The sequence below is a fragment of the Bombina bombina genome, chromosome 4 (genome assembly GCF_027579735.1).
Source record: "Bombina bombina isolate aBomBom1 chromosome 4, aBomBom1.pri, whole genome shotgun sequence".
NCBI classification, from domain to species: domain Eukaryota; kingdom Metazoa; phylum Chordata; class Amphibia; order Anura; family Bombinatoridae; genus Bombina; species Bombina bombina.
Genome location: NC_069502.1, coordinates 1,225,739,568 through 1,225,883,746, shown reverse-complemented (window position 1 = coordinate 1,225,883,746; position 144,179 = coordinate 1,225,739,568). Strand labels below are relative to the sequence as shown.

At 44.8% G+C, this 144,179-nt stretch overlaps 2 protein-coding genes across 3 annotated transcripts; one reads left to right on the top strand and one right to left on the bottom strand.

The window, feature by feature from the left end:
• Positions 1-29,765: 29,765 nt before the first annotated feature.
• On the bottom strand, positions 29,766-85,936 carry YIPF3 (Yip1 domain family member 3). The gene is made up of 9 exons (XM_053712758.1): positions 85,700-85,936; positions 81,042-81,245; positions 78,856-78,962; positions 67,692-67,737; positions 67,519-67,611; positions 65,473-65,604; positions 56,054-56,167; positions 31,431-31,554; positions 29,766-30,425 (listed from the first exon to the last, which is right to left on the bottom strand). Exons 1-9 carry the CDS (start codon positions 85,769-85,771, stop codon positions 30,298-30,300), a joined length of 1,020 nt encoding a protein of 339 aa, XP_053568733.1. The 5' UTR covers positions 85,772-85,936; the 3' UTR covers positions 29,766-30,297.
• A 367-nt stretch (positions 85,937-86,303) lies between these two features.
• POLR1C (RNA polymerase I and III subunit C) lies at positions 86,304-127,807 on the top strand. 2 transcript variants are annotated; one of them, XM_053712757.1, is made up of 9 exons: positions 86,304-86,389; positions 93,317-93,388; positions 95,593-95,700; positions 96,047-96,179; positions 97,076-97,192; positions 110,482-110,637; positions 110,866-111,015; positions 111,331-111,447; positions 126,909-127,807. In XM_053712757.1, exons 1-9 carry the CDS (start codon positions 86,321-86,323, stop codon positions 127,025-127,027), a joined length of 1,041 nt encoding a protein of 346 aa, XP_053568732.1. In that variant the 5' UTR covers positions 86,304-86,320; the 3' UTR covers positions 127,028-127,807. The 2 variants fall into 2 exon arrangements, with proteins under 2 accessions (XP_053568732.1, XP_053568731.1); XM_053712756.1 differs by having other exon boundaries at positions 97,073-97,192.
• The last annotated feature ends 16,372 nt before the right edge of the window (positions 127,808-144,179 follow it).

Sequence of the window (144,179 nt, the reverse complement as noted above, 5' to 3'; positions counted from 1 at the left end):
GAAAAATTGATAATAGGAGTAAATTAGAAAGTTGCTTAAAATTTCATGTTCTATCTGAATCACGAAAGAAAAAATTTGGGTTCAGTGTCCCTTTAAGAATATGGGAGATCTCAGGTGTAATCTGGTTCAGTTAGTGGTAATCATATTATAAATAATCTCAATGTGTATGTATGTGTAGTATGTATATGTGTGTGAATGTGTATGAGTGTATACTGTATGTGTAGTATGTATATGTGTGTGTGAATGTGTATGTGTGGATACTGTATGTGTAGTATGTATATATGTGTGTGAATGTGTATGTGTGTATACTGTATGTGTAGTATGTATATGTGTGTGTGAATGTGTATGTGTGGACTGGATACTGTATGTGTAGTATGTATATATGTGTGTGAATGTGTATGTGTGTATACTGTATGTGTAGTATGTATATATGTGTGTGAATGTGTATGTGTGTATACTGTATGTGTAGTATGTATATGTGTGTGTGAATGTGTATGTGTGGACTGGATACTGTATGTGTAGTATGTATATATGTGTGTGAATGTGTATGTGTGTATACTGTATGTGTAGTATGTATATGTGTGTGTGAATGTGTATGTGTGTATACTGTATGTGTAGTATGTATATGTGTGTGTGAATGTGTATGTGTGTATACTGTATGTGTAGTATGTATATATGTGTGTGAATGTGTATGTGTGTATACTGTATGTGTAGTATGTATATATGTGTGTGAATGTGTATGTGTGTATACTGTATGTGTAGTATGTATATGTGTGTGTGAATGTGTGTATACTGTATGTGTAGTATGTATATATGTGTGTGAATGTGTATGTGTGTATACTGTATGTGTAGTATGTATATGTGTGTGTGAATGTGTATGTGTGTATACTGTATGTGTAGTATGTATATGTGTGTGTGAATGTGTATGTGTGTATACTGTATGTGTAGTATGTATATGTGTGTGTGAATGTGTATGTGTGTATACTGTATGTGTAGTATGTATATATGTGTGTGAATGTGTATGTGTGTATACTGTATGTGTAGTATGTATATGTGTGTGTGAATGTGTATGTGTGTATACTGTATGTGTAGTATGTATATGTGTGTGTGAATGTGTATGTGTGTATACTGTATGTGTAGTATGTATATATGTGTGTGAATGTGTATGTGTGTATACTGTATGTGCTGTATGTATGTGTGTTTGAATGTGTATGTGTGGATACTGTATGTGTAGAATGTATATATGTGTGTGAATGTGTATGTGTGTATACTGTATGTGTAGTATGTATATATGTGTGTGAATGTGTATGTGTGTATACTGTATGTGTTGTATGTATGTGTGTTTGAATGTGTATGTGTGTATACTGTATGTGTTGTATGTATGTGTGTTTGAATGTGTATGTGTGGATACTGTATGTGTAGTATGTATATATGTGTGCGTGAATGTGTATGTGTGGATACTGTATGTGTAGTATGTATATGTGTGTGTGAATGTGTATGTGTGGATACTGTATGTGTAGTATGTATATGTGTGTGTGAATGTGTATGTGTGGATACTGTATGTGTAGTATGTATATATGTGTGTGTGAATGGATGTGTGGATACTGTATGTGTGGTATGTATGTGTGTGTGAATGTGTATGTGTGGTATGTATGTGTGTGTGAATGTGTATGTGTGGATACTGTGTGTGTAGAATGTATGTGTGTGAATGTGTATGTGTGTATACTGTATGTGTAGTATGTATATATGTGTGTGAATGTGTATGTGTGTATACTGTATGTGTAGTATGTATATGTGTGTGTGAATGTGTATGTGTGGATACTGTATGTGTGGTATGTATGTGTGTGTGAATGTGTATGTGTGGATACTGTATGTGTGGTATGTATGTGTGTGTGAATGTGTATGTGTGGATACTGTATGTGTGGTATGTATGTGTGTGTGAATGTGTATGTGTGGATACTGTGTGTGTAGAATGTATGTGTGTGAATGTGTATGTTTGTATATGTGTAGTGTATTTTGTGTAGTGTATGTGTGTGTATGATTGTGTGTATATGTGTGAATGTGTGTGTGTGTGTGTAATATGTGTAAGTTTGTGTAGTGTGTGTGTAGTGTGTATGAATGTGTAAGTTTGTGTAGTGTGTCTGTAGTGTGTAAGTTTGTGTAGTGTGTGTGTAGTGTGTATGAATGTGTAAGTTTGTGTAGTGTGTCTGTAGTGTGTAAGTTTGTGTAGTGTGTGTGTAGTGTGTATGAATGTGTAAGTTTGTGTAGTGTGTCTGTAGTGTGTAAGTTTGTGTAGTGTGTGTGTAGTGTGTATGAATGTGTAAGTTTGTGTAGTGTGTCAGTTTGTGTAGTGTGTGTGTAGTGTGTATGAATGTGTAAGTTTGTGTAGTGTGTCTGTAGTGTGTAAGTTTGTGTAGTGTGTGTGTGGTGTGTATGAATGTGTAAGTTTGTGTAGTGTGTCTGTAGTGTGTAAGTTTGTGTAGTATGTGTGTAGTGTGTATGAATGTGTAAGTTTGTGTAGTGTGTCTGTAGTGTGTAAGTTTGTGTAGTGTGTGTGTAGTGTGTATGAATGTGTAAGTTTGTGTAGTGTGTCTGTAGTGTGTAAGTTTTTGTAGTGTGTGTGAATGTGTAAGTTTGTTTAGTGTGTATTACATTTTGTGTAGTGTGTGTTGTGTGTGTTGTGTGTGTGAATGTGTGTGTAGTGTGTGTGAATGTGTAACTTACACATACACACTACACAAACTTACACATTCACACACACAACACACACACTACACAAAATGCAATACACTAAACAAACTTACACATTCACACACACACACACTTACACACTACACACACATACACATTCACACACACTACACACACATACACACACACACTACACAAAATTCAATACACATACACACTAAACAAACTTACACATTCACACACACTACACAAACTTACACATTCACACACACACTACACAAACTTACACATTCACACACACTACACAAACTTACACATTCACACACACACTACACAAACTTACACATTCATACACACACTACACAAACTTACACATTCACACAAATGTGTAAGTTTGTTTAGTGTGTATTTGTGTAGTGTGTGTATGTGTGTATGTATAGTATGTATGTGTGTATGTGTAGTGTGTGTGAATGTGTAAGTTTGTGTAGTGTGTGTGAATGTGTAAGTTTGTGTAGTGTGTGTGTAGTGTGTGTGTGAATGTGTAAGTTTGTTTAGTGTGTATTTGTGTAGTGTATTTTGTGTAGTGTGTGTATGTATAGTATCTATGTGTGTGTATGTGTAGTGTGTGTGATTGTGTAAGTTTGTGTAGTGTGTGTGTAGTGTGTGTGAATGTGTAAGTTTGTGTAGTGTGTGTGAATGTGTACGTTTGTGTAGTGTGTGTGTGAATGTGTAAGTTTGTGTAGTGTGTGTGTGTGTGAATGTGTAAGTTTGTGTAGTGTGTGTGTAGTGTGTGTAAGTTTGTTTAGTGTGTGTATGTATAGTATGTATGTGTGTATGTATGTGTAGTGTGTGTGTGTAGTGTGTGTAAATGTGTAGTGTGTGTGTAGTGTGTGTTTGAATGTGTAAGTTTGTGTAGTGTGTGTGAATGTGTAAGTGTGTGTAGTGTGTGTGAATGTGTAAGTTTGTTTAGTGTGTGTGTAGTGTATTTTGTGTAGTGTGTGTGTGTGTATGTTTGTGTGTATGTGTGTGAATGTGTAAGTTTGTGTAGTGTGTGTGTAGTGTGTGTGAATGTGTAAGTTTGTTTAGTGTGTGTGTGTAGTGTATTTTGTGTAGTGTGTGTGTGTGTATGTTTGTGTGTATGTGTGTGAATGTGTGTGAATGTGTGTGTAGTGTGTGTGAATGTGTACGTTTTTGTAGTGTGTGTGAATGTGTAAGTTTGTTTAGTGTGTGTGAATGTGTAAGTTTGTTTAGTGTGTGTGAATGTGTAAGTTTGTGTAGTGTGTGTGAATGTGTAAGTTTGTGTAGTGTGTGTGAATGTGTAAGTTTTTGTAGTGTGTGTGAATGTGTAAGTTTTTGTAGTGTGTGTGAATGTGTAAGTTTGTTTAGTGTGTATTGTATTTTGTGTAGTGTGTGTTTGTGTATGCTTGTGTGTATGTATAGTATGTATGTGTGTGTAGTGTGTGTGTGAATGTCTATGTGTGTGTAGTGTGTGTGAATGTGTATGTGTGTGCAGTGTGTGTGTGAATGTGTAGGTTTGTGTAGTGTGTGAATGTGTAAGTTTGTGTAGTGTGTGTGTGTGTAGTGTGTGTGTGTGAATGTGTAAGTTTGTGTAGTGTGTGTGTGTAGTGTGTGTGTGTGTGTGAATGTCTAAGTTTGTGTAGTGTCTATGTGTGTAGTGTATTTTGTATAGTGTGTGTATGTTTGTGTGTAGTGTGTGTGAATGTGTAAGTTTGTGTAGTGTGTGTGAATGTGTAAGTTTGTGTAGTGTGTGTGTGAATGTGTAAGTTTGTTTAGTGTGTATGTGTGTAGTGTATTTTGTGTAGTGTGTGTGCAGTGTGTGTAGTGCGTGTGAATGTGTAAGTTTGTTTAGTGTGTGTGAATGTGTAAGTTTGTTTAGTGTGTGTGTGAATGTGTAAGTTTGTTTAGTGTGTGTGTGAATGTGTAAGTTTGTGTAGTGTGTGTGAATGTGTAAGTTTGTTTAGTGTGTGTGAATGTGTAAGTTTGTGTAGTGTGTGTGAATGTGTAAGTTTGTGTAATGTGTAAGTTTGTGTAGTGTGTGTGAATGTGTAAGTGTGTGTAGTGTGTGTGAATGTGTAAGTGTGTGTAGTGTGTGTGTGAATGTGTAAGTTTGTGTAGTGTGTGTGAATGTGTAAGTTTGTTTAGTGTGTGTGAATGTGTAAGTTTGTGTAGTGTGTGTAAATGTGTAAGTTTGTGTAGTGTGTGTGAATGTGTAAGTGTGTGTAGTGTGTGTGTGAATGTGTAAGTTTGTGTATAGTGTGCGAATGTGTAAGTTTGTTTAGTGTGTGTGAATGTGTAAGTTTGTTTAGTGTGTGTAAATGTGTAAGTTTGTGTAGTGTGTGTGTGAATGTGTAAGTTTGTTTAGTGTGTGTGAATGTGTATGTTTGTGTAGTGTGTGTGAATGTGTAAGTTTGTTTAGTGTGTGTGAATGTGTAAGTTGTTTAGTGTGTGTGTGAATGTGTAAGTTTGTTTAGTGTGTGTGTGAATGTGTAAGTTTGTTTAGTGTGTGTGAATGTGTAAGTTTGTTTAGTGTGTGTGTGTGAATGTGTAAGTTTGTGTAGTGTGTGTGTGTGAATGTGTAAGTTTGTGTAGTGTGTGTGTGAATGTGTAAGTTTGTTTAGTGTGTGTGAATGTGTAAGTTTGTGTAGTGTGTGTGTGAATGTGTAAGTTTGTGTAGTGTATGTGAATGTGTAAGTTTGTGTAGTGTGTGTGAATGTGTAAGTTTGTTTAGTGTGTGTGAATGTGTAAGTTTGTGTAGTGTGTGTGAATGTGTAAGTTTGTGTAATGTGTGTGAATGTGTAAGTTTGTGTAGTGTGTGTGAATGTGTAAGTTTGTTTAGTGTGTGTGAATGTGTAAGTTTGTGTAGTGTGTGTGTAAATGTGTAAGTTTGTGTAGTGTGTGTGAATGTGTAAGTTTGTTTAGTGTGTGTGAATGTGTAAGTTTGTGTAGTGTGTGTGAATGTGTAAGTTTGTGTAGTGTGTGTGAATGTGTAAGTTTGTGTAGTGTGTGTGTGAATGTGTAAGTTTGTGTAGTGTGTGTGAATGTGTAAGTTTGTGCAGTGTGTGTGTGAATGTGTAAGTTTGTGTAGTGTGTGTGTGAATGTGTAAGTTTGTGTAATGTGTGTGAATGTGTAAGTTTGTGTAGTATGTGTGAATGTGTAAGTTTGTTTAGTGTGTGTGTAAATGTGTAAGTTTGTTTAGTGTGTGTGAATGTGTAAGTTTGTGTAGTGTGTGTGTAAATGTGTAAGTTTGTGTATTGTGTGTGAATGTGTAAGTTTGTTTAGTGTGTGTGAATGTGTAAGTTTGTTTAGTGTGTGTGAATGTGTAAGTTTGTGTAGTGTGTGTGTGAATGTGTAAGTTTGTTTAGTGTGTGTGTGAATGTGTAAGTTTGTGTAGTGTGTGTGAATGTGTAAGTTTGTTTAGTGTGTGTGTGAAGGTGTAAGTTTGTGTAGTGTGTGTGTGAATGTGTAAGTTTGTTTAGTGTGTGTGTGAATGTGTAAGTTTGTTTAGTGTGTGTGTGAATGTGTAAGTTTGTGTAGTGTGTGTGAATGTGTAAGTTTGTGTAGTGTGTGTGAATGTGTAAGTTTGTGTAGTGTGTGTGTGAATGTGTAAGTTTGTTTAGTGTGTGTGTGTGAATGTGTAAGTTTGTTTAGTGTGTGTGAATGTGTAAGTTTGTGTAGTGTGTGTGAATGTGTAAGTTTGTGTAGTGTGTGTGAATGTGTAAGTTTGTGTAGTGTGTGTGTGAATGTGTAAGTTTGTTTAGTGTGTGTGAATGTGTAAGTTTGTTTAGTGTGTGTGAATGTGTAAGTTTGTTTAGTGTGTGTGTGAATGTGTAAGTTTGTTTAGTGTGTGTGTGAATGTGTAAGTTTGTGTAGTGTGTGTGAATGTGTAAGTTTGTGTAGTGTGTGTGAATGTGTAAGTTTGTTTAGTGTGTGTGTGTGTGAATGTGTAAGTGTGTTTAGTGTGTGTGTGAATGTGTAAGTGTGTTTAGTGTGTATGTGTGCATATTATAAACATTAAAGGGGCCATTGTGATTAACATCAGTATGTTTTTTCAAGAAATTATTTTTTTTTAATTTTTTACTCACTAAATAACTTTCCCTGTTCTCCCCCCACAATAAATAATATAACTTGTCACTGTGATAAATATGAAATAAAAATGGGCTTTGCCTATTTTAAAGAAGGGAGACGGCACAACATAAATCCCCGTCAGTATAAGTTCAGTGAGTCTGCAGGGTCACCACGGGGGAGGGATGAAGTGAGCAAAATACTAAAGTTGCTATAGTAATATGCAGCGGTCAGCTCTCAGTTCCACTCCATCTCCTCCTGACACGTGAGGGGGCGTTTGCTGCATGTTTTTTTATTTTTTTCCCAAAGAGCTTTATTAGAAGATAATGATAAAACATAGTACATACACCGTAAGAACAGTTTAGGGTTTACAACTTTCACCCGTACAGTCAGTGAAAATGGAAATGTATGCTTACCTGATAAATTTGTTTCTTTTACGATACGATGAGTCCTTACTTATGGGATATCGCCTCCTGGTCAGCAGGAGGAGGCAAAGAGCACCACAGCAGAGCTGTATATATAGCTCCTCCCTTCCCTCCCCTCCAGAAAACCAAATAGAAATCCAGCACACAGACCCAAGGTGTGTGCAAGCTAGCACAGGATCACTGCAAAGATCCAAATAGTATCCAAAATCTTCAAAGAATGCAGCAGCACCACTTCTCATATAAAAAGTTCCTTTATTAAGCACATAGTAGGAGCAGGTTAAAATAGAACGACGTTTCGGGTTGTCAACCCTTAGTCATGTTCACATAGTGTTTGTTAAACTTAATCACCTTTAAATAGCCATCAGCCAGGTGAGACCACACCTTTCCACTTAATTACTAAGGCATATATTTTTCTTAACCTCTATTGCCATCTAGTGGTCTAACCTATATCAAACATACAATTTATTTTGCAAAAAAATATTTAAAAAAAAAAAAGAGAACAATCACATTTGTTGAAGAGCAGATATCAAAATGTCAAAATACAGAATTAAATGCCAGAAAGGGAATTGTACAGAGATAAAAATATGTTACTTTATAAGAATACACTTAAATCTAGTTCCCTATTCATACCATTGGGGATTAAGCAATCTAATTTATTAATCCAAAATGCCTCACGTTTTTTGAGAAGCAATTCTCTATTGCCACCACGTCTAGGGCTCTGTATATAATCTATTATTTGAAATCTTAGTTGTGCAATAGAGTGTCCTTTAGTTAGAAAATGGTGGGCAACTGGGGCCTTTAACTCTCCTGTCCTGATATTGGATTTATGTTGGACTATTCTGTCTCTCACTCTCTGAGTCGTCTTTCCAATGTAAATAAGCCCACACGGACATTTAATTAAATATATAGCAAAATTGGCATTACAATTATAATAGCCCTTGATCTTAAATTTCTGTCCCGTAAGGGGGTGGATGAATGTATCACCTTTTATCATGTTATTACAACTGGAGCAATTGAGACAAGGGAAACAACCATTTTTCTCTGAAGTAATGTACCCCAATCTGGATTTCTTACTAGAGCCAACGTCAGCCTTAACAATTTTATCTTTTAAACTAGGAAGTCTAGTATAGGCTGGCATAGGTGGTTGGCGGAATGCTAGTACCCCAGGGTTGCACTCTCTTAAAACATACCAGTGCTTCTTAATGATCCTTTGTATTTCTGTACTGCAAGAATTATCCTCCCTCCCCCTCCAGTCATTCGATCGAAGTTAGGAAGAGAAAGGAAAGGCCAAGGTGCAGAGGTGTCTGAAGTTTAAAGAAAAAGAAAAAACCTATCTTATAAAAAACAGGGTGGACCGTGGACTCATCGTATCGTAAAAGAAACAAATTTATCAGGTAAGCATAAATTTCCATTTTCTTTTACAAGATACGATGAGTCCACGGATTTCATCCTTACTTGTGGGATACAATACCAAAGCTATAGGACACGGTTGAAAGGGAGGGACAAGACAGGGAACCTAAACGGAAGGCACCGCTGCTTGAAGAACTTTCCTCCCAAAAGCAGGCAAAAGTATCGAATTTGTAAAATATGGAAAAAGTGTGAAGAGACGACCAAATTGCAGCTTTGCAAATCTGTTCAACAGAAGCATCATTTTGAAATGCCCATGAGGAAGCCACAGCCCTAGTGGAATGAGCCGTAATTTGTTCAGGAGGCTGCTGTCCAGCAGTCTCATATGAAAAACAGATAATACTCCTCAGCCAAAAAGAAAAAGAGGTAGCCGTAGCTTTCTGACCCCTACGCTTTCCAGAAAAAAAAAATAAACAGGGATGAAGATTGACGAAACTCCTTAGTTGCCTGTAAGTAAAACTTCAAGGCACGGACCACGTCCAAATTATATAACAGTCGCTCCTTCTTAGAAGAAGGATTAGGACACAAGGAAGTAATAACAATTTCCTGATTAATATTTTTATTTGAAACAACCTTTGGAAGAAAACCAGGTTTGGTACGTAACACTACCTTATCCGAATGAAAAATAAGATAAGGAGAATCACATTGTAATGCCGAAAGCTCAGAAACTCTGCGAGCAGAAGAAATAGCAACCAAAAACAAAACTTTCCAAGATAATAACTTAATATCTTATGGAATGCATAGGTTCAAACGGAACCCCTTGAAGAACATTAAGAACTAAATTCAAACTCCATGGAGGAGCAATTGGTCGAAACACAGGCCTGATTCTAGTCAGGGCCTGACAAAAAGATTGAATATCTGGAACATCTGCCAGACGCTTGTGAAACAAAATAGACAAAGCAGAAATCTGTCCCTTTAAGGAACTTGCTGATAATCCTTTATCCAATCCTTCTTGGAGAAAAGACAAAATCCTGGGAATCCTAACCCTATTCCATGAGTAGCCCTTGGATTCGCACCAAGAAAGATATTTACGCCATATCTGAAGTAAATTTTTCCAGTAACAAGCATACGTGCCTGAATCAAGGTAACTAAGACCGAATAAGAAAACCCTTGCTTAGATAAAATTAAGCGTTCAATCTCCACGCAGACAGCCGCAGAGAAGCTAGAAGTGGAAGAAGGAATGGACCCTGAATGAGAAAGTCCTCCCTCAACGGCAGTCTCTATAAGTTCCGCATACCAAAGTCGAGGCCATGCCGGTGCCATGAGTATCACTGACGCCCTCTCCTGTTTGAGTCGGGCAAACACCCGAGGAAGAAATGCAAATGAAAGAAACAGGTACGCTAGATTGAAGTTCCAAGGAACCGCCAGAGCGTCAATTAACGCCGCCTGGAGTCCCTGGATCTCGTAAGATTGGCATTTCCTCGAGATGCCATCAGAACCAACTCCGGTTGTCCCCACTTGAGGATCAGCTTGGAAAACACCTCCAGATGGAGTACCCATTCCCCCGGACGGAACGTCTGTCCACTCAAGATCCGCCTCCCATTGTCTACACCCGGGATGTGGATCACTGACAGACAACAAAAATGGGTCTCTGCCCATTGTCACAGAAGTTATATAGTCCAACTGGAACCTGAGAAACATGGCCGCGGCTAATTAAGGCCAGGTCAGAAGCGAATAAAGAATCGCTATCAGTTCTAGAAAGGTTATAGGGAGAACTGAATCTGACAGAGTCAACTCCAGACAACTCCCCACCCCAGAAGGCTGGCGTCCGTTGCCACAAAATCCCAAGCCGGCCTGCGAAAGCAGGTTCCCTGGGATAGAGGATCCAGAGACAACCATCACTGAAGCGAATCCCTTGCCTCCTGATCTAGAGTTGAGATGAGACAGGTTTGTACAATCCTCGTTCCAATGCCTGACCATGCTTAACCGTAGAGGTCTGAGATGGAACCAATCAAAAGGGACGACATCCATTGTCACCACCATCAGCCCAATACCTCCATACAGTGAGCCACCGAAGGCCGGAGAGCGGACTGAAGGGCACGACAGGTATGTAACAACTCAGTTTACCTGACCTCTACCAGAAAATCTTTTTATCGACAGTGAATCTATTATGGACCGTAGAAGGGTTAACCTTGTACTTGGAAACAAGGAGCATTGTTCCCTATGTAACTTCCACCCAGAAGTACACAGGAAGGAGAACACCAGGTTGGGCCAAAAACAGCCTCAGAATCTGGCGAGGTGAAATAATGGCGCTTGATTAGAATGTCGACCAGATACGGCGCCACGCCAAAGTCCTGCGGTCGAAGAACCGCCAGAAAAGATTGGCCAGGTCGAGAGGGAATGCCACACACTGAAAATGTTTGCAAAAAGACAGCAAACCTTAGAATCGGAAATGGTCCCAATGAATGGGAACATGTAGGCATGCGTCCTTTAGGTCCACTGTGGTCATGAACTGACCCTCTTGAATCAGTGGTAGCATGGAACATACAGAGTCCATCTTAAGAGACGGAACTCCTAGAAATTTGTGAAAATCGGTCTGAAGGTTCCCCTTCCTTTTGGGAACCACAAATAGACCTGGGCTGTAGATAATCTGGAAGGCACGAACCTGCCGATAACGGAAAACTTGTGAGTTCCAATTTATACCCCTGAGACACTATTTCTAAAGCCCAGGGATCCTGAACATCCCGCACCCAAATCTGAACAAAAAGGGATAGTCTGCCCCCCACCAGATCCGGCCTCAGATCGAAGGCATGCCGTCACGCTGACTTAGTCCCAATTTCCTGGTTTGCCTGGGCTTCCAAGAAGCGTTGGCCTCCATGCAGGCCTAGGAGGAAGTTTCCATTGTCTTATCCTGCGTGTTAAAGGGTATTGAACCCGGGGTACCCTTTACATATGCAATGTTAATGCCCACTATGCTACAGAAGTAGCCCGAGATATCAGAAATGATCTCCTTCAGCGTAGAACTGAACAAGGTCATACACTTGTAAGGAATAGCAAGGAGCTTAGTCTTAGAAGACACATCCGCAGACCAAGGCTGTAACCATAAGGTCCCGCGGGCTAGGGCCGAAAAGCCCAAACTTTTAGTTGCCAGCTTAAAGACCTGTAAAAAAGCGTCTGTAATAAAGGCATTAGCGTTTCATAGCTATCACCTGGTCTAGTATCTCCTCAAGGAAATCTGACTGAAACGACTCAGATAGAATGTCAAATCAGGATTCCACCGCCCCCTGGATGGTAACTTAATTATTTATGTGTCCTTATACCATCCTATAGTCACAAAGGATGACCTAACAAAAAACAGTTCCAATTTGTTTAAGAAAATTTTTACACAAAAAATTGTACTGTCTCTTTAAAATATAAAAGAGCAACTTATTTCTGTAATGCAGAACCAGAGTAATATTAATATAATATTGCTGTAACCAGACATTGCTAAGAACCTTGAAGCAATGTCTGAGCAAGGAACCGCAGAGTACTGCCTGTGGGTAAGCAATAATTGCAGACCCTATAGGTAGAAAATGTGGAAAGGATTGGCCGGTGACACCAGACTCCTAACTGTCACATTAGAAGGAGTATACAAAAGAAAAATCAATAAAGGCAAATATCTGTATCTCTTTAAACTTTTTTAAGGATAATATGTTTTCTCTACATTAACTTGCAGAAATAACAAGAGTGAAGTATTGAAATCCTCTCATTTCTGTGACCAAAAGTATTCAAGCATTATGTTAACCCTGCTGGAAACATATATTGCTAAAGACATTAAAGCAACCCAGATTAGAGCACCGCATGTGGGAGAAGAAAGATTTTTATTTCATGTTTCCTGATAGGTACTAAGCTGTATTATACCCTAAACCAGTGTGCCGTGAGAGATCCTCAGGTGTGCCACGGCAGACTGACAACAGTGTAACATATTTTTTAAATTTTGCTTGTTTTTTATTCTGTGCAGTTTTTTTATTTTGAGTGAGATGATGACTGAGGGTAACTGCGCAGCGACATCTCGCCTCCCCGACCCGTGTTCACACTTGGAAGGAACTCCCAACCACCACAACACGTGCCTAGTGCTGGCTCTACACTCAGCACCACGCGACACTTCAATCCCCCATGCATGCTGGCGCAGCTTTGCTCCTTCTCCAGAACAGTTCCAGCCAGGTCACGTCACTCACGTTCCTTCTCAGCACAAGGAACATAACTGGAGGACTGGAGACTCACTGGAGAGGAAGAGGGAGGTGCTCCACATATAATCTTGTGCTCCACAGATAACACTTTTCCCGGTGCGCGCGCGGGGGGGGAATTTTCCCAGTGCGGGGTTTCCCTCTTTCAAATTTTGAAATATTGGGAGGTATGTGACAGGCTCATCAGGCATCATTTACAACCATGACACATTGACATTCATTCACAGACAATCATTATGATTGTTTGTGAATGAATGTCAATATGTCATGTATAGTTTGTAGAAGGCATGGCATGACAGCACAGTACAGTGTGTGTGTGTGTGTATATATATATATATATATATATATATATATATACACACTGTATTGGGCTACAATATGTGATTTTGTAAAATTTTGGGATGGTGGTGTGCCGCAGGATTTTTTAATGTAAAAAGATGTGCCACGGCAAAAAAAAGGTTGAAAATCACTCCCCTAAGCAGCAGATGTATCAAATAAAAGGGACCCCACCAAAAAATTGGTACTGTCTCTTTAATTGAAAAAAGGAACAACATTTTAGGTGTAACTTCATTCCTTCCAAGTCATAATAACAACTCTGACTCTTTAATTAAGAGAGACACCCCGTATATGTATCATTACATGTAAAAATAATAACAATGGGACAGGGCAGATGGGCTGTGTAATGGGACACTGACAATAGACATAGTGTCTCAAATAGTACAATGCTTTCACCTCCTCTCTGCCTCTAACTTACACAGAGAAAACGTCCCATGCACTCAAGAGACTTTCCCAACTGCGCGAAATACCTCTCAGCTGTATGTCCTTGCAGAACACAGCCGAGGAGGCATCTGGCGTTCCGTTAGAAAAAAGAGACAAAGAACGGGCATACAATGGTGTGTAACGAAACTCCGCCCATCGTGGGCGTATCGAGCTCAACCTCGTGAAGACCAAATGAATCCGCCGGGAGAACAAGAATTAGCCGAATGGCACGTAATGAAGCTCCGCACATTGTGGGCGTATCGAGCTCAATCTCCTGTGCGGACAAACATGGCGATAAACAAAATGGAGCCGCTGGGAGATCAAAAAAGAAAACAAACAAACCCATAGTCAGCTTTTCAAATAGTAATACAAGCTGATAGGTACAAATCTCCCTGCCGGCTGCCATCTCAGTAATGCACCCATCATGTTAAACCCATGCATGAATAACACTAACACAAAAATCCCAGTATGGAAACGGACTTAAACAATCCTGTATATCTAAAACAAGATAAATCATACTCTCCCAATCTATGTCATGATGTAAGCACACATCATACCCTTCAAGAATCCTATACACTATTTAGGTGTTATAGGATAACCCTCCCTGTCAGCTGTCAAATCAGTTATAAGCCGCTGAGAGTTATACAGAGGATATGTTGCTGTAGAAGTACAGAACTGTCCGTGAAAAACTCATCCCCATTCCAGGAATATAACAATATATAGAGCGTCAGTTCCTGGTACACATTAGGTAGTGACCTGTAGGAAGCCCTTACAGAAACAGTTCATTTCCCCAGACATGTAAGAGGAATAAAACATAGTACCCCACACTATGTAAATAGGAAAGCCCTTCCAGAGAGAAAGTACAGCCATTTCTGAGGTAGCATGGCCCAGAAATACAAAGACTGCACTTACCTCTATGCTGAGCGACAGCATGACATGTCTCACAGGAACAAGAGGTCTTCTCCCTCCGGTATTTCTGTGGACACAGAAGGGCCTTAGTTACTATCTGCTGAAACCATAAATCCAGAAGGGCAACACTGGTATGGAAGGTGCAGTGAGAGTAAAACCCCACCAGTTCCCATTGCCTTAAAGCCACCAAATGCTTCTCTTTTTTTTTTCTGATCTGGTCTAGGCTACACCCTGGAACAAAGTAGCACTCAGCGGTACCACTTAAAAATAATAAACACTTGATTGAAGAATCTTTTCTAACACCTCACTTTGCCATCTCCTATCTAACTAACACAGGCAAAGAGAATGACTGGGGGGGAGGGAAGGGAGGACCTATATATACAGCTCTGCTGTGGTGCTCTTTGCCTCCTCCTGCTGACCAGGAGGTGATATCCCATAAGTAAGGATGAAATCCGTGGACTCATCGTATCTTGTAAAAGAAAAGAAAAATAATGAAAATAAAACAGCGGGCATGCAAGGAGTGCAAGCATTACATTCCGAGTTTTAGTTCCGGATAGGTCCGTTAGTTGCATGACAGGAATATCTTAACAAGCTCTATCTTTTCCGTTTTCTATTATTATCCTTACGTAAAACTTATGCTATATCTATCTAGTCAGTGAATAAGGATTTAACAGTAACTTCTAACTGAGTCATGCAGGTACATTTAGCAATATGTATTGTCAATATCAATCGTGGTCTCATTTCCTCTCTTTGGTCAAGGCACAGTCAGAGAGAGAGTATTTAAGGCAATCAGAAGAGGGTATAAAAGGGACAGCAAGCAGAAGGGGGGGGGGGGAAGGTGAGCTCCCCAGGGCAGGTACAACACAGGCAAGAAATGTTGTACAGCAGGCACTTTTTCACAAAGCCACTTAGACGCCTCCACTCCACATATGGAGCAACATTTCGTACTCGCCTGCCTTTGATATGTTCATATAGTGGAATTTTTCCAGCCGCAGGAGGTCGCTAACCTCTGTTTCCAGTCTGCAACCGTGGGGACCTGCATAGTCTTCCACCGAGAGGGGATTAGGGACTTTGCCCCCGTCAACATCAGCATAAGCAAGTTTCTTTTAATAGGATTCTGTATTTTATATGGGAAGTGAAAGAGTAGTGCTTCAGGCGTCCTTGGGATTTCTATTTCTAATATTTGTGTTATCTCTGCCCAAATGGTCGCCCAAAAGCCCTTTAAAAGGGGGCAATCCCACCAAATATGCAACAGAGAACCCGATTCACTGCATCCCCTCCAACATCTGTCTGATGTATTAGGTATATCTTCTTGAGCCGTGTTGGCGTAAGATACCATTCACTTAGCAATTTATAATGTGATTCCTGCACCCGGGCATATACTGAGACAGTCTTTGCAGCTCAAAATATCTGCTGCCAGTCCTCTATGGTTAGTTCAGTGCCCAGCTCCCTGTGCCATAGTCTGGTGAAAGTCGGTATGGTGCTGTCTTTTGGTGACATGAGTAGTCAATATATCTTGGACGTCAGATGTCGTAAGGTAGTAGTTTGCAGACACAATGCCTCAAAAGGGGTGGGATCTCTGTAAAATTGTCGTTTGTGTTCATGTGTGGTTATGAAATGACATATCTGCAGGTAAACAAACCATGGTAATGGACGTTCTGGGAAGGTATCCAGTATCTCCTGCCTTGTTTTTAATCTCCCATTGTTGATAAAGTTACGTACATAATTACTATGAAGAGGTGTACCTGAGCTGATCTCCCTAATCTGTAATGGAATTTCAGGGTTGCCATATATAGGGGTCAGAGGTGAGCTTCTCGTGGAAATGTGGGATTCAGTACGAACCGCTCTATCCCCTTCACGAAACAGCTCCTCTAACAGGGGGAATGAAGAAATCTCGGGTGGTCTGTGTGATTCAGTCTTCCACAGCAGGGAGGGCATGTCCCCCGTATGGATAATGGAAGAGTCTATAGCAATCCAATCTTTTTGCTTGTTTCCCTGACACCACTTCACCACCCTCTGGAGAAAGACAGCTCTCCTGTATAGACCTAGATTAGGGAGGCCCAATCCACCCTCCTCCCTGGGTAGGTACATAGTTTTTTATTTACCCTAGGCCTGATATAATTTCAAACATATTCCTCTATCAAGTGTTGCAGTGTGGGGAGAAAGGAGTGTGGAAGGGGTAGTGGTACAGTCTGAAAAAGATATAGTATCCTCGGGAGAATGTTCATCTTGACCACATTTATCCTCCCAAGAGAGTTCTTTTTTGAGGGCTACATAATTTACCTCAAATGTGTCTGCTGATGATGCCGTTATAATGATGCCTAGGTACTTAAGTGATTTAGAATTAATTACAAAAGGGCAGTTTGTTTTGAGCCAATTCATAGTGGAGGGTGGCATAGCAACCCCAAGCAACTCCGACTTTGAATTGTTTAAAAGGAAGTAAGAGACTTCTCTGTATCTGCTAAACTTGTCCAGCAAGGCACGAATGGATGTTTCTACATCTGTTAACGTAACAGATCGTCCGCATACATTGCAATCTTGTGTTCCTTGGGACCCAACCATAATCCCCTAATCAGCTAGTTAGCCCAAATATTACTGGCCAGTGCTTCGACCGAAATGGCAAACAGCAGGGGCAACAACGGACACCCCTGCCTAGCTCCATTAGTGACATGGAAAGGATCTGAGAGAAGATCATTCACTTTGATCTGTGCGGTGGGTTTGGAATACAGTGCAAATACCGTGGTTATAAACTTGTTTCCGAACCCCATTTTTTTCTAGGGTGCCCCTAAGAAACTGCCAGTTCACTCTGTCAAATGCCTTCTCTGCGTCTGTAGATAACAGAGCAAGAGGCACTCGATTTGTTGTGGAGTATGCTGTGAGTTGTAAAATTTTTAGGGTGTTGTCCCTCGCCTCCCTCCCCGGGACAAACCCCACCTGATCCAGGGATATCAGCTGAGGAAGAAACCTGTTGACCCTGTTGGCTAAAACTTTCGCTATGATCTTCACATAAGTATTGAGTAGCGATATCGGCCTGTAACTTTGCGTTTTGTGCGCCGGTTTCCCTATCTTCGGTATAACCGTGATGTATGCTGAAAGCATAGATCTCGGTAAAATTCCCGTGTCCGGCAATTCATTGGTTAGGTTTTGCAAATGGGGCAGCAAGATGGGTGAGAATGTTTTGTAGTATTTGGCCCTGAATCCATCAGGGCCAGGACTCTTACCGTTAGGTAGGTCCTTCAGGGCCTTCTGAACTTCCTCAAGAGTCAGAGGGGACTCCAGAAGATCTATCGCCTCCTGCTCCAGACTTGGCAGCTGGGTGTGTGCAAGATAGTTTTGTGCCGCGGACATGTCCGAGGTGCCCTCTGAGGGCTTAGTGTGTGTATCCGCCTTGAGGTTATAGAGTGAACTATAATAGGCTCTGAAAGCCTCTGCAATCCCAGTGCTATCTTTATGTATTTTATCCTAACTTTCTTATATCATATGTACGTGTGTTTTAAGATGTGACCTGTGTATCGCTCTAGCAAGCAACTTGCCCGTTTTGTCACCCCCCTCATAATTTTTGCTTGAGCAGCGATGCTCTACGTTGATTATCCTCCTGTAAATAAACGCCTGAAGTCCACTCTAGCTTGAGTCAATCTAACTCCATGTCGTGAGGGCACTGTTTATGTTGTGTTTCTAAGGTCGAGATATTTTGCAGGAGGAGGTCGTACTTTTCTCTGCGCTGTCTCAAGACCTTAGCTTTATGTTTAATAAAATGTCCTCTTATAGCGCTTTTGTGCGCTTCCCAAACTGTGGACCGTGAAATGTCATCTGTTATATTAAAGTCAAAGTACTCTGTCAGCAGTGTAGATATGTCCTCTGCAATTATCTGATTGTTTAAGAGTGTATCGTCTAGTTACCAGATATAAGGAATGCTGGGTTTATCTGGCCATGTCATTTCAAAGGTGACTGGAGCATGGTCAGACCACGTAATAGGTCTGATATCACTGCGGGAGACATATGCAATGCCCTGCGAGTCTGTAAAAAAATTGTCAATTTTTTTGGAGTACTTTTTGTGCGGACTAGAAAAGTATGTGAAGTCCAAGTCAACCGGGTGCATTGTTCACCAAATGTCATGGAGATGTTTTTTTAAGAATAGTGGAAATTTGTTTCAGGATGTGGTGGGAGACGCTGGACGCACCATTGGAAGTGTCTAACCTCGGGTGCAAGGGTACATTAAAATATCCCCCTAGGATCACCACCCCCTTGGCCATTTCAGAAAGTTTATTCGATAAGGTTCTAAAAAAACAAAATTAATGCTTACCTGATAAATTTCTTTCTTTTGCGATGTATCGAGTCCACGGATTCATCCAATACTTGTGGCAACAGGAAGTGGCAAAGAGAGCACCCACAGCAGAGCTGTCTATATAGCTCCTCCCCTAACTCCACCCCCCAGTCATTCAACCAAAGGCTAGAAAGAAAAAGGAGAAACTATAGGGTGCAGAGGTGACTGAAGTTTTTTAATAAAATATACTACCTGTCTTAAATAGACAGGGCGGGCCGTGGACTCGATACATCGCAAGAGAAAGAAATTTATCAGGTAAGCATAAATTTTGTTTTCTCTTGCAAGATGTATCAAGTCCACGGTTTCATCCAATACTTGTGGGATACCAATACCAAAGCTTTAGGACACGGATGAAGGGAGGGACAAGACAGGTACCTAAACGGAAGGCACAACTGCTTGTAGAACCTTTCTCCCAAAAATAGCCTCCGAAGAAGCAAAAGTATCAAATTTGTAAAATTTGGAAAAAGTATGAAGCGAAGACCAAGTCGCCGCCTTACAAATCTGTTCAACAGAAGCCTCATTTTTAAAAGCCCATGTGGAAGCCACCGCTCTAGTAGAGTGAGCTGTAATCCTTTCAGGAGGCTGCTGGCCAGCAGTCTCATAAGCCAAACGGATGATGCTTTTCAGCCAAAAAGAAAGAGAGGTTGCCGTAGCTTTTTGACCTCTCCGCTTTCCAGAATAGACAACAAACAATGAAGATGTTTGACGGAAATCTTTAGTTGCTTGTAAGTAGAACTTTAAAGCACGAACCACATCTAGGTTGTGCGACAGACGTTCCTTCTTGGAAGAAGGATTAGGACACAGAGAAGGAACAACAATTTCCTGATTGATATTCCTATTAGAAACAACCTTAGGAAGGAATCCAGGTTTGGTACGCAAAACCACCTAATAAGCATGGAAAACAAGATAAGGTGAGTCACTCTGTAATGCAGATAATTCAGAAACTCTTCGAGCCGAAGAGATAGCTACTAAAAACAGAACATTCCAAGATAGAAGCTTAATATCTATGGAATGCATAGGTTCAAACGGAACCCCTTGAAGAACTTTAAGAACTAAATTTAAACTCCATGGCGGAGCAACAGGTTTAAACACAGGCTTGATTCTAACTAAAGCCTGACAAAACGCCTGAATGTCTGGAACATCCGCCAGGTGCTTGTGCGCTTGTGTAAAAGGATAGACAAAGCAGATATTTGTCCCTTTAAGGAACTAGCTGATAATCCCTTCTCCAATCCTTCTTGGAGAAAAGATAATAGCCTAGGAATCCTGATCTTACTCCATGAGTAACCCTTGGAATCACACCAGTAAAGATATTTACGCCATATCTTATGATAGATTTTCCTGGTGAAAGGCTTTCGAGCCTGAATCAAGGTATCAATGACTGACTCAGAGAAACCACGCTTTGCTAAAATCAAGTGTTCAATCTCCAAGCAGTCAGACGCAGAGAAATTAGATTTAGATGCTTGAATGGACCCTGAATCAGAAGGTCCTGCCTCAACGGAAGAGTCCATGGTGAAACAGATGACATGTCCACCAGATCTGCATACCAAGTCCTGCGTGGCCACGCAGGTGCTATCAAAATCACAGAAGATCTCTCCTGCTTGATTCTGGCAATCAGACGAGGAAGGAGAGGGAATGGTGAAAACACATAGGCCAGGTTGAAGGACCAGGGCACTGCTAGAGCATCTATCAGTACTGCCTAGGGATCCCTTGACCTGGACCCGTAACAAGGAAGCTTGGTGTTCTGACGAGACACCATCAGATCCAATTCTGGTGTGCCCCATAGCTGAATCAGTTGGGCAAATACCTCCGGATGGAGCTCCCACTCCCCCGGATGAAAAGTCTGACGACATAGGAAATCCGCCTCCCAGTTCTCTACCCCTGGGATATGGATTGCTGAAAGATGGCAAGAGTGAGTCTCTGCCCATCGGATTATTTTGGAAACCTCTATCATCGCTAGAGAACTCCGTGTTCCCCCTTGATGATTGATATAAGCTACAGTCGTGATGTTGTCCGACTGAAATCTGATGAATTTGGCCGCAGCCAGTTTAGGCCACGCCTGAAGCGCATTGAATATCGCTCTCAGTTCTAGAATGTTTATCGGGAGGAGAGTCTCCTCCTGAGACCATAAACCCTGTGCTTTCAGGGAGTTCCAGACTGCACCCCAACCCAGTAGGCTGGCATCTGTCGTAACTATGACCCACTCTGGTCTGCAGAAACACATTCCCCGAGACAGGTGAACCTGTGACAACCACCAGAGAAGAGAATCTCTGGTCTCCTGATCCAGATCTATCTGAGGAGATAAATCTGCATAATCCCCATTCCACTGTTCGAGTATGCATAGTTGCAGTGGTCTGAGGTGTAGGCGAGCAAATGGAACCATGTCCATTGCCGCTACCATTAGTCCGATTACCTCCATACACTGAGCCACTGACGGCCGAGGAATGGAATGAAGAGCTCGGCAGGTGGTTACAAGTTTTGATTTCCTGACCTCCGTCAGAAATATTTTCATTTCTACCGAGTCTATCAGAGTCCCTAGGAAGGAATCTCTTGTGAGGGGGGAGAAAGAACTCTATTTTTATGTTCACCTTCCATCCATGAGATCTCAGAAAAGCCAACACGATGTCCGTGTGAGACTTGGCTAGTTGGAAAGTCAACGCTTGAATTAAGATGTCGCCTAGATAAGGCGCCACTGCTATACCCTGCGGTCTTAGAACCGCCAGAAGGGACCCTAGCACCTTTGTGAAAATTCTGGGAGCCGTTGGCTACCCGAAGGGAAGGGCCACGAACTGGTAATGCCTGTCCAGAAAGACAAACCTGAGAAATTGGTGATGATCTCTGTGAATATGGATGTGCAGATAGGCATCCTTTAAGTCCACGGTGGTCATATATTGACCATCCTGGATCAGTGGCAGAATAGTCTGAATAGTCTCCATCTTGAAAGATGGGACTCTGAGGAATCTGTTTAGGATCTTGAGATCCAAGATTGGTCTGAAAGTTCTTTCTTTTTTGGGAACCACAAACAGGTTGGAGTAAAACCCTTGCCCTTGTTCCGCTTTTGGAACTGGGTGAATCACTCCCATGGTATGTAGGTCTTCTACACAGCGTAAGAACGCCTCTCTTTTTGTCTGGTTTGCAGACAATTGAGAAAGGTGAAATCTCCCCCTTGGGGGGGAATCTTTGAAGTCCAGAAGATATCCCTGGGAAACAATTTCTAAAGCCCAGGAATCCTGAACATCTCTTTCCCAAGCCTGAGCGAAGAGAGAGAGTCTGCCCCCTACTAGATCCGGTCCCGGATCGGGGGCTACCCCTTCATTATAGTGGGATAGGAAGGGGCGCTGAACCGCAATCTGGAAATGTATATAACTTAAGACCTTTGCATTAATTTATATTTAGTTGGTGTAGAGAATACCAATATTAAAACCCCTTCATGCTGTCTTGGAGGCAGCTGCAGGCTTCTTGGCCTGTTTACCCTTGTTCCAAACCTGGTTAGGTCTCCAGACTGATTTGGATTGAGCAAAGTTCCCCTCTTGCTTTGCAGCAGGGGAAGAGGAAGCGGGATCACCCTTGAAGTTTCGAAAAGAACGAAAATTATTTTGTTTGGTCCTCATTTTATTTGTTTTAACCTGAGGGAGGGCATGGCCTTTCCCTCCAGTGATGTCTGAAATAATCTCCTTCAGTTCAGGCCCAAATAGGGTCTTTCCTTTGAAAGGAATGGTCAAAAGCTTAGATTTTGATGACACATCAGCTGACCAGGACTTAAGCCATAACACTCTACACGCTAAAATGGCAAAACCTGAATTCTTTGCTGCTAATTTAGCCAGTTGAAAAGCGGCATCTGTAATGAAAGAATTAGCCAGCTTAAGAGCCTTAATTCTATCCAGAATATCATCTAATGGGGTCTCCACCTGAAGAGCCTCTTCCAGAGCCTCGAACCAAAAAGCAGCTGCAGTAGTTACAGGAACAATGCACGTAATAGGTTGGAGAAGAAAACCTTGATGAACAAAAATTTTCTTTAGGAGACGCTTTGCCAGTGTAAAAATAGCTCCCTCCACCTTAGGGACCGTCTGCCACGAGTCCCACATGGTGTCAGATATGGGAAACATTTTCTTAAAAGTAGGAGGGGGAGCGAACGGAATACCTGGTCTATCCCACTCCTTAGTAACAATGTCCGCAATCCTCTTAGGGACCGGAAAAACATCAGTAAACAGGAACCTCTAGGTATTTGTCCATTTTACACAATTTCTCTGGAACCACAATAGGGTCACAATCATCCAGAGTCGCTAACACCTCCCTGAGCAACAAGCGGAGGTGTTCTAGCTTAAATTTAAAGGCCATCATATCAGAGTCTGTCTGAGGGAGCGTCTTTCCTGAATCAGAAATCTCTCCCTCAGACAGCAAATCCCATACCCCTACTTCAGAACATTGAGAGGGTATATCGGATACGGCTACTAAAGCGTCAGAAGGCTCAGCATTTGTTCGTAACCCAGAGCTATCGCGCTTCCTTTGTAACCCAGGCAGTTTAGATAAAACCTCTGTGAGGGTAGAATTCATAACTGCGGCCATGTCTTGTAAGGTAAATGAAGTAGACGCACTAGAGGTACTTGGCGTCACTCGTGCAGGCGTTACTGGTTGTGACACTTGGGGAGAACTAGATGGCATAACCTCATTTCTTTCTGTCTGAGAATCTTCTAGCGCTACATTCTTAAGGACTACAATATGCTCTTTAAAGTTTATAGACATATCAGTACAAGTGGGACACATTCTAAGAGGGGGGGTTCCACAATGGCTTCTAAACATATTGAACAAGGAGTTTCCTTGATGTCAGACATGTTTAACAGGCTAGTAATGAGACAAGCAAGCTTGGAAAACACTTTATTCAATGTAAAAACAACAATTTCAAAAAACAGTACTGTGCATTTAAGAGAAAAAAGGTGCACACATTCTGCAAAATAGCTTAAAAATGCAGCAAACATTTTGAATTTTTTTACAGTATATTCAGTAAGCCTTAGTAAGGTTGCTCCACCAGTAAAAGAAGTAATTAACCCCTTAATAATGAAACCGGATTGACAAGTTTCAAAACCGGAAAATACACAACCAGCACCTTGCCACAGCTCTGCAGCGGCGCCTATCTGCCCTTAGGGGTTGAATCTGAGGGAACAAGGCTTCGTTTTGGCCCCAAAATTGAGTCAGGACCCTCCTGTGTTGCAGCTTGCTGTCCGGTAGTGAAAAACAACTGCGCATCTAAGGCGCGAAAATAGGCCCCACCGACCTCACTCGATGTCTGTGGGGCCTTAAAGTAACACACTAATGTGTTTCAAACAGCCATGTGGGTTATAAAACCTTAATATGAGCCAAATGAACCCTCCAAATAAAAGTCCCCAAAAACAATTTCCATATTTCTCACAATAAAAACGTTTGCTCTATTATAAATATGTGTCAACCAGAAAGTAACTTAGCCCTTATGCAAGCTTGTAATACCACAATAAGTCTCTGATTACAGCTTACCCTTCCCCTCATGGGGATACTGTCAGCCTTTTCTTGAAATATCACAGTTTTTCTAGAAAAAAATGACTGAACATACCTCAGTGCAGCATAGCACGCAAACCGTTCCTCACACTGAAGTTTTCCTGTACTCCTCAGCTTCTGTGGGAACAGCAGTGGATCTTAGTTACAAATGCTAAGATCATCATCCTCCAGGCAGAAATCTTCATCTATTTTCTGCTTGAGAGTAAATAGTACACACCGGTACCATTTAAAATAACAAACTCTTGCTTGAAGAAAATAAAACTAACATTTGTCACCACAATCACTTTACCCTTCCTCTTGCTTAGAGCCGGCAAAGAGAATGACTGGGGGGTGGAGTTAGGGGAGGAGCTATATAGACAGCTCTGCTGTGGGTGCTCTCTTTGCCACTTCCTGTTGGGAAGGAGAATATCCCACAAGTATTGAATGAATCCGTGGACTCGATACATCTTGCAAGAGAAAGACTTGCTGTGCCGAGTTGGGCGCGTAAACAGTGGCTAATGTAACTACTCTACCATATAAGAGACCCTCTACTATAAGTAGTTGGCCCTCCTTGTCTCTCTCGACCCCCCGCGGCTGGAAGGGGACCCTGCGGTGTATAAGTATTCCAACTCCATTCCGCTTACTGGGCCCTGAGGAAAAAAATGCCATGGGGTATGTGGAATTATTCCACCTGGGTTCTTTATGTTTTATAAAATGGGTCTCCTGCAGGAGGATAATATCCCCCTGGAGTTTATGTAGTTCACAAGAGACAATTGATCTCTTCCCTGGGCTATTTAAGCCTTTAACATTAATTGCGATAAATTTGAGTGGGTGACTATTCGTTGTGAATCGTGGGGGATCATTATGTTCTCAGGTAAGAGGGGAAAGAGAAAGGTGAAAAGTGAGAAAAATAAGCAAAATATTTTTAGTGACTGCTGCCCCGTTTTATGCATATATTGACCACAGACAATCATTAAAGAAATGTTAAAGAAAACCAAAACAAAACCAAAATTGTGTATCCAGTGTATGTACACTCCAACAGCACACTAGATGCCTGTAAAGCGACAAATAATCTAATTCACAGTTGCAATTCTGCCGTACCAGTATGTCAAGTCTAAAAAGTTACTCTAGAGGGTATGTGCCTGTATTTGGCCCTACTGAAAAAGTAAGATGAAGGCTTTACAAATTAGTCATTTGCATTATTGCCATTAGTACTAAAGAGTCGAACTGGGTAAATGTATTACAATATAGATGAGTGTTATTGGATGAACCGGGGTGGGGGAATAGGAAAGGGAAGTGAGGGGGGAGGGGAAAGAGGAGGGGTTAAAGAAAGGAGATGGGAAAGGGGGGAGTAGGGGGAAAAGAACATGGAGGGGAGAGGGAAAGGAAAAGAAAGAGGGGGGGAGAGGGGAGAAGGTGAAGAGGAAAGGGGAAGAGGGGAAGGGAAGGGGGGAGGGAAAGGGGGGAAGTGGGAGAGGAGGGCCAGGGAGAGAAAGGGGATGAGGGGGAATGAGGGGAGGGGAAGGTAAGGTGAGGAGAGAGGGAAAAAGCTATTGTGGAGGATGGATGGATGGATTAAGGAGACAGGGGAGCAACACAGCATGGAAACATCAGGTCGGCAAGTGCTAACAAAAAACAATATTAGCAAACATCATCCTGAATCTCAAACCTGTGAGATAATGTGAGTCTAATGTCTTCTTAACAAGAAGGGGAAGGAGGGAGGAGGAGAGAAGAGGAGGGGGCAGAGGGGGAGGAGGGGAAGAGGGGAGGGGAGACAGGGGAAAAAGGTGAAGGGGAAGAGGGAAGGGTAGGGGGGGAGGAGAGGAGGGAGTGAAAAAAGGGAAGGGGAGAGTGGGAAGGGAGGGAGGAGGAGAGAGGGAGGGGTGAGGAGGGGCAAAGGGGAAACTGGAAAGGAGTAAGGTAGAAGGGGGAGGAGGGAAGGGGGGGCTAGGTGAGGAGGGGAAGGGAATAGGCTATTGGTATAAAGAGGAAGCTAATTCCACTTTAGAGCGACATATTACATTCAATGCAACAATAAGTATTATAAACATTCAACACTTCAAACATCAACTTAAGTCAAAGACCTGAATGGTGACATACGTCAAAGTCCATTTCTCAGATTCTTTTCCATTGACAAGTCTGCAACAGTTCTCAGTGGAGAAATCAGGTTTGAATGTCAGTATTTTCTGGGTTTGATGTTGAGTGTGGTTGGATATCTGGGTTGGGTGGCTCTATACCCAATGTAGAGCAGAATGTGGTCAGATCCTCCAGCGAACGGTATAGAGCCGTTTTGTCTCCAGCAGATGCTATTAGACATGTTGGGAACCCCCAACGATAAGGAATTTTGTGGTCTTGCAATACTGTAGTGAGAAATTTTAGTTCTCGTCGCTTCTGAAGTGTGGTAGGACTTATGTCAGAGAACACCTGAAGGTTGACACCGGTATGTGTGAGGGGATGCTTGTTCCTGCTGTGTTGTAATACCTCCTCTTGATCTTTATAATTTAGTATCCGGAGAATAACGTCTCTTGGTGGTGCTTTAGGGGATGGTTTGGGGCGCAGTGCTCTATGCGCTCTCTCTACTGCGATGTCGGGCGCCATAGGGGTACCTTTGATCACACAGAATAGATCCTGAAGATACCCCAGTAGAGCAATGGGGTTAATGTATTCAGGGATTCCCCGAAGGTTATTCTGCCGACTGTGGTTATCCAAATCTTCTATGTGTTCCATCAAGCCCTGCACCATGTTTGTAGTATATTGCGTCTGCGATGAGGTTTCTTTGACCTTTTCCTATAGGGAACCCTGTGTGTGTTCTATAGTAGTGACTCTCTGGGAGAGGTCAGTGACTTCCTTACGTAGTTCCCTGAACAGGTTCTTAATTTCGGTTGTAATGCCCTAAATGTCATCTTTAGATGAAAGGTTTTTCAAGTCCTCTTTGGTTACGTAACACAATGGCGTTTGAGTCAGTGTGGAGGTATGACCAGGGTCTTCAGATTTGGGTTCACTTGTCAAAGTGCCGTCATCTGCTGTAAATCTGTCTGCACTTTTAAAATAATGAACCATGTTTCTTGTTTTGGTTCCCTTTTCAGCAGCGTCAAGTTTTTTCTGCGCCATGTGTGCTAGTCTCCCTCAGTGACCCGATCTGTATGCTGAGCTCCTTCAGGATATCAGATAAGCCTCAGTGAGATATCAGCATCAAGCTACCTCTCCTGAATTTAGTGAGCAAGCACCCCTAGGATATGTAAGGTGTTCTCGCCAGGACAGGCCCAGAAAGTTGGTGTCTCAGGGGTTAAAGTGCCCCGAGCAAGGCTATACCGTTGTAAGTGTTACCGCTCCTGGATCCACTATGGTGCGCTCAGCTCTACTTGTTTGAGTCCCGTAGTGTAGATAGGGCTGATTTTAGTCAGTACAATGTCCCCTGGGTAGGTGCAGGTGCTTCACAGTTATACCGTATCAATAGCAACCTACCGTGCCCCCAGGTAGATGTAGATATCAGGGCCGCTTTGTGTTCAGGTTTACTATAATACCGGGTCTGTACTAGATGTCTCCGGTTATAGTCACCAGTGTCTGTATATAGTGCTAACCTTCTTTAATGTCCTTACCTTGTGGGGTGGGGTTGCTCCAATCCGATGGCGCACTTCAGTCCCAACTACAGAGAGGACTGCGGCCCAGTCGAATACGTCGTTAAAATACTGCTGTTCAAACGCCTCCGTTTTTTACTACAAATTGCCTCTGCTGCATGTTATGGCTTCCCCGGTTCATGGGATAGGTTGGGAGGTTATCGTAAGCCTAGGTTATAGCATATAGAGTCTTTGGGCCAACTTTCAGCTCGGGAGCTCTAGCAAGACACAGCCATTCTACTGAACAGCTAAGCTCCGCCCCCCCGTTTGATGCATGTTTTATGTTAAATGCACCGTTTTGCCTGGCATGTAAAATAAATAAATAAATAAAAAATGTGAATAAACAGATAGTCCTCCCTTCTAAGCACATGGCATGTTTGAAAAGAGATAATTTCCATTGATATAAACAATACAGTAGTTTTCTGTAGCATTCTACACAGTATCCTTAAAGGAAATGTCACACACTTTTGTGAAAAAACAAAACTATTCCTTTAAAATACTAAATCTAACAATGCAGAGTAGAAGTGAACTGAAAGCGTTTAATTTGTATTCTTAACTTACTAAATCACTGCTCCCCTGGCCACCCATGAAACTGGAGCATGTTTTCTAATCTCCCCTTCATTGTCTCTGCAACCAGATGCCTGATACAGCAGCTTCTCTGCTTGGCACCTCCTATCTATTCTGAACTGAAACCCACGATGCTCCTCCCCCCCAAACACACAGCTCTTAGTGTGCGAGTGTCATGTGACAGCTGGCTCTCACTCGCACACTGAAAGCTGTGCGATTAGGAAGGCTATGGGCTGGGTTGTGGGCGGCGCTGCAGACTCTGCAGGCTTAAAATGGAAAGGGCTTTTGCCTATACTTCTATCTATCGCATGTGCTGTGCTGTGCGATAGATAGAAGTAAAAACGGACAACACTGCAGTGGAGCCTGGAGGATTTTTTTTTATTTGGTTAGCCAAACAGGTTTAAAATTTTATTTTTTTATTTATTCATCCAAAAAGGTTTAACATTTTAATTTGTTATTTTATTTCTCACACTTTTTTTGTTCAGCAGGGTCAGGGGTTCACGTGCTCATATGCTCCTATAGAGGAGCCTCCACTGATTATGGGTTAATGGGATAAATTTACCAAATAAATATACATTACAGCCTCATGCTACATAATTAAAAACTAATCTATATTTCAGGATGAATAACCTTTGGATTATAATGTATCTTAAATAAAAATATATCTTAAGATTTTTGTTAAAAAAAGCATTTTATTTATAAAATCCTAGTTAAATCTAATAAATCCGATTTCAATAAAAAAATGTTTTCCATTTTTTTTAAATCATTGATTTTATCCACCCTGTTTTAAATATTCCTATCAAGGATAAATATGTTTGTTTTTAGCTTTGAGTGAACATCTTGGGAATGCTTAGTTAGAAATAGCACATATATATCATATACGTTATGACAACTGTGTAGTACAAGCACATTATATGGTGACAGCTGCATACCACTTTAAAATAAGGAAAGAACAAAAGTATCACGTCTTTCTAAGGATATTAAAACCTAGGGATTTTGGCCCCTATATAAATCAGTTTGACTCTGTGCATACAAAACACTGTAATCAGCTTGGGGTTTATGGTTTTCTAAGCCATTCCAACCAAGAAGAGTCCCTAACTCAATTAGAATAAACTGTTTGAAGTAAAAAATTATATAACCACAAAATCAAATTAAATGCATCAAAAAACCCCATTAGTCTCTCAGAGCTAGCTCCAGTGCGTCCCCCCGAGTATGTTCAGTCCCATCAGAGGTTGGTTTAAACCTGATCTCTTATAAACAGTTTCTTCCTATCCCAAAAGATCTAACATCAAATAATGAACAGAGAGTTAGTGTCTTTAATCCAAAATTTATTTTGGAGGTTAAAAAAAAAAAAAAAAAAAAAAGTGACCATAGGACCTGTGAGCCACCGCTGGATACCAGAATATATAGCAGTTTTGTTTCAGGCCTTGCAAGATCTTATGTCTGTAGTCCATATCATGATGATGGGCTTCCTGTGATGACACAGAGTGTCCCATTACTTGTAGCCACACAGCTGTAGCAGCCATACACACAGACAAAACAATGCTAGGACTGGCTCCCAATTTATTCTCACTAAAGTAATAATGAATATTTTTAAAAGTCTCATATACAGTTTAAGAAACATAAGTATTTAATCTCTTCCCTGGACAGAGGGACAAAAAAATACAGTGTTGACCTCTCTAGGACTGATGTGTAAATTAACTATGCTGTTTAAGATGGTGATTCACCACTTGCTAATGCCTATAAAATGAACTTTCCACTTAGTCTGCATTGTGAGCATTATCTAACAAGGGGTAAGCAAAGACCACCAGGAACTCAGGGTTGTTGCACATCAGTGGCATGGTCAGTGAGACTGTACAGACAGGACCCGGAGGGTGGTATTGATGACCAAGTTAGTGCCAAGCGATAAATCACGTGCCACTCGCTGGAAAGGAGGATGCACATTTGGTCCATCCAATGTGTCCAAGATACCTAGAGGAGAGAGAATTGAAACCAGGGATAAAAAGCAGTCAGACATGAAGTCAGTAGAGCTGGTCAGAAGTCAGAATACTGGCAAAGGATGAATGGATGTGGAGATTTAGAGATCAGAAGAAAATTATGAGACAATAAAAGAGAAAAGAGAGAGGAGACAATAAAAGGGAGATTTGAGAAGGGGACACAATTGTAAAGACACAAGAGCTGGGGCCTGTCAGAAAAGAGAGACAGAGGAGGCAATAATTGAAGCACACATGGGTAATAAGTGGGGGACAGGGCTTGGGCTGAAAGATAAAATTATATTACAGACTGGGGCAGAGGAGAGAGAGAGAGAGTAAGGACCCTGCAATCTCAGCCTCTTTAGCCAACACTATCTATACACTTAACACACATCCAGTATTAGGCAAGTTATGATGCCATTATACCGGGATTTATTCAGCCTCACAAGTGGTAGGTGCATGCGCCGGAAGCAATGCCGGGCTGCTCTGTTTTTCTACAAGAAGTTGTGCATGTTGCAGATTCTAACCAATCACTGTCCAGATGATCAGAAAATCCTGTAACCATTTAAGCGGGATTTCCAATCTAGTGCAACCCACCACTATTTTATTTTGTCTTGATTTGACCTTTGTAAGTAAATCAAACATTTGTCTGTGGCATAATCTGAACTACACCAACTAGAGAATTTACCGCTTGTTGAAACAGATACTGACCCTTGGGTTGGACACCGGATATCTCTGTTCATATGTTTGACAAAGTCTTAATTTGTTAGCCCATCTGGCAACTTCCATGCGAGTCTCACAGGGAAGATACACTGATGGTTAATGTAGAAAAATAGCTAACAAGTAGGTTGTAGCAAGTGGTAAAAGACAAGAGAACAGTCAGTTGACAGACAGTGGGTGACAATTTGAATGGCAGAGAATATGAAGAACTATGGTCCTACAGCTGCTAAGACCACGCACATAACCAGAGGTCACATATATTCTGGTCTGGATGTGTTCTTACCTTCCACCACCTTGTGATAAGCAAAGTGCAGATAAAGCAGAAACAGCATGTGCAGCGCAGTAACAGCACCACACAGGATGAGCCTCTGAGTGTGTCCTACCGTGCGTGACAGTAACACAGCCACCTGCAATGACACAAAGCACACTATAACACAAAAGCACACACTGTAACACACATAATGTAGCAACCACACACACAATGTAACACAACGTCACACACTAACACAACTACACACAAACAAAGTAACAACAGCACACACTAACACAACTACACACACACACACAATGTAACAGCAGCACACACTAACACAACTACACACACTAACACAACGCCACACACTGTATCACACAATGTAACACAAAGGCCCACACTGTAACACAATGTAACAACGGAACACACTAACACAATGGCACACAAGGACACAAAGCATTGATGTTACAGGTAACCTGAGGGTGTACAGCAAGACAAACAGGTAACCTAAAGGTGTACGGCAAGACAAACAGGTCATGAGGGTGTACGTCAAGACAAACAGGTAACCTGAGGGTGTACGGCAAAACAAACAGGTAACCTGAGGGTGTACGACAAGACAAACAGGTCATGAGGGTGTACAGCAAGACAAACAGGTAACCTGAGGGTGTACGACAAGACAAACAGATCATGAGGGTGTACAGCAAGACAAACAGGTAACCTGAGGGTGTACGGCAAGACAAACAGGTAATCTGAGGGTGTACGGTAAGACAAACAGGTCATAAGGGTGTACAGCAAGACAAACAGGTCATGAGGGTGTATGGCAAGACAAACAGGTCATGAAGGACACAAAGCATTGATGTTACAGGTAACCTGAGGGTGTATGGCAAGACAAACAGGTAACCTGAGGGTGTACAGCAAGACAAACAGGTAACCTGAGGGTGTATGGCAAGACAAACAGGTAACCTGAAGGTATACAGCAAGACAAACAGGTAATCTGAGGGTGTACGGTAAAACAAACAGGTCATAAGGGTGTACGGCAAGACAAGCAGGTAACCTGAAGGTGTACGGCAAGACAAACAGGTAACCTGAAGGTGTATGGCAAGACAAACAGGTAACCTGAAAATGTACGGCAAGACAAACAGGTAATCTGAGGGTGTACGGCAAGACAAACAGGTCATAAGGGTGTACGGCAAGACAAACAGGTCATAAGGGTGTACGGCAAGACAAACAGGTAACCTGAAGGTGTACGGCAAGACAAACAGGTCATAAAGGTGTACGGCAAAACAAACAGGTAACCTGAGGGTGTACAGCAAGACAAACAGGTCATGAGGGTGTACAGCAAGGCAAATGGGTCATGAGGGTGTACGGCAAGACAAACAGGTAACCTGAGGGTGTACGGCAAGACAAAAAGGTAACCTGAGGGTGTACGGCAAGACAAACAGGTAACCTGAGGGTGTACAGCAAGACAAACAGGTCATGAGGGTGTACGGCAAGACAAACAGGTCATGAGGGTGTACGGCAAGACAAACAGATAACCTGAAGGTGTACGGCAAGACAAACAGGTAACCTGAAGGTGTACGGCAAGACAAACAGGTCATAAAGGTGTACAGCAAGACAAACAGGTAACTTGAGGGTGTACGGCAAAACAAACAGGTAACCTGAGGGTGTACAGCAAGACAAACAGGTCATGAGGGTGTACAGCAAGGCAAACGGGTCATGAGGGTGTACGGCAAGACAAACAGGTAACCTGAGGGTGTACGGCAAGACAAAAAGGTAACCTGAGGGTGTACGGCAAGACAAACAGGTAACCTGAGGGTGTACAGCAAGACAAACAGGTAACCTGAGGGTGTACAGCAAGACAAACAGGTAACCTGAGGGTGTACAGCAAGACAAACCGGTAACCTGAGGGTGTATGGCAAGACAAACAGGTCATGAGGGTGTATGGCAAGACAAACAGGTCATGAGGGTGTACGGCAAGACAAACAGTTCATGAGGGTGTACGGCAAGACAAACAGTTCATGAGGGTGTACGGCAAGACAAACAGGTCATGAGGGTGTACGGCAAGACAAACAGGTCATGAGGGTGTACGGCAAGACAAACAGGTCATAAGGGTGTACAGCAAAACAAACAGGTAACCTGAGGATGTACAGCAAAACAAACAGGTAACCCAAGGGTGTACAGCAAGACAAACAGGTCATAAGGGTGTACAGCAAGACAAACAGGTCATGAGGGTGTACGGCAAGACAAATAAGTCATGAGGGCGTACGGCAAGACAAACAGGTCATGAAGGTGTACAGCAAGACAAACAGGTCATAAGGGTGTACAGCAAGACAAATAGGTCATGAGGGTGTACGGCAAGACAAATAGGTCATGAGGGTGTACGGCAAGACAAATAGGTCATGAGGTTGTACGGCAAGAAAAACAGTTAACCTGAGGGTGTACGGCAAGACAAACAGGTCATGAGGGTGTACAGCAAGACAAACAGGTCATGAGGGTGTACAACAAGACAAACAGGTCATGAGGGTGTACAACAAGACAAACAGGTCATCTGAGGGTGTACGGCAAGACAAACAGGTCAGGAGGGTGTACGGCAAGACAAACAGGTCACAAGGGTGTACGGCAAGACAAACAGGTCACAAGGGTGTACAGCAAGACAAACAGGTCATGAGGGTGTACAGCAAGACAAACAGGTTGTCACAGATACCGGGTTGCAAGGGTTAAACCCCTAACCCCGTACAACCTCACCCCTGTTGTTTCTCAGTGGTGTTTGGCAACCACAATCTCTGGAAGCTTTTGTTTGCTTGTTTTGTGTTCTAAACTTGTTAAGAGAAGAGCGGATGTATAACCAGGAAAACCCTCCTAGGCTGGAAGGGCTCCTGGAACTCCCGGTCGGCCGCCTCACAATGGACACCCACCTAACCCCTCTCAGGCTGGCCGGGCTCCTGGAACTCCCAGTTGGCCACAGAACAGCAGGACACCGGCTAACTTTACCCCTGGTCGCTCCAGCAACCATGTGCCTCAGAGTTCTGCTCTTTTGGGGATTAGTAGCCCCTAGGGAGGACAAGAATTACCGGAGGGGAGCTCCTTTGGGAACCAGGTTTTTTTGACACCCCTACCCCCATAACTTCAACGGGCTGTATCTCTGGTCCCCAGTGACAAATCCCGCTGACCTTTGGACTGTGACATCTGGGGACCGAGAGCTTTAAAATGGAAGTGCCTCACTGTGATCACCCCGAAACCGGTCACTTGCCAGCTATATAGCTGCAGTCGACAGGGAGGAAGCAGGACCCGTTTGGCGGAGCTACCCAGTCGCGGTAGTCGGGGAATCCGTCACATTGGTGGCAGCAGTGGGATCTGCTTCTTCCACATGAGAGAGGAGAAGGGCCACAGTAACTATGGAAGTCGAATTTCTAAGGAGAGTACAGGAGGCGCTGGCCCAGCTGGACGGTCCTATTTACCAACATGACGCGCTGGAACAGAGGGACCTGATCCACCGGGACCTCTGGTGGGAGGCTCTTCAACAGGAGCGGGACAATGGAAAGGTCCTCCCCAGGAATGACACGAGGTTCCGGGTTCGGCAGACTGTGAGAGTGCCTTTGCTGGGAAAACAGCCAAAGAAGGAATGGCTATCGGTTCTACATAGACTGGTCCAGCAAGAGATGTGGGTGGAGGACGGTTATCGGCCCTCCAATGGCTCGCTATGCAAGCGCAGCCATGGCTGGAGGATGGCTCCCTCACAGAGGGCTTTGGCGGCCCTGGATTGCTTTTTACAAAAAGAACAGAGGACCCACAGTTTGGGAGAGAGATGGACCAGGGTCTGGAGGATCTCTCTGGGCTCCAAGAGGAACTGCTGGATCTCTTGGAGGAATCCTGGCTACTAGACGATCTGGATTTTATAATTGACCAGGAAGAGGCACTAGTCAAGGAATACAAGAGGCTGCTAGATCTCGTTAAGCAGCGTGCCAAGGGTATACAGATCTGGGGTACAGCCCTCTGGGATTCATAGAGCTTGACCGTGGAGGAGTGGCAACAAAGAAAAAGGGAACCAGGGCTGCTGAATCCCGATCAGCAGTCTGGCTCCGAGCTTATGGTCTTGGACCAGGGGGGCACCCTAGCAGAAGCGCTGGCAACAGGGCAGAGAGCCGCGGCCTCTGCTCAGTCCCTGCAGCAGCTCTGGTAAACCAGGGAGAGGAGGTAGTCGTCCTCCCTCTCCCCTTACACAGAACCCCTTGCAGGGAGAGACGGATGTCGATAACTCCCCAGCAGCATAACCCTTTCCCAGGAGAGGAAGGAGAGGAGAGAGTTGGTCTCTCTCCCCAGCGGCACAGCCAGGAGCAGGAAGAGGAGACAGTCGGTCTCTCTCCCCAGTGGCAGATCCATCCACCGGGAGCGGAGATAGTCGTCCTCCCTCCCCTTACACAGAACCCCTTGCAGGGAGAGACAGGTATCGATATCTCTCCCCAGCGGCAGAGTCCCTTTCTGGGAGAGGAGACAGTCTGTCTCTCTCCCCCAGCGGCAGAGCCAGGAGCAGGGAGAGGAGACAGTCTGTCTCTCTCACAAGCAGCAGAGCCATCCCCTGGGACCGGAGGTAATCGTCCTCCCTCCCCTTACACAGAACCCCATCCTGAGAAAGGAGACAGTCTGTCTCTCTCCCCGGGAGCAGAGGTAGTAGTCCTCCCTCCCCTTACACAGAACCTCTTACAGGGAGAGACGGGTATCGATATCTCTCCCCAGCGGCAGAATCCCTTTCTGGGAGAGGAGACAGTTGGTCTCTCTCCCCAGCGGCAGAACCCCATACAGAGAGCAGAGACAGCAGGTCTCCCTCCCCAAAGGCAGCACAGTTTCTCAGGAAGCGGAGGTAGTTGGCCTCCCTCCCCAGCAGCAGATCCCTTTCCCAGGAGGAGAGACAGACCGTCTCTCTCCCCAGTAGCTGGGCATGATCTCTACCCTTTTTGCGCCCAGGAGGATTTCTCACCGGGGGCAGGCGTTGCTTTGGGCAAGGAGGATAAAAGCTTATGCAGTTGGTGCCACATGTTTGGGCACCCAAGCTTTGCCTGCACCCCCCACCCCCGAAAGGAGCAACCTCACCCTCCGGTCTGGGGGGGGGGGGGGGGGGAATATAGCTGGGAAACCAGCACTGGCTTTGTTTGTGGGTGAGTCAGCCGGTACTCAGAGTGTCACAGAGGGAGGCAGTATGGCCATGGAACTTAATGACACTGGAGCAACTGTTTGGGAGCCGGCCTTGGCAAACTTGTTTGGTACTTTGCATTGTGTGACTATCCCTGCGCCCAGGGGATAAATGCCAGCAGAAACCCCCAGGGTGCCTCAAGCGCAGGGGAGATGGGACAACCTTCTCCATCATTCGAGAAGTGGAGGGCCACCGTCGGACAGCCCCAGGCCAACCCGTTAAGGATCTAGCTGGTCTGCCGAACTGGAAGGGGGGAGTTGTCACAGATACCGTGCTGCAAGGGTTAAACCCCTAACCCCCTACAACCTTTCATCCCTGTTGTTTCTCAGTGGTTTTTGGCTCCTCAGAGCAACCACAATCTCTGGAAGCTTTTGTTTGCTTGTTTTGTCTTCTAAACTTAAGAGAAGAGCTGATGTATGACCGGGAAAACCCTCCTAGGCTGGCCGGGCTCCTGGAACTCCCGGTCGGCCGCCTCACAACGGACATCCGCCTAACCTCTCTCAGGGTGGCCGGGCTCCTAGAACTCCCAGTCGGACACAGAGCAGGACACCCGCTAACTTTACCCATGGTCACTCCAGCAACCATGTGCCTCAGAGCTCCGCTCATTTGGTGATTAGTAGCCCCTAGGGGGGACAAGAGGTGGGGGATTTACGGGAGGGGAGCTCCTTTGGGAACCGCTCCCCCGGGATCACCCCGAAACCACCACCCTGCCCTGTGTCCTGGGATTCTGTGGGACGGTGGCTGCTATGGAGGGGCCGGTATGTCTGGAGGGGCGGGAATGTCGGGAAAATTGTGGGATTGTCCAGTATCTTATCAAGATGAGCTTTGTGTATTAAAGGAGTATGTGTTTTCAATAAAATGAGTTCCTGTTTTACCTGAATGCTAGTATGTCTAGTTATTTGGGTGGGCTCCTGCTAAAATGACTTTCCTGGGCTACATAGCAGGCTGTTGCAGGCAGAGGAAGGACCCTCTGGCAGAGCTACCTAGTCTGGGTAGTTGGAGTCTGCCACAGGATGGGAACCTGAGTACTGGTGCTGTCGGGCATCAGGGGTGGCTACAGGCTGTGGTCACTTGCCAGCTACATAGCTGCAGTCGGCAGGGAGGAAGCAGGACCCGTTTGGCGGAGCTACCCAGTCAGGGTAGCTGGGGTATCCGTCACACAGGTCATGAGGGTGTACAACAAGACAAACAGGTCACAAGGGTGTACGGCAAGACAGTGTACAGCAAGACAAACAGGTCATGAGGGTGTACGGCAAGACAAACAGGTCATGAGGGTGTACGGCAAGACAAACAGGTAACCTGAGGGTGTACAGCAAGACAAACAGGTAACATGAGGGTGTACGGCAAGACAAACAGGTCATGAGGGTGTACGGCAAGACAAACAGGTCATGAGGGTGTACGGCAAGACAAACAGGTCATGAGGGTGTACGGCAAGACAAACAGGTCATGAGGGTGTACGGCAAGACAAACAGGTAACCTGAGGGTGTACAGCAAGACAAACAGGTAACCTGAGGGTGTACAGCAAGACAAACAGGTAACCTGAGGGTGTACAGCAAGACAAACAGGTAATGAGGGTGTACGGCAAGACAGTGTACAGCAAGACAAACAGGTCATTAGGGTGTACGGCAAGACAAACAGGTAACCTGAGGGTGTACAGCAAGACAAACAGGTAACATGAGGGTGTACGGCAAGACAAACAGGTCATGAGGGTGTACGGCAAGACAAACAGGTCATGAGGGTGTACGGCAAGACAAACAGGTCATGAGGGTGTACGGCAAGACAAACAGGTCATGAGGGTGTACGGCAAGACAAACAGGTAACCTGAGGGTGTACAGCAAGACAAACAGGTAACCTGAGGGTGTACAGCAAGACAAACAGGTAACCTGAGGGTGTACAGCAAGACAAACAGGTAATGAGGGTGTACGGCAAGACAGTGTACAGCAAGACAAACAGGTCATTAGGGTGTACGGCAAGAAAAACAGGTCATGAGGGTATACGGCAAGACAAACAGGTCATGAGGGTGTACGGCAAGACAAAAAGGTCATGAGGGTGTACGGCAAGACAAAAAGGTCATGAGGGTGTACGGCAAGACAAAAAGGTCATGAGGGTGTACGGCAAGACAAAAAGGTCATGAGGGTGTACGGCAAGACAAACAGTTAACCTGAGGGTGTACAGCAAGACAAACAGGTCATGAAGGTGTACGGCAAGACAAACAGGTCATGAGGGTGTACGGCAAGACAAACAGGTAACCTGAGGGTGTACAGCAAGACAAACAGGTAACCTGAGGGTGTACAGCAAGACAAAAAGGTCATGAGGGTGTACGGCAAGACAAACAGGTCATGAGGGTGTACGGCAAGACAGTGTACAGCAAGACAAACAGGTCATGAGGGTGTACGGCAAGACAAACAGGTCATGAGGGTGTACGGCAAGACAAACAGGTAACGAGGGTGTACGGCAAGACAAACAGGTAACCTGAGGGTGTACGGCAAGACAAACAGGTAACCTGAGGGTGTACAGCAAGACAAACAGGTCATGAGGGTGTACGGCAAGACAAACAGGTCATGAGGGTGCACAGCAAGACAGTGTGCAGCAAGACAAACATGTCATGAGCGTGTACGGCAAGACAAACAGGTAACCTGAGGGTGTACGGCAAGACAAACAGGTCATGAGGGTGTATGGCAAGACAAACAGGTCATGAGGGTGTACGGCAAGACAAACAGGTCATGAGGGTGTACGGCAAGACAAACAGGTAACCTAAGGGTGTACGGCAAGACAAACAGGTAACCTGAGGGTGTACGGCAAGACAAACAGGTAACCTGAGGGTGTACGGCAAGACAAACAGGTCATGAGGGTGTACGGCAAGACAAACAGGTCATGAGGGTGTACGGCAAGACAAACAGGTCATGAGGGTGTACGGCAAGACAAACAGGTAATCTGAGGGTGTACGGCAAGACAAACAGGTCATGAGGGTGTACGGCAAGACAAACAGGTCATGAGGGTGTACGGCAAGACAAACAGGTCATGAGGGTGTACGGCAAGACAAACAGGTAATCTGAGGGTGTACGGCAAGACAAACAGGTCATGAGGGTGTACGGCAAGACAAACAGGTCATGAGGGTGTACAGCAAGACAAACAGGTCATGAGGGTGTACAGCAAGACAAACAGGTCATGAGGGTGTACAGCAAGACAAACAGGTCATGAGGGTGTACAGCAAGACAAACAGGTAATGAGGGTGTACAGCAAGACAAACAGGTCATGAGGGTGTACAGCAAGACAAACAGGTCATGAGGGTGTACAGCAAGACAAACAGGTCATGAGGGTGTACAGCAAGACAAACAGGTCATGAGGGTGTACAGCAAGACAAACAGGTCATGAGGGTGTACAGCAAGACAAACAGGTAACCTGAGGGTGTACGGCAAGACAAACAGGTCATGAGGGTGTACGGCAAGACAAACAGGTCATGAGGGTGTACGGCAATACAAATAGGTCATGAGGGTGTACAGCAAGACAAATAGGTCATGAGGTTGTACGGCAAGAAAAACAGTTAACCTGAGGGTGTACGGCAAGACAAACAGGTCATGAGGGTGTACGGCAAGACAAACAGGTCATGAGGGTGTACAACAAGACAAACAGGTCATGAGGGTGTACAACAAGACAAACAGGTCATGAGGGTGTACAACAAGACAAACAGGTCATCTGAGGGTGTACAGCAAGACAAACAGGTCATCTGAGGGTGTACAGCAAGACAAACAGGTCATGAGGGTGTACAGCAAGACAAACAGGTCATGAGGGTGTACAACAAGACAAACAGGTCATCTGAGGGTGTACGGCAAGACAAACAGGTCACGAGGGTGTACAGCAAGACAAACAGGTCATGAGGGTGTACGGCAAGACAAACAGGTCACAAGGGTGTACAGCAAGACAAACAGGTCATGAGGGTGTACAGCAAGACAAACAGGTTGTCACAGATACCGGGTTGCAAGGGTTAAACCCCTAACCCCGTACAACCTCACCCCTGTTGTTTCTCAGTGGTGTTGGGCAACCACAATCTCTGGAAGCTTTTGTTTGCTTGTTTTGTGTTCTAAACTTGTTAAGAGAAGAGCGGATGTATAACCAGGAAAACCCTCCTAGGCTGGAAGGGCTCCTGGAACTCCCGGTCGGCCGCCTCACAATGGACACCCACCTAACCCCTCTCAGGCTGGCCGGGCTCCTGGAACTCCCAGTTGGCCACAGAACAGCAGGACACCGGCTAACTTTACCCCTGGTCGCTCCAGCAACCATGTGCCTCAGAGTTCTGCTCTTTTGGGGATTAGTAGCCCCTAGGGAGGACAAGAATTACCGGAGGGGAGCTCCTTTGGGAACCAGGTTTTTTTGACACCCCTACCCCCATAACTTCAACGGGCTGTATCTCTGGTCCCCAGTGACAAATCCCGCTGACCTTTGGACTGTGACATCTGGGGACCGAGAGCTTTAAAATGGAAGTGCCTCACTGTGATCACCCCGAAACCGGTCACTTGCCAGCTATATAGCTGCAGTCGACAGGGAGGAAGCAGGACCCGTTTGGCGGAGCTACCCAGTCGCGGTAGTCGGGGAATCCGTCACATTGGTGGCAGCAGTGGGATCTGCTTCTTCCACATGAGAGAGGAGAAGGGCCACAGTAACTATGGAAGTCGAATTTCTAAGGAGAGTACAGGAGGCGCTGGCCCAGCTGGACGGTCCTATTTACCAACATGACGCGCTGGAACAGAGGGACCTGATCCACCGGGACCTCTGGTGGGAGGCTCTTCAACAGGAGCGGGACAATGGAAAGGTCCTCCCCAGGAATGACACGAGGTTCCGGGTTCGGCAGACTGTGAGAGTGCCTTTGCTGGGAAAACAGCCAAAGAAGGAATGGCTATCGGTTCTACATAGACTGGTCCAGCAAGAGATGTGGGTGGAGGACGGTTATCGGCCCTCCAATGGCTCGCTATGCAAGCGCAGCCATGGCTGGAGGATGGCTCCCTCACAGAGGGCTTTGGCGGCCCTGGATTGCTTTTTACAAAAAGAACAGAGGACCCACAGTTTGGGAGAGAGACGGACCAGGGTCTGGAGGATCTCTCTGGGCTCCAAGAGGAACTGCTGGATCTCTTGGAGGAATCCTGGCTACTAGACGATCTGGATTTTATAATTGACCAGGAAGAGGCACTAGTCAAGGAATACAAGAGGCTGCTAGATCTCGTTAAGCAGCGTGCCAAGGGTATACAGATCTGGGGTACAGCCCTCTGGGATTCATAGAGCTTGACCGTGGAGGAGTGGCAACAAAGAAAAAGGGAACCAGGGCTGCTGAATCCCGATCAGCAGTCTGGCTCCGAGCTTATGGTCTTAGACCAGGGGGGCACCCTAGCAGAAGCGCTGGCAACAGGGCAGAGAGCCGCGGCCTCTGCTCAGTCCCTGCAGCAGCTCTGGTAAACCAGGGAGAGGAGGTAGTCGTCCTCCCTCTCCCCTTACACAGAACCCCTTGCAGGGAGAGACGGATGTCGATAACTCCCCAGCAGCATAACCCTTTCCCAGGAGAGGAAGGAGAGGAGAGAGTTGGTCTCTCTCCCCAGCGGCACAGCCAGGAGCAGGAAGAGGAGACAGTCGGTCTCTCTCCCCAGTGGCAGATCCATCCACCGGGAGCGGAGATAGTCGTCCTCCCTCCCCTTACACAGAACCCCTTGCAGGGAGAGACAGGTATCGATATCTCTCCCCAGCGGCAGAGTCCCTTTCTGGGAGAGGAGACAGTCTGTCTCTCTCCCCCAGCGGCAGAGCCAGGAGCAGGGAGAGGAGACAGTCTGTCTCTCTCACAAGCAGCAGAGCCATCCCCTGGGACCGGAGGTAATCGTCCTCCCTCCCCTTACACAGAACCCCATCCTGAGAAAGGAGACAGTCTGTCTCTCTCCCCGGGAGCAGAGGTAGTAGTCCTCCCTCCCCTTACACAGAACCCCTTACAGGGAGAGACGGGTATCGATATCTCTCCCCAGCGGCAGAATCCCTTTCTGGGAGAGGAGACAGTTGGTCTCTCTCCCCAGTGGCAGAACCCCATACAGAGAGCAGAGACAGCAGGTCTCCCTCCCCAAAGGCAGCAAAGTTTCTCAGGAAGCGGAGGTAGTTGGCCTCCCTCCCCAGCAGCAGATCCCTTTCCCAGGAGGAGAGACAGACCGTCTCTCTCCCCAGTAGCTGGGCATGATCTCTACCCTTTTTGCGCCCAGGAGGATTTCTCACCGGGGGCAGGCGTTGCTTTGGGCAAGGAGGATAAAAGCTTATGCAGTTGGTGCCACATGTTTGGGCACCCAAGCTTTGCCTGCACCCCCCACCCCCGAAAGGAGCAACCTCACCCTCCGGTCTGGGGGGGGGGGGAATATAGCTGGGAAACCAGCACTGGCTTTGTTTGTGGGTGAGTCAGCCGGTCACAGAGGGAGGCAGTATGGCCATGGAACTTAATGACACTGGTTTGGGAGCCGGCCTTGGCAAACTTGTTTGGTACTTTGCATTGTGTGACTATCCCTGCGCCCAGGGGATAAATGCCAGCAGAAACCCCCAGGGTGCCTCAAGCGCAGGGGAGATGGGACAACCTTCTCCATCATTCGAGAAGTGGAGGGCCACCGTCGGACAGCCCCAGGCCAACCCGTTAAGGATCTAGCTGGTCTGCCGAACTGGAAGGGGGGAGTTGTCACAGATACCATGCTGCAAGGGTTAAACCCCTAACCCCCTACAACCTTTCATCCCTGTTGTTTCTCAGTGGTTTTTGGCTCCTCAGAGCAACCACAATCTCTGGAAGCTTTTGTTTGCTTGTTTTGTCTTCTAAACTTAAGAGAAGAGCTGATGTATGACCGGGAAAACCCTCCTAGGCTGGCCGGGCTCCTGGAACTCCCGGTCGGCCGCCTCACAACGGACATCCGCCTAACCTCTCTCAGGGTGGCCGGGCTCCTAGAACTCCCAGTCGGACACAGAACAGCAGGACACCCGCTAACTTTACCCATGGTCACTCCAGCAACCATGTGCCTCAGAGCTCCGCTCATTTGGTGATTAGTAGCCCCTAGGGGGGACAAGAGGTGGGGGATTTACGGGAGGGGAGCTCCTTTGGGAACCGCTCCCCCGGGATCACCCCGAAACCACCACCCTGCCCTGTGTCCTGGGATTCTGTGGGACGGTGGCTGCTATGGAGGGGCCGGTATGTCTGGAGGGGCGGGAATGTCGGGAAAATTGTGGGATTGTCCAGTATCTTATCAAGATGAGCTTTGTGTATTAAAGGAGTATGTGTTTTCAATAAAATGAGTTCCTGTTTTACCTGAATGCTAGTATGTCTAGTTATTTGGGTGGGCTCCTGCTAAAATGACTTTCCTGGGCTACATAGCAGGCTGTTGCAGGCAGAGGAAGGACCCTCTGGCAGAGCTACCTAGTCTGGGTAGTTGGAGTCTGCCACAGGATGGGAACCTGAGTACTGGTGCTGTCGGGCATCAGGGGTGGCTACAGGCTGTGGTCACTTGCCAGCTACATAGCTGCAGTCGGCAGGGAGGAAGCAGGACCCGTTTGGCGGAGCTACCCAGTCAGGGTAGCTGGGGTATCCGTCACACAGGTCATGAGGGTGTACAACAAGACAAACAGGTCACAAGGGTGTACGGCAAGACAGTGTACAGCAAGACAAACAGGTCATGAGGGTGTACGGCAAGACAAACAGGTCATGAGGGTGTACGGCAAGACAAACAGGTAACCTGAGGGTGTACGGCAAGACAAACAGGTAACCTGAGGGTGTACAGCAAGACAAACAGGTAACATGAGGGTGTACAGCAAGACAAACAGGTAACCTGAGGGTGTACAGCAAGACAAACAGGTAACCTGAGGGTGTACAGCAAGACAAACAGGTCCTGAGGGTGTACGGCAAGACAGTGTACAGCAAGACAAACAGGTCATTAGGGTGTACGGCAAGAAAAACAGGTCATGAGGGTATACGGCAAGACAAACAGGTCATTAGGGTGTACGGCAAGACAAAAAGGTCATGAGGGTGTACGGCAAGACAAAAAGGTCATGAGGGTGTACGGCAAGACAAAAAGGTCATGAGGGTGTACGGCAAGACAAACAGTTAACCTGAGGGTGTACAGCAAGACAAACAGGTCATGAAGGTGTACGGCAAGACAAACAGGTCATGAGGGTGTACGGCAAGACAAACAGGTAACCTGAGGGTGTACAGCAAGACAAACAGGTAACCTGAGGGTGTACAGCAAGACAAAAAGGTCATGAGGGTGTACGGCAAGACAAACAGATCATGAGGGTGTACGGCAAGACAGTGTACAGCAAGACAAACAGGTCATGAGGGTGTACGGCAAGACAAACAGGTCATGAGGGTGTACGGCAAGACAAACAGGTAACCTGAGGGTGTACGGCAAGACAAACAGGTAACCTGAGGGTGTACAGCAAGACAAACAGGTAACCTGAGGGTGTACAGCAAGACAAACAGGTCATGAGGGTGTACAACAAGACAAACAGGTCATGAGGGTGTACAGCAAGACAAACAGGTCATGAGGGTGTACGGCAAGACAAACAGGTCATGAGGGTGTACAGCAAGACAAACAGGTCATGAGGGTGTACAACAAGACAAACAGGTCATGAGGGTGTACGGCAAGACAAACAGGTCATGAGGGTGTACAGCAAGACAAACAGGTCATGAGGGTGTACAGCAAGACAAACAGGTCATGAGGGTGTACGGCAAGACAAACAGGTCATGAGGGTGTACGGCAAGACAAACAGATCATGAGCGTGTACGGCAAGACAAACAGATCATGAGGGTGTACGGCAAGACAAACAGGTCATGAGGGTGTACGGCAAGACAAACAGGTCATGAGGGTGTACGGCAAGACAAACAGGTAACCTAAGGGTGTACGGCAAGACAAACAGGTAACCTGAGGGTGTACGGCAAGACAAACAGGTCATGAGGGTGTACGGCAAGACAAACAGGTCATGAGGGTGTACGGCAAGACAAACAGGTCATGAGGGTGTACGGCAAGACAAATAGGTCATGAGGGTGTACAGCAAGACAAATAGGTCATGAGGTTGTACGGCAAGAAAAACAGTTAACCTGAGGGTGTACAGCAAGACAAACAGGTCATGAGGGTGTACGGCAAGACAAACAGGTCATGAGGGTGTACGGCAAGACAAACAGGTCATGAGGGTGTACAACAAGACAAACAGGTCATGAGGGTGTACAACAAGACAAACAGGTCATGAGGGTGTACAACAAGACAAACAGGTCATCTGAGGGTGTACAGCAAGACAAACAGGTCATCTGAGGGTGTACAGCAAGACAAACAGGTCATGAGGGTGTACGGCAAGACAAACAGGTCACGAGGGTGTACAGCAAGACAAACAGGTCATGAGGGTGTACGGCAAGACAAACAGGTCATGAGGGTGTACGGCAAGACAAACAGGTCATGAGGGTGTACAGCAAGACAAACAGGTCATGAGGGTGTACAACAAGACAAACAGGTCATGAGGGTGTACAACAAGACAAACAGGTCATCTGAGGGTGTACGGCAAGACAAACAGGTCATCTGAGGGTGTACAGCAAGACAAACAGGTCATGAGGGTGTACGGCAAGACAAACAGGTCACGAGGGTGTACAGCAAGACAAACAGGTCATGAGGGTGTACAGCAAGACAAACAGGTTGTCACAGATACCGGGTTGCAAGGGTTAAACCCCTAACCCCGTACAACCTCACCCCTGTTGTTTCTCAGTGGTGTTGGGCAACCACAATCTCTGGAAGCTTTTGTTTGCTTGTTTTGTGTTCTAAACTTGTTAAGAGAAGAGCGGATGTATAACCAGGAAAACCCTCCTAGGCTGGAAGGGCTCCTGGAACTCCCGGTCGGCCGCCTCACAATGGACACCCACCTAACCCCTCTCAGGCTGGCCGGGCTCCTGGAACTCCCAGTTGGCCACAGAACAGCAGGACACCGGCTAACTTTACCCCTGGTCGCTCCAGCAACCATGTGCCTCAGAGTTCTGCTCTTTTGGGGATTAGTAGCCCCTAGGGAGGACAAGAATTACCGGAGGGGAGCTCCTTTGGGAACCAGTTTTTTTTTACACCCCTACCCCCATAACTTCAACGGGCTGTATCTCTGGTCCCCAGTGACAAATCCCGCTGACCTTTGGACTGTGACATCTGGGGACCGAGAGCTTTAAAATGGAAGTGCCTCACTGTGATCACCCCGAAACCGGTCACTTGCCAGCTATATAGCTGCAGTCGACAGGGAGGAAGCAGGACCCGTTTGGCGGAGCTACCCAGTCGCGGTAGTCGGGCAATCCGTCACATTGGTGGCAGCAGTGGGATCTGCTTCTTCCACATGAGAGAGGAGAAGGGCCACAGTAACTATGGAAGTCGAATTTCTAAGGAGAGTACAGGAGGCGCTGGCCCAGCTGGACGGTCCTATTTACCAACATGACACGCTGGAACAGAGGGACCTGATCCACCGGGACCTCTGGTGGGAGGCTCTTCAACAGGAGCGGGACAATGGAAAGGTCCTCCCCAGGAATGACACGAGGTTCCGGGTTCGGCTGACTGTGAGAGTGCCTTTGCTGGGAAAACAGCCAAAGAAGGAATGGCTATCGGTTCTACATAGACTGGTCCAGCAAGAGATGTGGGTGGAGGACGGTTATCGGCCCTCCAATGGCTCGCTATGCAAGCGCAGCCATGGCTGGAGGATGGCTCCCTCACAGAGGGCTTTGGCGGCCCTGGATTGCTTTTTACAAAAAGAACAGAGGACCCACAGTTTGGGAGAGAGACGGACCAGGGTCTGGAGGATCTCTCTGGGCTCCAAGAGAAACTGCTGGATCTCTTGGAGGAATCCTGGCTACTAGACGATCTGGATTTTATAATTGACCAGGAAGAGGCACTAGTCAAGGAATACAAGAGGCTGCTAGATCTCGTTAAGCAGCGTGCCAAGGGTATACAGATCTGGGGTACAGCCCTCTGGGATTCATAGAGCTTGACCGTGGAGGAGTGGCAACAAAGAAAAAGGGAACCAGGGCTGCTGAATCCCGATCAGCAGTCTGGCTCCGAGCTTATGGTCTTGGACCAGGGGGGCACCCTAGCAGAAGCGCTGGCAACAGGGCAGAGAGCCGCGGCCTCTGCTCAGCCCCTGCAGCAGCTCTGGTAAACCAGGGAGAGGAGGTAGTCGTCCTCCCTCTCCCCTTACACAGAACCCCTTGCAGGGAGAGACGGATGTCGATAACTCCCCAGCAGCATAACCCTTTCCCAGGAGAGGAAGGAGAGGAGAGAGTTGGTCTCTCTCCCCAGCGGCACAGCCAGGAGCAGGAAGAGGAGACAGTCGGTCTCTCTCCCCAGTGGCAGATCCATCCACCGGGAGCGGAGATAGTCGTCCTCCCTCCCCTTACACAGAACCCCTTGCAGGGAGAGACAGGTATCGATATCTCTCCCCAGCGGCAGAGTCCCTTTCTGGGAGAGGAGACAGTCTGTCTCTCTCCCCCAGCGGCAGAGCCAGGAGCAGGGAGAGGAGACAGTCTGTCTCTCTCACAAGCAGCAGAGCCATCCCCTGGAACCGGAGGTAATCGTCCTCCCTCCCCTTACACAGAACCCCATCCTGAGAAAGGAGACAGTCTGTCTCTCTCCCCGGGAGCAGAGGTAGTAGTCCTCCCTCCCCTTACACAGAACCCCTTACAGGGAGAGACGGGTATCGATATCTCTCCCCAGCGGCAGAATCCCTTTCTGGGAGAGGAGACAGTTGGTCTCTCTCCCCAGCGGCAGAACCCCATACAGAGAGCAGAGACAGCAGGTCTCCCTCCCCAAAGGCAGCACAGTTTCTCAGGAAGCGGAGGTAGTCGGCCTCCCTCCCCAGCAGCAGATCCCTTTCCCAGGAGGAGAGACAGACCGTCTCTCTCCCCAGTAGCTGGGCATGATCTCTACCCTTTTTGCGCCCAGGAGGATTTCTCACCGGGGGCAGGCGTTGCTTTGGGCAAGGAGGATAAAAGCTTATGCAGTTGGTGCCACATGTTTGGGCACCCAAGCTTTGCCTGAACCCCCCACCCCCGAAAGGAGCAACCTAACCCTCCGGTCTGGGGGGGGGGGAATATAGCTGGGAAACCAGCACTGGCTTTGTTTGTGGGTGAGTCAGCCGGTACTCAGAGTGTCACAGAGGGAGGCAGTATGGCCATGGAACTTAATGACACTGGAGCAACTGTTTGGGAGCCGGCCTTGGCAAACTTGTTTGGTACTTTGCATTGTGTGACTATCCCTGCGCCCAGGGGATAAATGCCAGCAGAAACCCCCAGGGTGCCTCAAGCGCAGGGGAGATGGGACAACCTTCTCCATCATTTGAGAAGTGGAGGGCCACCGTCGGACAGCCCCAGGCCAACCCGTTAAGGATCTAGCTGGTCTGCCAAACTGGAAGGGGGGAGTTGTCACAGATACCGTGCTGCAAGGGTTAAACCCCTAACCCCCTACAACCTTTCATCCCTGTTGTTTCTCAGTGGTTTTTGGCTCCTCAGAGCAACCACAATCTCTGGAAGCTTTTGTTTGCTTGTTTTGTCTTCTAAACTTAAGAGAAGAGCTGATGTATGACCGGGAAAACCCTCCTAGGCTGGCCGGGCTCCTGGAACTCCCGGTCGGCCGCCTCACAACGGACATCCGCCTAACCTCTCTCAGGGTGGCCGGGCTCCTAGAACTCCCAGTCGGACACAGAACAGCAGGACACCCGCTAACTTTACCCATGGTCACTCCAGCAACCATGTGCCTCAGAGCTCCACTCATTTGGTGATTAGTAGCCCCTAGGGGGGACAAGAGGTGGGGGATTTACGGGAGGGGAGCTCCTTTGGGAACCGCTCCCCCGGGATCACCCCGAAACCACCACCCTGCCCTGTGTCCTGGGATTCTGTGGGACGGTGGCTGCTATGGAGGGGCCGGTATGTCTGGAGGGGCGGGAATGTCGGGAAAATTGTGGGATTGTCCAGTATCTTATCAAGATGAGCTTTGTGTATTAAAGGAGTATGTGTTTTCAATAAAATGAGTTCCTGTTTTACCTGAATGCTAGTATGTCTAGTTATTTGGGTGGGCTCCTGCTAAAATGACTTTCCTGGGCTACATAGCAGGCTGTTGCAGGCAGAGGAAGGACCCTCTGGCAGAGCTACCTAGTCTGGGTAGTTGGAGTCTGCCACAGGATGGGAACCTGAGTACTGGTGCTGTCGGGCATCAGGGGTGGCTACAGGCTGTGGTCACTTGCCAGCTACATAGCTGCAGTCGGCAGGGAGGAAGCAGGACCCGTTTGGCGGAGCTACCCAGTCAGGGTAGCTGGGGTATCCGTCACACAGGTCATGAGGGTGTACAACAAGACAAACAGGTCTCAAGGGTGTATGGCAAGACAGTGTACAGCAAGACAAACAGGTCATGAGGGTGTACGGCAAGACAAACAGGTCATGAGGGTGTACGGCAAGACAAACAGGTCACAAGGGTGTACGGCAAGACAAACAGGTCACAAGGGTGTACGGCAAGACAAACAGGTCATGAGGGTGTACGGCAAGACAAACAGGTAACCTGAGGGTGTACAGCAAGACAAACAGGTAACCTGAGGGTGTACAGCAAGACAAACAGGTAACCTGAGGGTGTACAGCAAGACAAACAGGTAATGAGGGTGTACGGCAAGACAAACAGGTAATAAGGGTGTACGGCAAGACAAACAGGTCCTGAGGGTGTACGGCAAGACAGTGTACAGCAAGACAAACAGGTCATGAGTGTGTACGGCAAAACAAACAGGTCATTAGGGTGTACGGCAAGACAAACAGGTCATGAGGGTATACGGCAAGACAAAAAGGTCATGAGGGTGTACGGCAAGACAAAAAGGTCATGAGGGTGTACGGCAAGACAAACAGTTAACCTGAGGGTGTACAGCAAGACAAACAGGTCATGAAGGTGTACGGCAAGACAAACAGGTCATGAGGGTGTACGGCAAGACAAACAGGTCATGAGGGTGTACGGCAAGACAAACAGGTCATGAGGGTGTACGGCAAGACAAACAGGTCATGAGGGTGTACAGCAAGACAGACAGGTAACCTGAGGGTGTACAGCAAGACAGACAGGTAACCTGAGGGTGTACAGCAAGACAGACAGGTCATGAGGGTGTACGGCAAGACAGTGTACAGCAAGACAAACAGGTCATGAGGGTGTACGGCAAGACAAACAGGTCATGAGGGTGTACGGCAAGACAAACAGGTCATGAGGGTGTACGGCAAGACAAACAGGTCATGAGGGTGTACGGCAAGACAAACAGGTAACCTGAGGGTGTACAGCAAGACAAACAGGTCATGAGGGTGTACGGCAAGACAGTGTACAGCAAGACAAACAGGTCATGAGGGTGTACAACAAGACAAACAGGTCATGAGGGTGTACGGCAAGACAAACAGGTCATGAAGGTGTACGGCAAGACAAACAGGTCATGAGTGTGTACGGCAAAACAAACAGGTCATTAGGGTGTACGGCAAGACAAACAGGTCATGAGGGTGTACGGCAAGACAAACAGGTAACCTGAGGGTGTACGGCAAGACAAACAGGTAACCTGAGGGTGTACGGCAAGACAAACAGGTCATGAGGGTGTACAGCAAGACAAACAGGTCATGAGGGTGTACAGCAAGACAAACAGGTCATGAGGGTGTACGGCAAGACAAACAGGTAACCTGAGGGTGTACGGCAAGACAAACAGGTCATGAGGGTGTACGGCAAGACAAACAGGTCATGAGGGTGTACAGCAAGACAAACAGGTCATGAGGGTGTACAGCAAGACAAACAGGTCATGAGGGTGTATGGCAAGACAAACAGGTAACCTGAGGGTGTACAGCAAGACAAACAGATCATGAGGGTGTACGGCAAGACAAACAGGTCATGAGGGTGTACGGCAAGACAAACAGGTCATGAGGGTGTACGGCAAGACAAACAGGTCATGAGGGTGTACGGCAAGACAAACAGGTCATGAGGGTGTATGGCAAGACAAACAGGTCATGAGGGTGTATGGCAAGACAAACAGGTAACCTGAGGGTGTACAGCAAGACAAACAGATCATGAGGGTGTACGGCAAGACAAACAGGTCATGAGGGTGTATGGCAAGACAAACAGGTAACCTGAGGGTGTACAGCAAGACAAACAGATCATGAGGGTGTACGGCAAGACAAACAGGTCATGAGGGTGTACGGCAAGACAAACAGGTCATGAGGGTGTACGGCAAGACAAACAGGTCATGAGGGTGTACGGCAAGACAAACAGGTCATGAGGGTGTATGGCAAGACAAACAGGTAACCTGAGGGTGTACAGCAAGACAAACAGATCATGAGGGTGTACGGCAAGACAAACAGGTCATGAGGGTGTACGGCAAGACAAACAGGTCATGAGGGTGTACGGCAAGACAAACAGGTCATGAGGGTGTACGGCAAGACAAACAGGTCATGAGGGTGTACGGCAAGACAAACAGGTCATGAGGGTGTGCGGCAAGACAAACAGGTCATAAGGGTGTACAGCAAGACAAACAGGTCATGAGGGTGTACGGCAAGACAAACAGGTCATGAGGGTGTACGGCAAGACAAACAGGTCATGAGGGTGTACGGCAAGACAGTGTACAGCAAGACAAACAGGTCATGAGGGTGTACGGCAAGACAAACAGGTCATGAGGGTGTACGGCAAGACAAACAGGTCATGAGGGTATACGGCAAGACAAACAGGTCATGAGGGTGTACGGCAAGACAAACAGGTCATGAGGGTGTACGGCAAGACAAACAGGTCATGAGGGTGTACAGCAAGACAAACAGGTCATGAGGGTGTACGGCAAGACAAACAGGTCATGAGGGTGTACGGCAAGACAGTGTACAGCAAGACAAACAGGTCATGAGGGTGTACGGCAAGACAAACAGGTCATGAGGGTGTACAGCAAGACAAACAGGTCATGAGGGTGTACAGCAAGACAAACAGGTCATGAGGGTGTACGGCAAGACAAACAGGTCATGAGGGTGTACGGCAAGACAAACAGGTCATGAGGGTGTACGGCAAGACAAACAGGTAACCTGAGGGTGTACAGCAAGACAAACAGGTAACCTGAGGGTGTACAGCAAGACAAACAGGTAACCTGAGGGTGTACAACAAGACAAACAGATCATGAGGGTGTACAGCAAGACAAACAGGTCATGAGGGTGTACAGCAAGACAAACAGGTCATGAGGGTGCACAGCAAGACAAACAGGTCATGAGGGTGTACAACAAGACAAACAGGTCATGAGGGTGTACAACAAGACAAACAGGTCATGAGGGTGTACGGCAAGACAAACAGGTCATGAGGGTGTACAGCAAGACAAACAGGTCATGAGGGTGTACGGCAAGACAAACAGGTCATGAGGGTGTACGGCAAGACAAACAGGTAATAAGGGTGTACGGCAAGACAAACAGGTAATAAGGGTGTACGGCAAGACAAACAGGTGATAAGGGTGTACGGCAAGACAAACAGGTCCTGAGGGTGTACGGCAAGACAGTGTACAGCAAGACAAACAGGTCATGAGGGTGTACGGCAAGACAAACAGGTCATGAAGGTGTACGGCAAGACAATCAGGTCATGAGGGTGTACGGCAAGACAAAAAGGTCATGAGGGTGTACGGCAAGACAAACAGGTTATGAGGGTGTACGGCAAGACAAACAGGTAACCTGAGGGTGTACGGCAAGACAAAAAGGTCATGAGGGTGTACGGCAAGACAAAAAGGTCATGAGGGTGTACGGCAAGACAAACAGGTCATGAAGGTGTACGGCAAGACAAACAGGTCATGAGGGTGTACGGCAAGACAAACAGGTCATGAGGGTGTACGGCAAGACAAACAGGTCATGAAGGTGTATGGCAAGACAAACAGGTCATGAAGGTGTATGGCAAGACAAACAGGTCCTGAGGGTGTACAACAAGACAAACAGGTCATGAGGGTGTACAACAAGACAAACAGGTCATGAGGGTGTACGGCAAGACAAACAGGTCATGAGGGTGTACAACAAGAAAAACAGGTCATGAGGGTGTACGGCAAGACAAACAGGTCATGAGGGTGTACGGCAAGACAAACAGGTCATGAGGGTGTACAACAAGACAAACAGGTCATGAGGGTGTACAGCAAGACAAACAGGTCATGAGGGTGTACAGCAAGACAAACAGGTCATGAGGGTGTACAGCAAGACAAACAGGTAACCTGAGGGTGTACAGCAAGACAAACAGGTCATGAGGGTGTATGGCAAGACAAAAAGGTCATGAGGGTGTACGGCAAGACAAACAGATCATGAGGGTGTACGGCAAGACAAACAGGTCATGAGGGTGTACGGCAAGACAGTGTACAGCAAGACAAACAGGTCATGAGGGTGTACGGCAAGACAAACAGGTAACCTGAGGGTCATGAGGGTGTACGGCAAGACAAACAGATCATGAGGGTGTACGGCAAGACAAACAGGTAACCTGAGGGTCATGAGGGTGTACGGCAAGACAGTGTACAGCAAGACAAACAGGTCATGAGGGTGTACAACAAGACAAACAGATCATGAGGGTGTACGGCAAGACAAACAGGTCATGAGGGTGTACCGCAAGACAAACAGGTCATGAGGGTGTACGGCAAGACAAACAGGTCATGAGGGTTTACAGCAAGACAAACAGGTCATGAGGGTGTACGGCAAGACAAACAGGTCATGAGGGTGTACGGCAAGACAAACAGGTCATGAGGGTGTACAGCAAGACAAACAGGTCATGAGGGTGTACGGCAAGACAAACAGGTCATGAGGGTGTACGGCAAGACAAACAGGTCATGAGGGTGTACGGCAAGACAAACAGGTAACCTGAGGGTGTACAGCAAGACAAACAGGTCATGAGGGTGTACAACAAGACAAACAGGTCATGAGGGTGTACAACAAGACAAACAGGTCATGAGAGTGTACAACAAGACAAACAGGTCATGAGAGTGTACAGCAAGACAAACAGGTCATGAGGGTGTATGGCAAGACAAACAGGTAACCTGAGGGTGTACGGCAAGACAAACAGGTCATGAGGGTGTACAGCAAGACAAACAGGTCATGAGGGTGTACAGCAAGACAAACAGGTCATGAGGGTGTACAACAAGACAAACAGGTCATGAGGGTGTACAGCAAGACAAACAGGTAACCTGAGGGTCATGAGGGTGTACGGCAAGACAAACAGATCATGAGGGTGTACAGCAAGACAAACAGGTCATGAGGGTGTACGGCAAGACAAACAGGTCATGAGGGTGTACGGCAAGACAAACAGGTAACCTGAGGGTGTACAGCAAGACAAACAGGTCATGAGGGTGTACGGCAAGACAAACAGGTAACCTGAGGGTGTACAGCAAGACAAACAGGTCATGAGGGTGTACGGCAAGACAAACAGGTAACCTGAGGGTGTACAGCAAGACAAACAGGTCATGAGGGTGTACGGCAAGACAAACAGGTAACCTGAGGGTGTACAGCAAGACAAACAGGTCATGAGGGTGTACGGCAAGACAAACAGGTCATGAGGGTGTACAGCAAGACAAACAGGTCATGAGGGTGTACAACAAGACAAACAGGTCATGAGGGTGTACAACAAGACAAACAGGTCATGAGGGTGTACAGCAAGACAAACAGGTCATGAGGGTGTACAGCAAGACAAACAGGTCATGAGGGTGTACAGCAAGACAAACAGGTCATGAGGGTGTACAACAAGACAAACAGGTCATGAGGGTGTACGGCAAGACAAACAGGTCATGAGGGTGTACGGCAAGACAAACAGGTCATGAGGGTGTACGGCAAGACAAACAGGTCATGAGGGTGTACGGCAAGACAAACAGGTCATGAGGGTGTACGGTAAGACAAACAGGTCATGAGGGTGTACAACAAGACAAACAGGTCATGAGGGTGTACGGCAAGACAAACAGGTCATGAGGGTGTACAACAAGACAAACAGGTCATGAGGGTGTACGGTAAGACAAACAGGTCATGAGGGTGTACGGCAAGACAAACAGGTCATGAGGGTGTACGGCAAGACAAACAGGTCATGAGGGTGTACGGTAAGACAAACAGGTCATGAGGGTGTACGGTAAGACAAACAGGTCATGAGGGTGTACAGCAAGACAAACAGGTAACCTGAGGGTGTACAACAAGACAAACAGGTCATGAGGGTGTACAGCAAGACAAACAGGTCATGAGGGTGTACAGCAAGACAAACAGGTCATGAGGGTGTACAGCAAGACAAACAGGTCATGAGGGTGTACGGCAAGACAAACAGGTCATGAGGGTGTACGGCAAGACAAACAGGTCATGAGGGTGTACGGCAAGACAAACAGGTCATGAGGGTGTACGGCAAGACATATCTATTACAACATTTAATATTAACAGCCCTATTAATGTCCTTATATAGAGAAGTTTTCAGGTCTCTCATGACAGTGATCTCACCATTCTTAGTGTAGAGAGACCCCCGATGCACAGCCAGAAGATATAAAAAAGCGAGTGGAAGTGGATGTTATATGTGATAAAGAGAACAACACAATGTCCAAAAAGTCCATAACCCTGAGGGAGAAGAGACAGTAGGTTATAAATGAGGGAGTTCACAGGACACTGTATCCTGTAAAATATATACTCTCTCTATATATATATCTTGTAAAACACCTTATATAAAAATGATATAGGCCCCTAGAGGCCTACCCAGAGGTCACTTTCCCTGTGTAAAATTGTTTTTATGTGCTTAATTGGCAGGCAAGCGCACAACAGCGTACGTATGCCGGGAGACAGGCACACAACAGCGTACGTATGCCGGGAGACAGGCGCACAACAGCGTACGTATGCCGGGAGCCAGACGCACAACAGCGTGCGTATGCCGGTGTTCTATCGAAAACTCCAAGATGACGTCACTTCCGGCAGCAGATTCCACAACTTGGCTCCATTGCTCACGTGAGTGTGCACCTGACATTTTTAGGCTGAAAAGAGGCAGACCCTTGGGGAGAACTTGTTGAGTTCTCCAAGACCAGCTAGTGCGCATGTGCGCAGTGTCAGAAAACTGTAAACACCTACGTATTTATTTAGTAATTTGTATTTGCAAACCATGTAAAAGACATGACCTTTCCTCCCCTGTGTTACTGAATTTGCAATAGTACAGTGATCTGTATTTTGCGTATTCTTATTATAAAATAATTTTACAGCAAAACAACGAGCGCCAGTTTTTATTCTTAATTACCAGTACTGCTCCAAGCTCAAAGTACACAGTAGGACCTTATACCAACTTCTCTCCTACATCACCGAATATCCATCGATCTCGTGCAAGTTGTTTGCCTATTTCTTGGTTTACCTATTATGTGTCAGTTTTCTGTCACACCCTGGGATTGAACCTGGGACCTCAGCTTCCTGGGCTGTTGCTATGAGCTATCCTAGCATCTGGACTGCAGACTGTTTCTTTAGCCTAGTTAGCGTTTTGTTTTCCTGCACTTTGGCTCCAGCTGCAGGTAATTGGCAATTACTCTCTGCCTATATAAGCCAGCTCTTCCAGCAGTCATTGCCTGTTTATTGAGCTTCTACTCAGGTTGTGCTGTTTATTGCTATTTTGGATTACTCACTGTTACAGACTTGGATTTGGATTCTGGATTCTGCCTTTTTCTCTGCCCCTTGGTACTTCATTGGATCTGCTGTTTCCTTTGAACTTGGAACTGGACTTTGATTACGCTTTGCTTTAACCCCTTGTACCTCGCTGGATTGTTTGTCTTATTGTTGCTGACCTGGATTGTCTTTGACTATGCTGACCCCTAGTGACTGTTACCTGTACTTCCTCTACCAGTACTAGTTGTCCTTGTCAGTATCTCCAGACTGATCTAGTACTGTACAGTCCGGACTGCATCCAGAGCTTCAGGCTGGTTGTTATTCCTATCTCCACCTTAATCTCTGGGTTACTCCGTACCGTACCTATACTTTGTGTAGGTATTGTATTTTACTGCCTGTCTCTCCATCTGACACTGAGGCAGGCGTGACCGTATATAAACAGGCCATGAACCCAGAGGAGATAGCGAAGGCTGTGACCCTGCAGGGGCAGATGCTTGGAGCCCACTCTACTCAACTACAAGCATTTAATGATACATTTAAACACATTACTGCTATGCTGTCCTCTCTGTGTAACCAGGGAGCCACTTCAGTGAATACACCCCCATCTGCTTCACCTCCCGTGGTTCATATGATGACCTCCAGTTTGGATTCTTCTACTGTTCCAAAGATTCCACTGCATGAAAAATGTGATGGCTCTGCACAGAATTGCCAAGGCTTCTTAAACCAATGCAGACTGCATTTTAGTAATAACCCAGCAATGTTCCAGTCTTCCCAAGCCAGAGTCTTTTTCATCATCTCTTTGTTAAAAGATCAAGCAATAGCTTGGGTATCCCCTTTAATGGAGAACAATGCTGTAGTTTTCATCTCCACTTTTACCTGTCTTTTGATATCCCAGGGAGAACAGCCGCCGCTGAATCTTCTCTTCTAGAGATCTGCCAAGGTAATAGACCTGTCTCCCAATATGCCATAGAGTTTCGAACCCTTGCCTCTGAGACTAATTGGGGCTATAGAGCTCTAAAGGCAGCTTTCCGTAGAGGATAAGCCAATAGAATTAATCCCTTAACGACCAGCATCGTACACTGTACGACACTGGTTGTTATACCCTTAAAGGGACAGTCAACCCAAAAATTACTTTAACTTATTTAGATTAGTTAACTAACTATCTTTACAGTAAACTGTAGCCAAATTTCCATCTAAATAAACTTTGGCAGAAAATAAACTTACTAGATCTCATCTGGCAGTTTGGAAATGGCCGCCTGACCCCTCCTTCTCTGACTATAAATGCAAAGTCTTTCTTTTTCAGTGTTTTATACCAGTTTATTATTTTTATGGTGCCAACACTGAAACTGTTTATATATATATATTACCATAAAAATAATAAACTGGTATAAAACACTGAAAAAGAAAGACTTTGCATTTATAGTGCACTATATTTACATATGTCCATTGCCTTATTATAAAAAAAACTATATACATGGGTCTATGAATTGTCTCAGTTAATAAAAACTAATTTTGAGCAATCACTATTATTTCTTTATTGACATTAAAAAGCCAGCGGCGGTGTATCAGAGCCAGGGATCCTGGACTTCCCTGCATTTGGGGTAAGAATGTATACTGCTGTACGTGAAAGTAACAGAGGGAAACAGGTCCGCTGGCTGTGATGACCGCAATAGGAATTATAGCATTGTGTTTTATATCAGTTTATTATTTTTAAGGTAATATATATATATAAAGTTTCAGTGTTGGCAGAATTAACCAGAAAGACAGAGGCAGATCCACTTTGACAGAGGCAGGAGGAGGAAGGAAGAGGCTTATTTATATTCACACACTCCGCTCCTCTTGGCAGTAAGAAGATTCCCCCTCCCCGCCAGCAGCGTTATACCGACACACATACCCAGGCTAATCCAAGTGTCTATGAGCAGTGTCGGGCGGGGCCTGGTGTGTGAGGGAAGTTTAAACGGTGCCCGGTGCTACACTACACTGCAGCATTAGCTCTACTATCCAGGAAAACCGGTCAATTCAGCTATTAACGTGCGCACATAATTGAATGTTTTCTCGGTTATTCTGTAGCTGTGCCATGAGAACGCACGTTAATAGTTAGCTGAATTGACCGGTTTTCCTGGATAGTAGAGCTAATGCTGTGCCGTGGTACCTGTGGGATGGGGGTGCTCTGTGCTTCCTCAGATCAGTGATAGCTTGCCCTCCCCTCCCCATCTTCCTTCCTCGAGTGATAGTGGGCAGCGGGAGCAAGGAACTTCTAGCTGAGGGGAAATAATGATATAGTGAGTGCACAGGGCGTGGAAGGCAAGCAAAATCAGCTCAGTGCATCAGTGCCTGTGTATGTAATCATCACTACTGTGCAGCCTTTCACATCTGTGGATACAATGTTGCAATGCTGATGGTGCGCGAAAAAGTCGATCAGAGAGGACTGTGTAGTGAGGGAAAAACAATAAAAATAAAACATTTCTCTCTAATCTCAGACCATCATATCGCTGCCTGCCCGGCACTCACTGCCTCTCAGTCTCTGTATCAAACAGCGCACAGCATGGATGAGAAGCAGTGAGTGCCGGGTATGAACAGCTGTTAGCTGAAATTGCAGGAGCGCGCAGGGACGAGACTACTAGACTCGAGAAAAGGATCCTGTACTAGTGCAAGCTTTTGGGAGACGTCAGAGAAGGAGGGGTCAGGCGGCCATTTCCAAACTGCCAGATGAGATCTAGTAAGTTTATTTTCTGCCAAAGTTTATTAAGATGGAAATTTGGTTACAGTTTACTGTAAAGATAGTTGGTTAACTAATCTAAATAAGTTAAAGTAATTTTTGGGTTGACTGTCCCTTTAAGAACCAGCAACCCTGCAGTCCTGGGCTTCTCTCTGCTGCTATCTTGCTCAAAATAGTGAGATTGGACTATTTCTGCATGTCCCACGAGTGGGGCACAGCAGAAATAGATTTGCAGAGTTACTGATGCAGAGGGGGCCACTCTGTGGCCCTCTCTGCATCGGACAGCGGTGGTGCCAATCATTGGTGGGTGGGAGCTTAAGGAAAGAGGCGGGTGGGCGGCCCATCGCTGGAGGAGGGCGTGAGTGGGTGGGACTGCTTCGCCCCGCTTACGGGGGAAAAAAAAAAAAAAAGCTGGGAAGTGAGGGGGAAGGAGGGAGGAAGGGCAATAAGGGGGATCCTATGTGGGAAAAAAATCTGGAAGGGGGGTAGCTACACTACAGAAAAAATGGTTAATGAGTTTAAAAAAATTTAGGTGGGGGGGAAAATCAGGGAGGTTGGGGATAAAAAGGGGATCCTACACACAAAGGGTTTTTTTTGGTTAAGCACACCACAAAAAGACTATTTGCAACTTAGCACACACATTGTGGAAGTGCTACCAAGGTGACCAGCACCTTTTATTTTAGTACTGGCAGACTTTCTGGCAGTACTTAAGATGGGGGTGACAATTGTGGGGTGGGCGAGGGAATAGATCAGGGGGAGGGATGTGTCAAGAGGGAACTGATCTCTACACCAAATCTAAAATTAACCCCTTCACTGCTGGGCATAATACAAGTGTGGTGCGCAGCAGCATTTAGCGGCCTTTTAATTACCAGAAAACAAAGCCAAAGCCATATATGTCTGCTATTTCTGAACAAAGGGGATCCCAGAGAACAATTTACAACCATTTTGTGCCAAGATTGCACAAGCTGTTTGTAAATAATTTCAGTGAGAAACCTAAAATTGTGAAAAATTGATCGGATTTGGCGGTAAAATGGTTGCATGAAATAAACCAAAATGGGCCTAGAACAAAACTTTGGGTTGTCTACTAAAAAAAAAAATAATAAAAAATATATATATAGTTTTGATAGGTAAATATATATAAAAAAAGGCTCTATTTATGTTTAAAATGTAGTGATGGCAAAAATGCTAAAAATGCATTGGTCTTTTGGGGAAGTTTTTGTCTGAAGTGCCCGGTCCTTAGGGGGTTAAGGATGAGCTCACCTACAGAGCAATCCCTGAATCGATTGAAGATTTTATAGCTCTCTGTATACGCTTGGACACTCGCTACCTAGAAAGACAGTGAGAAAGGGGAAGAGGCTATCGGACCTCTGTCAGGCAAACCTGTACGTTTAGCACCATGCTTTCCTTCACCTGCTGCTTTCTCTTCTCCACCACTGGTTGTGGAACCTATGGATCTAGGAGCTGTCCATCTTTCTGAAAATGAACGACTTAAAAGATGCACTCCTACTTTTTTATTGTGGTGCCAAGGACCATCTATGTAGAATGCACTGCCCGTCCAGGAAAAGACAGAGCTTAGTGGAATCAGGAGAAGTCCCACTAAGCTTGAAGTTTCTAAACACTTCTCCCCAACGCATCATGGTACCTCTAACAATAACTGTAGACTCTATACAACACAATTTGGAAGCCTTGGTAGACTCCGGTGCTGCAGGGATTTTTTTTTACTCTACTTTAGCCCAACAACTGAAACTTCCATCTCGTACTAAGTCACAGTTATTTAAGGTAGCCACTATCCATGGCCATCCTTTGGAATCTGGATTTATGCACTCTGAGACTTTACCTCTGCAAGTTACTGTTGGTATTTTTTATCAAGAAGTCCTTAAATTTGACCTTATTGAATCTCCATTGTATCACATAGCATTAGGATTGCCCTGGCCGACTCTACATAATCCCCAGTTCCATTGGCTTTCTGGACAACTCTCTCAATGGGGCGATTCCTGTTTTAGTACCTGTTTGAAACTACTCTTCCTTAGGAAACAGCATCTCCTGTCTGCCATCACCTCTGACTCGGGTGTCCCTAAACCCTATAGTGAATTTACAGATGTTTTTGAGGAAAAGGGGGCTGGCAAATTGCCACCCCATCGGACTTATGATTACAAGATTGACCTGTACCCTGGGGCACCTATCCCTAAGGATAGAACTTACCCCCTCTCTCAAACAGAAACCAAAGCTATGGATGATTATATTAAAGAGAACTTGGCCAAGGTCTTTATTCGTCCATCTTTGTCACCTGCTGGCGCAGGTTTTTTCTTTATGGAGGAGGAGGATGGGGGTCTACGGCCTTGCATTGATTATAGAGCGCTGAATAAGATTACAATCAAAAACCGGAACCCCCTTCCATTGATTTCAGAATTATTTGACCGTCTTCGGGGAGCACGGATCATTCATCCAGGACATGAGTGGAAGACAGCCTTTAACACCCGGGCTGGACATTACGAATATCTAGTTATGCCCTTTGGACTATGCAATTCCCCGGCTGTCTTTCAGGCTCTGGTGGATATCTTCTGAGACCTTCTCAACAAAGATGTGCTAGTTTATTTAGATGATATCTTAATCTTCTCTTCCTCCATAAAAGAGCACCACAGTCATGTGAAACAAGTCCTTACTCGTTTACGCAACAACAACCTTTATGCTATAATTGTCCAAATGTGAGTTTGAAAGACAATAGATCTCATATCTAAAGATGGATTTGCCATGGATCCCAATAAATTACAGGCTATTGATGATTGGCCCCAGCCCACTAGTCAGGGGAATGCAGCGTTCATCGGCTTTGCCAATTATTACCGGAAGTTTATTAAGGACTTTTCCCAAATTATTGCCCCAATAACTGCTCTTACCCGAAAAGGGGCCAAGTGCAAAATTTGGCCCGAATCTGCTCTAAAGGCCTCTGAAACGTTAAAAAATGCCTTTAGTGCTGCTCCTATTCTTGCTCACCCAGCCGCTTCTTTACAGTTTACCACGGAAGTGGATGCTTCGGATGTTGGTGCTGGGGCAGTACTTTATCAACGTAATCCACAGACTGGGAAAAATCATCCTGTAGCTTTCTTTTCCAAGAGATTCTCTTTAGCAAAGTCCCACTGATGATGTGGGAGAGAAAGAGCTGCTGGCTATCAAGTTGGCTCTCTCTGAATGGAGACATTTACTGGAGGGTACCATATTACCTGTTATCCTTGCTAACAATAAGAACTTGACATACCTTGATACTGCTAAACGATTAAATGCACGACAGGCCGGCTGGGCTATGTTTTACTCCCGCTTCAACTACATTGTGTCTTACATTTCTGGATCTAAGAACACTAAAGCAGATGCCTTATCTAGGCAGTTTGCTCCAGATACCTCACTATCTGATGCCCCTAAATCTATTATTCCAGAAGAACGGATTATTGGACAACTTTCCACATCTCTTCTAAAGCGTTTGCAAGCAGCCCAATACAAGATTCCGGTTTATCTTACAGTTCCACTACAGAAATACTTTGTCCCTAGTTCTCTTTGCAAAAGTCTATTATCTTGGGCCCATTATAATAAAGAGTTCTGGCCATTCCGGAGTACTACGCATTACTCAACAACTCCAGTCACATGTATGGTGGCCGAACCTTCAAAAAGATGTCAAATAGGTTTCCTCCTGTGCTACTTGTGCAGCAATGAAGATACCCAGAATGCTGCCTTATGGTCTCCTGCAACCTCTCACAGTGCCTAACCAACCTTGGACACATTTGTCTATGGACTTTATTGTGGACCTACCCCCATCTAATGGTTGCACTGTGATTTGGGTTGTCACAGATCGCTTTTCCCAAACAGGCTCATATTACATACCCTAAATTACATTCCTAAATTACCTTCTGCCCCAGACATGGCTACATTGTTGATTACCCACAATGTAAGACTGGACGGCTTGCCAGAAACATTGTCTCTGATCGTAGAACTCAGTTCATATCTTTTTTCTGGAGAGATCTTTGTAAACGCCTGGGTACTACTGTATCTTTATCTACCACTCCATTTCTGGCTGCTCTAGGGTATCAACCCAGAACCTTTCCTCTAAACTCACCACAAACGGGTGTACCTGCAGCTGACCGTTGTGTTCTAGTAGCCCATTGGCTCAAGATCCGCATCATACGTCAACATTATACTTGTCGTTACAAGAAGTACGCAGACAGATCCCGTCAGATTCCTCCTAAACTGAAAGTTGGTGACAAGGTGTGGCTCTCAACCCGCCGCATCCGGTTGAAACAGCCCTCCTACAAACTCGGTCCTAGATTCATCGGTCCTTACTAAATTGTGCAATGTGTCTCTGATACAGTCTTCAAACTAGCACTTCCTTATCTCGTGTTTTTCTAGTATTTCACCTGTCTCTGTTAAAACCAGCAGTTTTTAACCGATTTTCCCGAACTGTACCTCCACCTCCTCCAGTTACAGTTCATGGCCAGCCAGAATACATCATTTCAAAGATTCTGGACTCCAGATATTACGGACATTGACTCCAATACCTTGTTCACTGGAAGTGCTATTCTGTTGCAGATTGCTCCTGGGTTCCTGCAAAAGATGTCCATGCTCCAGCCCATCTTAAAGCATTTTATCTTGCTCATCCACATAAGCCTGATAGCCCTCAGAGAGGTCTTTGAGGAGGGGGTACGGTCACACCCTGGGAATGAACCTGGGACCTCAGCTTCCTGGGCTGTTGCTTTTGCTAGGAGCTATCCTGGCATCTGGACTGCAGACTGTTTCTTTTGCCTAGTTAGCGTTTTGTTTTCCTGCACTTTGGCTCCAGCTGCAGGTAATTAGCAATTATTCTCTACCTATATAAGCCAGCTCTCCCAGCAGTCATTGCCTGTTTATTGAGTTTCTACTCAGGTTGTGCTGTTTATTGCTATTTTGGATTGCTCAATGTTACAGACTTGGATTTTGAACTCTGCCTTTCTCTGCCCCTTGGAACTTAATTGGATCTTCTGTTTCCTTTGATCTTGGAACTGGACTTTGACTACGCTTTGCTTTAACCCCTTGAACCTCGCTGGATTGTTTGCCTTAAAGTTGCTGACCTGGATTGTCTTGGACTACGCTCAGACTGATCTAGTACTGTACAGTCCGGACTGCATCAAGAGCTTCAGGCTGGTTATTCCCATCTCCACCTTAATCTCTGGGTTACTCCGTACCGCACCTATACTTCATGTAGGTACTGTATTTTACTGCCTGTCTCTCCATCTGACACTGAGGAAGACGTGACACTGTGTGCATACGCACTAGGTGGTCTTGAGGAACTCGACAAGTTCTCCCCAAGGGGCTACCTCTTTTCAGCCTAAAAATGTCAGGTATGCACTCTCATGCGAAATGGAGTCAAGTCGTGGAATCTGCTCTCGGAAGTGACATCATCTTGGAGTTTTTGATAGAACACCGGCAGACTTGCGCACAACATTGTACGTAGGACGGCAGACAGGCGCATAATAGTGTGTGTGTACCTATATAAATGTGTATTTCATAGGAGTGTAAAAGTGTAAAACAGCACTACTCCACTTACCAGCAGCGACAGAGTCTGTAACATTGTGATCTGAGAGTTGCACAAATACGCCAAAAAATATATGAAAGAAGAAACTCCCAGCCAGTACCCAAAACATGTGCCAATAGCGGTGCCCATGAGAGTGCCTTCTCTCTGTAAGGAAATAGGAGAGCATTACACACACAGTGAAGTCAAAGACATATCTAGATAGCAGTGCCAATAACTCCTACTAGTGCCTTCCACTTTAACCCATCACCAGTAGCATATCTCTCCAAATACCTGTTTCATAACCTCCTCGTTAACAATCGCCACCATAATCCTCAGCCCACCTGTCACCATACCCCACTCTCCTTATCACAACAAATCACATTCTCCTCCAAATGCCTCAAGTTTACAACTCAAACTTACTTCAAAAACCCTGCCCATCTGGTGTTGGATGAATTCTTGGGACACGAAAAATGGCAAATACAAGTCGTCTTTGCCCTGACTTTTGCTGCTTAGCAATGTCTATGCATCTTTATGGACATTATGTTTTGTTTGCTGTTCCTTGGTAATACTAAGTTATAAGTTCATAGTTTAAAGAACAAATGGTTTACTTTTGTGCATTACTGTTCCTGCTCTGATATTTTATTGGGCATTAGAGCTTTTGTTAAACTTAAAAATTTACTCCAGATAGAAATTTTATTAGCATATATATTTTTGCTAAGTTCTTCGTATCTCCCGTTATTAAGAACTATATAACATAAAAACTTGAATATATCCACCACATTATCTGACAGATAGATGTTATCTATGGATATTTATATTTTCCTGGATAGCCATTGCCCATCACACATTATAGTTAGATGTTGACTCCTCTGCCTGCGGTCGGGGCAGGGGAACACGCTATAGATAATTGCTGCTCTCATATTGGAGAGTACGTCATACACTGATAAGGTTATTCCTTTAACTAGTCAGCGTTAATACAAAGTTCTCCAACATGCAATTAACACCAGGTGCGCATAACTCCATATAGATAACTTTTGTCACCTAGCTAACTCCACTTTGATACATGTCAATTGGATATTTAGAGTTTCCAACTTTAAAATTAGCTGCTTTCTCCAATTTTTTTTGATATTAGACATATGTTGGTAATACTCAAGTATATACAGGTGGGTCTAACAGGGATATTTTTTTACTGTACCCACTTTGAGTTACACCTGCCTACTTTTCATTCTGTTTGTTTATGAAAGAATCTAGGTTTGTACATACGTGGGGGTGTAAACTTTGCTTTTTCAAATGTATGTGTTATGTACTTTTTAGGGAATTAGACCAAGTATATTCTACCTAACCACGGGGATAGAGGTTATAGTCATTTGGTCTTTGATGAGATTCACTGGGCCTACGTTAAGGGTCCTAATAGCTTTAAGTGAATATGCAGTATGTTTAGTCGTTTGATTTACTGTACCACTAGTTGTGCCATCTATTTTGTACATTATTACTAGGCCACGGGCGATGAGAGGTTCTCCAGCGTCTCTAATGTAATTGAAATATATATGGTATGCCAGTATAAATGTTCTAGAGAGTCATGTATTGATGAGGTTGTAAAATTCCTATATATTTTTATACACTGGTAGGCCGTAGTTAATTAGATAGACCTCTCTTGCAGGTGTTGAGGAGCAAGTATGCTATAAGTCTATTACATTATGTTCCGTTTCCCCCCCATCATATTGCTTACTGGTTAAGCTTAGGGGCACAGACCCCATTTGAAACTCCTAATTCTGTTTAGATATGTTTATTTCTAGAGGTAACTGATACATTCCCCTTACCCTTTAAAATGAGGTGTTGTCCTTATAGGCTCTATTGATATATTTCCAGTGTGACCATATTACATATGAGCTCGATTCTTTTATTTGGCTGTTTATAATTTTCTGTCTTGACCTTTGAGTATGAAGAATTATATTTTCTGTGTATTTTGTTTGAAATAACCTCAATAAAAAAAAAAAAACCCTGCCCATGCTAACCGCTGCCTTATCGGCTCTCGCTGCCACCCTGATCCCCTCTTTACCATCTCACTATGTCACTCACAATGACTGTTCCTGAGGATTTCATCCCATGCAGCAGGATGGCCACCATGGTGAAGACCAGCATGAGTGGTCCGTACAGCTCTCCTGCGATCTTCTGTAGTGAGACAGAGGCAGACAGTGAGCATCACTGGGAGAACGTAACAGTAAATAAAGCTACTGGAACAAAAAACAGACCTGGGGGAAGTTGATCATCCTCACAGGTATCATGGACTCCAGGAGTCTGCAAGAAAGAAGATGCTGAGTCACACTCTGGGTTCCTAAAGCTTCTCTACATTACACAAGAATCATAGAGAAGGGACACAGCAGACAAGACAAAGATAGGATTTTGGGTGCCTATCATGTCCTAACTTCCCCATAGAAAAGACACCAGGCTCAGGCCCGTTGTACAGGAGGGGTCGGTAAGGACTCCATCCCATCATATCTGAGCACTATATGGTCTACATTCAAACAGACCCCATTTACTGACATTCTAAGCTGATTACACAGAGTTCTTTGTGTCTGCAGTAGGCGGCCATGCTGAGCTTATATGCAGAACTACACATTGAGATTGTATATCATTCCAGTTGTTTGCTCTATCCCTAAATCTAAAACTACAGTGCATCTCCAGCAATTTAGAGACAATACGGTCACCACAAACACTGCACTGGTGTCTGGAGATGTTATCGAGGTAAATATGTGAACATTAGATCATGTGCTCTTCAGTTAATATATTGCTCGTCACACTCTGAGGGAGAAATACGGGATGCCCCTTTATCTAGTATGTATGTCTAGTATGTACGCCCCTTTAGCTAGTATGTACGCCCCTTTAGCTAGTATGTACGCCCCTTTAGCTAGTATGTATGTCTAGTATGTACGCCCCTTTAGCTAGTATGTACGCCCCTTTAGCTAGTATGTACGCCCCTTTAGCTAGTATGTACGCCCCTTTAGCTAGTATGTAGGCCCCTTTAGCTAGTATGTAGGCCCCTTTATCTAGTATGTACGCCCCTTTAGCTAGTATGTACGCCCCTTTAGCTAGTATGTACGCCCCTTTAGCTAGTATGTACGCCCCTTTAGCTAGTATGTACGCCCCTTTAGCTAGTATGTACGCCCCTTTATCTAGTATGTACGCCCCTTTAGCTAGTATGTAGGCCCCTTTAGCTAGTATGTACGCCCCTTTAGCTAGTATGTACGCCCCTTTAGCTAGTATGTATGTCTAGTATGTACGCCCCTTTAGCTAGTATGTACGCCCCTTTAGCTAGTATGTACGCCCCTTTAGCTAGTATGTACGCCCCTTTAGCTAGTATGTACGCCCCTTTAGCTAGTATGTACGCCCCTTTATCTAGTATGTACGCCCCTTTAGCTAGTATGTACGCCCCTTTATCTAGTATGTACGTCTCTTTATCTAGTATGTACGCCCCTTTATCTAGTAAGTAGGCCCCTTTATCTAGTATGTAGGCCCCTTTATCTAGTATGTAGGCCCCTTTATCTAATATGTAGGCCCCTTTATCTAGTATGTAGGCCCCTTTATCTAGTATGTATGTCTAGTATGTACGCCCATTTATCTAGTATGTATGTCTAGTATGTACGCCCCTTTATCTAGTATGTACGCCCCATTATCTAGTATGTATGTCTAGTATGTACGCCCCTTTATCTAGTATGTAAGCCCCTTTATCTAGTATGTATGTCTAGCATGTACGCCCCTTTATCTAGCATGTACGCCCCTTTATCTAGCATGTACGCCCCTTTATCTAGCATGTACGCCCCTTTATCTAGCATGTACGCCCCTTTATCTAGCATGTACGTCCCTTTATCTAGCATGTACGTCCCTTTATCTAGCATGTACGTCCCTTTATCTAGCATGTACGTCCCTTTATCTAGCATGTACGTCCCTTTATCTAGTATGCACGTCCCTTTATCTAGTATGCACGTCCCTTTATCTAGTATGCACGTCCCTTTATCTAGTATGCATGTACCTTTATCTAGAATGCACGTACCTTTATCTAGTATGTATGTACCTTTATCTAGTATGTACGCCCCTTTATCTAGTATGTACGCCCCTTTATCTAGCATGTACGCCCCTTTATCTAGTATGTATATAGGCTCATGTATATTCTATTTCACAAGTTAATAATTTTATATTTATTTTTGTAAAGTCATCAACACTAAATAAAATATGTTCCCTTTCATTTCCTTGACTTATATATTCTATTATTGATATTAGTCAGATTCCAGTAAGCAAGTTACAAATGAAATAAAAATGGAGACAATGATCTTAAGTCATCAGTAAGACAGCAGAAGAGGAAGACAAAAAGATCCAACCACTTCCATATTTACAGACAACTCTTTAACATGTTCGCAGTTTTTTGTTTTGTTTTTATGAAGAGAACTGACAAAATAACCAATAAAATGCCCACCCATTTAACGCAAACAATCAGAACTACGGATTCTGTAAATATATTTAGGCCCCTTCTAAACCTATCTATTGTATTTTAGTAAAAAAGCCTATTCTTTTTAATGACACGATGAGTCCACGGATCATCTAATTACTATTGGGAATATCACTCCTGCCCAGCAGGAGGCAGCAAAGAGCACCACAGCAAAGCTGTTAAATATCACCTCCCTTCCCTCCCATTCTCTTTGTCTACGTTAGTGCTAGGAAGTGGTAAAGTTAGGTGTTAGTAAAAAGATCTTCAATCAAGAGTTTATTATTTTTATGTAGTGCAAGATTGTGCTACTTTGTCCTAGGGTGTAGCCATAGTACATATCAGTCTCTTCAGTAGAGCAGTGGTGGCTTTAGAGCAATGGGAACTGGTGGGACAAAATTCTCACTGCGCCTCCCATGTAATTTATGCTGCCCTAATACGGATAGTCTGAATAGCATTACTCAGGCTTTATTTTTTATCCACAGGGCAATGTGAGGGAGAGGACCTCTCAAACCTGGTGAGCTGCCTTGCTGTCTGGCAGATTTAAGAGGTAAGTGCTGACTTTTATTCTGGGTCTGGGTAAAAGGATCTCAGAGGAAGTGGAGCACTTTATTTCCTTGGGACAAAAAGACCTCCTATAGATAAAAGGAGGAGGCTTTATGGCAGCACTATTTAATCAGGCACTGGGGCGGTTAAATATAGAAGGCTCTGTGTATGGTGGTTTTTCACTACTCCGGTGGCTTAACTTTAACATAAAAAGCCGACCGGGAGATTATTTTCTGATAGTGTAATTCCTCCTGCTGATACTTAAGTTGTATCCTTCAGGTTTAAGCTTGAACACCTCCGTCTGTTACTTAAGGAGGTTTTGGCTACATTGGACGACAGCGACACTATGGTCGTAGTTAATCTGAAGAAATCCAGTAAGCTAAACAAATATTTTGAGGTACCTTCCTTGGTAGAGGTTTTTCCTGTACCAGACCGAGCTTCTGAGATCATTGCTAAGGAATGGAAGAGACCGGATATCCCTTTTTCTCCATCTCCTATATTTAAAAAGAGGTTTCCCATAGCTGACTCTATCAAGGAGGCTTGGCAACAAGGTGGAAGGAGCTGTTTCCACTCTGGCCAAGAGAACTACTATTCCCATAGAGGATAGATGAGCCTTTAAAGATCCTATGGACAAAAAGTTAGAGGGGTTACTCAAAAAGATGTATGTACACAAAGGTTTACAATGGCAACCTGCTGTGTGCATTGCTACCGTCACTAATGTGGCAGCATATTGGTTTGATGCGTTGTCTGATGCCATTAGGACAGACACTCCCCTTGATGAGATCCAGGATAGAATAAAAGCTCTTACGTTAGCTAAACTTTTAGCGATTCCTTACAAAGGAAAGACCTTGTTTGGACAGGGCTTGACGGAAATAATCTCCGATATTACGGGAGGAAAGGGTCATCTTCTCCCTTCCAAGCAAGATCAGTCTAAACATTCCTGGAGACACAATCAGTCCTGGAATAAGGGAAAACAATCAAAGAAGCCTGCTAATGAATCAAAGACAGCATGAAGGGCCTGCCCCCGATCCGGGACCGGATCTTGTAGGGGGCAGACTTTCCTTCTTTGCTCAGGCTTGTGTTCGAGATGTTCAGGATCCCTGGGCAGTAGAAATAGTGTCCCAGGGATACAAACTAGAATTCAAGAGTTTTCCTCCCAAAGGCAGGTTTCCGTTTTCAAGATTATCTGTAGACAAAAAGAGAGGCGTTCTTACACTGTAAGAGACCTCTCCGACCTGGGAGTGATAGTTCCTGTTCCGATGCAGGAACAGGGTCTGTTCGTAGTTCCCAAATAAGAGGGAACCTTCAGGCCAATTTTAGATCTCAAGAGTCTAAACAAATTTCTGAGAGTATCGTCCTTCAAGATGAAAACTATTCGTTCCATTCTCCCTTTGGTCCAAGAGGGTCAATTTATGACAACAGTGGATTTAAAGGAAGCGTACCTGCATGTTTCCATTCACAGGGATCATCACAAGTTTCTAAGGTTTGCTTTTCTAGACAAACACTTCCAATTCGTGGATCTTCCTTTCGGTCTTGCCACAGCAAGTCTTGCATACCTATTTCCTCCCTTCGCTCTTCTTCCTCGAGTCATTGCTCGAATCAAGGAGAGGGCGTGGCGATTCTCATTGCACCGGCTTGGCCCCGCAGGATTTGGTATGCAGACCTGGTGGACATGTCATCTCTTCCACCTTGGAGACTTCCGTTGAGGAAGGACCTTCTACTTCAAGGGCCCTTCATTCATCCAAATCTAGTTTCTCTGAAGCTGACTGCGTGGAGATTGAACGCTTAATTTTAGCCAAGCGAGGATTTTCAGATTCGGTCATTAAGACCATGATTCAGGTTCGTAAGCCTGTGACTAGAAGGATTTACCACAAGATATGGCGTAAATATCTATATTGGTGTGAGTCCAAGGGCTACTCTTGGAGCAGAGTTAGGATTCCTAGAATTATGTCATTTCTCCAAGAAGGTTTGGAGAAAGGATTATCGGCTAGTTCCCTAAAGGGTCATATATCTGCCTTGTCAATTTTGTTGGCTAAACGTCTGGCAGACGTGCAATCATTTTGTCAGGCCTTGGTCAGGATCAGGCCTGTGTTCAAACCAGTTACTCCTCCCTGGAGTCTTAATTTAGTTCTTAAGGTTCTTCAACCACATATTAAGTGGTTATCTTGGAATGTTTTGTTTCTTGTTGCTATTTCTTCTGCTCATAGAGTGTCAGAGCTCTCGGCATTGCAGTATGAGTCCCCTTATTTTTCATTCGAATAAGGTAGTTTTACGTACAAAATTAGGATTTCTTCCTAAAGTAGTTTCTGACCGGAACATTAATCAGGAAATTGTTGTTCCTTCCTTGAGTCCTAATCCTTCTTCTCAGAAGTAAAGGCTTCTGCACAATTTAGACGTGGTACATGCTCTAAAATTTTACCTACAAGCGACTAAGGATTTTCGTCAGTCTTCTGCATTGTTTGTGGTTTTCTCGGGAAAATGTAAGGGACAGAAAGCCATGGCTATGTCAGTATATGGCCGTGATATAATACAATATATTTAATAATTATTCTTTAAAATAAACCCCCAACAAAAATGCATATAAAATAAAATTAATGTAAAATTCCTAAATTATTTATATTAGTTAAAATGTATAGACACATTGAATTATATTTATAGAAAACCAGATATGAAACAAACTATACACGTTTAAACTATTATAATATGCTATGCGAAGATCATAAAAGTTACCTTATTTATTAACCTTATTCGCAATTGAATTTCATTAAAATACCACATTGAGATACCAAGATATGAGCCACTAACATTCAGACTGGTACAATTAAGTTATTTAACCCACAAATGATTCTATACAATGCTAATTAAAACCAGAAGTGTATATATTCTTAATGTAAACAGCCAGATTATATGACAATTTATCTAAGCTTACATAAATTATTTAGCAGCAAAAAGGTAAATTCTAAAATATATTTATATGGTTACAGTGATAAATGACTTGGCAAACAAAATATTAGTTTTAAACCACACAGAATTATGAATGCAAGCTAAAATACAAAGTGCCCTTTTAAAATTACTAACTGCAATTTGACTATAGTCTTAGAATACCTTTGTCAAAATATTAAAGATAACAGTCATACATCACCCAATTAAACAATTAATGTTTCAACTTTCAGCGTTTCTCTAGTAAATCCAATTTCGCCTCATAAACTGAAAGAGGTAATTTTTGCAAGATGGATAAAAATATAGGCCCAGGTTGCTTTATAATAGACTGGATCGCTGCAATTTTTTAGTCCAAAATATTGCAGCCAGAGTCCTCTTTTTCTCTCTTGCTTGGTATTATATTTTGCAATATAGTCCCACGCCTTTTTATTCTAATCATCGGAGCTGAGCATGGATTGGCCCTTCGAGTCGAACGAAACATTTGATTGGCTACTTGGATTTGCATATGTTTTAAACAATCAATTTGTTTGTCTGTCATACCATTTTAATCCCCTAGAGGGCAGCAAACAACCAGAAATGCAGTCATCAAAAGTTGCCACAGTTTACTATATCCTTATGAAGTGATTATTTAAACTACTTAAACTTCCTTGTATTAATCATATACAATTTTAATTATAGAGGGGATGATATGTCATTTTTCTGATTATTTTAATATGAAACATCAGTATTAATTTTAACATCATATTATTATCTTAAAATCCATTTAAAATTGCATTTGATCATTTCCTTATATTCATATAAAACCACAGCATATTACACATACAGAACATCTCTTTCTGATATTACACGATTTATGGGACGCCCACACGTGTATTTGTTAAATGCATGAAAAATATAAAGAAATGGGTTATTAAAATTGGCCATTTTAAATCCTTAAAACATCCTATGTTTTTTAAAAAAAAAAAATACATAGGTTAAGACATGCTAAAATTTGGACTCTGAGGTCCCCAGCCTCCAATATTACCCTTCTTAGGCTTAGACAATTTTCCAGATTCATGTGTTTATATTTAATATGTTGTCTGAATGAATATATATATTTATTTATTTATTTCAAGTATCTTACACTTACATGAAGATTAGGCACAATTTCTATATTTGAGATCTAATTTCTCATGTCAGTTGGTAACCTGAGTTCAAACATCCCATGTGTATTGAGATCTCAGCAGGAATAATTTATCATGTAGATGGTAAATTACAATTCTTTGAGCATGTTTGTATATTCAATCATTCTCACAGACGGACCGTCTATAATTCACAGGGGGCCTGTGAGTTCATTATCCATCTTGGGCAGGAAGCCCATATATGGGCATACACTTCTGAGGCTCCATCATGCTAATAATTACTTTGAAGTAACTGTCTGATCTAAGATTTGCAATACACAACTATACAGATGACCATCTTTTTGAAGTTATGTGTCTTTCTTTGAAATGACTGCCTAAACTTAACTAGACCAAATGTATTTTCTTTGTTCTCACCTGGATGCATTGTAATTTTGCATATTGAGTGGGGGAGGACTGAATTGTGGTCAGCCAAGCATTTAATGTCTTACAAACAAATGAATAATTTGGTGTTAACAGCCACATATATATTAAAATAATATAAATTCATATATTATTTAATCATCTTCACAGATACCTTGACAGCTGCTTCTCTTTTTTGTGGCTGAAGAGTATCATACGTTTTGCATATGGGACTGCTGGACAGCAGCCTCCAGAGAGTTACGGCTCATTCTACAAGGGCTGTTGCTTCCTCATGGGAATTCAAAAATGAAGCTTCTGTGGAACAGATTTGCAAGGCTGCAACTTGGTCCTCTCTTCACACTTTTTCAAAATTCTATAAATTTCATACTTTTGCCTCGGCTGAAGCCACGTTTGAGAGAAAGGTTCTTCAAGCAGTGGTGCTTCCGTTTAGGTTTCCTGTCTTGTCCCTCCCTTATCATCCGTGTACTCTAGCTTGGGTATTGATTTCCAATAGTAATTAGATGATCCGTGGACTCATCGTGTCTTAAAAAGAAAATTTATGCTTACCTGATAAAGTTATTTCTTTTTTGACACGATGAGTCCACGGCCTGCCCTGTTCTATAGGCAGGTTGTTTGTTTGTTATAAACTTCAGACAACTCTGCACCTTGTTGCTTCCTTTCTCTCCTTTACTTCGGTCGAATGACTGGGGTGGGAGGTGATATTTAACAGCTTTGCTGTGGTGCTCTTTGCCGCCTTCTGCTGGGCAAAAGTGATATTCCCAATAGTAATTAGATGATCCGTGGACTCATCGGGTCAAAAAAGAAAATTTATCAGGTAAGCATAAATTTCCTTTTTGCTGCTGGAGATTAAAATAGTTTCCCTCTGAAATTTAGGCTAAAAACTATTTTAATTGTGTTTAAATGCTGTTCATATGTAGACATCAGGAAATCAGAGGCTATTGTGGCTCGGGCAGTGCGGGGAAGACACTGGTGATACACGGCATTAGGGTGCAGGGAACGGATCATATAAGTGATATAAGTAAAGCAAAGCTGTAGGCGGTGATACACGGCATTAGGGTGCAGGGAACGGATCATATAACAGATATAAGTAAAGCAAAGCTGTAGGCGGTGATACACGGCATTAGGGTGCAGAGGACGGATCATATAAGTGATATAAGTAAAGCAAAGCTGTAGGCGGTGATACACGGCATTAGGGTGCAGAGGACGGATCATATAAGTGATATAAGTAAAGCAAAGCTGTAGGCGGTGATACACGGCATTAGGGTGCAGAGGACAGATCATATAACTGATATAAGTAAAGCAAAGCTGTAGGCGGTGATACACGGCATTAGGGTGCAGAGGACAGATCATATAAGTGACATAAGTAAAGCAAAGCTGTAGGCGGTGATACACGGCATTAGGGTGCAGGGGACGGATCATATAAGTGACATAAGTAAAGCAAAGCTGTAGGCGGTGATACACGGCATTAGGGTGCAGGGGACGGATCATATAAGTGACATAAGTAAAGCAAAGCTGTAGGCGGTGATACACGGCATTAGGGTGCAGGGGACGGATCATATAAGTGACATAAGTAAAGCAAAGCTGTAGGCGGTGATACACGGCGTTAGGGTGCAGAGGATGGATCATATAAGTGATATAAGTAAAGCAAAGCTGTAGGCGGTGATACACGGCATTAGGGTGCAGAGGATGGATCATATAAGTGATATAAGTAAAGCAAACCTGTAGGCGGTGATACACGGCATTAGGGTGCAGAGGATGGATCATATAAGTGATATAAGTAAAGCAAACCTGTAGGCGGTGATACACGGCATTAGGGTGCAGGGGACGGATCATATAAGTGATATAAGTAAAGCAAACCTGTAGGCGGTGATACACGGCATTAGGGTGCAGGGGACGGATCATATAAGTGATATAAGTAAAGCAAAGCTGTAGGCGGTGATACACGGCATTAGGGTGCAGGGGACGGATCATATAAGTGACATAAGTAAAGCAAAGCTGTAGGCGGTGATACACGGCATTAGGGTGCAGGGAACGGATCATATAAGTGATATAAGTAAAGCAAAGCTGTAGGCGGTGATACACGGCATTAGGGTGCAGGGGACGGATCATATAAGTGATATAAGTAAAGCAAAGCTGTAGGCTGTGATACACGGCATTAGGGTGCAGGGGACGGATCATATAAGTGATATAAGTAAAGCAAAGCTGTAGGCGGTGATACACGGCATTAGGGTGCAGGGGACGGATCATATAAGTGATATAAGTAAAGCAAAGCTGTAGGCGGTGATACACGGCATTAGGGTGCAGGGGACGGATCATATAAGTGATAAGTAAAGCAAAGCTGTAGGCGGTGATACACGGTATTAGGGTGCAGGGGACGGATCATATAAGTGATAAGTAAAGCAAAGCTGTAGGCGGTGATACACGGCATTAGGGTGCAGGGGACGGATCATATAAGTGATATAAGTAAAGCAAAGCTGTAGGCGGTGATACACGGCATTAGGGTGCAGGGGACGGATCATATAAGTGATATAAGTAAAGCAAAGCTGTAGGCGGTGATACACGGCATTAGGGTGCAGGGGACGGATCATATAAGTGACATAAGTAAAGCAAAGCTGTAGGCGGTGATACACGGCATTAGGGTGCAGAGGACGGATCATATAAGTGACATAAGTAAAGCAAAGCTGTAGGCGGTGATACACGGCATTAGGGTGCAGGGGACAGATCATATAAGTGACATAAGTAAAGCAAAGCTGTAGGCGGTGATACACGGCATTAGGGTGCAGGGGACAGATCATATAAGTGACATAAGTAAAGCAAAGCTGTAGGCAGTGATACACGGCATTAGGGTGCAGGGGACGGATCATATAAGTGATATAAGTAAAGCAAAGCTGTAGGCGGTGATACACGGCATTAGGGTGCAGGGAACGGATCATATAAGTGATATAAGTAAAGCAAAGCTGTAGGCGGTGATACACGGCATTAGGGTGCAGGGGACGGATCATATAAGTGATATAAGTAAAACAAAGCTGTAGGCGGTGATACACGGCATTAGGGTGCAGGGGACAGATCATATAAGTGACATAAGTAAAACAAAGCTGTAGGCGGTGATAGACGGCATTAGGGTGCAGGGGACGGATCATATAAGTGATATAAGTAAAGTAAAGCTGTAGGCGGTGATACACGGTATTAGGGTGCAGGGGACGGATCATATAAGTGATATAAGTAAAGTAAAGCTGTAGGCGGTGATACACGGCATTAGGGTGCAGGGGACGGATCATATAAGTGATATAAGTAAAGTAAAGCTGTAGGCGGTGATACACGGCATTAGGGTGCAGGGGACGGATCATATAAGTGATATAAGTAAAGCAAAGCTATAGGCGTTGATACACGGCATTAGGGTGCAGGGGACGGATCATATAACTGATATAAGTAAAGCAAAGCTGTAGGCGTTGATACACGGCATTAGGGTGCAGGGGACGGATCATATAACTGATATAAGTAAAGCAAAGCTGTAGGCGTTGATACACGGCATTAGGGTGCAGGGGACGGATCATATAAGTGATATAAGTAAAGCAAAGCTGTAGGCGTTGATACACGGCATTAGGGTGCAGGGGACGGATCATATAAGTGATATAAGTAAAGCAAAGCTGTAGGCGGTGATACACGGCATTAGGGTGCAGGGGACGGATCATATAAGTGATATAAGTAAAACAAAGCTGTAGGCGGTGATACACGGCATTAGGGTGCAGGGGACGGATCATATAAGTGATATAAGTAAAGCAAACCTGTAGGCGGTGATACACGGCATTAGGGTGCAGGGGACGGATCATATAAGTGACATAAGTAAAGCATAGCTATAGGCGGTGATAAAGGGCAGAAGGTGCTAGCTACAGATGGGAATTGACTCACCTACTTCGCACTTGTATGGGCTCCACATCAAAGTATGGCCGCAGGATGTCTATGTTAGCGTACAGGTTAAATGCTTTGGATGCCTGTCTCTTACCAGCCTGCCACATCTGTAGGGAAGAAACAGTTAAAATTCAGAAATCAGAACATAACCGCAGCAAAAGAAGGGGGAGGCACATAGGTGCTTAAAGAAAGTCCATATTTATTAGTGCATAACAACAATCTGAAAGGGTTCACAGACTGAAACACCCAACATGTTTTGTGCAGTCGCTCCTGCGCTTCATCAGAGATGACTACGCATTGACAAATCATACAGGGCCCTCGTGGTGTCTCATCATTTGGGTTACAATACATACTGCATGAAACATGTTAGGTGTTTCAGTCTGTGAACCCTTTCAGTGTCGCTATGCACTATGCACTAATAAATTTGGAGATTCTTTAAACACTTTTTTTCATCTGGAGCAGCATTTCTCTTTTTTCTGATTTATACTGCAGCTGAGGAATGCCGCTTCACTTTTCCTACCATCAGTCCCTTTTGCAGCTCAGTGACCGTATACTATTATCTGCACTTTACTATACCTACATTACGCCCAGGTATAGAGCGGATACTGAGAGACCTGAGACACACCCACAGCCGAGACTTGGAGCCTATCCTGGGCCGTTTAGGAGGACACGCCCCCATGACGTAGAACAGCCATCCTTGTGACGCAGCGGATGGAACAGAGAACACCCGACTATACACTGGGACTAGGTCCTAAGCGCTGTGAGCAGGCGATAAGAGGTATACACTAACTTGGATAATTGCTACTTTACCTGTCAAAACTAAAAAAAAAAAAATATTTAAGTAGACAACCGAAGGTATTGATCTAGGCCCATTTTGGTATATTTCATGTCACCATTTCACCGTCAAATGCGATCATATAAAAAAAATTGTTAACTTAACCTTCATAATGATATCACATTGTCTGACTAACTTGGCTAGAACTGCCAAAAACGAAAGAAGGTCTCCTCTTCTCTCTTCCTTTTAATTTACATGTTTAAAAACCACTGATTATTGTATGTTATACACAGGGAGCTGCGTCTCTCACATTGTAACTTGATTTTATTTCAATAAAGTCGGTTTAAAAAAAAAAAAAAATTGTTAACTTTTTCGTCAACTTTTGGGTTTCTCACTGAAAATTATTTACATACAGCTTGTGCAGTCACAACATAAATGGATGTAAAAGCTTCTGGTCACCATCATCTTAGATACTGGCAGACAGTCTGCAGTGCCAATGCCAAGTTTTAGTGCTTTGTTTATTATTTTATTTTCTGCAGTCTAGGATGCCCCCCTTACCCTCCCACCTCCCTGATCCCTACCAAACAACTATCTAATCCCCCTCTAACTTGTGCCATCTTAGGTACTGACAGCTGTCTGCCAGTACCCAGTTTATATAAATTTATTTATGTTAAAAAAAAACCACACATTTTTCAGTAGTGTAGCACCCCCCCCACACCCACCCCCCAGCCCACTCCCCACCCCCACCCCACCCTCCCCACAAAGCGATCCTTTTCTAGGTCCTCTCTCATTACAATTTTCTCCCTCTCTCCCGGTCTCAGTGTACCTGTCCCACCCTTTCCCGTCCTCTCCAGTGATGGGCCGCTCACCCGCCTCCCTCCTGACCCCCACACACCACCAACGATCGGCACCACTGCTACCTGATGCAGAAAGTGACACAGAGTGTCTCTCTCTGTATCAGTCTCTCTGCACTGCACCATACGTGGGGCATGCAAAAATATCGCAATCTCACCAATGTTAGCAAAATCGAGGCAGAAAAAGGCCCAGGACAGCAGCACCGTACACGCAAAGGCGCTGGTCTTTAAGGGCTAAACAACCAGAGCTGTACAGGGTACATTAAGAGGTCTTCAATTTGCGATCAAGCAAACATGTTTACTCTCAACTTGTAAAATGCGCACACGTTAGTGATGTTGTGATATCGCTTTTAGCTACTCGCGCTAACACTTGTAATCAAACACAAAGTGTTTATTTTAAAAATGTTTAGACTTGGCTAATATCTTATTCTATAGCAATACAACAGATATGTCTTGTAATTACAATGTGTTTACTGTCCCTTTAACTAGCAACATTTGCTTATTGTAACCATAATACTCTATGGCGTATAAACATCATCTGAGACCAGAGCTCTCACCTCATCAGCCACTTGCCGGCCCAGCTGTCCCTTAACGCCCTTCATTCCAAGAAAGGCCCCCTCTTCATCACCTTCTTCTGTGGCACCTTCCCCCTCTTCTTCATCCTCTTTCAGACGCTGGTGAATCTCTCCCATATCTTCAAAGCTGGAGCCAGAAGTATCGTCCATGTTCTCCATGTCAATCACGGCAGATCCTGCCCCACTCTATGAGACACATCAGGGATATATATGTATGTGATAAACACAGATAACATCATGTCACCAGCCAGGGGGTCACACCTAGTATGTCAGGGGTGAGAAAAGTCATATTTAATAAGTCAAATGCAGTGCATCAGGGGATAAGGGCTTCCACTGACATACCGATTGTGACCCCTCTGACCCCCTGATAAACACAGGTAACTTCGGTACCTTGGGGGGGGGTTAGATGGGGTCGCACTCTGTACCTTGGGGTGGTAAGAGGGGGTTGCACTCGGTACCTTGGGGGGATAAGAGCGGGTTGCACTCGGTACCTTGGGGGGGTAAGAGTGGGTTGCACTCGGTACCTTGGGGGGGTAAGAGTGGGTTGCACTCTGTACCTTGGGGGTAAGAGGGGTCGCTCTCTGTACCTTGGGGGGGTAAGAGGGGGTTGCACTCTGTACCTTGGGGGGTAAGAGGGGTCGCTCTCGGTACCTTGGGGGGGGTAAGAGGGGGTCGCTCTCTGTACCTTGGGGGGGTAAGAGGGGGTTGCACTCTGTACCTTGGGGGGGGTAAGAGGGGTCGCTCTCGGTATCTTGGGGGGGTAAGAGGGGGTCGCTCTCGGTACCTTGGGGGGGTAAGAGGGGGTTGCACGCTGTACCTTGGGGGGTAAGAGGGGTCGCTCTCGGTACCTTGGGGGTAAGAGGGGTCGCTCTCGGTACCTTGGGGGGTAAGAGGGGTCGCTCTCGGTACCTTGGGGGGTAAGAGGGGGTCGCTCTCGGTACCTTGGGGGGTAAGAGGGGGTCGCTCTCGGTACCTTGGGGGGTAAGAGGGGGTTGCACGCTGTACCTTGGGGGGGTAAGAGGGGTCGCTCTCGGTACCTTGGGGGGGTAAGAGGGGTCGCTCTCGGTACCTTGGGGGGGTAAGAGGGGGTTGCACGCTGTACCTTGGGGGGGGTAAGAGGGGTCGCTCTCTGTACCTTGGGGGGGTAAGAGGGGTCGCTCTCAGAACCTTGGGGGGGGTAAGAAGGTGTTGCACGCTGTACCTTGGGGGGTAAGAGGGGTCGCTCTCTGTACCTTGGGGGGGTAAGAGGGGTCGCTCTCAGTACCTTGGGGGGGTAAGAGGGGGTTGCACGCTGTACCTTGGGGGGTAAGAGGGGGTTGCACGCTGTACCTTGGGGGGTAAGAGGGGTCGCTCTCTGTACCTTGGGGGGGGTAAGAGGGGTCGCTCTCGGTACCTTGGGGGGGGGGTAAGAGGGTGTTGCACGCTGTACCTTGGGGGGTAAGAGGGGGTTGCACGCTGTACCTTGGGGGGTAAGAGGGGTCGCTCTCGGTACCTTGGGGGGGTAAGAGGGGTCGCTCTCGGTACCTTGGGGGGGTAAGAGAGGGTTGCACTCTGTACCTTGGGGGGGTAAGAGGGGGTTGCACGCTGTACCTTGGGGGGGGGTAAGAGGGGTCGCTCTCTGTACCTTGGGGGGGGGGGTAAGAGGGGTTGCTCTCGGTACCTTGGGGGGGGTAAGAGGGGGTTGCACGCTGTACCTTGGGGGGTAAGAGGGGGTTGCACGCTGTACCTTGGGGGGTAAGAGGGGGTTGCACGCTGTACCTTGGGGGGTAAGAGGGGTCGCTCTCGGTACCTTGGGGGGGTAAGAGGGGTCGCTCTCGGTACCTTGGGGGGGTAAGAGGGGTCGCTCTCGGTACCTTGGGGGGGTAAGAGGGGTCGCTCTCGGTACCTTGGGGGGGTAAGAGGGGGTTGCACTCTGTACCTTGGGGAGTAACAGGGGGTTGCACTCTGTACCTTGGGGGGTAAGAGGGGGTTGCACGCTGTACCTTGGGGGGTAAGAGGGGTCGCTCTCGGTACCTTGGGGGGGTAAGAGGGGTCGCTCTCAGTACCTTGGGGGGGGTAAGAGGGGGTTGCACGCTGTACCTTGGGGGGGGGTAAGAGGGGTCGCTCTCTGTACCTTGGGGGGGTAAGAGGGGTCGCTCTCAGTACCTTGGGGGGGGTAAGAGGGTGTTGCACGCTGTACCTTGGGGGGTAAGAGGGTGTTGCACGCTGTACCTTGGGGGGTAAGAGGGGTCGCTCTCTGTACCTTGGGGGGGTAAGAGGGGTCGCTCTCGGTACCTTGGGGGGGGTAAGAGGGTGTTGCACGCTGTACCTTGGGGGGTAAGAGGGGGTTGCACGCTGTACCTTGGGGGGTAAGAGGGGTCGCTCTCGGTACCTTGGGGGGGTAAGAGGGGTCGCTCTCTGTACCTTGGGGGGGTAAGAGGGGGTTGCACGCTGTACCTTGGGGGGGGGTAAGAGGGGTCGCTCTCTGTACCTTGGGGGGGGTAAGAGGGGTCGCTCTCTGTACCTTGGGGGGGTAAGAGGGGTCGCTCTCGGTACCTTGGGGGGGGGTAAGAGGGTGTTGCACGCTGTACCTTGGGGGGTAAGAGGGTGTTGCACGCTGTACCTTGGGGGGTAAGAGGGGGTTGCACGCTGTCCCTTGGGGGGTAAGAGGGGGTTGCACGCTGTACCTTGGGGGGTAAGAGGGGTCGCTCTCGGTACCTTGGGGGGGTAAGAGGGGTCACTCTCGGTACCTTGGGGGGGTAAGAGGGGTCACTCTCGGTACCTTGGGGGGGTAAGAGGGGTCACTCTCGGTACCTTGGGGGGGTAAGAGGGGTCACTCTCGGTACCTTGGGGGGGTAAGAGGGGTCACTCTCGGTACCTTGGGGGGGTAAGAGGGGTCGCTCTCGGTACCTTGGGGGGGTAAGAGGGGTCGCTCTCGGTACCTTGGGGGGGTAAGAGGGGTCGCTTTCGGTACCTTGGGGGGGTAAGAGGGGTCGCTCTCGGTACCTTGGGGGGGTAAGAGGGGGTTGCACTCTGTACCTTGGGGAGTAACAGGGGGTTGCACTCTGTACCTTGGGGAGTAACAGGGGGTTGCACTCTGTACCTTGGGGGGTAAGAGGGGGTTGCACTCTGTACCTTGGGGAGTAACAGGGGGTTGCACTCTGTACCTTGGGGGGTAAGAGGGGGTTGCACTCTGTACCTTGGGGAGTAACAGGGGGTTGCACTCTGTACCTTGGGGGGTAAGAGGGATCGCTCTCGGTACCTTGGGGGGTAAGAGGGATCGCTCTCGGTACCTTGGGGGGGGGTAAGAGGGGTCGCTCTCGGTACCTTGGGGGGGTAAGAGGGGGTTGCACGCTGTACCTTGGGGGGGTAAGAGGGGGTTGCACGCTGTACATTGGGGGGTAAGAGGGGTCGCACTCTGTACCTTGGGGGGGTAAGAGGGGGTTGCACGCTGTACATTGGGGGGTAAGAGGGGTCGCACTCTGTACCTTGGGGGGTAAGAGGGGTCGCTCTCGGTACCTTGGGGGGGTAAGAGGGGGTTGCACGCTGTACCTTGGGGAGTAACAGGGGGTTGCACTCTGTACCTTGGGGGGGTAAGAGGGGGTTGCACGCTGTACCTTGGGGGGGTAAGAGGGGGTTGCACGCTGTACATTGGGGGGTAAGAGGGGTCGCACTCTGTACCTTGGGGGGGTAAGAGGGGGTTGCACGCTGTACATTGGGAGGGTAAGAGGGGTCGCACTCTGTACCTTGGGGGGGTAAGAGGGGGTTGCACGCTGTACCTTGGGGGGTAAGAGGGGTCGCTCTCGGTACCTTGGGGGGGTAAGAGGGGGTTGCACGCTGTACCTTGGGGAGTAACAGGGGGTTGCACTCTGTACCTTGGGGGGGTAAGAGGGGGTTGCACGCTGTACCTTGGGGGGTAAGAGGGGTCGCTCTCGGTACCTTGGGGGGGTAAGAGGGGGTTGCACGCTGTACCTTGGGGGGTAAGAGGGGTCGCTCTCGGTACCTTGGGGGGGTAAGAGGGGGTTGCACGCTGTACCTTGGGGGGTAAGAGGGGTCGCTCTCGGTACCTTGGGGGAGTAACAGGGGGTTGCACTCTGTACCTTGGGGGGGTAAGAGGGGGTTGCACGCTGTACCTTGGGGGGTAAGAGGGGTCGCTCTCGGTACCTTGGGGGGGTAAGAGGGGGTTGCACGCTGTACCTTGGGGGGTAACAGGGGGTTGCACTCTGTACCTTGGGGGGGTAAGAGGGGGTTGCACGCTGTACCTTGGGGGGTAAGAGGGGTCGCTCTCGGTACCTTGGGGGGGTAAGAGGGGGTTGCACGCTGTACCTTGGGGGGGGGTAAGAGGGGGTTGTACTCTGTACCTTGGGGGGGTAAGAGGGGGTTGCACGCTGTACCTTGGGGGGTAAGAGGGGTCGCTCTCGGTACCTTGGGGGGGTAAGAGGGGGTTGCACGCTGTACCTTGGGGGGGGGTAAGAGGGGGTTGTACTCTGTACCTTGGGGGGGTAAGAGGGGGTCGCTCTCTGTACCTTGGGGGGGTAAGAGGGGTCGCTCTCGGTACCTTGGGGGGGGGTAAGAGGGGGTTGCACTCGGTACCTTGGGGAGTGAGAGGGGTCATCAGTACCTCAGGGACCGAGAGGGGTTAAACCCAGTGTGTCACTTACCTGCATGTTGTCATCAAACCCTCCCCATTCGGCTGCTGTGAGGTTCCTGCCGTCCCCAGCAGAGCTGGCCATAATGAGCTCACACGGTGCCCCTCGGGTACACAAGCAGCCAGGGCACACAGAGGAGGGGGTGAGGGTCCCTGTGTGCGGTGAGAGCCCCTTATCACACGGACACACGTCCCTAGCACTGACACCAGGAAGTAAACAAACTCGGGGACGTGGAATCTGGTGATGCGGCAAATATCGCGAGACCGCGCACGGAGAGCAGACATGTTTGTTGGGGCAAGTTTGTAAAATGCTGCAGACCTGTCACATAAGAACAAACAGCCGCTTAGGGACATTACATGATAGAACCGGGCAGATAAACTGTAATATGTAAGGGAGATAATTCGCCAATTTTTTTTAATAAGAATAGAATTAGTTGTCAAATATGCGCATGCGTACTGTGCCTGTGCAGTGAGTAGCCACTGAGCATGCGTACTGTATCCCTTGCGCTCTACTGAAAGTTGGGTACGCGTCCCAGTAAAGTATGTTACGCCTTTTGCGCGAGTACAGTGCAAGTTTGGCATTGCTTCTACGCATGCGCGGCTCTCACACGTGTACTTGCTACTGTAAGCAGACATGGAGGTCCCGGGCAGTGTGCAGGAGATGCGGAGCCGGGTGGTACTGGGCGAGTTTGGGCTTCGCAATGTAAGTTATTGGGCTTTATGCTGTCTGTTGTGCTCTAGCGAGAGAATGGTGCATAAGCTGTCACTAGTCCCATACACTAAGCATCTGTCTCATGGTGTCAGTGTGTAAGGATCTAACATAGAGCTTGTGTCACACTATCATAGTTGCCAACATTTATAAAAAATACCAGGGACACTTTGCAGCAGAGCAAGCAAGCGGGTTACTGGAGTATTGACGACCTACTGTTCAACTGCTCAGCCCACTCAGTTCTGCAATCAAAACACCCCCAGTAATAGTATAATTTAGACTTATCCATAGTTTATTATACAGATTACAGCACCAAGCTCTTACACCTACCCAGTCTCTGGAACACATTCTGGGCATATGGTTATTTGTACAACACAGCATCACAATTAGAAAGACAAATAATATGTGAACCCATTCAATAATAATAACAATATTCCATTAGGAATTAATTATATTTAAATAATACACTATATCTATTTATCATCTATCTATCTGTATATATGTATGTGTGTGTATATATATATATATATATATATATATATATATATATGCAAACAACAAATGTTGTGCAAAAGAGATTTTCAGGGACAAAAAAAATCCAGGGACATACAACAAAATCCAGGGACTGTCCCTGGAAATCAGGGACTGTTGGCAACTATGCACTATTGAGTGTCAAATCGTAGCTCCCTGACGTTAGGGATGGTTTGGCTGTAAGGAGTGTGTGCCAAGATGGCATCAGACTGTAGGGAGCCCTGGGGGGCACAGATCTATGTGATGGTGGCTGACCCTAGATGTCAGGGAATGGCCTGGTGATGATGGGGGGTGATATAAATGACAGGGAGATCCCAGGTGATGATGGGGGGTGATATAAATGACAGGGAGATCCCAGGTGATGATGGGGGCATGATATAAATGACAGGGAGATCCCAGGTGATGATGGGGGCATGATATAAATGACAGGGAGATCCCAGGTGATGGGGGCATGATATAAATGACAGGGAGATCCCAGGTGATGATGGGGGCATGATATAAATGACAGGGAGATCCCAGGTGATGATGGGGGCATTATATAAATGACAGGGAGATCCCAGGTGATGATGGGGGCATGATATAAATGACAGGGAGATCCCAGGTGATGATGGGGGCATGATATAAATGACAGGGAGATCCCAGGTGATGATGGGGGCATGATATGACAGGGAGATCCCAGGTGATGATGGGGGCATGATATGACAGGGAGATCCCAGGTGATGATGGGGGCATGATATGACAGGGAGATCCCAGGTGATGATGGGGACATGATATAAATGACAGGGAGATCCCAGGTGATGATGGGGGGCATGATATAAATGACAGGGAGATCCCAGGTGATGATGGGGGCATGATATGACAGGGAGATCCCAGGTGATGATGGGGGCATGATATGACAGGGAGATCCCAGGTGATGATGGGGGCATGATATGACAGGGAGATCCCAGGTGATGGGGGGGCATGATATAAGTGACAGGGAGATCCCAGGTGATGGGGGGTGATATAAATTACAGGGAGATCCCAGGTGATGGGGGGTGATATAAATTACAGGGAGATCCCAGGTGATGGGGGCATGATATAAATGACAGGGAGATCCCAGGTGATGGGGGCATGATATAAATGACAGGGAGAACCCAGGTGATGGGGGCATGATATAAATGACAGGGAGATCCCAGGTGATGGGGGCATGATATAAATGACAGGGAGATCCCAGGTGATGGGGGCATGATATAAATGACAGGGAGAACCCAGGTGATGGGGGCATGATATAAATGACAGGGAGATCCCAGGTGATGGGGGCATGATATAAATGACAGGGAGATCCCAGGTGATGGGGGCATGATATAAATGACAGGGAGATCCCAGGTGATGGGGGCATGATATAAATGACAGGGAGATCCCAGGTGATGGGGGCATGATATAAATGACAGGGAGATCCCAGGTGATGGGGGCATGATATAAATGACAGGGAGATCCCAGGTGATGGGGGCATGATATAAATGACAGGGAGATTCCAGGTGATGGGGGGGGGGGCATGATATAAATGACAGGGAGATCCCAGGTGATGGGGGCATGATATAAGTGACAGGGAGATCCCAGGTGATGGGGGCATGATATAAATGGCAGGGAGATCCCAGGTGATGGGGGCATGATATAAATGACAGGGAGATCCCAGGTGATGGGGGCATGATATAAATGACAGGGAGATCCCAGGTGATGGGGGGCATGATATAAATGACAGGGAGATCCCAGGTGATGGGGGCATGATATAAATGACAGGGAGATCCCAGGTGATGGGGGCATGATATAAATGACAGGGAGATCCCAGGTGATGGGGGCATGATATAAATGACAGGGAGATCCCAGGTGATGGGGGCATGATATAAATGACAGGGAGATCCCAGGTGATGGGGGCATGATATAAATGACAGGGAGAACCCAGGTGATGGGGGCATGATATAAATGACAGGGAGATCCCAGGTGATGGGGGCATGATATAAATGACAGGGAGATCCCAGGTGATGGGGGCATGATATAAATGACAGGGAGATCCCAGGTGATGGGGGCATGATATAAATGACAGGGAGATCCCAGGTGATGGGGGCATGATATAAATGACAGGGAGATCCCAGGTGATGGGGGCATGATATAAATGACAGGGAGATCCCAGGTGATGGGGGCATGATATAAATGACAGGGAGATCCCAGGTGATGGGGGCATGATATAAATGACAGGGAGATCCCAGGTGATGGGGGCATGATATAAATGACAGGGAGATCCCAGGTGATGGGGGCATGATATAAATGACAGGGAGATCCCAGGTGATGGGGGCATGATATAAATGACAGGGAGATCCCAGGTGATGGGGGCATGATATAAATGACAGGGAGATCCCAGGTGATGGGGGCATGATATAAATGACAGGGAGATCCCAGGTGATGGGGGCATGATATAAATGACAGGGAGATCCCAGGTGATGGGGGGTGATATAAATGACAGGGAGATCCCAGGTGATGGGGGGGTGATATAAATGACAGGGAGATACTTATAGGGACAGTCTAGTCAAAATTAAACTTTCATGATTCAGATAGGGCATGCAATTTTAAACAACTTTCCAATTTACTTCTATTATCTAATTTGCTCAATTCTTTAGCTATCCTTTGTTGAAGAAATAGCAATGCACATGTGGGAGCCAATCACACAAGGCCTTTATGTGCAGCAACCAATCAGCAGCTACTGAGCAGTGATATCAAGAGAATGAAGCAAATTAGATAATAGAAGTAAATTAGAAAGTTGTTTAAAATGACATGCTCTTTCTAAATCACGAAAGAAAAAAATTGGGTTTCATGTCCCTTTAACATCTTGGCTGTGGTGCTCTTTGCCTCCTCCTGCTGGCCAGGAGTGATATTCCCAACAGTAATTGATGATGACGTGGACTCACCATATCCGGAAAGAAATACATTTTCAGGTAAGCATAAATTTCATGCAATGGAGGAGGATCTACCCTGTATATATTCATGGTGAAATCAGTGGCCCAATGGTTATTAACCCTTTGAAAATATCAGTCACTTATTCAAAAATGAGAATTATGTCACCTATGCCAGTGTTGGCATCAATTTCTGTGCCCAAAACACCACTGGGCCAGGCTAAAACCAATTGCATGTCATGGAGGGAGATCTACCCTGTTTATATTCATAGTGAAATCAGTGACCCAATGGTCATTAACCCTTTGAAAATATCTGTTACTTATTCAAAATAGTAATATTTGTATTGGTGCCAACGTATGCCCTTTTTTTACAGTTTGTATATCTAATTGTATAAAGGGATTCCACCTCTGTGTAACTACATTATATGAATCCTATTATTATTTAAATAAAACCTATAGTTTTATTTTAAAGTCAATTTAAAGCAGTCTGCCAAAAAAATTGTTATAAGAAACCAACTTCCTTGTCGTATAGATGAAAGGGAGATCCCAGGTGATGGCGGTGGGGATAGATGAAAGGGAGATCCCAGGTGATGGGGGGGGATAGATGAAAGGGAGATCCCAGGTGATGGGAGGGGGGAGATAGATGAAAGGGAGATCCCAGGTGATGGGGGGGGGATAGATGAAAGGGAGATCCCAGGTGATGGGAGGGGGGAGATAGATGAAAGGGAGATCCCAGGTGATGGGGGGATAGATGAAAGGGAGATCCCAGGTGATGGGGGGGGATAGATGAAAGGGAGATCCCAGGTGATGGGGGGATAGATGAAAGGGAGATCCCAGATGATGGGAGGGGGGAGATAGATGAAAGGGAGATCCCAGGTCATTGGGGGGGATAGATGAAAGGGAGATCCCAGGTGATGGGAGGGGGGAGATAGATGAAAGGGAGATCCCAGGTGATGGGGGGGTGATGATAGATGAAAGGGAGATCCCAGGTGATGGGGGGTGATGATAGATGAAAGGGAGATCCCAGGTGATGGGGGGGGGTGATGATAGATGAAAGGGAGATCCCAGGTGATGGGGGGGGTGATGATAGATGAAATGGAGATCCCAGGTGATGGGGGGGTGATGATAGATGAAAGGGAGATCCCAGGTGATGGGGGGGTGATGATAGATGAAAGGGAGATCCCAGGTGATGGGGGGGGGTGATGATAGATGAAAGGGAGATCCCAGGTGATGGGGGGGGGTGATGATAGATGAAAGGGAGATCCCAGGTGATGGGGGGGGTGATGATAGATGAAAGGGAGATCCCAGGTGATGGGGGGGTGATGATAGATGAAAGGGAGATCCCAGGTGATGGGGGGGGGGGATAGATGAAAGGGAGATCCCAGGTGATGGGGGGGGGGATAGATGAAAGGGAGATCCCAGGTGATGGGGGGGGGGATAGATGAAAGGGAGATTCCAGGTGATGGGGGGGGGGATAGATGAAAGGGAGATTCCAGGTGATGGGGGGGGGGATAGATGAAAAGGAGATCCCAGGTGATGGGGGGGGGGATAGATGAAAGGGAGATCCCAGGTGATGGGGGGGGGATAGATGAAAGGGAGATCCCAGGTGATGGGGGGGGGGTGATGATAGATGAAAAGGAGATCCCAGGTGATGGGGGGGGGGGATAGATGAAAAGGAGATCCCAGGTGATGGGGGGGGGATAGATGAAAAGGAGATCCCAGGTGATGGGGGGGTGATGATAGATGAAAAGGAGATCCCAGGTGATGGGGGGGTGATGATAGATGAAAAGGAGATCCCAGGTGATGGGGGGGTGATGATAGATGAAAAGGAGATCCCAGGTGATGGGGGGGGGGGATAGATGAAAGGGAGATCCCAGGTGATGGGGGGGGGATAGATGAAAGGGAGATCCCAGGTGATGGGGGGGGTAGATGAAAGGGAGATCCCAGGTGATGGGGGGATAAATGAAAGGGAGATCCCAGGTGATTAGGGAGGTGATAGACCAGGGTTCTTCAAACTAAGGGTCAGGACATTACTGTGTCGCAACACCATATTTACGTGTGCAAAGTGAAAGTGTGTGTGCGTGTTTGTGTTGTATGATAGTGCGTGTTTGTGTTGTATGAAAGTGTGTGTGCGCGCGCGTGTTTGTGTTGTATGAAAGTGTGTGTGCGCGCGCGTGTTTGTGTTGTATGAAAGTGTGTGTGCGCGCGCGTGTTTGTGTTGTATGAAAGTGTGTGTGCGCGCGCGTGTTTGTGTTGTATGACAGTGTGTGTGCGCGCGCGTGTTTGTGTTGTATGATAGTGTGTGTGCGCGCGCGTGTTTGTGTTGTATGAAAGTGTGTGTGCGCGCGCGTGTTTGTGTTGTATGAAAGTGTGTGTGCGCGCGCGTGTTTGTGTTGTATGAAAGTGTGTGTGCGCGCGCGTGTTTGTGTTGTATGAAAGTGTGTGTGCGCGTGTTTGTGTTGTATGAAAGTGTGTGTGCGCGCGCGCGTGTTTGTGTTGTATGAAAGTGTGTGTGCGCGCGCGCGTGTTTGTGTTGTATGAAAGTGTGTGTGCGCGCGCGCGTGTTTGTGTTGTATGAAAGTGTGTGTGCGCGCGCGCGTGTTTGTGTTGTATGAAAGTGTGCGCGCGCGCGCGCGTGTTTGTGTTGTATGAAAGTGTGTGCGCGCGCGCGCGTGTTTGTGTTGTATGAAAGTGTGTGCGCGCGCGCGCGTGTTTGTGTTGTATGAAAGTGTGTGCGCGCGCGCGCGTGTTTGTGTTGTATGAAAGTGTGTGCGCGCGCGCGCGTGTTTGTGTTGTATGAAAGTGTGTGCGCGCGCGCGCGTGTTTGTGTTGTATGAAAGTGTGCGCGCGCGTGTTTGTGTTGTATGAAAGTGTGCGCGCGCGCGCGTGTTTGTGTTGTATGAAAGTGTGTGCGCGCGCGCGTGTTTGTGTTGTATGAAAGTGTGTGCGCGCGCGCGTGTTTGTGTTGTATGAAAGTGTGTGTGCGCGCGCGTGTTTGTGTTGTATGAAAGTGTGTGTGCGCGCGCGTGTTTGTGTTGTATGAAAGTGTGTGTGCGCGCGCGTGTTTGTGTTGTATGAAAGTGTGTGTGCGCGCGCGTGTTTGTGTTGTATGAAAGTGTGTGTGCGCGCGCGTGTTTGTGTTGTATGAAAGTGTGTGTGCGCGCGCGTGTTTGTGTTGTATGAAAGTGTGTGTGCGCGCGCGTGTTTGTGTTGTATGAAAGTGTGTGTGCGCGCGCGTGTTTGTGTTGTATGGAAGTGTGTGTGCGCGCGCGTGTTTGTGTTGTATGGAAGTGTGTGTGATGTGCCAAGCTTCCTCGACAACCACCATTATGATTCCTATTCATTCACACATTGGCTGCTTGTGTCATCCAATACTATTTGCCCTAGAAATGGGATGTTGGTGGTCTCTTGTATATAAAGCTCACCATGCTGTGTGCGCAATAACTCTTACTTTGTTCCTTAGGTTCACACCACTGATTTTCCTGGGAATTATCCTGGCTTTAATGATACCTGGAACCAGGAGAGATTTGAGAAGGTGAGCCCCTCCGCAGCTTGGCTCAGATACCAGATGAATAATTTTATAAAGAGCTCATCTGCATTGTGGGTCTGGCTATAAACTGTCATGTAATGTTGGTAGAAGTAAAAAAAAAAACACCCTGAATAAAAGATCTGATGGGAAAGAACTACTGTGGTAAAAAAAAGTACCCAGTCCCCTCCCTATCTGAACAGGTCAGCTGCGGCCTCTTTAGATCACGTTTTATGAAGGCTGCAAAATATACATTTTCAGTTTATGCACAAAATCTGTTTGAAATCTAATCTCACTGTAAACGGTGCGTGTGCTGCTAAATGCTTAATAACAGCGAGAGATGCTCACCTGTGTGTTCCTGGCTTGGCTGTTTGCAGGTACCACGTCTTACTTGCTGGCATTTATAGTTATTTTTTAACATATTCTGTGTACTATCTCAACTAGACTTGTAAAGCCACCCAAATAATATTATCCGCCTCCTCTCCAAAGTAATTACTGTGTATCTAACCCAGGATGACCTAGCGTAAGCAGCTGGTGTATAGTTATAGAAAAGCCTGTGTTTAGTGCACGTGTAAGACAAGGATACCCAGGTTATAAACAGGGGTCTTACTGGAGCCTCTGTCCTGTATAATAGATCCTATAATCTGCCTGGGTGTATTATACAATAAGATTCCTGTGATCTATAAGTATTGTTCCTTCTCTTTCCATAGATGCACAGGGAGCAATAGAGGGTCGTTACACAAGATTTAAGTTACAGCACTGCCAGGTCCCAAGTGTAAATGTACATCCCACCCCTTCGTACACCAGTTCTTACTTAAAGGGATAGTGTGCTGGAATATTGATTTTCCTTTAATGTATTTCTATTGAGACCGCTACATGTTACATGTGTGGGTAATTGCTTTTTATTTGAAATTGCTGTTTTGCAAATCAAAACTGTTGCCTATGAGATCATGTTCATTTAAATGGGCTGCTTTTTCTCCCTCTCCCCCATAGGTACTAAAATGACCATTTATCTGTTGCTAGAATTGCCATTCCAGTGGTCGGTATAACTAGTCCTTGGGGAAACCATTCAAGGGACAATGTAGTTGCTGATAAGAGTTCATTGTATTTCAAACACCCTTTTAAATGGGTTGGTCTCTCTTTCCCACCCACCTCCACCAGGAGGTTGATTTCTGATGCTGTCTCTTACACATGTGTATAGCTATTCTGTACCCAATACTGCAGTATTCAAATTTCAGTATATGTGGTAATTTCAATAGGTAAATCAACTATTTCACATGACAAAATAAAGGTGAATGAGATTAAACAGTTTAATACACTCCAGCAGTCGAACGGATCATTGTGAGCACCTTAATTAAGAACAGTTTACATTACAGGTTCCCTTTAAAACCACTGTCTGTCTGTCAGAAACGTGCACATGATGTAGAATAACTGCAGTTACTATATACAGGTTGTAAATGAGCATAACAATGACAATTTTAATATGAGTAGAGTAATATATATTTTTCTTCATACACTGAATGTTTAGCGCAGTACAAATTAGTTATAATACGTATGATTTTGGCGCTCCATTCCATCCTAATGGCGTTAAAGCCCAGCATGGAACGTCCTACCATATATGCAGCTTCCCCCTTTGACAAAGGCAAGGATCGGCCTGGGGGGTGCAGGACTAGCAGTGTAGGCAGTCCCTCATGATCTGACCCCGGCCTTGAAATCACGCGATCGCATCGACAGTCTCGTGATATCATTTTTACTAATAGTGTGTACATTGGAACTCCGATGGGAACATTATTCCGCCACAAAGGGGTTAAATAGAAGTGATCTTATTTATTTCCTGCAGTGCACAGTCAGCCATGTTGGCTCACTGATCTACACAAACAATCGCTTCTGCGCCTGGCTCACTCTGCTATGGCTGGTGTGTAGCCAAATACAGGAAATAGCACTGACCTCCAAACCTGTCCTCGGCCCTCCCCAACTGGCCAGATGTTCAGGATTACCTTATGTGAGAGCAGGTAAATAGCCATGTTTACTAATCTGATTATTTCACCTGTGCTCCAGTTCAGATACCCTCAAAATCTGTCCTGTTAGGGAGTCTGAGGACAGGTTTGAAAACCAATAGGATAAGTGACGGTAATGACACTCGCACACAGCTGCCAGCAGGTTGTTGCTTTCTGCATTATTCTCATGTGTGTTGCTCTTATCTTTGTGCACAGAATTTTCGCATTGACATTATACAGATGGAGGATGACCGGCTGGAGTTTGACATGGTTGGAATTGATGCAGCTCTGGCTAACGCATTCCGACGCATTCTCCTTGCAGAGGTACGGGGGGCTGTCAGTGGGGAGTACTTCTGCCCGGCTACATGCGAAGCCACTGTCCTTTCTCCTCTCTGCAAACCCACTCACCCATGTATCTCTTAACTATTCTTCTTTTCTCCTTCTGCTTTACCTCCCTCTCATGATTTCCATCTTCCGCCTCTTCATCCTCTGCTTTATTAGCAATTAGTGCCTAGTGATATTGGCAGCCACCGCTACGGCACTCCAGGTCGCTATGGGAAGCATTTTCATTTCTTATTTTCCTTTATTGCACTGAGCTGATGGTTTGCCCCCTCTGTTTATCCTTTATTCCTTGTTCCATTTTGGTTTCCATTGTTCCTCTGCACTACAGGTGCCCACCATGGCAGTCGAGAAAGTGTTTGTGTACAACAACACATCAATAATACAGGATGAGATCCTGGCTCATCGTTTAGGCCTCATCCCAATTCGAGTTGATCCCAGGCTTTTTGAGTATCGCAGTGCAGGTGAGAAATGTAGTAACCGTGATAATAATAGGGCATTTGTTCCATCCTAAAGCTCCTGTATTGTCCGCCACCCTCCCCCTTGGTAGTGCCACCATCAACCGATGCCCACCCTTTCCTTTTGGTACAGATACACTGCCCTGTACCCACCCATCCGATGCACTCACTATGCCAAGTGCTAGGTCTGATCTTGTGTATTTTGTATAAAGTGCTACATTGTCTAACAGTAACACAAAGAGGACCCATGACCGTAATAAATGAATATCTATATAGCATAGGGAGGAGAAGCAGAGAGCTGATAGAAATCTTCATGTATATAAAGGGACACTAAACCCAACAATTTTATTTCATGATTCAGATAGAGCAGCAATTTTAAACAACTTTCTAATTTTCTCCCGTAATCAAATTTTCTTCGTTCTCTTGCTATCTTTATTTAAAAAGCAGGAATGTGATGCATAGGAGCCGGACCATTTTTGGTTGAAAACCTGGGTTATGCTTGCTTATTGGTGGGTAAATGTCAGCCTCCAATAAGAAAGTGCTATCCATGGTGCTGAACCTAAAATGGACTGGCTGCTAAGATTCCTGCTTTTAAAATAAAGATAGCAAGAGAACGAAGAAAAATTGATGATAGAAGTGAATTGGAAAGTTGATTCTAATTTCATACTGAATCATGAAATAAAAAAATTGGGTTGAGTGTCCCTTTAATAAAGCTAAGGTGACAGGAAAACAATGGGTCATTATGAGAAGCTCAGTGGTTGGTTCATGGAACAGACTTCCAGTAGAGATGGTAAGGGCAGACACTGTAAGGGATACAGGAAGCCTCGGGTCATTTGTGTTTGTCACCTGATGTGTCTGCTTGCTCTCACACCTTGCTTTGTCTTGGGGTTTTCCTCCAGAAGATGCGGAAGGTACAGAAATAGATACGCTGCAATTTGAGCTCAAAGTTCGTTGCTCAAGGAACCCGAGATCCTCCAAGGATTCCTCTGACCCCAACGAGCTGTACCTGGACCACAAAGGTTAGCGAGTTTGTGTTATATAGAGGTACCGTGTAGCAGAGGATTTCTTTTGTCATTTCATGTTTGTCACTTAAAGGGACAGTAATGCCAAAATTAAACGTTCAGGGTTTAGATGAAGCAGCAATTTTAAGAGGCTTTTCAATGTACTTCTATTATCTCATTTGTATAATTCTTTTGGTATCCTTTGTTGAAAACCTACAAAGGCTCAGGAGCAATGCACTACTGGGAGATAGCTGCTGATTGGTGGCTGCACATATCTCTTGTCAAGGGCTTATCCGATGTGCTCAGTTAGCACTCAGTAGTGCATTGCTGATCTTTCAACAAATGATACCAAGTGAATGATGCAAATTTGTTAACAGAAGTAAATTCTCTAAATGATAAAAAAAGTGTTTGCTATGTCCCTTTAAGGCTTTTATGTGTCTGTTTAACCCAACAGAAAGATAGAAATAAATAAAATACTTTGTGTTATTGAGCTGCACAGCGAATCATTAGGTGACAGCAGCATTTTAGCAGGAAAAAAACCATTCTTTCCATTTTAGTGATCGTAAAGTGACCTCTGTATGAGCAGTAAAGTGACCTCTGTATGAGTAGTAAAGTGACCTCTGTATGAGCAGTAAAGTGACCTCTGTATGAGCAGTAAAGTGACCTCTGTATGAGTAGTAAAGTGACCTCTGTATGAGCAGTAAAGTGACCTCTGTATGAGCAGTAAAGTGACCTCTGTATGAGCAGTAAAGTGACCTCTGTATGAGTAGTAAAGTGACCTCTGTATGAGTAGTAAAGTGACCTCTGTATGAGCAGTAAAGTGACCTCTGTATGAGCAGTAAAGTGACCTCTGTATGAGCAGTAAAGTGACCTCTGTATGAGTAGTAAAGTGACCTCTGTATGAGTAGTAAAGTGACCTCTGTATGACCAGTAAAGTGACCTCTGTATGAGTAGTAAAGTGACCTCTGTATGAGTAGTAAAGTGACCTCTGTATGACCAGTAAAGTGACCTCTGTATGAGTAGTAAAGTGACCTCTGTATGACCAGTAAAGTGACCTCTGTATGACCAGTAAAGTGACCTCTGTATGACCAGTAAAGTGACCTCTGTATGAGCAGTAAAGTGACCTCTGTATGAGCAGTAAAGTGACCTCTGTATGAGCAGTAAAGTGACCTCTGTATGAGCAGTAAAGTGACCTCTGTATGAGCAGTAAAGTGACCTCTGTATGAGCAGTAAAGTGACCTCTGTATGAGCAGTAAAGTGACCTCTGTATGAGCAGTAAAGTGACCTCTGTCTGAGCAGTAAAGTGACCTCTGTCTGAGCAGTAAAGTGACCTCTGTCTGAGCAGTAAAGTGACCTCTGTCTGAGCAGTAAAGTGACCTCTGTCTGAGCAGTAAAGTGACCTCTGCCTGAGCAGTAAAGTGACCTCTGCCTGAGCAGTAAAGTGACCTCTGCCTGAGCAGTAAAGTGACCTCTGTATGAGCAGTAAAGTGACCTCTGTATGAGCAGCGAAGTAACGGAGCACTTGTGGTAAATCTCATGCGATTCCTCTAAATATAAAGCGCTGCAGCACACAGGCTCATACTGACATCAGTACTGTAAGGTGACGTTATGCTGTCGCGTAGCTTTGTCACATTTCTAGTGACGGCACATAAAACAGGTGATACATTGTTCTTACTCGTATAATCTTTTACATTTAGAAACCTTTAAAAAAACAAAGTAGAAATAAAGTTAATCCAAACTGCTTGGGACTGATAAAGGTTTGGATTTTGGAATATTTGCATCTGTAAAATGGGACAGTTTGAAGAGGGGATGGGACCAAGTGTCATTTAGGCAATATTTCCATATAATAAAGCTCATGTAAGTAACTAAAGGTAGTTTTATGTCATTTTTAATACGTTTGTTTCTGACAGGCAGGAAAAATAGTAATTTTTTTAAATTTTATTGTTAAAGAAATATTAATTAAAAAGTTTGGATTTTGGGAATATGTTCCTGTAATACAAATAAAGCCCATCTGTTCCCACTGCTGTATAGAATGGCTAAAGACTCACCAGTGTGGGGTTTTGCTTTCTCGCATGTCTCTATTGTAGGAGCTTACCTTCACTCTAACCTGTGACTCTTGCCCACTGCCAGCGTCTGGCTTGTCTGTGCCACCTCTGCCAGGAATGCCATCTCTTCCTTATTGCAATACGCTGTATTCTACACCACTGGCAGTTGTCACACGACCCTCTTTATGGTCTATACACAGTTGCTGTAACCTGCATTCTCCACCACCATGCAGAATAGGGTAATGTTCTCAGTAAAGCTCATGGCCTCATTTGAGTCCAGGACCGAGGCCCTAGGGCTGGGTCATTTCCCTTACTTACCTCTTCCTGGCACTTTATTTTATTATTTATTTACCATCGACCTTCACAAAAAGCTCTAGGAAAGTGACCCTCATTGTCCCATTCTGATACTTTGGGTTCCAGACGTTATTTCTATCTTCTGCCAGGGTCAGGGTCAAGCAGTCATATGTTACAGCAGTAGGGCAGGAACACACAGGAGATGCGTTAGTCATTGTGCCAGGGTCAGGTACCTTCAAGCAGTCATATGTTGCAGCAGTAGGGCAGGAACACACATGAGATAAGTTAGTAATTGTTGCAAGGTCAGGTACCGTCAAGCAGTCATATGCTACAGCAGGAACACACAGGAGATAAGTTAGTAATTGTTGCAAGGTCAGGTACCTTCAAGCAGTCATATGCTACAGCAGGAACACACAGGAGATACGTTATTAATTGTTGCAGGGTCAAATACTGTCAAGCAGTCATATGTTACAGCAGTAGGGCAGGAACACACAGGAGATGCGTTAGTCATTGTGCCAGGGTCAGGTACCTTCAAGCAGTCATATGTTACAGCAGTAGGGCAGGAACACACAGGAGATGCGTTAGTCATTGTGCCAGGGTCAGGTACCTTCAAGCAGTCATATGTTACAGCAGTAGGGCAGGAACACACAGGAGAAAAGTTAGTCATTGTGCCAGGGTCAGGTACCTTCAAGCAGTCATATGCTACAGCAGTAGGGCAGGAACACACAGGAGATACGTTAGTCATTGTGTCAGGGTCAGGTACCTTCAAGCAGTCATATGCTACAGCAGTAGGGCAGGAACACACAGGAGATGCGTTAGTCATTGTGCCAGGGTCAGGTACCTTCAAGCAGTCATATGTTACAGCAGTAGGGCAGGAACACACAGGAGATACGTTAGTCATTGTGCCAGGGTCAGGTACCTTCAAGCAGTCATATGTTACAGCAGGAACACACAGGAGATAAGTTAGTAATTGTTGCAAAGTCAGGTACCGTCAAGTAGTCATATGCTACAGCAGGAACACACAGGAGATAAGTTAGTAATTGTTGCAAGGTCAGGTACATTCAAGCAGTCATATGCTACAGTAGGAACACACAGGAGATAAGTTAGTAATTGTTGCAAGGTCAGGTACCTTCAAGCAGTCATATGCTACAGCAGGAACACACAGGAGATAAGTTAGTCATTGTGCCAGGGTCAGTTACCTTCAAGCAGTCATATGTTACAGCAGTAGGGCAGGAACACACAGGAGATGCGTTAGTCATTGTGCCAGGGTCAGGTACCTTCAAGCAGTCATATGTTACAGCAGTAGGGCAGGAACACACAGGAGATACGTTAGTCATTGTGCCAGGGTCAGGTACCTTCAAGCAGTCATATGCTACAGCAGTACAGCAGGAACACACAGGAGATACGTTATTAATTGTTGCAGGGTCAAGTACTGTCAAGCAGTCATATGCTACAGCAGTAGGGCAGGAACACACAGGAGATAAGTTAGTAATTGTTGCAGGGTCAGATACCGTCAAGCAGTCATATGCTACAGCAGTAGGGCAGGAACACACAGGAGATAAGTTAGTAATTGTTGCAGGGTCAGATACCGTCAAGCAGTCATATGCTACAGCAGGAACACACAGGAGATAAGTTAGTCATTGTGCCAGGGTCAGTTACCTTCAAGCAGTCATATGCTACAGCAGGAACACACAGGAGATACGTTATTAATTGTTGCAGGGTTAAGTACCTTCAAGCAGTCATATGCTACAGCAGTAGGGCAGGATCACACAGGAGATAAGTTAGTAATTGTTGCAGGGTCAGTTACCTTCAAGCAGTCATATGCTACAGCAGGAACACACAGGAGATAAGTTAGTAATTGTTGCAGGGTCAGGTACCGTCAAGCAGTCATATGCTACAGCAGGAACACACAGGAGATAATTTAGTAATTGTGCCAGGGTCAGGTACCTTCAAGCAGTCATATGCTACAGCAGGAACACACAGGAGATAAGTTAGTAATTGTTGCAGGGTCAGTTACCTTCAAGCAGTCATGCTATAGCAGGAACACACTGGAGATACGTTATTAATTGTTGCAGGGTCAGGTACCGTCAAGCAGTCATATGCTACAGCAGTAGGGCAGGAACACACAGGAGATAAGTTAGTCATTGTGCCAGGGTCAGGTACCTTCAAGCAGTCATATGTTACAGCAGTAGGGCAGGAACACACAGGAGATGCGTTAGTCATTGTGCCAGGGTCAGGTACTGTTATGTTCTGTAAAGATATGTGGTAGAACAGGTGGTAAATAAGTTTAGGTACCTAGTATCCGCTATAGTAGGACCACTCAGCCTCACACCAAACCTTGGATTCACACAGATTTAACTTACAGGAATCCGGTTTTGCTCATTGAACTGAGGGTCACTACTGCAGGGTACAGAGTGAAAACGGAGCTGTCACGCAACCAGGTTACAGGAAGCCTGTATTTCAACAGATAGGAGGAGTATCTATAGATAGAGTAGGTAGTTTGAATGATATTTAGGATTATGTTATCAGATATAGTTTATGCAAGGATAAGATAGTAACAAACGATAAGTCACTTAGTTAGGTTCAAGGTGGTCACAGCAAATGATGTTAATCAAGCAGCAGTTCAAACAGAGTAGGCAATGTAACAGGCAGTTGAAGTTAATCCTGTATTTTAGTGATAGTAACAGTCATTGAATACAGTGCTTAAGTAGTTTGCTTACTTGAGAGACAAAATGATATCCAAATAGAGTAATAAAATATACAGACCAATTCCTGATGGTTATTTGGAAGGCTAAGTCAGAGCCAGATGAAAACCTTACTGTATCCTGGATGATTGTTTGTAGAGAGGACACAGCGCGGTACACGCGCTGCAGACACGCTGAGATGCCGGGTGTGACGTCACAGCCACCCGGTGTAACAGTTAGGGAATTGAAAGCAGCTCCTTTGGTTCCTAAGAAACTGCAAGTAATAGAATAGGCACACCGGCACACAGCAATGAAGGATTAATGTAGGCTGCAAAGTTTCAAAACAACAAGTAAGAAATTCCCACAGATTGAGGAAAGGCTAGGTGTCTTCAGAGAGGAGTCACATAAAGTAACTGATTCAAATTACCAAGCGAGGAACATAGAGAGGAGGGGCCTTAAATAGGAAAAGAGGATTCAGAATTAAAGGGACAGGATTGTAATAGTGAATACCCTGACAGGACACCCCCCTCAAGGAGCCGCTCAGCGGATCAAGGACCTGGACGGTGAGGATTCCTCCTATGGAACAAGGAAACCAAGCGTGGAGCCATAACATTAGTAGCAGGCTCCCAAGAGTCTTCTTCAGGTCCATAACCCTTCCAACTGACCAAATACTGAAGGTGGTTTCGAAAGTATCGAGAATCTTGAATAGAATCAATCTCGTACTCCTTGTCATCTGTCACATGAGTTAAAGAAGTATCCATCGAAGATGTAGCCCTGATAGAAGCATAGGGTTTAAGGAGTGAGACATGAAATGTTGGATGAATTCTCATGGAAGAAGGTAATTGAAGAGTGACTGCATTCACATTAACAACATTCTTAATTTCAAAGGGACCCAAATAAAGTGAAGCAAGCTTTTTGGAAGGAACTTGTAATCTTATATTCTTCGTGCTTAACCAAACTTTATCTCCCACCTTATATTCAGGAGGTTTAGAACGTCGTAGATCATAGTAATGTTTTTGAGCTTTTTGAGCATCGAGTAGTAGTTGTTTAACAGTGGCAAAACCTTTCACTAAGGTATTGATTTTATCATTAACAACGGGTATAGGAGAATTTTTTGGAGTCTGAATGTCATAAGAAGGATGAAAACCGTAGTTAAGGAAGAATGGAGACATTTTAGTGGAGGAGTTGAGCATGTTATTATGAGCAAATTCAGCAGTGGAAAGGAGAGAATGCCAGTTATCTTGTTCTAGAGAACAGTAACAACGGAGATACTGTTCCAGGGCTTGATTTGTTCTCTCAGTCTGCCCATTGGTTTGTGGATGAAAAGCTGTACTTAACCTCCTAGAGATGTTGAGGGATTTACAAAGATGTTCCCAAAATCTAGAGGTAAACTGAGAACCTCTGTCACTAGTAATGGAATTTGGTAGACCATGTAATTTGACAATATGATCTATGAAAAGAGTAGCTGTTTCTTGAGCTGTGGGTAGACCTCTATGTGGCAGGAAATGGGCCATTTTAGAAAAAAGATCAACAATGACCATGATAGTGTTGAAGTTAGCAGAAGGTGGCAGATCGACAATAAAGTCCATGGCAATATCTGCCCAAGGTCTTTCAGGTACTGGAAGAGATAGAAGGTATCCGTAGGGACGTGTATGTTGATGTTTTTTAGTAGTGCAAAGAAAACATGTTTTGATGTATTGCTTGATTGTATCAGACATTTTGGGCCACCAATAATTCCTTGAGAGGATATGAAGAGTCCTATGTACGCCAGGATGACCTGCTAAAGAGGAATCATGAGCTGCTGCTAAAAGTTGATTCCTGAGATCCTTGGGTACATATAGCTGATCATGATGATAGAACAGTTCATCAGAATGTTTATTTAAATTGAGGTGTGTTATTAATGAATCCTCCTTCTGTTGCAGCTTTAGGGTCTCCAAGAAATCGTTTGTTAAACAAATGATTCTGTCCGCAGGTATCACTGAGGCAGGTGTCAAATGATCTTGTGGCTTAGGAGGTATACGAGAGAGGGTATCTGCCTTAAGATTCTTAGAACCTGGACGATAGGTGATCACATAATCAAAACGTGAAAAGAAAAGGCTCCAGCGGACTTGACGAGAAGTCAGGGTCTTGTTTGACTTTAAATACTCTAAATTACGATGGTCTGTGTAAATAGTAATTGGAAATTTTGTACCTTCCAAGATATGCCTCCAGAATTCCAATGCGGATTTGATGGCAAGCAATTCCTTATCACCAATACCATAGTTTATCTCAGCTGAGCTCATGACACGAGAGTAGAATGCAACAGGATGTAATGGCTTTTCTTGAGAGGCCCTCTGGGATAGAACAGCCCCTATTGCAAATTCAGAAGCATCAACCTCAAGCGTAAAGTGACAACTGGGATCTGGGAATTGCAAAATAGGGGCTGAAGTAAATTTATTCTTGAGGGTAGTGAAAGAGTCCTGAGCTTTACTATCCCATGAAAACCTGATATGTTTCTTAGTTAAAGTTGTTAATGGTTTAACAATATGTGAGAAATCTTTAATGAATTTTCTATAAAAATTCGCAAAACCAAGAAACCTCTGGACATCTTTTTTACATGAGGGCACTGGCCATTTGAGTATAGCTTCTACTTTACTGGTCTCCATAGTAATCCCAGTAGGAGAGATACAGTAACCCAGAAATGAAATAGAGTTAGTATTAAATATACATTTCTCTAGTTTAGCGTAGAGATGATGTTGTCTTAAACGAGATAGAACTAATTTTACATGTTTTAAATGATTTTCAAAAGTGTCTGAATAGACGAGAATGTCATCTAGATAGATAACAATACATACATCCAGAAGGTCGTGAAAAACATCATTTATGAAGCACTGGAAAGTGGCTGGGGCGTTGCAAAGCCCAAACGGCATTACTGTGTATTTGTAAAGTCCGTATCGTGTACGGAAAGCCGTTAACCACTCATCCCCTGCTCTCATCCTGATTAAATTGTATGCACCCCTAAGATCGAGCTTGGTGTAGATGGTGGCACCCTGAAGGCGCTCAATTAGTTCAGGAATGAGAGGCAGGGGATATCTGTTTTTCTTAGTACATTTATTCAGTTGTCTGTAATCTATAATGGGGCGTAAACTGCCATCTTTATTTTTCACAAAAAACATAGCAGCACCTGCAGAGGAAGTGGATGGACGTATAAACCCTTTTTTCAAGTTTTCGTCTAGATATTCCTTAAGGTGTGCTAGTTCAGGTTGGGACAAAGGATATATATGACCATATGGAATGGTGCAGTTAGGAATGAGATCAATAGGGCAGTCATACTTCCTATGTGGTGGAAGTGTGGCTGCCTCAACCTTATCAAAAACATCAGCATATTCTTTGTAGCAATCTGGTAATGTCTCTACATTAATATGACAAAGTGTATGAGAATCAGTGCAGAATTGCTTGCAGTACTGAGAATCAAAAACTACAGTAGAGTCTGTCCAAGAAATAGTGGGGTTATGCATAGACAACCAGTGAATACCGAGTATCATAGGGTAGACAGAACTTGGTAAAACATCAAAAGATATTAACTCAGTATGCCCTGAGTCTGAAGTAACCTTAAGTGGAACTGTATGGTGTGAAATAGGACCAGAACTAAAAAATGATCCATCAACCAAACGGATGGCTAGTGCAACACTCTTTTTTATTAGTGGTATTTTGTGCTTATCAACAAAAACTAAATCTATGAAATTCCCAGATGCTCCAGAGTCAATTACGGCCTGTATGTCTATCTTCTGCTGATCCCACTGCAACGAGAGAGGGATTGATAAATGAAGCAAATTATTATTAACCATATTAACATTGTGCTTAAATCTCACTCTCTTACCCTTCTTTTGACGAAGGAGAGATGGGCAATCCCTTACGCCATGATCCTTTTCGGCACAATAGAGGCACAATTTAAGCAGTTTGCGTCTGGCTTTCTCTTCAGGCTTTAGAGGGCCTCTAATCACAGCAACATCCATGGGTTCATCAACATTCTTGGTAGCATGGGTAGGAAGATTTATATGATAGGGAGTGTATTTCTTAGGAGTGATGTCAGTTATGGATTTTTCATATTTCCTTTCCCTGAGTCTCCGGTCAATACCAATACATAAAGTCATGAGATCCTCAAGAACATCTGGAATGATACCTCTAGCAAGTTCATCTTTTAATGAGTCACTGAGGCCCATGCGAAATTGATTTTTCAGAGCTGGGTTGTTCCATAAAGTGTCAGGAGCCCATCTTTTAAAGTCTGTTATGTATTCCTCTACCATCCTTTTCCCTTGGCGTAAGGATCTCAAAGCTGTTTCAGCAGTATTCTGCTTGTTATGATCCTCATATAAAAGGGACATCGCAGAAAAGAAAGAATCAAGAGAATTTAATATGGGATCATCAGTCTCATAGAAAGTGTTGGCCCAAGATTTAGCTTCTCCACGCAAAAAAGAAATCACCGTCAAAACTTTAATTCTGTCAGTAGGATAAGACCTAGGTTTTAAAGTGAACATAAGAGTGCAAGAATTTCTAAAGTCTCTGAACATGGACCTGTCCCCAGAGAATTTCTCTGGCGGACTTACAACAGGCTCCGGTGTAAACTCAGAAGTAGAAGGTTTAGTTGTCATATGCTCATTAATAAATTTTCTAATATTCTGGTTCTCAATTTGTATCTCTCTTAAACCCTGTAACATACTATCCATACTTTGTGCTAGAGAACCCACTCTATTGGAAAGCTCATTCAACTCCATGATAGTGGATAGAGGTACTTTTATTTTTTAGGCTTGGTAATATGTTATGTTCTGTAAAGATATGTGGTAGAACAGGTGGTAAATAAGTTTAGGTACCTAGTATCCGCTATAGTAGGACCACTCAGCCTCACACCAAACCTTGGATTCACACAGATTTAACTTACAGGAATCCGGTTTTGCTCATTGAACTGAGGGTCACTACTGCAGGGTACAGAGTGAAAACGGAGCTGTCACGCAACCAGGTTACAGGATGTCTGTATCTCAACAGATAGGAGGAGTATCTATAGATAGGATAGGAAGTTAATCAACTAATTACTTAGTGATTAAATGTGATATAGCTGACACATATACAAAGAAGACAGGAAGTGAAATGGAATGTAATACAAACAGATGTAGTTCAAAGAGATATTGTAATTAGGCCAAAATGTATTTGTTAGGAATTCAGCACTTCAGGGAATATCATATGTAGTTAGAATGATATTTTGGATTATGTTATCAGATATAGTTTATGCAAGGATAAGATAGTAACAAACGATAAGTCACTTAGTTTAGGTTCAAGGTGGTCACAGCAAATGATGTTAATCAAGCAGCAGTTCAAACAGAGTAGGCAATGTAACAGGCAGTTGAAGTTAATCCTGCATTTTAGTGATAGTAACAGTCATTGAATACAGTGCTTAAGTAGTTTGCTTACTTGAGAGACAAAATGATATCCAAATAGAGTAATAAAATATACAGACCAATTCCTGATGGTTATTTGGAAGGCTAAGTCAGAGCCAGATGAAAACCTTACGGTATCCTGAATGCTTGTTAGTAGAAAGGACACAGCGCGGTACACGCGCTGCAGACACGCTGAGATGCCGGGTGTGACGTCACAGCCACCCGGTGTAACAGTTAGGGAATTGAAAGCAGCTCCTTTGGTTCCTAAGAAACTGCAAGTAATAGAATAGGCACACCGGCACACAGCAATGAAGGATTAATGTAGGCTGCAAAGTTTCAAAACAACAAGTAAGAAATTCCCACAGATTGAGGAAAGGCTAGGTGTCTTCAGAGAGGAGTCACATAAAGTAACTGATTCAAATTACCAAGCGAGGAACATAGAGAGGAGGGGCCTTAAATAGGAAAAGAGGATTCAGAATTAAAGGGACAGGATTGTAATAGTGAATACCCTGACAGGTACCTTCAAGCAGTCATATGTTACAGCAGTAGGGCAGGAACACACAGGAGATGCGTTAGTCATTGTGCCAGGGTCAGGTACCTTCAAGCAGTCATATGTTACAGCAGTAGGGCAGGAACACACAGGAGATGCGTTAGTCATTGTGCCAGGGTCAGGTACCTTCAAGCAGTCATATGTTACAGCAGTAGGGCAGGAACACACAGGAGATACGTTAGTCATTGTGCCAGGGTCAGGTACCTTCAAGCAGTCATATGCTACAGCAGTAGGGCAGGAACACACAGGAGATAAGTTAGTAATTGTTGCAAGGTCAGGTACCTTCAAGCAGTCATATGCTACAGCAGGAACACACAGGAGATAAGTTAGTAATTGTTGCAAGGTCAGGTACCTTCAAGCAGTCATATGCTACAGCAGGAACACACAGGAGATAAGTTAGTAATTGTTGCAAGGTCAGGTACCGTCAAGCAGTCATATGCTACAGCAGGAACACACAGGAGATAAGTTAGTAATTGTTGCAAGGTCAGGTACCGTCAAGCAGTCATATGCTACAGCAGGAACACACAGGAGATAAGTTAGTAATTGTTGCAAGGTCAGGTACCGTCAAGCAGTCATATGCTACAGCAGGAACACACAGGAGATAAGTTAGTAATTGTTGCAAGGTCAGGTACCTTCAAGCAGTCATATGCTACAGCAGGAACACACAGGAGATACGTTAGTAATTGTTGCAGGGTCAAATACTGTCAAGCAGTCACATGCTACAGCAGTAGGGCAGGAACACACAGGAGATAAGTTAGTAATTGTTGCAAGGTCAGGTACCTTCAAGCAGTCATATGCTACAGCAGGAACACACAGTAGATAAGTTAGTAATTGTTTTAGGGTCAGTTACCGTCAAGCAGTCATATGCTACAGCAGTACAGCAGGAACATACAGGAGATAAGTTAGTAATTGTTTTAGGGTCAGGTACCTTTAAGCAGTCATATGCTACAGCAGTACAGCAGGAACATACAGGAGATAAGTTATTAATTGTTGCAGGGTCAGTTACCTTCAAGCAGTCATGCTATAGCAGGAACACACTGGAGATAAGTTAGTAATTGTGCTAGGGTCAGGTACCTTCAAGCAGTCATATGTTACAGCAGTAGGGCAGGAACACACAGGAAATAAGTTAGTCATTGTGCCAGGGTCAGGTACCTTCAAGCAGTCATATGTTACAGCAGGAACACACAGGAGATAAGTTAGTAATTGTGCTAGGGTCAGGTACCTTCAAGCAGTCATATGTTACAGCAGGAACACACAGGAGATAAGTTAGTAATTGTGCTAGGGTCAGGTACCTTCAAGCAGTCATATGCTACAGCAGGAACACACAGGAGATAAGTTGGTAATTGTTGCAGGGTCAGGTACCTTCAAGCAGTCATATGCTACAGCAGGAACACACAGGAGATAAGTTGGTAATTGTTGCAGGGTCAGGTACCTTCAAGCAGTCATATGTTACAGCAGGAACACACAGGAGATAAGTTAGTAATTGTGCCAGGGTCAGGTACCTTCAAGCAGTCATATGCTACAGCAGGAACACACAGGAGATAAGTTAGTAATTGTTGCAGGGTCAGGTACCTTCAAGCAGTCATATGCTACAGCAGGAACACACAGGAGATAAGTTAGTAATTGTTGCAGGGTCAGGTACCGTCAAGCAGTCATATGCTACAGCAGGAACACTCAGGAGATAAGTTAGTAATTGTTGCAGGGTCAGGTACCGTCAAGCAGTCATTTGCTACAGCAGGAACACTCAGGAGATAAGTTAGTAATTGTTGCAGGGTCAGGTACCGTCAAGCAGTCATATGCTACAGCAGGAACACTCAGGAGATAAGTTAGTAATTGTTGCAGGGTCAGATACCGTCAAGCAGTCATATGCTACAGCAGGAACACTCAGGAGATAAGTTAATAATTGTTGCAGGGTCAGGTACCGTCAAGCAGTCATGCTACAGCAGGAACACACAGGAGATAAGTTAGTAATTGTTGCAGGGTCAGGTACCGTCAAGCAGTCATATGCTACAGAAGGAACACACAGGAGATAAGTTAGTAATTGTGCCAGGGTCAGGTACCGTCAAGCAGTCATATGCTACAGCAGGAACACACAGGAGATAAGTTAGTAATTGTTGCAGGGTCAGGTACCGTCAAGCAGTCATATGCTACAGCAGGAACACTCAGGAGATAAGTTAGTAATTGTTGCAGGGTCAGGTACCGTCAAGCAGTCATATGCTACAGCAGGAACACACAGGAGATAAGTTAGTGATTGTGCTAGGTACCTTCATCCCGCTAGCTATGCGGCATTTATCGGACTAATTTCCCTTCCTCTTTCTTGCAGTGTACACCAGTCACATGCGGTGGGTTCCACAAGGTAACCAGGCTGACCTCTTCCCAGAAGCAGATGCTCCTCGACCTGTTCACAATGACATTCTGATTGCCCAGCTGCGGCCCGGTCAGGAGATCCACGTGCTCATGCATTGTGTCAAAGGCGTCGGTTAGTGATAGGGTGATTGGGAGGTGCTACAGGCATAATGACCGGGGACAGTGTTGGTTATGGAGCTGTGGTAGCTGGAGATTTAGAGGCAAATAGTAACGAATTACATTTTTTTTGTCGGAACGACTGGCTGGATTTGACTGTGCAATAATATTTTACTAAACGTACTGAGCTTCCAGCAGCTGTGTGTGACAGTGGCTGACGGGGCTTATTGTGTCACCTGCCCAGGTAAAGATCACGCCAAGTTTTCTCCAGTGGCCACGGCCAGTTACCGGCTGCTCCCAGAGATCACTCTATTGCAGCCCATAGAGGATGAGCTGGCGGACAAACTGCAGCGCTGCTTCTCGCCTGGGGTCATCGCTGTGGATGTGGTAAATGGTACGTCTGTTGAGCATTGAGTTATCACTGCTAGTCGGCCCTGTGAGGGGCCAAATAGATCCTCTGCCCTGCTGGTAATTTCCTTTTGTTTCCCCTGTGTGTCTGTACTTCCCTGCTCTGCCCGGTTGTCTTTTCCGCTCCAGTCTGTTGCACATTAACGAGCTATGTGGCATTCTGCCGCACTTTCACCTCTGCTTTCTATCATCTGGGTCCCTAAACTATTTCCACCATGTGTGTCTTTCTTACTGTACATATCGGTTTGCTTCCCTATCCTTTTATTCTGCTCTCACACACCTCGTGCTGTTTTTGTCCCAGGTAAGAAGGTGGCTCGGGTGGAAAATGCTCGGATGGATACTTGCAGCCGTGAGATATTTCGGCACGAGGATTTAAAGAATCTTGTTCGTATGGCGCGGATTAGAGACCATTACATCTGTAAGGATCTTGTTCCTGCAGCTGTAAACATGAGCGTATTCCACCAAACAAGTTAACAATCAAACAACTGAATTTAACAGGACAAAGTTAAAATCCTAGTGGTCCCATGGGTTAAAGCATATTGGACATGGTGGGATACAAATTTGCCAACTAGAAAAAAGTAAAATAGTAAAACTCAAAGTAGATAAAAACAAGCCGCAACTCACTGATCTGACCAGACAATACCTGCAAACACACGACGCGTTTCTGCGTCATGCCCCTCCCACTCTTTGTTATATGGATACTGCAATAGACGTAAACTAGAGTGCATAAAGGTTGTAACACTAATCTGCCTTAACAGCACAAAATCATTGCCCAGGTCAGGCCAAAGGAACAGGGGTTGGTTTAAAGGGACATTAAAAGCACAGAAATTACAAGATTAAAATGTGCATGGAAGCATTTCAATTTGAAATAAAAGTATTTTAATGATAGACTTTCATTAGCTAAAAAGTTCTTGTGGTTTGTCAGCAGCATATGCACGTATGCTGTAAGGCCTATGCACCAGTATTCTGACCTCACACCTCCTCAGAGAGTCAGCAGTGACTTGTATGAGACAAATGCACAAACCCCAGCAGCTGGTGCACGGTCCTCACAGCATATGTGCGTATGTAGCTAAAAGGCATTTTTGTTAATGTTTATTGCAAATAAAAATCATTCATTCACATTTCTAGTCCGTTAAGCTCAAAAACCGATCCATAAAGTAATCTATTTTGTTTTTAAATATGTATTAAAAATATTGATCCACTTCCTCCTAAAGAAGCGGAAGCCCAGAACGTGTAAAGTTTGCCGCACATTTCCTGACCTAGCTACATGCTAGAGTGTTATCGCTCCTAGCAGTGCACAAACTCATTTATAACTAGCATTTATTTGCCACAATCAAAGGAGATCGCTAAACAGGGAATGCAAAAGCATTTGGGAATGAACCACTTGATTTGCAAAACTCTGCACATTGTCCCAAGTGGTTGATTTAACGCATTTCAGCTATTTTGTGTGTAGACTATTTGAAAGTATTGCTTAAAGGGACATAAAACCCATTTGTTTCTCTCATGATTCAGATAGAACATACAATTTAAACAACTTTCAAATTTACTTCTGTTATCAAATTTTCTTTGTTTTTTTGTTATCCTTTCTTAAAAAGCAGGACAGTAAGCTCATGAGTGTGCAGGTGTCTGCAGAACAATGCAATTCATTAGCAATTGCAGCACTATTTCCTGTCATGTATTGCTTCAGGCACGTGCACGCTACCTACCTAGGTATCTCTTCAACAAGGAATATCATGAGAGCAAATCAAATTAGATAATAGAAGTAAATTGTAAACTTTTTTCAAATTGTATTCTCTATCTGAATCATGAAAGAAAAGGTTTGGGTTTAATGTCCCTTTAAAGGCACAGTAAACACAACACGTCTGCTGAATAACATCAGCCAAGTGTAAACATTTCTTTAACACGTTAGCATCTTGTTTACTGCAGTTGTATTTCAGTAATCAAATTCTAGCCATCGTTTTACCTTATGAGGAAGAGCCAATCTGAGCTTTAGTCAGCAGACAGCAAGGCTAACTATGGTCGTAATTGTAGTATAGAATACATTGCTTTGCAGTTGTTATCAATTAAACCCAGTTTGCTACAGATATGTAGCCGAGTTAGCCTTGATAAATAAACAGGTGGGTTTTAAGCTCTGATAATTAGAAAATCTTTCATTCTCCGAGCTAAATTACTTTAATTACAAAACAACGTTGCTTTATGACACATAGCTAAAATTTATATACAATGTCAAGCTGCGTACTACTTAAAGGGACACTGAACCCAAATTTTTTCTTTCATGATTCAGATAGAGCAGCAATTTTAAGCAACTTTCTAATTTACTCCTATTATTACATTTTCTTCATTCTCTTGGTATCTTTATTTAAAAAGCATGAATGTCAGTGTAGATGCCGGACCATTTTTGATGAATAACCTGGGTTGTCCTTGCTGATTGGACAGCACCAATAAACAAGTGCTGTCCAGTGTTCTGAATCAAAAATTGGGTGGCTCCTTAGCGTAGATGCCTTCTTTTTCAAATAAAGATAGCAAGAGAACGAAGACAAATTGATAATAGGAGTAAATTAGAAGGTTGCTTAAAATGTCATGCTCTATCTGAATCGCAAAAGAAAAAATTTGGGTTCAGTGTCCCTTTAATTATTAACCAATCGTTAACAACTTAGCAGGCAAATGCCACATCATGTCGTCATTTAGTCCTTGTCAAATTAGCCATATTTTGTTATGGGTAACTCCAGGGCATAGATCTGTTTTTGTAATTTCTCCTGGCACAGCAAAACTACATTCCAGAAAACTCTACAAACCCATTAGTCATTAAAGTGATATACAGGTCAAAATGAAATGCGTATTGGTGGTATTTTTTTCAATTTAATTCCATTAGCAAAAATGCTTCAGGTAAACGTTATTAGTGCTTTTCTGCGGCATCAGACTCAGCAGTGGCACAAATCTTCACACCACTGCCAGCTCTTTGAGTTGGTGCTTGAATACCGGTGCACGTGCCTTCATATGATATGTGCGTTTGCCGCAGAAAAAACTTTTGCCGGAAGCATTTTTGCTAATGAAAGTATATTGCAAAAATGCTTCTATTTCATACTGAAATGCACCTATGCACATTTCATTTTCTTTCATGTAATTGGCAAGAGTCCATGAGCTAGTGACGTATGGGATGTACAATCCTACTAGGAGGGGCAAAGTTTCCCAAACCTCAAAATGCTTATAAATACACCCCTCACCACACCCACAATTCAGTTTTACAAACTTTGCCTCCTATTTAGGTGGTGAAGTAAGTTTGTGCTTGATTTCTATGATTTCTTCTGTGATGAGCGCTTCTAAACATTCTGAAGCCCAATTCCTCTCAGAGTACAATGTTTGTCAGAGGGATGTGAAGAGAGTATCACATTGATTTTATGGTTTCCCTCACGGGAAATCTTTTCATAGGTTCTCTGTTATCGGTCGTAGGGATTCATCTCCTACCTCCCTTTTCAGATCGACAATATACTCTCATATACCATTACCTCTACTGATAACTGTTTCAGTACTGGTTTGGCTATCTGCTATATGTGGATGGGTGTCTTTCGGTAAGTATGTTTTCATTATTTAAGACACTCTCAGCTATGGTTTGGCGCTTTATGCATTAATATAAAGTGTTAAATATATGTATTGTACTTATATTTGCCATGAGTCAGGTCTAGGTGTATTTCCCTTTGCAGTCCGGCAGTTTAGTTATGGGAATCATGTTATAGGAAGTTTGTCTTACCTGGGGTATAGTCTTTTTCCAATTTGACTTGTTTTCTCTTTAAAAAACTTATGGGCAAATTAGGCTCGCGAGGGCGCAAAATGCTGTTATTTATTGTATCATTCTTGGCGCGAGAATTTTTTGCCGCGAATGTGCGTCTATAATGACGCAAGTTCGTCATCTCCTGTGTCTTAGTTGACGCCAGGTTGTTTGGCGCGAAATTGTGTTTGACGCGAGTTGCGTCATTTCCGGATGTTTGTTGGCGCCAAAAAAATTTCAACTTCCTTTTACGTCGTGCGTCATACTTGGCACCAAAAAATTTAGTTTTATTTTACCTCACTTCCTATTTGCTCCTTGCCTTCTTTATGCTCAGAGGGCTATGCTATTTGCTTTTTTGCAAATTTTAGCATTTGCATTTTTTCCCATTCCTGAAACTGCCATATGTGGAAATAAGATATTTTTTTTAAATGTTATTTCTTCTTTTACATTTTACAAGATGTCTCAATCTGATCCTGTCTCAGAAGCTGCTGTAGGAACCATGCTGCCTGAACACAGTTCTACCAAAGCTAAGTGTATCTGTTGTAAGCTTGTGGAGATTATATCTCCAGCTGTAGTATGTAACAGTTCTCATGAGAAGCTTTTGCATGCAGAAAAGGTTTCTATTAGTGCTAGTACAGTATCTGTTGTTCCCTCAACATCTAAAGTACAGGATATCCCTGTTGATCTGAAAAATTATATTGCTGATGCGATACAGAAGGCTATGTCTGCTATTCCACCTTCAAATAAACGTAAAAGGTTTTTTAAAACTTCTCATACTACTGATGAAATTTGTAATGACCGGCAACATACTGATATATCCTCCTCTGATGAGGATCTCTCTGACTCAGAATATCCTACTTCAGACATTGACACTGATAAATCATCTTATCTTTTTAAGATTGAGTATATTAATTCCTTGTTAGTTAGTTGATAACTTTGGATATTGAGGAGTCTGGTCCTTTTGATAATAAATCCAGGAAACTTTTAAATTCTGTCTATAAACCTCATGTGACTACTCCTGAGGTTTTCCCTGTTCCTTATGCTATTTCTGATGTGATTGTTAAGGAATGGTCTAAGCTTGGTACTTCCTTTGTTCCTTTTTCAAGGTTTAAAAAGTTGTATCCTTTGCCAGTGGCTAAATTAGAGTTTTGGGGAAAAGTCCCTAAGGTTGATGGGGCTATTTCTACTCTTGCTAAGCATACTACTATTCCTATGGAAGATAGTACCTCTTTTATGGATCCTTTAGATAGGAAAATTGAATATTATCTAAGGAAAGCTTATTTACATTCTGGCTATATTCTCACACCTGCCATTTCTATGGCTGATGTTGCGGCTGCATCAACTTTTTGGTTGGATAGCTTAGCACAACGGGGAAAAAGATTCTGATTTGCATAGCATTGTTAGTTTGCTTCAACATGCTAATCATTTTATCTGTGATGCTATTTTTGATATCATCAAGATTGATGTTAAACCTATGTCTGGCTATTTTAGCTAGAAGAATTTTATGGCGCAAATCATGGAATGCTGTCATGGTATCTAAATCTACGTTACTATCTCTGTCATTCTAGGGTAATAATTTATTTGGTTCCCAGTTGGATTCTATTATTTCCACTATTACTGGGGGGAAGGGAGTTTTTTTTTTGCCCCAAGATAAAAAGTTTAAGGGTAAATCTAAAGCTTCTAATCCGTTTCGTTCCTTTCGTCAGAATAGAGAACAGAAAACCACTCCTTCCCCTAAGGACTCGGGCTCCAATTGGAAGCCATCTTCAAGTTGGAATAAATCCAAGCCTTATAAGAAACCAGCCCCCAAGACTGCATGAAGGTGCGGCCCTCAATCCAGTTCTACTGGTGGGGGGCAGATTGAAATTATTTCAAGACATTTGGGCAGGTTCCGTTCAGAATCATTGGATTCAGAATATTGTCTCTCAGGGGTATCGATTAGGTTTCAGAATAAGACTTCCTGTGAGAAGATTTTTTCTCTCTCACGTTCCAATAAATCCTGTGAAAGCTCAGGCCTTTCTGAAGTGTGTTTCAGATCTGGAGCTTTCAGGGGTAATTGTACCAGTTCCACTTCTGGAACAGGGTCTGGGTTTTTATTCAAATCTATTCATTATCCCGAAGAAGGAAAATCCATTCAGACCAGTTCTGATCTGAAGTTTTTGAATCAATTTGTAAGGGTCCCAACTTTTAAAATGGTGACTATAAGGACTATTCTGCCTTTTGTTCAACAAGGTCATTACATGTCCTCAATAGACTTACAGGATGCATATCTTCACATTCCGATTCATCCAGACCACTCAGTTTCTGAGATTCTCTTTTTTAGACAACCATTACCAATTTTGTGCTCTTCCATTTGGCCTAGCGACAGCTCCAAGAATCTTTTTGACGGTTCTCGGTGCCCTTCTATATGTAATTAGAGAGCAGGGTATTGCGGAATTTCCTTATTTGGACGATATCTTGGTACTGGCTCAATCTTTTCATTTAGCAGAATCTCACACGAATCAACTTGTGTTGTTTCTTCAAAAACATGGTTGGTGGATCAATTTACCAAAGAGTTTCTTGGTTCCTCAGACAAGGGTCACCTTTTTAGGTTTCCAGATAGATTCAGTGTCCGTGACTCTGTCCTTAACAGACAACCTGTCTAAACCTTCAGTCTCGATCATTCCCTTCAGTGGCTATGTGCATGGATGTTTTAGGTCTCATGACTGCAGCATCGGACGCGATCCCCTTTGCTCGTTTTCATATGAGACCTCTGCAGCTTTGCATGCTGAATCAATGGTGCAGGGATTATACTCGGATATCACAATTGATATTCTTAAATCCCAACACTCAACTCTCTCTGACTTGGTGGTTAGACCATATTCGGATTATTCAAGGGGCCTCTTTTGTTCGTCCTTCCTGGACTGTGATTTCAACAGATGCAAGTCTCACAGGTTGGGGAGCTGTTTGGGGGTCTCTGACAGCACAAGGAGTTTGGAATCCTCAAGAGGCGAGGTTACCAATCAATATTTTAGAACTCCGTGCTATTTTCAGGGCTCTTTAGGCTTGGCCTTTATTAAAGAGAAAATCATTCATTCGTTTTCAGACAGACAATATCACAACTGTGGCATATGTCAATTATCAGGGTGGGACTCGCAGTCCTTTAGCGCTGAAAGAAGTATCTTGGATACTTTCTTGGGCGGAATCCAACTCCTGTCTAATTTCTGCGATACATATCTGTGGCAAACCTAGCCACTTCTGGACTATAACATAAGAAAGGTTGTCTATAGGCTGTATATTGTGCTATGTAGATGTGACAGACCCTTCTGTCAGCACTGAAAGAGTTAACTGTGTTCAGCTTTAGCCTCAGCTATTGTGCACTGTCATTAATGTTATTGATACACAGTCCATTGTTTAATCAACCTCAGAGAGCAGACCCTAGATGATAAGGAAAGCCAAGTGTGTGTCTGTGTTTAAATTGTTATCAGCTTGAGCAAGGTATTCTATTGTATCATGTAAAAGGGTGTGTTCCCTCCATCTAATGTACAACATTCTTTCAACCCCCCTTCTGGGGGGGGTCAGACCTGCATAAATACTGGGCATATGAGCCTTAATAAAAGTCATTCTGTTTAAAACCTGAAAACTGGCTGGGTTGTGAATTGCTGATTCCCTATGCAGGACATTGTTCCCTGGTGTTAACCCTTGGTTTTCCTGTTGGTACCGTTACAATTGGTGGCAAGCGACGGAATGAACCTTATCGCCCAGAAGAGCAACTACACAAGCCAGTAACCTCAGGAAGAGGGGGATTACTACAATACTGACTAAGATGGAAGGAGTACCAGGGACCGAAGTGAATGGAGATGGATTATTCTAAGCTAAAGAGACAAACGTAAAAGGAACTGCTAGAAGCCAGGGGAAAGATAGGCAGCAGCAAACCCAAGGCTATATTAATTGCTGAGCTGATGGAGGGAGACAGAGCTCGCAGCGCTACGCCTCCAGCAGCCATGGAGGAGACCCTATACCAGAGGGAAATGAGGACCAGGCTGGAATTTTTACCCCAACCTGTACCACGGGATATGCTATCCGTGGTAATGGCAGATGTGCAGGAGTACGTGATGGCACACAGTCCGCGGAATGCATCCTCCCGAGCAGAATCCATTTTGGACGCACTCAGCAACCCAGTAAGACCCAAAATCCCATACCATGCATTTAAAATGTTTTGTGAGGAGAAGGATGAGATTGATGGGTATTTACAGGATTTTGAGAGACTGTGCGAGTTACATGATTTGGAGCAGTCCGTATGGGTGCCGGTGCTAGCAGGCAAGCTAGCCGGTAGGGCAGCGGAAGCGTATCGCGCTATACCCAGGGAGGACAGCAAGGATTACGCTAAAGTGAAGAGAGCGATCTTGGAAAGATATGCCATTACCTCAGAGGCATACCGGCGCAAGTTTAGAGGCCTGCGCAAGCCAGAAAGAGATTCCCATGCAGAGTGGGCCCACAAGCTGGATCAAGCATCTCAGGGGTGGATACAGGCCAGCCAAGCTACCACCATGGAAGAATTGCGACAACTGATGCTGTTGGAGCAATTCTTTAACGGCTTGTCCCCAGAAGCCCAAGAATGGGTGAGAGATCGAAAACCCCTCACCTTAACCGAAGCAGCCAGATTAGCAGACCAGCATTTTGATGCCAGGAGGCACCATGGACTACAGCCTAACAACGGACGGGCTAATATACAATGCCACACCTGCAAGCAGTGGGGACATATGGCACGTGAGTGCACCCAAAATCGGAGCAGACAAGCTTGGAACCAGGTCAGACAGAACCTGGCCCCAAGGGCGGCTGCTCACCATTACCAAACGGAGCCAGCCGCTCATGAGGTGTTGAGCACCCAAGCCGAGGAACCCCTGGGAATTCTGCATGAGGTGATGTCGGTCCAGGGACTTCGGGATTCGGGAGCTACTTTAACCCTGATAGCTCCCCATTTGGTGCCGGATACAGCACCCACTGGCGGATCCGTGGCAGTACGAGGGGCAGGGGGAGCAGTATACCGATTGCCCACTGCTAGAGTGGAGTACAGACCCCCAGTCACCCCAGCAGCTGCCAGTTACCAACCCCCGGCGCACCGCTATACCACACGGCCTCCGGCCACGAACTACCCTCAGAGAGCCCGGTTCAATTCGCGGGGCTACTCACAACCTATTCGGTGCTTTGGATGTAAGCAACTAGGGCACAAAAGACCAGAGTGTCCCCTAAACGCAGCGAATCAAGCACAGTCCTGGAGAAGACCCGCTGGCGGAATCCCACATAATCCTCAGCCTGTGGCCCGCTACGTAGAGGCGCCAGAATGCTGGGGCAGCCTACATGAAGCAGACCCCGTGCAAGCTGCCCACCGGAATAACCGGCAACGGGTTAAAGTGAATGGGAAGGAGGTCAGTTGTCTACGGGATACTGGTGCTACCATGACCTTGCTTCAAGAGAACTTGGTGCCTGAGAAACAGCATACTGGAGACACTGTGGCTGTGAGGGTAGCAGGGGGCACTGTGTTCCGCCTACCTGTTGCCAGGGTACATTTGGATTGGGGAGTGGGCGCTAGACTTGTGAATGTGGGGGTCAAGAAGGACTTACCTGCTGATGTTCTCCTTGGAAATGACTTGGCCCCCCTTGTTTCTGCCTATGCTCCCATGGATCCCGCTGATGTTAACCCTGTGACTACCCAAGCCCAGTCCCTCCGGGAAGAGACGCTTCCATGTTTGGGGTGGGGGCAGTACTGAGCCAAGTTGGAGCAGATGGCGGAGAACACCCCGTAGCTTACTTGAGACGAAAGTTGTTGCCCCGGACATCCCCAAGCCGATCCGTTGGGATCAGACTGTGTATGCCGGCTTGGTTCTGGGGGAGCATTGTGGCAAACCTAGCCACTTCTGGACTATAACATAAGAAAGGTTGTCTATAGGCTGTATATTGTGCTATGTAGATGTGACAGACCCTTCTGTCAGCACTGAAAGAGTTAACTGTGTTCAGCTTTAGCCTCAGCTATTGTGCACTGTCATTAATGTTATTGATACACAGTCCATTGTTTAATCAACCTCAGAGAGCAGACCCTAGATGATAAGGAAAGCCAAGTGTGTGTCTGTGTTTAAATTGTTATCAGCTTGAGCAAGGTATTCTATTGTATCATGTAAAAGGGCGTGTTCCCTCCATCTAATGTACAACATTCTTTCAACCCCCCTTCTGGGGGGGGTCAGACCTGCATAAATACTGGGCATATGAGCCTTAATAAAAGTCATTCTGTTTAAAACCTGAAAACTGGCTGGGTTGTGAATTGCTGATTCCCTATGCAGGACATTGTTCCCTGGTGTTAACCCTTGGTTTTCCTGTTGGTACCGTTACAATATCCCAGGTGTAGACAATTGGGAAGTGAATTATCTCAGCCGTCAGCCTTTACATCCAGGGGAGTGGTCTCTCCATCCAGATGTATTTTGTCAGATTGTTCAGATGTGGGGTCTTCCTGTAATAGTTCTGATGGCTTCCCATCTAAACAAGAGGCTTCCCAGGTACCTTTCCAGGTCCAGGGATCCTCAGGCGGAGATGGTGGATGCGTTAGCAGTTCCTTGGTCTTACCAACCTGCTTACATTTTTCCGCCTCTAGTTATTCTTCCAAGGGTGATCTCCAAGATCATAATGGAACAATTGCATGTGTTTCTGATAGCACCAGCATGGCCTCACAGGTTTTGGTATGTGGAACTTGTCCGGATGTCCAGTTGCCAACTTTGGCCACTTCCTTTAAGGCCAGACCTTCTGTCTCAAGGGCCGTTTTTCCATCAGGATCTCAAATGGCTACATTTGAAGGTATGGAAATTGAACTTTTAGTGCTAAGTCATAGAGGGTTCTTTGACTCAGTGATTAATACTATGCTACAGGCTCGAAAGTCTGTTTCAAGGAAGATTTATTATCGGATTTGGAAAGCCTATATTTCATGGTGTTCTCATAAATTCTCTTGGCATTCTTTTGGAATTCCTAGAATTTTACAGTTTCTTCAGGACGGTTTGGATAAAGGTTTGTCTGCAAGTACTTTAAAGGGACAAAACTGCTCTTCCTGTTTTATTTCATAGAGAGATTGCTAAACTTCCTGATATACACTGTTTTGTTCAAGCTTTGGTTCGTATCAAGTCTGTTATTAAATCAATCTCTCCTCCTTGGAGTCTTAATTTGGTTTTTAAGGCTTTGCAGGCTCCTCCTTTTGAGCCTATGCATTCTTTGGATATTTAACTACTTTCTTGGAAAGTGTTGTTCCTTTTAGCTATCCTCTTCTGCTAGAAGAGTTTCTGAATTGTCTGCTCTCTCTTGCGAGTCTACTTTTCTGATTTTTCCAACAGGATAAAGCTGTTTTGTGGACTTTGTTTACATTTCTACCTAAGGTTGTGAATTCTAACAACATTAGTAGGGAAATTGTTGTTCCCTCTTTGTGTCCTAATCTTAAGAATGCTCTTGAAAGATCTTTACATTGTTTAGATGTTGTAAGAGCTTTGAAATACTATCGAAGCTACTAAGGATTTCAGAAAGACTTCTAGTCTATTTGTTGTTTTTTTCTGGTTCCAGGAAAGGTCAGAAAGCCTCTGCCATTTCTTTGACATCTTGGTTAAAGCTTTTGATTCACAAGGCTTATTTGGAGCCGGGACAGAGAATTACAGCTCATTCTACTAGATCAGTCGCAACTTCTTGGGCTTTTAAGAATGAAGCTTCAGTTGATCAGATTTGCAAAGCAGCAACTTGGTCTTCTTTGCATACATTTACTAAATTGTATCATTTTTATGTATTTGCTTCTTCAGAAGCAGTCTTTGGTATTCAGGCAGCTGTCTCAATTTGATTCTTCTGCTTATGATTTAAGTTTTTTTTTTTTTTTAAAAATTATTTTTTTGTTTGGATTTAATTTTCTCATCGGAAATATCTGTTATTATTTTATTCCCTCCCTCTCTAGTGACTCTTCTGTGGACTTCCACATCTTGGGTATTTCTATCCCATACGTCACTAGCTCATGGACTCTTGCCAATTACATGAAAGAAAACAACATAATTTATGTAAGAACTTAACTGATAAATTCATTTCTTTCATACTGGCAAGAGTCCATGAGGCCCACCCTTTTTATGGTGGTTATGATTTTTTGTATAAAAGCACAATTGTATTTCCAGTTCCTCTTTTTGTATGCTTTTTTACTCCTTATTTTTATCACCTCACTTCTTGGCTATTCGTTAAACTGAGTTGTGGGTGTTGTTGGAGGTGTATTTATAGGCATTTTCAGTTTTGGGAAACTGCCCCTCCTGGTAGGATTGTATTTCCCATACGTCACTAGCTCATGGACTCTTGCCAATAATAAATAAATTAATTTATCAGGTAATTTTGTTACATAAATTGTTTTTTTGCCTTTCTATCTCTTTAATGATAAACAGTCACTGCCTGTGAGTATGTACAAGGGGAAATCCTACCAGAGTTCATCAGCTGTACCCGTGTGCTTGTATGGATGATATTGGGATTGGTCGGGGAGGGAGCTCTGTACCCGCGTGCTTGTATGGATGATATTGTGGTTGGTTGGGGAGAGAGCTGTACCCGCGTGCTTGTATGGATGATATTGGGATTGGTCGGGGAGGGAGCTCTGTACCCGCGTGCTTGTATGGATGATATTGTGGTTGGTTGGGGAGAGAGCTGTACCCGCGTGCTTGTATGGATGATATTGGGATTGGTCGGGGAGGGAGCTCTGTACCCGCGTGCTTGTATGGATGATATTGTGGTTGGTTGGGGAGAGAGCTGTACCCGCGTGCTTGTATGGATGATATTGGGATTGGTCGGGGAGGGAGCTCTGTACCCGCGTGCTTGTATGGATGATATTGTGGTTGGTTGGGGAGAGAGCTGTACCCGCGTGCTTGTATGGTTGATATTGTGGTTGGTCAGGGAGAGAGCTATACCTGCGTGCTTGTATGGTTGATATTGTGATTGGTCAGGGAGAGAGCTGTACCTGTGTGCTTGTATGGATGATATTGTGGTTGGTCAGGGAGAGAGCTGTACCTGTGTGCTTGTATGGATGATATTGTGGTTGGTTGGGGAGAGAGCTGTACCCGCGTGCTTGTATGGATGATATTGTGGTTGGTCAGGGAGAGAGCTGTACCCGCGTGCTTGTATGGATGATATTGTGGTTGGTTGGGGAGAGAGCTGTACCCGCGTGCTTGTATGGTTGATATTGTGGTTGGTCGGGGAGAGAGCTATACCTGCGTGCTTGTATAGATGATATTGTGGTTGGTTGGGGAGAGAGCTATACCTGCGTGCTTGTATGGATGATATTGTGGTTGGTTGGGGAGAGAGCTATACCTGCGTGCTTGTATGGATGATATTGTGGTTGGTCAGGGAGAGAGCTGTACCTGCGTGCTTGTATAGATGATATTGTGGTTGGTCAGGGAGAGAGCTGTACCCACGTGCTTGTATGGATGATATTGTGGTTGGTCAGGGAGAGAGCTGTACCCGCGTGCTTGTATGGATGATATTGTGGTTGGTCAGGGAGAGAGCTGTACCCGCATGCTTTTATGGATGATATTGTGGTTGGTTGGGGAGAGAGCTGTACCTGCTTGCTTGTATGGATGATATTGGGATTGGTCGGGCAAAGAGCTGTACCCGCGTGCTTGTATGGATGATATTGGGATTGGTCAGGAAAGAGCTGTACCCGCACGCTTGTATGGATGATATTGGGATTGGTCGGGGAGAGAACACTGTACCCGCGTGCTTGTATGGATGATATTGTGGTTGGTCAGGGAGAGAGCTGTACCCGCATGCTTGTATGGATGATATTGTGGTTGGTCAGGGAGAGAGCTGTACCCGCGTGCTTGTATGGATGATATTGTGGTTGGTCAGGGAGAGAGCTGTACCCGCATGCTTGTATGGATGATATTGTGGTTGGTCAGGGAGAGAGCTGTACCCGCATGCTTGTATGGATGATATTGGGATTGGTCAGGAAAGAGCTGTACCCGCACGCTTGTATGGATGATATTGGGATTGGTTGGGGAGGGAGCTCTGTACCCGAATGCTTGTATGGATGATATTGGGATTGGTCGGGGAAAGAGCTGTACCCACGTGCTTGTATGGATGATATTGGAATTGGTCGGGGAAAGAGCTGTACCCGCGTGCTTGTATGGATGATATTGTGGTTGGTCGGGGAGAGAGCTGTACCCGCGTGCTTGTATGGTTGATATTGGGATTGGTCGGGGAAAGAGCTGTACCCATGTGCTTGTATGGTTGATATTGGGATTGGTCGGGGAAGAGCTGTACCCATGTGCTTGTATGGTTGATATTGTGGTTGGTCAGGGAGAGAGCTGTACCCGCGTGCTTGTATGGTTGATATTGTGGTTGGTCAGGGAGAGAGCTGTACCTGTGTGCTTGTATGGATGATATTGTGGTTGGTCAGGGAGAGAGCTGTACCTGTGTGCTTGTATGGATGATATTGGGATTGGTCGGGGAAGAGCTGTACCCGCGTGCTTGTATGGATGATATTGGGATTGGTCGGGGAAAGAGCTGTACCCGCGTGCTTGTATGGATGATATTGGGATTGGTCGGGGAAGAGCTGTACCCGCGTGCTTGTATGGTTGATATTGGGATTGGTCGGGGAGGGAGCTCTGTACCCGCATGCTTGTATGGATGATATTGTGGTTGGTTGGGGAGAGAGCTGTACCCGCGTGCTTGTATGGATGATATTGTGGTTGGTTGGGGAGAGAGCTGTACCCGCGTGCTTGTATAGATGATATTGTGGTTGGTTGGGGAGAGAGCTATACCTGCGTGCTTGTATGGATGATATTGTGGTTGGTCAGGGAGAGAGCTGTACCCGCGTGCTTGTATGGATGATATTGTGGTTGGTCAGGGAGAGAGCTGTACCCGCGTGCTTGTATGGATGATATTGTGGTTGGTCAGGGAGAGAGCTGTACCCGCGTGCTTGTATGGATGATATTGGGATTGGTCGGGAAGAGAGCTGTACCCACGTGCTTGTATGGATGATATTGGGATTGGTCGGGGAGAGAGCTGTACCCGCGTGCTTGTATGGATGATATTGGGATTGGTCGGGAAGAGAGCTGTACCCGCGTGCTTGTATGGATGATATTGGGATTGGTCGGGAAGAGAGCTGTACCCACGTGCTTGTATGGATGATATTGGGATTGGTCGGGAAGAGAGCTGTACCCGCGTGCTTGTATGGATGATATTGGGATTGGTCGGGGAGAGAGCTGTACCCGCGTGCTTGTATGGATGATATTGTGGTTGGTTGGGAAGAGAGCTGTACCCACGTGCTTGTATGGATGATATTGTCACTTTACCTATGAGTGGATGTATGGATGATATTGTGGTTGGTCAGGGAGAGAGCTGTACCTGTGTGCTTGTATGGATGATATTGGGGTTGGTTGGGGAGGGAGCTGTACCCGCGTGCTTGTATGGATGATATTGGGGTTGGGCAGGGAGGGAGCTGTACCCGTGTGCTTGTATGGATGATATTGGGGTTGGTCAGGAAGGGAGCTGTACCCGTGTGCTTGTATGGATGATATGGGGGTTGGTCGGGGAAGGAGCTGTACCCACGTGCTTATATGAATGATATTGTCACTTTACCTATGAGTGGATGCCCTTTGTGAGGGTTTATCACATAGGTAGGTTCAGCAATGCTCTAATAAAGTGCTGTGGCCTTGTGAGATACAACCTCTTCTACCCCACTTGACTGTTCCATTTGCTTTTAGGTTGTTAGGTTATTGCCATAACTGCACGAGTATACACCGAATCATTAATACCATTAATTACCATGTGCTTTCTTGAGAGACATAATGACTCTTATGTGCTGTATCCAGCCACTGCCCCCTACAGAGTAAGTTACAGGATGGTGCTAGTTTATGACCATCTCACACCTCTGTGAGGGGCAAAGGACTCATCATACAAAGGAGATGATCCCCTTTAGGAGAAATAAATTGTACTGACTGGTGCTGGGTGGTGTAGCTGTAGGAGAAGAAGTGGTGTTTTTGAGGCCTTTTGTTTTCTGACCATGTAATACCTGTAGCCTTGCTGGATATTGGCTTTGCTTGTTGCTGGCCTACTGCTAATGTTAATTTACTCTGTAATTTCAGTCTCTATCGAGTCCACAGGAATCTTGCCACCTGATGTGCTGCTGAGTGAGGCTATCAAGGTTCTGATGGGGAAATGTCGCAGGTTCATGGATGAGTTGGATGCCGTTCAGATGGACTGAGTGGGATATTTACAAACCAAAGGCAACCACTGACTTTTCATAATCACAGGGTGGCCCCAAAATTGATTATTTTCCCAGATGGGGATGAACCTCAAAGATAGACCCAAATAACTTCCTAGAACGGAGATCTTGGCTGTGCTTCACTGTTAGGTTATATACTGATCTATGTGTGGTCAACCCAGGAATAAGTAATCCCTGACAACAGTTCAAGGCTGAGTTTCTCATGGGAAATATTTGTACCTTGTTAGTTCATGTATATAGGATATTGACTAGAAGTGATTCCCAGAGATGACTAGACTCTCCGGAGACTCACACAGAGGGTGTAGCCTCCAGAGGAAAGATTTGCTTCTGCAGTCATGACTGGGCCAGTTCTTAAGAAATAAGACCTTAATGCATATTTTGTTTCTATAGGACCGAGCAAGAACTTGTATAAAATCTCTTCAATATGAGATGAACTGTAGCATTATGTTTTACTTTGTATATTTACAACCATTACAGAAAATAATTTCCATCAATACTGTGTAGAAGTAACTGGTCTCAAACTTACTCTATAGAAAACCTGTGTGTGTACAAGCGTATTATAGGCTCCAGGAGAGAGGAACTACTAACAGTAACTACTGGAATTCACCATTCTGCTCGGTCTGGTAGGAGCTCAAGAACCAGGAGAGAAAGGATCTAATTGCAAACAATATGATTTTGTCTACCAGACTCTACAATAATAGAATTTATTATTTGTAATTTGGTAAAGAATAAATATAAATAAAAAAGATATAAAGTAAATTCAGTTGTCTGACATGTTGCACCACCATTATTTTCTTGGTTTGTGGCACGGGTAGTAGCTGAGGTTGATCCTGTAGTCACCAGTAGCTGCTTCATTCCATTACTTAGGGGGTGTTCCACCTGCCCCCGGGGGTCTGCAGAGTTACCTATTTCTGTGGAAATGTTAGTAGCTCTGTGTGACAGCCAGTAATGGTTATGGGACACTTATAATTTACCATTTCTCCAGTTCAGACATATGGACAATGGGTTCTACTGTCACATTCTGTTGTTTTTTGTATTTACTCAATCCATCATAAAGGTCACAAAATCTCTAGTGTGTGTTTTCTTCCCACCGTCTTGTACCTCTCGCTATTTGCAACACACACAGGTCCATCCACATGACAGCAGCCAACTCCCCCTCTTCTCTCTTAGCCGATAGGATATGTAATCCTGGTGTATTATTTGAAAGAGACATTTTAATTATGTTTGTATTTAATACATAGATGGTTCTTCTGGTTGCAAAAGGAAAACAAAAAAAAACCCAAAAAATATAGAATATATAAATATATTTGTGTGTGTGTATATATATATATATATATATATACTTCAAAGGAAGGCGATATCCAAAGCGATATATATATATATACTTGAAAGGAAGGCGATATCCAAAGCGAAGTTAAAACAAAGTCCTTTATTGGATTCCACTTATGGTAAAAACAAACATGGGAGTACCATAAGCATATAAAAGTTTAAACACACGAGAGCATTAGGCTGACATGTTTCGGCCTTCTGCCTTAATCGTAGCTGACATTATGCTAATGTGTCATGGATTTAAAGGGATATCTGTTCTCTGATAGGTTTACAAATTACCAATCACCATGAATCACTTCTAATGCTAAAATTAACCTCTTAAGTTCTTAATTGCTGGAATACTATGTAAAAAGGAGGTAGGATACTACTGCACACTGATTAACGCAGGATCCTAATACAGCAAATATTATTTGTACAAAACAGACTAACACCTTACCCTGCTGGGAATGAGTGTCAAAAAAAGAGAGGTGCGCCAAATACAACAAACAATATTAACAATAGGTGGATAAAATAAAGTCCAGATAGAATATATGATTAACAAAAGTCCATACAAACAATTCCTGATGCTGGGGAATTGGGCGGCTCTCTCCAAAAAATATCGATACAAAAAGTTCCTGAAACACAGAAAAAAGAGAGGCGCTCTTCGTGTAGTATATCCTAAAACGGTGTCACCAGATATAATAAGCAACGGAAATATACTCACAAGCGACGATGCACCCACAGTGCAATAACGAGCAGGCCGAAGCTTCAGCGCCGTTCGGCTGACTCACTAGGGCAATAGGCGCTTGGGACCAGAACGAGGCTCACCACACTGACCACTTCTGTTGACGTGCTGGACCCAGGATACCAAACTGCTGGCAGATGTACGTGTTACCCTTGGTATGGAAGCTCCAACCAGGCGGAGATCCCAATCGTGAGAGGGTAAAATAAAGATCCAATGTCCAGAGCAAGGATAAAACAGTAATTATTTTATTTAAAAACAATTAAAAATTGTTGCTTAGCAACGCGTTTCTCGGCTGAGTGCCGTTTCCTCAGGCTAATCTATGGGATTACCATAAGCATATAAAAGTTTAAACACACAAGAGCATTAGGCTGACATGTTTCGGCCTGCCGTAATCGTAGCTGACATTATGCTAATGTGTCATGGATTTAAAGGGATATCTGTTCTCTGATAGGTTTACAAATTACCAATCACCATGAATCACTTCTAATGCTAAAATTAACCTCTTAAGTACTTAATTGCTGGAATACTATGTAAATACTATGTAAAAAGGAGGTAGGATACTACTGCACACTGATTAACGCAGGATCCTAATACAGCAAATATTATTTGTGTACACTCCATTGATACCAAAGAAATTTACAGAAGGACACAAGTAGGCTATTAGGTGTAGAATAGAAATAGAGCTTACCATGTACAAAATTACTATTATAGTACAATGATACACAAACATAGGAAGATGCAATGTTACATGCTGCTTCTCCACCAAACAGATATTAAACAATACAGAATATAATAACCTATAGACATTCCATAATGGAGAAAACAAAAGGTTGCAACCGCACTACACAAGTAAATGGGGACTGCTAGTTTGTACCTACATTCAATTTTACAGTGGGTACTTGCTGGAGTGCTTATGCAAGAATCAATGATTCAGAGAAGAATAGAGTCAGAAATGTGAGTTTCTGGCTCCAAAAACGGAATGCATTTATTAGCACTTACTGTCCCCTACATTAGGTATCAAACCTTGAAAAGGAAGAAAATGTGGGTGGAACAGCGTGTATCTATGATTAAAACCTAACTTTTATTTCAACACTTAAAAAAAGAATTGTGACATACAATTTAAAAACACAAATTCGCGTAGAACTTGGGAATTGGGGTTGGATTGTACACTTTATTTAGTACTTCTGGGGAAGTCCAAAAGTGAAAAAAGGTATCAATGTTCGGATACTATAATACTTAATTACGGTGATCTGAAGAACTAATATATGTGTGGATTCTCTTATCTCTCTAACAACTACGTTGCTGTATCAAATTATTGATGTGCATACATATGATCTTACTCTGGATATTATGTCTCTCTTGTAAGATTGTGGGACTTATATATGCCCTCCAATGCAAGTGTCCATACACTTATATAGGCATGACCACTAGAAAGTTACACACAAGAGTCATGGAACACCTTAGAAATATCCGTAATGCTCCTAAAGATTTCCAAAAAGATAAAAAATTAACATCTGTAGCATCCCACTTTCTAAAATATCATCATTGCAAAACCTCTGAATTGGAATGCTACGGCGTCCAAAAGCTGTCCCTAGGACTAAGAGGAGGAGACCTAGAGAAGGCCCTCCAAAAGATAGAAACCAAATGGATATACCTTATGGATTGCGTTCATCCAAAAGGTTTAAATGAACAAAATAATTATTCCATGTTCTTATAACGCAGAAAAAGAAAATATGTCATTTAAACCATGTACTAAAAATTCATACAATGATAAAAACAAGCCTTGTTGTTCTTATATTAGTTCACATCAAAATAGTATAAACGTTAAGATTTCTTCTGTAAAACAATAAAATATACTCAGTAAACACGATCACTTAAAATTCACAAATCAGAATTTAATTTATGTAACACTCACACCTTTGTTGTTTTTAATTCTCATATTTTATTTTATTAATAAACTAATTCACGTTGTGTCCCTCACTTTCCCCTCACACTCCAAACCATTCACCCTAAACTTTTTATTTACACTCACTCCCTCCAAAGTCCTTTTTCACTTGACCCATAACTTTCTTCCCCCTTTTTTCATTCATCACAGTCTCCATCCACATTTATCCCCCAATCCCCCACACCACCTTAATCATCAATAAAATAGCACATTACACCCTCACTTAGAATTATAAGCTAAATTTAACCATATTACTTTACACTCAAGTGTGACACTTGTTCCGGATATTGAGCATATTTTCACTTGTAGAGTGATATTGCATCGCACCTTAGCAGGTTAAAAAAAAAAACCCCACTATAAACGTCACACACAGTAGCACTTGAAGGTTATATTAACGTTTTGGCATTAAATTAAAATTGCTAATTCAATTTTAAAAGGAAGATTTCCCAAAATCACCCTATTCAACATAAGCAGCCTTGAATAATATATCATCACATGCAGCATTCACTCTTTTTCTCTAAATCACTGCAGAAAGCTTATCTAAAGTAATTCTCGCATCACCAGCACAATAGTTCATCGTTACGCTCGTCACTCTAAAATAACCAACCCACACTTTAAAAGTAAACATAATATTTATTACATAAGAGAGCTCTCAACAAAAATTAAACAAAAATCAACCATCAGTATGTTTATTTACCCGGAGGTGATAGATTGGGAAACAACCCAGGTTTAATTTAGAAGAGTCCGATTGATCCGTTCAACTTAAGTGTATGACATATATATATAATGATACCCCCAAAAAATCTTTGTACCCTCATATTTATCGACATATCAACACCAATTTATAAATAAAATAATATGAGAGATATCAACTTAAAGTATAATGGCTTTATTCAGTCCATCAATACACGTTATATATACTATACATAGTATAAACACACATCATGATTCACTGTAGTATAGCAGGTACTTAAGAAAACATGTGAATGTGTTATGAACGATATCAATCAAACAGGCATAGACCTCTAATATTTTAATCACCTCACAAACATACATCAATAATCTTATAGAATACATTAGTAGCACATAGCATACAGAAGTTTAAGAAGCAGTCCAAATATATTTAAAGAATAAGGCATCTAACTTGCTATTGACGAAATTCAAACAGCCGTCAATCAAGCACCTAGGGATTCTGATTGGCGACCAACTGACGATAGGGTGGAGCAAAGCCAATAAATCACCAAAGATTGTTGCACGCGTCACCCTTTGAAAAAGCCGGAATCACAAACGGCGAAACATGTTAGGGAGAGGTTGACATCTCTATTTCAACCTATTTAGTGTTTTTTAATCAGCAAAAGAACGTAGAACGTAGACTATAAAAATGAATGCATGAAATAGTATTGGGAAATAATTTAAAATAAGTTGGGAAAGTCCGAAGTGAATGCTTTTACATTTAGTAATATAACAATACGGTGTGAATGCAAGGATAACAAAACAACAATACGGTGTGAATGTAAAAAAGTGTGGCTCTGTACTTTACCGAGTAACCGCTGCTATAGAAGTATCAGTATTACCTGACCCAATTTTACTATAGTATATTAGACGCTAGTCAATATTACAAAGAACACAAGACTGCTATACTAAAAAATATACCGGCTCCCAAGCAATACCGCTTGAAAACAAAAGACAATTACAACTTAGCTCAGATGTTATATTTAACAAACTGAGACCTATATTTATATAGTCCACTCAACATTATAACTATCAAGAGCTCTATAATAATACGAGTGAGATTATCTAAGCAAGCTATTTAGATCTAGATATATAAGATCATCACGGTATTATACAGTCAGCAGCATTACTTAAGAATATAAGTGAACTGCAATAATTTGCAAATAACATTGTGAATAAATACTACACTAGAAAGTAGGATATATTACTGAATGCACCAAACATATACACAAATTTAAGTAAGCAAAGAAACAATACATAAGGTCAAGTGCACTGACTTCCAACAAAAATTAAGAAAAATATACAGAGATATATAACAAATTGAATCACACAAAACTGTACTTAAGTCAAAGTCAATATATTTATTATAAGGGGAAGGATTAATCAGCCCAATATCGATTTGATTCCATAAAAAACAGAACCAATAACTAACTTGTTTGCAGTGTGTAATCCCAGCACTTAGCAAGTATCCATACAAAATAAAAACGATACGTTCAAAAAGAAGCAGAATAGTAACTAAGTTACATTGCCACACTAAGATCACGTTCACAAGTATCAACCTATATAATCTCCAACTATCGATATAAAATATTTGTACCAATGATCTAAACAACAAACTGCATGTGTGTGTATGTGTTTATTTGCATGATATCTAATGTTTTCATACCTCGTCCAAGGCATTGAACTATTTCACTCTTTTCGGCAGCAGAGAGATCCTTTTTCTTCCCCATATTGCTTAAAAATGGTGCTCTGCTTAATAATGTGGAACACCCTTCTTTAGTAGTTTTTCCTTTAATTGGGCTCACCTGGCAATCTAATTATCACAGGTGTCCGAGATTGTTTTCAGTGATCAAAAGAGCCCTGAGACACAATGCCATCCATGAGTTAAACTGAAAAAAAATATTTAATCTTTGTGACACTGAAATAGAATCTGCATAATAATTTGGAACAGGGTGTATATATATATATATATATATATATATATATTTATATCATATCTCTCTCTCTCTCTCTCGATTCCTGCCTATAAGAAACCAGAGGGCCCGCTACCTGCTGGAAGTGTGCAGTGAGGCAGAGGGATCTATTCCTGCCTAGAAGCAGACAGGCAGAGGGGACGCTACCTGCCTGGGAGCCCACTGAGACCAGCCCAGCTGGGGGAGATACAGCCGCTGGCTTGACCCTGGTCTCAGCCACGATAGCCCTGGTCCCTCTATTTGGAGGCATAGGGAGCTATTCCTGCCAAGAAGCAGCCTGGCAGGGGGATTTATTCCTGCCTAGAAGCAGACAGGCAGAGGGGACGATACCTGCCAAGAAAGAGCTGCAGGGCAGAGAGGACGCTACCTGACTGGGAGTCCCCTGAGACCAGCCCAGCTGGGGGAGATACACCCGCTGGCTTGACCCCGGTCTTAGCAACTATATCTCTGGTCCCACTATCCGGTGGCCACCCTTGGGTTTGGACAGAGTAAGGGAGACCCCCTAGTGGAGTACCGCTACATCCGGGAGATGGAAAAAGATGTTTGGACACCCAGTACAGGTCGTTCTCCTTCAGCCTTTTTATACTTGGGTCCCCGACCCTCAACAGGCACAACAGCATGAAACACCACATATGCCATCCTTTTGCACAATCGAGTACAGGTATGGCATTGATTTTAGGAACCCGGAGATAATTTTTAGGAACCGGGAGATGGAAAAAGATGCTTGGACACCCAGTACAGGTCGTTCTCCTTCAGCCTTTTTATACTTGGGTCCCCGACCCTCAACAGGCACAACAGCATGAAACACCACATATGCCATCCTTTTGCATAATTGAGTACAGGTATGGCATCGATTTTAGGAACCCGGAGATCATTTTTAGGAACCGGGAGATGGAAAAAGATGCTTGGACACCCAGTACAGGTCGTTCTCCTTCAGCCTTTTTATACTTGGGTCCCCGACCCTCAACAGGCACAACAGCATGAAATACCACATATGCCATCCTTTTGCACAATAGAGTACAGGTATGGCATCGATTTTAGGAACCCGGAGATAATTTTTAGGAACCGGGAGATGGAAAAAGATGCTTGGACACCCAGTACAGGTCGTTCTCCTTCAGCCTTTTTATACTTGGGTCCCCGACCCTCAACAGGCACAACAGCGTGAATACCACATATGCCATCCTTTTGCACAATAGAGTACAGGTATGGCATCGATTTTAGGAGCCCGGAGATAATTTTTAGGAACCGGGAAATGGAAAAAGATGCTTGGACACCCAGTACAGGTCGTTCTCCTTCAGCCTTTTTATACTTGGGTCCCCGACCCTCAACAGGCACAACAGCATGAAACACCACATATGCCATCCTTTTGCACAATAGAGTACAGGTATGGCATCATTTTTAGGAACCGGGAAATGGAAAAAGATGCTTGGACACCCAGTACAGGTCGTTCTCCTTCAGCCTTTTTATACGAGAGTCCCCGACCCTCAACAGAAACAACAGCATGAAACACCACATATGCCATCCTTTTGAACAATCCAGTACAGGTATGGCATCGATTTTAGGAACCCGGAGATAATTTTTAGGAACCGGGAGATGGAAAAAGATGCTTGGACACCCAGTACAGGTCGTTCTCCTTCAGCCTTTTTATACGAGGGTCCCCGACCCTCAACAGACACAACAGCATGAAACACCACATATGCCATCCTTTTGCACAATCGAGTACAAGTATGGCATCGATTTTAGGAACCCTGGAGATAATTTTTAGGAACCGGGAGATGGAAAAAGATGCTTGGACACCCAGTACAGGTCGTTCTCCTTCAGCCTTTTTATACGAGAGTCCCCGACCCTCAACAGAAACAACAGCATGAAATACCACATATGCCATCCTTTTGAACAATCCAGTACAGGTATGGCATCGATTTTAGGAACCCGGAGATAATTTTTAGGAACCGGGAGATGGAAAAAGATGCTTGGACACCCAGTACAGGTCGTTCTCCTTCAGCCTTTTTATACGAGAGTCCCCGACCCTCAACAGAAACAACAGCATGAAACACCACATATGCCATCCTTTTGAACAATCCAGTACAGGTATGGCATCGATTTTAGGAACCCGGAGATAATTTTTAGGAACCGGGAGATGGAAAAAGATGCTTGGACACCCAGTACAGGTCGTTCTCCTTCAGCCTTTTTATACGAGAGTCCCCGACCCTCAACAGAAACAACAGCATGAAACACCACATATGCCATCCTTTTGAACAATCCAGTACAGGTATGGCATCTATTTTAGGAACCCGGAGATCATTTTTAGGGTCCGGGAGATGGAAAAAGATGCTTGGTCGGTCCTCCTACTTCAAATTTGGGGCACTGCGCGTGCAATGTACTGTGCCACCAGATATGAGTGGTGTGTTAAGTAGTACTATTCTTAACAGTTTAATCACTGTTATGTGCCTTTTTTTTGGTTTGGGTTTTGTAGCCACAGTGCAGCACCAGAGGCCAGAAAAATTAGGCATGTAAAACTGCCTGAAAAATTAGGTATTTTTGCAGCCGCGCTGCAGCAGCGGCCAGAAAAAATGTATGTTTGTTTGACAGTTAGAAAGTGCCCTAAAACATTGCGGCTTGAACCCTAGTTGTTGGCGGGTAAGTCACGCAAGTCATCCGCCATTCAAAGATAAAATTCAGCAGCGTATGTACCATTTGTAGCCCAAGGCAGCTCATCTCATCAGGCCTTTTTTACTCTAATGTATCGCCCAATGTCAGTCCCTTTGGGATCCATCCCTCATTCATTTTAATAAAGGTGAGATAATCAAGACTTTTTTGACCTAGGCGACTTCTCTTCTCATTGACAATACCTCCTGCTGCACTGAAGGTCCTTTCTGACAGGACACTTGAAGTGGGGCAGGCCAGAAGTTCAATTGCAAATTGGGATAGCTCAGGCCACAGGTCAAGCCTGCACACCCAGTAGTCAAGGGGTCCATCGCTCCTCAGAGTGTCGAGATCCACAGTTAATGCTAGGTAGTCTGCTACCTGTCGGTTGAGTCTTTCTCTGAGGTTGGATCCTGAAGGGCTGTGATGATGCATAGGAGTTAAAAAGGTCCGCATGTCCTCCATCAACAATACGTCTGGAAAGCATCCTGTCCTTGCCGGCGTGGTCGTGGGAGGAGGATTACTTTCATCTCTTCCCCTGTTAGATTCCCGTTGTACTGTGACATCACCCTTTTACGCTGTGTAAAGCATACTTTTTAATTTATTTTGGAACTGCTCCATCCTTTCCGACTTGTGTAAATTCGGTAACATTTCAGTAACTTTATGCTTATACCGGGGGTCTAGTAGCGTGGACACCCAGTACAGGTCATTCTCCTTCAGTTTTTTTATACGAGGGTCCCTCAACAGGCACGACAGCATGAAAGACCCCATTTGCACAAGGTTGGATGCCGAGCTAATCATGTCCCGTTCCTCGTCCTCACTGATCTCACTGAAGGTATCTTCTTCCCCCCAGCCACGTACAACACCACGGGTACCAGATAGGTGACAACAATGAGCACCCTGGGATGCCTGTTGTGCTTGGTCTTCCTCCTCCTCCACCTCCTCCTCCTCCTCCTCAAAGTCACATTCCTCCTCTGACTCCTCTTCCTCACAATCCTCTTCCTGCGTTGCCGCTGGTCCAGCAAGCGATGCTGATAAGGCTGTTTCTGGTGGTGATGGAGACCACAACTCTTCCTCTTCCTCTTCACGCTCATCTACGGCCTGATCCAGCACTCTTCGCAGGGCACGCTCCAGGAAGAAAACAAATGGTATGATGTCGCTGATGGTGCCTTCGGTGCGACTCACTAGGTTTGTCACCTCCTCAAAAGGACACATAAGCCTACAGGCATTGTGCATGAGCGTCCAGTAACGTGGCAAAAAAATCCCCAGCTCCTCAGAGGCTGTCCTAGCACCCCGGTCATACAAATACTCTTTAATAGCTTTTTCTTGTTGTAGCAGGCGGTCGAACATTAGGAGTGTTGAATTCCACCGTGTCGGGCTGTCGCAAATCAAGCGCCTCACTGGCAGGTTGTTTTGACACTGGATATTGGACAAGTGCGCCATGGCCGTGTAGGAACGCCTGAAATGGCCACACACCTTCCTGGCCTGCTTCAGGATGTCCTGTAAGCCTGGGTACTTATGCACAAAGCATTGTACAATCAGATTACACACATGTGCCATGCACGGCACATGTGTCAACTTGCCCAATTTCAATGCCTCCACCAAATTACTTCCATTGTCAGAAACAACTTTGCCAATCTTCAGTTGGTGCGGAGTCAGCCACTGATCCACCTGTGCGTTCAGGGCGGACAGGAGTGCTGGTGCGGTGTGACTCTCGGCTTTCAGGCAAGTCAACCCCAAGACGGCGTGACACTGCCGTATCCGGGATGTTGAATAGTACCTGGGGAGCTGGGGGGGTGCTGTTGATGTGGAGCAAGACGCAGCAGCAGAAGAGGACTCAGCCGAGGAAGAGGTTATGGAAGAGGATGGAGTAGGAGGAGTAGAGGAGGTTGCAGCAGGCCTGCCTGCAAGTCGTGGCGGTGTCACCAACTCCTCTGCAGAGCCACGCATTCCATGCTTGTCAGCTGTCAGCAGGTTTACCCAATGCACAGTGTAGGTGATATACCTACCCTGACCATGCTTTGCAGACCAGCTATCAGTGGTCAGATGGACCCTTGCCCCAACACTGTGTGCCAGACATGCCATTACTTTCTTTCGCACAATCGAGTACAGGTTGGGGATTGCCTTTTGTGAAAAGAAATTTCGGCCGGGTACCTTCCACTGCGGTGTCCCAATAGATACAAATTTTTTGAATGCCTCAGACTCCACCAGCTTGTATGGTAAAAGCTGGCGGGCTAAGAGTTCAGACAAGCCAGGTGTCAGACGCCGGACAAGGGGGTGACTTTGGGAAATTGGCTTCTTACACTCAAACATGTCCTTGACAGACACCTGACTGTGGGCAGATGACCAGGAACTGCTACGTAAGAGAGACTGAGTGGCCGATGGTTGAGAGGGGGCAAGGAGGACAGCAGTGGTTGACGTGGCTAAAGATGCTGGACCAGGAGGAGGATGGCGGCTTTGAGTTTGTGTGCTGCTTCTACTCATGTGTTCATCCCATCGGCGTTTGTGATGTGAGACCATGGGCCTTCGCAAAGCAGTTGTACCTAGGTGGGTGTTGGACTTCCCACGACTCAGTTTCTTTTGGCACAGGTTGCAAATGGCATCGCTGTTGTCAGAGGCAGACACACAAAAAAAATGCCACACTGCTGAGCTCTGCGATGACGGCATTCTGGTGGTGGCAACAGCATGCGTTGATTGGCGTGCTGTCTGGCTGACCCCGGGTGCATCGCTGTCTGACTGTGCCACTAGCTCCTTGCGATGACCTCCCCCTGCTTCCAACTCGTCTCCTCCTCCTCCTCTCTGTCTCCCCATCTGAACTTTCCCCCTCTTCTTCTTCTCTTCTAGCGGGCACCCACGTGACATCCACGGACGCATCATCATCAACCGCTTCACTTGTATCTGACAAATCAACAAAGGAAGCAGCAGCGGGTACAACATCACCATCATCATCACACCGTACGTCCATGTCTGTAATGCTGCCTGACTGAGACATATCACTGTTATCTACATCCTCTGTCAATGATGGTTGCTCATCACTCATTTCTTCCAACTGATGTGTCAATAACTCCTCTGACAGATCAAGTGAAGCGGCTGTGGTGCTAGTGTTGGTGGTGGCGGCAGGCGGGCGAGTGGCACTGGTCACTTAAGAGGTGCCCGCAGCTAAGCTGGAGGTGGATTGTGCGTCAAGGTTAGGAGCGGAAGCTGTAGAAGATTGGGTGTCCTGTGTTAGCCATTCTACTAGGTCCTCCTCAGAACTTTTCACGTTCATGGCACGTGGCCTCTGAACACTGTGCATAGTTGTAGGGTCTAAGGGAATCACAGCACCACGACCACGACAGCACCTGCGGGGTGGCCTGCCTCTGCCTGTCATTTTTTTTTAAATGTACACTTACACTACTATTAAACAAAATATGAGTGGTGCCACTGGGCAAGTGGGCACAGTATACGCTGTGAGCCTGACACGAAAAAGCAGACTGATGTTTCACAATCCAAAAAGTTTTTTTTTTAAATGTACACTTACACTAATATTAAACAAGATATAAGTGGTGGCACTGGGCAAGTGGGCACAGTATACGCTGTGAGCCGGACACAAAAAAGTAGACTGATGTTTCACAATCCAAAAAGTTTATTTTTTAAATATTTAAACTACTGTTACAACAAATATGAGTGGTGCCACTAACTTGGCAAGTGGGCCTGGCACACACGCTGGCAGGCAGGCAAATGCAATAAGATTACAATAGCAGACTGATGTTTCACAATAAATATTTACAATACTCTTATAACAAATATGATTGGTGGCACTAGTTGGCAAGTGGGCCTGGCACACACGCTGGCAGGCAGGCAACTGCAATTCAATTGCACTAGCAGACTGATGATTCACAGTCAAAAAAGTTTTTATTTTAAATATTTACACTACTGTTACAACAAATATGAGTGGTGCCACTAACTTGGCAAAAGTGGGCCTGGCACACACGCTGGCAGACAGGCAGGCAACTACAATTAGATTACACTAACAGACTGATGTTTCACAGTCAAAAAAGTTTTTATTTAAAATATTTACACTACTGTTATAACAAATATGATTCGTGGCACTAGTTGGAAAGTGGGCGTGGCACACACGCTGGCAGACAGGCAACTGCAATTAAATAACACTAGCAGACTGATGTAAAAAAAATTTTTTAAAAAACTTACACTAATGTTACACCAGATATGAGTGGTGGCACTGAGGATGGAAGTAGGCACAGTATATGCTGGGAGCCTGACACACAGGCTGGCACTAGTGGCAGGCTGGCCTGGCAACTAAAATTAAATAACACTAGAAGACTGATGTAAAAGTATTTTTTTAAAAAAGATACACTAATGTTACACCAGATAGGAGTGGTGGCACTGAGGATGGAAGTAGGCACAGTATATGCTGGGAGTCTGACACACAGGCTGGCAATAGTGGCACGCTGGCCTGGCAAGTAAAATTAAATAACAATAGCAGACTGATGTAAAAGTTTTTTTAAAAAAAAATTGACACTAATGTTCCCTTAGGCCCTTACACAGGCTGGCAATAGTGGCACGCTGGCCTGGCAACTAAAATTAAATAACAATAGCAGACTGATCTAAAACTTAGTTTTTTTTAAATTTACACTAATGTTCCCTTAGGCCCTTACACAGGCTGGCAATAGTGGCACGCTGGCCTGGCAACTAAAATTAAATAACAATAGCAGACTGATGTAAAAGTTTTTTTTTTTTTAATTTACACTAATGTTACACCAGATATCAGTCGTGGCACAGAGCAATTAATCACAGTATATGATGTTGGCCTGACACACAGGCCTGATGGAAAATGAAATTAGATTACACTAGCAAAATGATGTAAAAGTTATTTTTTTTTAAATTTACACTAATGTTAACCAGATATCAGTGGTGGCACAGAAGAATTAATCACAGTATATGCTGTGAGCCTCACACACAGGCTGACAGGCAGACAAAGGCAAATAAAATTACCAAAAAAACCCCAAAAAAAAACGACTGAAGTTATAGCCCTAAAAAGGGCTTTTTGGGCTGAAGTTCTAACCCTAAAAAGGGCTTTTTGGGGTGCTGTCCTTACAGCAGAGATTAGATGAGTCCTTCAGGACTGTAGTGGACACTGAATACACTAGCCTAGCTATCTATTTCCCTATAAAATCAACAGCAGCAGCACTAAACCTCCTCTCACTAAGAATGCAGGATCGTAATGAATCTAAAATGGCTGCTGCCCAGGAGCTGGGAGGGTCTGTGAGGGAGTATCTGCTGCTGATTGGTTCAAATGTGGCTACAGGCTGTGAGATACAGGGTCAAAGTTTCCTCAATGATGACGAATAGGGGGCGGATCGAACATCGCATATGGTCGCCCGCCGTGGCGAACGCGAACAAGCTAAGATCACCGGGAACTGTTCTCCGGCGAACAGTTCGGGACATCACTATATATATATATCTGTCTCTCTATCTCCCTCTCTCTCTCTCTCTCTATATATATATATATATCTATATCTCTCTCTATATATCTCTCTTTCTCTCTCTCTCTCTCTCTCTCTTTATATATATATATATATATATATATACAGTCTCTCTTTCTCTCTCTCTCTCTCTCTCTCTCTCTCTCTATCTCATCTCTCTATCTCTCTCTGTCTCTCCCCCTCTATCTCTCTCTGTCTCTATCTATCTATCTATCTATCTATCTATCTATATATATATATATATGTGACAGACCCTTCGGTCAGGACTGAAAGCGTTAACTTTATTTTCTAAATACAAGTTTGCTGGCATCAGCTATAATTAAGTTAGTGATAAGCATTCCATTGTTTAATCACTCTCAGAGAGCAGACGCCTAAGTGATAAGGAAAGCCAAGAGTGTCTTGTGTTTAAAGTGTTAAGTAATGTAATTCTATTGTATCATGTCAAAGGGCGTCTTCCCCTTTTATCTAATGTACAAGAGTCTTTCAACCCCCCCCCCCCCCATCTGGGGTCAAACCTGTATAAATACTAGGCATCTAGCCTTTAATAAATGACATTCTGTTTTAAACCTGAAATGTGGAGCCTGGTCTCATGTTGAGGGGGAAACTGATTGGGGTTGTGAATTGCTGATTCCCTATGCAGGACATTGTTCCCTGGTGTTAACCCTTGGTACACTGTTGGTACCGTAACAATTGGTGGCAAGCGACGGAATGAACCTTATCGCCCAGAAGAGCAACTACACAAGCCAGTAACCTCAGGAAGAGGGGGATTATTACAATACTGACTAAGATGGAAAGAGTACCGTAAACCCTCCACCCTGCATGAAGCTGCTCGCCTGGCAGATGAGTATACGGATGCCCGCAAACTGGACACTGCTACCACTAAGCCCTCTGCTAGAGTGGAGTACAGACCCCCAGTCACCCCAGCAGCTGCCAGTTACCCACCCCCGGCGCACCGCTATACCACACGGCCTCCGGCCTTGAACTACCCTCAGAGAGCCCGGTTCAATTCACGGGGCTACTCACAGCCTATTCGGTGCTTTGGATGTAAGCAACTTGGGCACAAAAGACCAGAGTGTCCCCTAAATGCAGAGAACCAAGCACAGTCCTGGAGAAGACCCGCCGGCGGAATCCCACGTAACCCTCAGCCTGCGGCCCGCAACGTAGAGGCGCAAGAATGCTGGGGCATCCTACATGAAGCAGACCTTGTGCAAGCTGCCCGCCGGAATAACCGGCAACTGGTTAAAGTGAATGGGAAGGAGGTCAGTGGTCTATGGGATACTGGTGCTACCACGACCTTGCTTCAAAAGAACTTGGTGTCTGAGAAACAGCACACTGGAGACACTGTGACTGTGAGGGTAGCAGGGGGCGCTGTGTTCCGCCTACCTGTTGCCAGGGTACATTTGGATTGGGGAGTGGGCGCTAGACCTGTGAATGTGGGGGTCATGAAGGATTTACCCGCTGATGTTCTCCTTGGAAATAACTTGGCCCCCCTTGTTTCTGCTTACGCTCCTATGGGTCCCGCTGATGTTAACCCTGTGACTACACGTGCCCAGATCCGTGCAGCAGAGACTGACCCACCTGCTGCTAAGCCCCAGGACGCTGAGCTCAGTAAATCTCTATCCGCTATTGATACGTGGAAGTCCCGTTACAATGCACTGATGAAGGAGAAGAGCCACGTAGAGGATGAAATGGTCACGTTAAATAATCATGTAACAGTGCTAGCGGGAGAGAAGAGGAGTGCAGAGGAAAAAGCACGTTTAGAACAGGAATCTCTGCTAGACAAGCTGCACCGACAGACTGCAGAAAACACCAGCTTGAGAGTGGAACATGAAACATTAAAGACAAACTTAGTGACACTGGAGGAGAAGCTGACGCTGGCTCATAGTGAGGTGCAGCAACTCAAGGGCACCCTATGTCAGTATGAAGGGATTGTGGATACCTATAAAGAGCAGGTACAAAAAACTCGTAAAGAAGCTGATGAGATTTTGAAGGACTATTTAGCCCTGGTCTGGGCACTGAAGAAGTTGAACCCTTATTTATACGGGCAGGAATTCTCTCTCATAACGGGAATACAGATGGATTGTCCTGGCAAACTGACATGCCTACCACCTCCTAGTCTGGTAATCCCCAGGTTGACCCGCCAAAGGGTCAAGCCGGGTCTGCCGGAGTGTTCCACAAGGGGGGAGCTATGTGACAGACCCTTCAGTCAGGACTGAAAGCGTTAACTTTATTTTCTAAATACAAGTTTGCTGGCATCAGCTATAATTAAGTTAGTGATAAGCATTCCATTGTTTAATCA

Excerpts from the sequence above, each read along its gene's own strand:
- POLR1C (XM_053712756.1), top strand. The coding sequence starts at position 86,321 with ATGGAGGTCCCGGGCAGTGTGCAGGAGATGCGGAGCCGGGTGGTACTG. Across the intron at positions 111,016-111,330 it reads CGCTGTGGATGTGGTAAATG|GTAAGAAGGTGGCTCGGGTG; the intron begins GTACGTCTGTTG and ends TTTTTGTCCCAG. Across the intron at positions 111,448-126,908 it reads GATTAGAGACCATTACATCT|TCTCTATCGAGTCCACAGGA; the intron begins GTAAGGATCTTG and ends CTGTAATTTCAG.
- YIPF3 (XM_053712758.1), bottom strand. The coding sequence starts at position 85,771 with ATGGCCAGCTCTGCTGGGGACGGCAGGAACCTCACAGCAGCCGAATGG. Across the intron at positions 67,738-78,855 it reads CCCATACAAGTGCGAAGTAG|ACTCCTGGAGTCCATGATAC; the intron begins GTGAGTCAATTC and ends TCTTTCTTGCAG. Across the intron at positions 30,426-31,430 it reads TTATCACAAGGTGGTGGAAG|GTATCTTGGACACATTGGAT; the intron begins GTAAGAACACAT and ends TCTCTCCTCTAG.